Consider the following 144179-nt stretch of genomic DNA (forward strand, 5'->3'; position numbering starts at 1 on the left):
ACACAGCTACAGAAAGACAAGGGAAAGCCGCATTGGGCAAAAAGCACCTGGAAATCACAGGGATTTATTACGAGAAGGAGAATCTTTCAAATTGCCCCAAAGGGGCTAATTTCTGCGTGACTCATGCAGTCTTGACCTCTTGCTCTCTTGGAGCAAAAGAGTTTTGAATTATCCCAGGCCAGGGCTGTCTGCGCAGTGCTGGATGTGAAGAATGGATAATTACGGGGGAAAAGAGCTGGTACAAGACCCAGCTTGTGGCGGGCGGGCTGAAGACATCCAAGCACATCTGCTCGTGGCAGGAGAGGAGCCACTGCTCCCTCCCTTAAATTAATCCAGGAGCAAACATGGATGTTCCAGATGAGATTAAAACCCTTTTCCCCAGCTTTTTCTTACTCACACAGTGCTCTGGGAAGAATTCAACTAACATTTTTTGCTCAGTAAAGGGAGTTTAGGCATCCCCACCACCCTGCACTCTCCCAGACCTGGCTTTTAGCCCTTGTTTTGAGGCAGAACTGCTGGAAGAACCTCATTGCCCTGCTGTGGGCAGGCTGCCCATTGGCCAGAGTGGGACACCTCCGAAGGAGATGTGACAACGGTGCCTGGACCTGTTGGATGCCTGGAGCCAGGCTTCCAACTCTCAGTAGTTGCTTCTGCCTTAATTTACCAAAATTAAGGTGCCACAGAGAAGCTCTCCTAAAAGGCAGAGGTAGCACCGGGTTCACCAGGGTGCCGTCTTGCAGCCTGGAGCACTTGCGCTCCCCGAGTTGCTGCAGAGGTGCCACCCCCCCTCCATGATAGCACAGAGCTTTAAAACCCTCTGAGCACCTTGCATTTGCCTCAGGAGCTAATGAGGCTCCGGCATGTCACTCGTTAGCGTGTTGCTACCTGCAAATGGCACGTCTTTGGCTTCTGGCATCCCTCCCTCCTCCCCTCTGCGGCATTAAAATGCCTTGCGCTTGCTGCGTCACTGATTTCCAAACCTGTGGTCGCTCCGCAATATTGATATTCTTATATTTACCAGCAGCCTTCTCGCAGCTGTGTGGAACGGGCCTACAGTAAATTGCTCCCGTGATTTAATTACCCCCTTGGATTCCTGACGCATTTGCAAGCAGTGGTGGGGAAGCTGAACATCACTGCATCAACCCAGCGCTGCCATTTCGGAGCTGAACCCCTCACCCCATCCCTGGCTGGGACAACCTCAGCTTGCGTCGGCTGTAAAACCTGATGTGTTTTGGGGTGCTTGGGGGCATAAGAAGGCTCTGTGCTTGGCCCAGCAGCCACAAGAGGCTCCAGAAACCCATGTTCATGGCTTTAGGGGCAATTCTTATGTAGTGGTGGAAAGGATTTTCTCGTCTGTAGGTTCACAGAAAGGCAGTGTGGTTCTAGGATGGGACACAAATCCCCTTAGGGACTATAAAGCAAGACACACACCCAGTGTTTGCTACATGCAACAAACCCCATTTCAAACCCACTTGTTGCAAAAACTGCCCTGTTCAGCCCCTTTCACCTCTCACAGCGTCACTTTGGTTGTACAAAGCCATCTTATCCAACCCCACACGTCTCAGCACCCCTGTGTGCTCCCCAAGCGGGGTTCCTACAGCAGCTGGGAAGCTCCTCCAGGGAGCCTTGAGGTTTATTTGGGCATGAATGTGAAAATACTGATGATTACAATCATTACTTCATCATGTGGCACCGTTCAGAGCATCCGGGAACCGTCCAAGGTTATATAAGAAGAGCATATAAGAACCGCACCCCAGGAAGGATTTGTTTGTATTTCCTATGCACAGCCTCAGAGGATGAATAAAATGTCCTTTGCTTGCAACTTTGTTGATCAAGGTTGGATGAAAAGCTTGTCCAGGATGCCACACATGAGCAATAATTGATGGCTGTTCTCAGAATAAGACTCTTGTACCTGGGCTGTAGCCCAGGTCGGGTCCAGCAACCTACTCCCTGCGTGTCCCGGTCTCTCATATGTCCAAATGTTTTATGCAATTTGGAAAAATTCAAGGAAGTGGTATTTTTTGCTTTTTTCAAAATAGGAATCATTTAACTAGAGAAGTTTAAAGCAAAGCTAGGAGGATGTGACTGCTCTCAGGATGCTCTGGGTCTTGGATGGGACAAGGGACGGGGAGCGAGATAGTAATGCCCTTGTGGGAGGGTCCCAGCAGCAGGAGTACCAGGGAGAAGATGCAGGTTTTATATGGAAAAAGTTGTGGTTTCAAAAGCCAAACCTGCTCCAGCCCAGCCCAACTCACTACTGCAGCAGAAATCACAGAATGGTTTGGGTTGGAAGGGACCTTAAAGATCATCTAGTTCCAACCCCCCTGCCATGGGCAGGGACACCTTCCACTAGACCAGGTTGCTCAAAGCCCCATCCAACCTGGCCTTGAACACTTCCAGGCATGGGGCATCCATAACTTCTCTGGGCAACCTGTGCCAGTGCCTCACCACCCTCACAGTAAAGAATTTCTTCCTTACATCTAATCTAAATCTACCCTCTTTCAGTTTAAAGCCATTACCTCTAATCCTATCACTACGCTCCCTGATAAAGACTCCCTCCCCATCTTTCCTGTAGGCCCCCTTTAGGTACTGGAAGGCTGCTATAAGGTCTCCCTGGAGCCTTCTCTTCTCCAGGCTGAACAACCCCAACTCTCTCAGCCTGTCCTCATAGGGGAGGTGCTCCATCCCCCTGATCATCTTTGTGGCTGTCTTCTGAACCTGCTCCAACAGGTCCATGTCCTTACGCTGGGTGTCCCAGAGCTGAAAGCAGTACTCGAGATGGGGTCTCAGGAGAGCGGAGTAGAGGGGGAGAATCACCTCCCTCAACCTGCTGGCCACGCTTCTTTTGATGCAGCCCAGGATACGGTTGGCTTTCTGGGCTGTGAGCGCACATTGCCGGCTCATATTCAGTTTTTCATCCACTAATACCCCCAAGTCCTTCTCTACAGGGCTGCTCTCAATCCACTCATCGCCCAGCCTGTATTTGTGCTTGGGATTGCCCTGACCCATGTGCAGGACCTTGCACTTGGCCTTGTTGAACTTCATGAGGTTCGCACGGGCCCACCTCTCAAGCCTGTCCAGGTCCCTCTGGATGGCATCCCTTCCCTCCAGCGTGTTGACCGCACCAGAAAATAAATACAGATTTAGGGCCAGATTCTCATCTCAGGCACTCAAGCTAACATCCAGACAACCTCCACTGGTTCTAAGCTCTCCTGGATTTACGTCTCCATCAAAGAGAGGTTGCAAGGACCACCATGGCCATCGAAAACTGCAGCCCCCCCTGCACTCTTCCAGGTGCTGCAACAGTTTCCCTGTCACTTGCCTTGGCCGTAAGTGCTCCTACAAGAAAGCTGTGGCTCAACAGCAGCTATCTCTCACCTGCTGACTGGGTGATGCCCCCCAGTTTTCTAGAGGAAGATCTGAAAACCTGCTCAGATCTGGGAGGTTTTGGCTTGGGCATGCTGAACACCCAACGCTCAGTACGTCTTCCCATGGACCACCCGGGATCCGCCAGCCTGTGTCATGGCCAAAGGTCTTCCAGCCTCTATCCAGTCCTCAAAGCGTGGCTGCTATCGTATGTCCCAGGGAAAGGTGGAGGAATCCCCAAAACCGTGAAATTGCTTGGTTTTGGGAAAAGCGTGCCCCTAATCCAGGCAGCGGAGGACATGTTCAGCACACGGGGCGTAACAACCCCCTGACTGCAGCTGCGGCTGATGCAGGGAAGCAGATCAGATAACAACGCTCCCAAAGCTTTTTGTCTGTATTTTAACATTATTAAAAAGTGAATAATCTCCTCCTCCATAAAAGCACCAGCTCCCTCCGGTAGCCTCTTTGGCTGCTGCATTGAGCCAGAGCAATCCCAAGGCCGGCTCTGTACCGAACCAGGAGATGGCAACGAAAAGTGGCATTTCAGAAACTCAACCCGGGGTCTGCAGGGATGGGGCTGAGCTGCAACAATGGAGCTGTGCCCCTAGAAAGCTGTCGGTGATTTATTTAACGTGTGGTGACCCCGCCGGTGCTGGTGCCACACAATCCCAGCAGGAAGGACTGACAAGTTATTTTCTTCTCTTCTTGTTTTTCTCCTTTGTTGTGAATGTTTTGGAAACTTAATGGCAAAATTTTTATTATTATTACTATTTTTTTCTTTTGCAAGAAATGCCCACTGCAGCAGCCGAAGCTGGGAACCATCCTTAGCTCTTTGCCCGGTGTTATTTTGCCTTTTGTGGTTTTTATCTGCCAGCTCTCTGAGGACATGAAGAAGGCGGCTATAAGAAGCGCCCTTTCAGACGAGCACCGGGCATGGTGGGGAGAGACGGCAAGAGGAACTCACCTCTTGCCTTCTGCACCCAGATCTCACCTTGCTTCCCTTTCCATCGATGGATAGCAGCGCAGCAGGAGTAAGATGAGCAGGTAGCCAGGTGCTGCAACATACTCCCACTCGCCCATGCTAAGCGTCAACACCCTCAAAATCCCAATTATCACACTATTTCACCTACCAGTTGCGCTACCTGAGGTGCTGCCCTATGGCTAACCCACCTTCACAGCATCGACACCTGTGAAGTCACATTTTGCTCTCAGATACGCAACACCCTCAGACTCTGCGAGACATCCCATCTCACCCTCTTTATTTCTAGCCACTTACCTGCCACGTGCAAGCAACCCAGGATTTCTCCCAGCCCTTCCCTTTTGCGAACGCCTCCCTCCCTCCCCGTCACCTCTGATGATAGACTTCCAGATATTTTTGGAGCTGGGGGGAGGGAGGGGAGAGGAAGAGTCAGTTCTGCTTTGGATCAATGCATTGCCATTGAACGAGAACCAGAGGGCTGCAGTGGACGTGCCCTCGGGAGCTGGCTGATCCATCCCCCGTCAAACCCGAGGGTCCCCGCGGAGGAGCTGTCTAGTGAGGCCAGGCAGCTCCCAGTTATTTTTAGGAAGAGCTTCCCTCCTCTGTTGTCCCTTTCATGCAGCAGGAAATCTTTTCTTGGACATTTTATTAAAAAAAAGAGCACAAAACAACCAAAAAACCACCTCATTTCCTGGAGTTTTCCTCTCTGCCTCACTTCTTTCTTCCCGTTTTCCCTGGTTTGGGGGATTTTTTTAAGGCATGACACTCAGCAGCTTTCACTCTACCTCCAGCTCCAATCCTTGCACTCCAGCATGGATCTCCGTTGCATTCACAGCTGCTACATGGGAGGAACCAAATGCCCTGAGCACGCTCTGGCACCTGGAGAACGTCCCCAAGAAGCATCCTCATGCAGGTCCTACCCCAAATACCACTCAACATGTGAAGCCATCCCGTTGACTTTGGCCAACAGTGGAGCCAGCCCTTGGGGTGCAGCAGGAGCATGCGCAGGCTCCTCTTCCACATCCATATGCTCCGTCCGGAAACATCAATTCTCTTTCTATAGGAAGGCAGGTTATCCTGGGGCAGAGGAAATGTTTCCTCTTCCCGGCAGGATGTTTGCAGTGAGCCCAGAGCGAGGTATGTATAGAAACCTCCCGACACGGCTGTACCTCTGCGGAGATTTCAGCAAGTATCTCCCAGCAAACGGCTTTAATCAATGTTACTGCCCTCAGAGCAGACTAGAGCCAGCCCCAGGAAAACATCCAAAGAGAAACATAAAAAATAACATCCTACCCTTGCCAAAATTAGGCAGAAGGTCCCCTATCAGCCACAGTGATCAATAAAGTTGGGGGGATCCCTATGAGGAGATCTCCGTGCCTGGAACACCCTGAATCCAGGGAGATGGTGCCCAGGTCTGGCCAGAAAGGTGTTTTTATTCCCCCCTTCCACTGAATTACCCTCTTGAGTAAGGAAACGCAAAGCTTCTCTATAATTTTTTTTTTTTTTTTAATTTTAAATTTTTCTGAGCCCCCCAAAAATGATTTACCAAAAAATTCCCACCTCGGTCTGTTAAAACAATTGAGATTTCAGCCCTTCATCTAGTTGAAAGCGCAACTCCTGATGCGCAGCTCCCTAGGGTTCAAAACAAGCCTCTCTTCTAGGCTCTGGGCAAGGTACCTGACTTCAAGGTTTGCAGACAAAACTTTTAAGAAAATCAGCCCTTTAGCAGCCAGAAACTTCCCTTGGCTGCACAAAGAGGTTTCGAGAGCTCTTTGACAAGAGCTTTGATCCCTCTTCTTGTACAACACACTGAAGATTTACTGGAGCGCTCTGGAGTACGGTATTTGGAATAGAAAAAATAAACCCAAAGAAATTCAGTGCTCAGGAAGGAGTTTTTCCCGTGCAGCTGCAATTTAGGGATTTGGGAACTTCAACCCCAAACATTGCATGAGGTCATTAGATAAATCAGAGCTTCACCCTTTTGGTCGTCAAATCACAGCCTCCAACACTGCTTGCATGACGTGATAAAGTGGTGGCTGAGCAACAAGCACTTTTGGATGCTGCAGAAAACCCCCTGTTAATTGCCCTGCGTGGCTGTAATTACTTCATTTACCCCTATTTCCCTCTCAACACGAATCCAGTCCCTGTGAGATCCAGCATGGTGCAGCTCTGCCACTCTTTCTGGCTTGTAATCTTTAGGGATGAAAACCAGGGAGTCAGAGGGGTAGGATGGGGAAACACGAGCTGTCCATACGCTTCAACAAGTTTTGACACTTCAGGAAAAAGGAAGTAAACTAGATATTTTAGAAATTTTCTGCAACACAAATAAAAATAAATGGTTTTGGAAAATGTCCAAAATGTCCTTTTTTCCCCTCTTCTTTTTTTTTTTTTTTGAGTAAATCATTCCTATGTCCTGTTACCCTACTGTGGGACATGCCTGTAGTGGTGCATAGCTGGTTTTACCACTAATGATGGGTCAGTCTGTCGAGGTTTATTTTAATTTTACGACCTTTACGAGAAACTCTTGCGTAGCAATGATTAAAATAGCAGCCGTCTCCTGTTTGTGCCGCGGCGAAGCCGTCTGACACCAACACAGACACACCACCGAGATGAAAAACATCGCCCTTCCTAATTTATCACATAAACACCGTTTGCCTAAACCCATCAACCCAAGCAGGTGTTGGACTGACCCAGTGCTCCTGGATCTCCCACTAAGCCCTGCCCATCCATACAGGGGACCCAGCAGCGTATTTTCCCACAGGGATTTGCAGGGCAGGGATGGGGAGGATGTCTTCATTTGTGCCAGGTGGCCAGAAGCCTCTAAGACATGATGTGGTTATTCACTCTGTCTCCAGTTTCTGCTGTACCCATCCCCAGGGCTGATCCTTGCCATGGTCAGCGGGGAAACTCAGACCCACCAAACATCAGCAAAGCCATTCCTCCTGCACAAATATTGTACCAGTCCTGCACGAACACGGAGCACGGGGAAATATGAGTGAACGGTGGGGCTGTGGGAAGGGATGGAGGCTTGCTTTGCTAGCCAAAATTTTCAAAGCCTTATAATAATAATAATTTTCAGGCACCTGATATTCAGAAAGGAACAACCACCTCCATAAGGAAACCGAGGTACCTCCTAGCACCAGTTTGGGACCTGCTCCTCCTTCCAACCATCGTCAGCTAAAAGCTGTAGTTGCCCTACTTGCATCTCTTTTTTTTGGAAACATTCACGTGAATGAAGTTCTGTTTGTGGAAAATTACATCACTTGGGCTGAAGGAGACTTCCTGCTTTTCTTCGTCTAATTATCTCATGACTGCTGTCTCTTTGCAACATGCTCGCTTCGGTATTTTGGTTTTTGCTACGTCGGTGGGATCGGTGGTCGAGGGGGTGCGCAGGCACGGGTCTGAGGGCATGAGGACAACGTTGCCTTCTTGGCTAAACTTCTCCCTTCTTATTGCTTCCCTCCAGCCTACTGCTTTTGCCAAAACACACAAAATTAAGGGTGGCATGCTGATGGGGACATTTCAAAGGCCTCAGCCCAGGTCCTACCACAAATGCCGCCCAACACAGGAAGCCACCTCGTTGACTCTCAGGTCCTGAGAACTTATAGAAAAATGTGGAAAATCCGCATCCCCTTAGCAAATCGAGCAACCAGCCCCTCTTTCCAAAGGCTTGGGTTAAAATCCCAGATTTCAAGTCCTCCCAACTTCACACACAATCATCGGCTCCATCACGAAGACACGCAGGTACCTGGCTCTGAAGGCAGATGAGCTGCTGAACCAAAGGGCTTAAAAAGATAATTGGGGACAGTTTTCAACCTCAGGAAGGCTTTGGATGCTTATGCAGTGCTAATGATAAGATAATTCAGAAATATTTCAAACCTGACAACATAACATACTAGCTCCGGCTGCAATTTAGTGCGTGTTATCAGGTTTTTCATTGCTTTTCCCTTGCTGTGATGGATTCCAAGCTTGCCATTATTACAGCCATTACATGCTTGATTTTAATGGGGGTGCTTGCAGCTGTCACAACGGGCTGAAAATATATTCTTTATGTCAAACTGCACAGGAGACATTTCCTCCTTGAGTCACTGACAGGTCACCTCCCCAAACCAATTAGCTAATTGTCTCATATCACTCCCTGAAGAGCAAGAGAAATGAGTGACTTGCGAATGAACTCTGCCCATAGAAAACGCTTGTTCTCTCTCTCCCTCTCTAATTTTTTTTTTTTTTTAAACCTTAATTTAATCTGTCGGCCATTCCAACAAACGAGGCAGTGTGCCTGCCCATTCCTTGCATGCTGACTCTCTGCCAGGCTGTTTTATTGTTTTTTAAATAAAGGGGAATAAAAATTAATAGTGTTTCTTTCCTAGTGTATCTAGACAACTTGCTGCAGCAAAGGGGGTCATCAACAACCATTAGCTCATGCCTGGGTCCTGCTCCCAAATCTGCCATCAGCTCTTCCCAGCTTCAACCTGACCCTCGCGAGCTGGTGAGGCTCTTGCTTAATGTAAGGACACATTCGTGCCTGCTCTGGCTTCAATCAGCCGGGTTAGAAAGCATTACTTTACTCGGCAGAACTGCCCCTCAGGCAAAGCCCCTCTTGGCCATTGGCTTCTTGAGCGTGCTGAGCTGTCGCTCTTATTTCTATTTCTCTTAGCTCTGCAAAAGTAATGCAAGGAGGGGAAAATAAAGAAAAAGAAAATGAATTGCTCCTCGCTGCGTATCAACTGAGTTACGTGTTGTATTGCACAGAGGACAGAGGGGAGATGTGGCTTCATGTACAGCAGCATGGAGAGAGGAGACCTGTTTTCCTGGCACGGACGGGGATGTGAGTGGACCAGGAGATACGTGCTGGCCTCAGCACACCCATTATAGGGGCAGCCATGGGGGCAAATCCTGAATGACAAACCCCTGTGTGTTGCTGAGCCCTGTGCCTGCCCAGGGACACCTCCCCTGCTGCTAGATGTTACTAGAGCTTGAATATCACGGCTGAAATGCTCCAGCAAAACTGAAATATCTGTTGCAGCTATCACTACATCACCTCGACCTTCTGCAATCCCCTCTGACCCCGCGTGCCTCTGTAGTAAGACCCCTAAATCACCCTTGACCAACCTGATAGCCCTCCATGGGGAGATGACTGGCTCGGTGAGAGCAGTGGGTGCTTCTTATTGGGACGTCAGTAATGCTTTCTTTCAAAATATCTCCTATAAGGTCCTCATAGACAAACTGGTGAAGTATGGGCTAGATAGCTAGCCAGTGAAGTGGGTCTCACTGGGGCTTGACTGGCTGGAAAGCAGCTTTATCCACCAGACTGGGGGGTCCTGGTGGAGACCAAGTTGACAATGAGCCAGCAACATGTCCTCACAGCAAAGAAAGTCACCAGCCTCCTGGGCTGTATTAGGCTTAGCGTTGCCAGCAGGTCGAGGGAAGGGATCCTTCCCTTCTGCTCAGCCCTGGTGGGACACTTCCAGGTGTTGGGTCCAGTCTGGGCTCCCCAGTATGAGAGAGACATGGACATACTGGAGAGAGTCCAGCAAAGGGCCACGAAAGTGATGAAGGGACTGGAGCATCTGACACATGAGAGAGGCTGAGAGAGCTGGACTGTTCAGCCTGGAGAAAAGAAGGATCAGGGGGATCTTCTCAATGTGTATAAATACCTGATGGGGGGAAATTAAAGGTGACTGAGCCAAACTTTTCTCAGTGGTGCCCAATGACAGGACAAGAGGCAACGGGTACAAATTAAAAATACAGGAAATTCCATTTAAACATAAGAATAAACTTTTTTTAACTGTGAGGATGGCCAAACACTGGCACAGGCAGCCCAGAGAGGTTGTGGAGTGTCCACCCCTGGAGATACTCAAAATCCTACGCAATCTGCACTTGGTGACCCTGCTTTAGGAAAGGGGGTTGAACTAGACGATTGCCAGAGGTCCCTTCCAGCCTCACTGATTCTGGGCTCTAGTGGATGATCTCCCCCATCTCATTTCCTACATCTTCCTTTCAAGCTGCTTGTCCTTTCCCTACAGTTGTGTCTCAAAACCCAACACCCTCCCACCCTCCAACCTCCCAGCTCAACGGAGGAGTTGAGATCCTCGATGGAGGAGGAACCTAATGAAAACAGCAGGTCAGGAGTCCGCACATCCAATGTGAAAGCCAGGTAACCTGAAGGTACAAATTCAGCCTGATGCTTTGGCTCTGGCTTCTCCGTAATAATAACCTGGGAAAATCATGATTCACCTGAAGCTTTACCTTTTGGGGATGTGAAAAGGATAAACACAGCAAAGATCTTGATTTACTGAGGTACAGCTCTAATGGAGGTGGTAGGAATATATCTCAGATAGACAGAGATGGTTAGGACAGGGATGTGACCTGCTAATTCATTTTTCAGGCTAGGCATTGATGGATTTGAAGTAAAACCAATAGTCACCACAGCAGAAACACCCTATAAAATGACATTTGTTGACTTCACTGGGTTTTTGAAGGGGTGGGAGGGAAGATGAAATGAACTGACAGCAGACAGCAAAATGTCTTAAGGTAAGGAGGAAAATGAAAACAGTGAGAAGAAATAAGGAAAAAGCCAGTTCTCACGATCCTAGAAACACTCCTAACAGCTACAGATTTTAATCCTTATTTGAGCTCCCCCCAGATGGGGTGAACTTGGCTTCCCGCAGCACCCCGACCCCGTTGGCAGTGACCCAGCTTCCCGACGCTTGGTAGATGCTCATTAAACCGGCATCTGGAGGGTTAAGCACATTAGAAGAACCTGCCTTGACACATTGCTATCCACAGTCTCTTTTTTCCTTCGGAAAATGCTAAGTCACTCTTTAGCAAGAGGCCAGGCAAGAGGTTGCTTAGGAACTAAATTACTTCTCATTCTTAGACAGTGATGCTAGCTGGCACCCGGGGTGGCGTGGAAGCGTTCAGAGAAGTGCTGGGAAAGCTGCAAGCAATGGGCTGCGGGGTCATCCCAAAGACCAACATCAGCAGCAATCACTGCTCCCTGCTCCTCTAGACAACTGCCCTGGGCTCTTGCAGGAAACCCTTGGGTTTGCTCCAAAAAAGCAACCCCAGAAGGTGAGAGAAGTCTAAATTAGAAAGGTTTTGATAGTATCACAAGAGGTGGTGCACGAGCTCATGTACAGTGTCAGGGTTTCTGCTTGCACCGTGTCCAACGGGAGGAAGGAAGGATGTTTCAGCATGAGTGACCTTTCGTCCAGGATTTCAAAACACTTTAGGGACCCAGATGACACGCGGTACACAAGGCTGTCAGCTGTATCTTCAAGTCACTCACAAGAGCTGTCCTCCTTTAGGTAAAAACACCGCTGAAGAAGATTTTCCTCTAAATGCTTTTAGGAAAAGTAAAAAACCTTTTAGAGACCAGAATCGCCCCGGAGGGACCAGTCGCTACAGCAGCTTCTCAAAGAGAAGTTGTGCCAACGAGGCTGCCTGGTCCTCACGCCGTCTGCCCGAGGGAAGATATTTCAAGGGAATCACGTGAAGAAAGACTGATGAGTCAACACTTCGGACCCGATGAAGCAATGAAAGCTGCAGGAAGAAGCCAAACTGTCAGATTTCCATTGCGTGTGCTCTTGGGGAAAGGACTAGTTTGACTGAGCCATGCAGGAACACTTCGGAAGTGGCAAGGTAGGGATACGAGAAGTGAAAGTCCCTTTCTCCTCTCTGCTGAGATAGTCCAGCAGCTCGTGTTGACAGCTCTATTCAAGATTTTACACCATTAGCACTTGACGTAAAACATGCCCAGCTTCCAGGCTTTGTAAGAGAGGAAATCCCCCATTTTACCCAGCAGTTCTCTGGAATGTGCAGTCTCTGGAGGCATGGGGCAGGAGGGGAGGCTGAGCCAAGGGATGAGCAGTTGATAAGGACCTCATTGGCAGGGAGCTGCCAGAGATCAACTGTTGTTCCTGCATGATTTTCTAGATGAGCGTAAGGGAGTTGGATGCCCATCTTCTGCTGGATTTCCCACCCATCTCCAGAGATCCATTTGAAAAGTCAGTCTAAAGCCATTATACTCCAGGACAACATCTTGCAACCACTGAGATTGGACTGGACCATGTCCTGCTAGAGCTTCGTGCTAACGCCCAAGTTGGTCCCTTTTACCAGAGATTACAGCTTTGTACTCTAGCAGATGGAGTTTCCCCCAAAACACTTAAACAATCAAATAAACAAAACCCCCCAAGGACCAAGTTAGACATCTAACAATGCTTTCTGAGAAGCAGCTTCAGAGATGGTACTTCTCAGCACCTTCAAAAGTGGGGGAGAGGATGAAAACAAAAAGAAAATCACACTACAAAACCAAATAATTAGTTTTCAAAAGACTTGGCACCCTTGCCCATGTATCCCTGAGCCCGGCAGACTGGTGCAGAGGTCTACCATCTGGAGGGATAAATTGGAAACTCTTCATTGCAGAGACCACATTGGCACTTTACATGGGTGCAGAGTCTATCACAAGAAGGTCAGGGCACCCAACTGGGTCCTTTCACATGTTGATCCTGTACTGTTTTATGGAGTATCATGGCTGCGTTCAGGATCCAGTAGAGTTTGGGATTAAACATGATATGTCCTGTAGGCATCCTCTCCCATCCTGCAGAACTCAGATGGGAGGAGAAGCACATGCTGAAGTAAAATTCTTCCCTAATGGACAAAACCACAGCTCACCAACCTGAATGAGAAAGAGACGGGGCCGGTAAGCTGGTCCTCTCTCCAGTACCCCCACTGCCTCCCTCCTGAATTCCTGCGGACCATGGATTCATGTGGGACCATCGTCTTTTACCCCAGGGTAACCCAACAACCTCAGGTCAATCCCATAGCAGGCACAAGAGAAACTGCAAAGTCCCTGGGACAGCTGCCAAGTCCCCCAATCGGAGCAGCTAGAAACCAGCTCATGGGATGTCCCATCCCGGGCATGGCTTGTGCACGTAAAGGCCACAGCTCTCCTCACCCACGAGTGGGCATCACAACAGTCTCATGTACAGAGCCTCCCAGACGGTGATTTGACTTGCATGCCTGTAGGATGATCAAGTCAAGATGAGTCAGTTCACTATTAAATCCTCGTTTAGTGTCCTTGTATCAGCTCCGGGCCAGAAAACAAAATAACTGTCTAGAGAAAGAGCCCAATGAGAATTCAGCTGGCCACGGCAGGTGCTTGAAACTCAGTGGAATAAGCCAGCTTGCAAACCCTTGTCTCCGTCTTTATCTGGGTCACGGATTTTTTGGCCAAGGCAGCACAGATGTCAAGGACTAGCAGATGCAGCAGTGGTTCTGCATCACTACCTCTCCACCTTCCTGAGCAATACCCTGAGGCTCACTTCACTCAGGTCCATCACACTGGCTGGAGACGTAAGCTGGAGCTCTCCAGACTCCTGGGTGGTGTGAATTTAACTTCACAAGGTGGTTTGATCAGCGAATGGTCTTCCTGTTATAAGGAAAATGATAGAGCCAAAAGGCAACCACCTTCCACTCTACTAACCCTCTGCCCCATGTCAGATGCATCCATAATATTCTGTTTTTCTCTCCAAAATTGCTAAAATCCTGTGGTTCCCTCTTTTCCTAACACTCTTCCTTCCTAGCAGCTGGCTCAGCATGCTCAGGGTTTTCACCTAATATATTTTTACAGCCCCCACCTTGCTACCAGCCAAGCTTCACAGCTCCTCCTTGGGATGCACCGTCCCAGGGCAGACAAATCCACGTGCATCGCTCCTCGTTCACATCCCCACGGGGTTAGAGGGGATTTATTTCTCACTCCCTCGCCACTGCACAAACCCAAGAAAGGGTTTAGCACGGATTTGATTCGGACTTCAGCGCCTGCCACCGCCTTCACTAAACGGCGCCGCGCCATCGTTTTCCTTTCGAGAAGAGCTCTGCCGACCCCAGCTCGTGGCAAAGGGTGGAACCCATCTGCCCAGACTTTCAAGCCGTTCCCCAAACAACCCCCTTTCGCCTGCCAAAGGCAGCTCACATCTGCGGGACCGCGTTCGCTGTGCCGACAGCCAGCGTACCCAGACCTGCTCCCCCCAAAGGGCATGGGAAAAGGCAGCGGGGATGGCGCACAAAAATGTGCGGATGGGAACGTGGCGGGGGAAGGAGTGGGAGACTTTGACCTGCGATTTGTTTGCTCAGCATCTCATCTCTGGATGAAGCAATGTTTCACTTGTGGAGGGCAGGAGAGAGAGTAGATTAGGAGGAACAGCTTGTGTGCAAGAACAAATTGGGGATAGAGGGAGGGGGGCAGCTCTTTCCTCCCCAGTTTTAAAGTCCAGAAGCCAACTTTTCTTGCATCTTGTCCCTTTTTCCCCCACAGTGACCACGTCCTGTGGCAAGAAAAAAGGACTCGGTGCGACACTCCAGCCCATTTCCTCATGCAGGGATTTCTGGGGGTCACGGGAAGAGGATGGGTGGTCACCCTGGGGACAATGGTAGCTTAAGGTAGGGGGTTTAGATGAGGCTTTTAAAGGCTTCCTTAGGCTCTGCCATCTTCATACTCATTCATCCAAAGAAGTAGTATGAAAAAGAATAAAAACAGGCTGGGAGAACTTGCATCAGGCAGAAAAGATTTCTCTTCCTTGTATTTACACAGCCCCGCGTCCATCTGAAAGGCATCACCCCCACCCTCCTCACATGATTCCCAAGCTCTCAGATATGCTTAAAAAAAAAAAAAAGAGAGAGAAAAAAAACAAAAAAAAGAAAAAAAACCCCAAACCACCACTCAGCAAAAGCAATATACTACAAGGACATATGTTTTTGTGCTCACTTGAGCTAAACCTCCTCCACAATTTTTCCTTTAGCCAAATGTTTCTGAGTAGGAGCGCTGGAAAAATAAACTCCCCCGGCGCAGCGGGACGCGGGCGGGCGGCCAGGCTGAGCCGAGCCCCGGGGGCTCGCGGCTGTGGTCGAACCCCCGGGAGCCCCTTCCCAGTCCCCTCCGCAGCACAGGCTGTCGGCTGCGGGACGTTTACTGGGAACAAGTGCCTATTGTCCCCCGTCAAGACTGAGAGGCAGCTCAGTGGGGTAAAAATATAATAAAATGGGACTTCAGCCTCCCTCTTGGCTTTACTTTTACCTTCCAAGTCCGCATAAAGCCCCAGCTTTGGTTCTTCTGCCTGCATTGCTTTTAAACCTAGATAAATAGCTCTGAAATGACACCTCGGGAAAATTATTATCATTATCATCTCCAGAACAGGTCTCTCCTGTTATTATTATTATTTTTCCCTCTTTTGCCTTGCAGCACCACTCCAGCCCACCGTGGGCTGGGGGGTTTGGGTGGCACAACAGGGAGGGAGTGACGCACGTTGCAGGATTGAAGGTGGCATGAAAGCCGGCAGGTTTGCTGGAATAAAGACCTGGGTAGCACCTGGTTTCCAGGGCACGGCTGAAGTAGTTCAAAGCAAGCATGGGCCAACGATTGCAAGGTCCAAACTGCCTTTTAAGAAGAAATCACGGTCAGCTCTGTCAGAGCATGCCTGCAGCTGATGCCCATCTGGTTTCTTCGGTGCCTCTGATTCCCCATGTGGGATAAATACACTGATTTCTCCAAGGCAACGGCTTCTGTGATCCTTGCATGACATTTGTTGCACATATGCCAATTAATACTAATAAATATGCTAGCACTATAGCTGAAAGGATACACAGAGTGATAAAAAACAAACAGCACTTAGGAAGGACAAGGAGAATAAAAGATGGCAAAGGAAAGCAGTAGCATGGAGTTAATGATCTGAGATCAAACTGGAGGAACTAATGGCCCCTTTTTCACGATGTAGTTAAGTCTATGAATATTGAAAACCTTGTTCAGAAATCCTCCAGCAGGGAGGCCCACGGCTAGTCTAACAAGTGAATTAAAAAATTAGCAGCCGCTTCCCCTGGGGAAACAGGGACACTGTTAGAGGCTGGCTCATAAAACGGCCACGAGGATGAGAAAAACCCTATTATTTTCAATATCCTGCTGCAGGATGAAAGCCAGCCCCGAGTGGGCATGAAACCCTGGCATCCCCGGGGCAAAAGCCCCCAGAGGCCAAATTCCACTCAGGCTCAGCAGCATCCGCCCCATCCTCATCCTCCCCTGAGCTCCCTCCCCGAGTGCCCGCGGAGGGCGACGGTCAAGGGCTCTGCGACACATATCCATCACGGAGCCATTTCAAGCCAGACGAGGACCCCGAGCGCATATCGATCACTTTTATTTCCAGCAGACAAGGCCTTCCTCAATGTTAAAAATAAACTCATACAGGCTAATTCAGTGTATCGCAACAAGGCGGATGAATCCATCCAAGCGGTCTGGTACTGCCTGGTGTTTTATCCTCTATACCTCTTGGCCGTGAATCCAGACAAGGCACGCAGTTAAGGACCGGCTGCTTGTCCCCCTGACCCTGCTCCAAGGCATCTGCATTTGCAATCAGTCCTTTTTATGGCTGGTTCCTTTTCTTTCTACGGCATCTGCCATCAAACAAGACTAATTAATGCAACAGGAAGATGAGGTTCACCTTGATGTTGCTGGGTACCGGCAAATCTTAATCTGCACTGGAGGAGGCCGAGGTCTTTGGGAGCATCCTTGGGCAGATGCTGCCCAAAGCACGTCCCAAGCAATCCCTGGGAGCGGGCACGGACTCCAGTTCGTTTGGGGGAGGATATTAAGAAGCTCATTTTGCCTTAGAGCAAGTATTGCTCTGGCATCGATACTCATCTGTTGATGATATTCCTCCAGCGCTGGAAGGAAGCACAGCGATTTCTACGCAAAATGGAAAGACAGAGCGAGGTGAAGGCTGGTCTCTGGGAAAGCTGATGCAGAAACCAGATTCACTGGACAGAAACGTGCCCCTGCTGCTTGGCTGGAAGCAATCAGAGTCGCGGGGGTCTCCGGAGGGATCTCTGCTTTCCTGGGAAGGCCAACATTTAAAGAATCAAAAAGCAGACACAGCAGTTCTGAGCTCCCTGGGACTTTCCGAGCTTTTTTGGGTAGTTTTGGCTATGTAAATGACCTTTGGTTGCAAACCCTTATGGTTACAGACCCAAACTCTGATCTTGATGGCAAAGAACGAAGATTTCCCACACGTTGAGCAAATGACCACGATTGTGGGTTGTGTTTGTACAGGACCACAGGTGTAGGAGAGGGGTTCAGCAGCACCTTCATTTGATCAAAGGATCCTTCACAGGTCACAGCAACCAAAGATTTGGTCCCGAAGCTTTACTGAAGTGCGGGCTGAACCAACTCAAAATGAATCAGCCTCATCTCCACTCCCGGCTTGCTGCAGCCACGTGTCGCTTGCTGGATTTACCCTCCTGGCTTAGGAATGCAGTTGATATTCAGGTCAGTTTAATAAATATAAGCCTGACGGAGATGCGCAATCTGGCCTCCATGTCTGCCTTGCCCCCCGGCCAAGAAGATGACGTGGAGCACCTGCTCCTCGTGGTGCAAGGGCTGGCAGCTCCAGCGAGGTCCATGCCACCACGAGCCCCGTCCTCCCACAGCTGGATGCTCACAGGACTCTCCTGCTGATTTAAAAAATGCTTTCTGGATGCAAACCCCCAGGAAACACCACCGCTCTCTATTCAGATTGCAGTTTCTCACACCACCGTGCGCTTCGTGGGCTGGTATGCTACAGCTGAAAGTATTTTAGAAAAGCAACTAAGCATCTTTGAAGTCTTATAGTGGGATTTATGCCAGCCAGGAACTGAATAGAGGTCTCCAAAAGGTATCGCTTGATTTATTTCTTTGAGGCAGGAGAACAAAGGAGGTTTTAGAGAGGGACACGTACGTCATGGAGAGCAGCACACTATGGGCAGAGCTGATCTGCAATCCCAATATTGCCCTGGCACTGATACTCATCTGTTGGTGACATTTGTCCAGCACTGGAGGGAAGTATGATGCTTTCTATGCAAAAATGGAAAGACAGAGTGATATGAAGGCTGGTCCAGCCACCTTCAGCTTGGAAGCAAACTCACACTTGTATGCAACAGGCAATACACTTAATCTGCTACGAAAAGCAGACACAGGCTGGGTAAACTGAAAATGCCACCAACAAACTCAAGCCCTGAGTCCCTTCTTGCTGGTTTTCTTTAAGCAAGCTAAAAAAATGCAACTGATTTTTAAAAACTCACTTGCTTCAGCACTCTAGCACCTGGCTTTTCTTTTTTACAAAACAGTAGGAAAGGACAGGAAAAAATAATCAGCCTTCCTTTTTATTTAATAAGAGCCCTGAAAACCACTCAAAGGACTTGCAACTGCTGAGATAACTGTCCTGATTTAAGAAAGAAAGAAAGAAAGAATTAAAGAAAGAAAGAAACCCCATCCAGCAAATAAACAAAAGCATTCCTAATAAACTGGAAATGTCATACTACATCAGGGATCACAAGATCGAGCCCAGAAAGGTCCAAGCGGCAAGAACATGCTGTTAAAAACAGATGGGAAAAACAAGCCGGGAAAGGTTGAGACTGTGTTTCTGAACTTCTGTTCCCGACATGGGTTTTAGAGCTGGTGCTGGTGTGGCTGGGAAGACAGCGGGGTGAAATACCAGCCGCCCGCATCGTCCCAGTAATCCCTGTGGAAACCTTAAAGCCAGAGGACGGAGGAAAGAGTTTCACACTAAAATCCCCAATCAACCGCTTTGGAAATGTCGATTTTTCCAGCTTCCCAAGCCCAGGCTCGCCACATGTCGAGTCAGGTTAATAATACTGCTTTTTTGTATCTTGGCCTTGGTTTTGCAGGCTTCTGCTTGGAACGGGGGGTTGCTCCTTGCGGCACAGCTGTGTGTTGAGGCAGAGGTTCAGGCTGGGTTTCTGGGATGCTCTGCAGCATGGGGATGGCCACGTTAGCTTTTCTGTGCTCATTCCTACTCATCTTAAGATGGACTCGCACAGGTGGCTCTACTCAGTGCTGTAAAACCAGGTTCTCAGTGAGCAAAATACAACAAGTCACACGCTGGGAAAAGCGGGTTCCTGCTGACAATCCTCTAGATGTTAAGAATTAGAAGGAGAAAGGAAGACTAAAATAAAATGGAAAGATTAGGGTACCAAAACATGCAGCCTGCAGAGAGCTGCAGAGAGGAAACTTCCAAGGCTCAGCCCATCGTCCCAAAGGCGAGCGGGGAGATAAGGCTCCCAATGACAAACTCCTAAGATTACACCAGATCATATCAGCTATTCCTTGAGACTGTCAGAGACCTTCCAACATAACAAAATAACAGAAGTTCATTGTTTTTTTCCCAATGCAATGCCTTCCCCCACTTCTGAGCACATGAAGACAGAGTTGGAGCCAACACAGGTCTGGATATAAGGAGCTCTGTTTGGGGTCCACACTTTCCAGGAGCTCAGATGCATTCAAGCCAAGAGTTATTATTTACAGAAAGAGGGTCTAGCCTGGAAGATCTCAGAAACTTTTGAGCTTCAAAACCTGGAAGATCTCAAAAATATTTGTAAATATTGGGGTTTGGCTCAGGTGCCTTTCTACGTGAGAGGGGCGTGGGGGAACACTTTCCGAAGCTCGAACCAAATGTTCTTCTGAAATTTAACAAGTTCAACTGATTTCCTCTACTATTTTGCATTCCTTCATGCTCTAGGTTCCAGGAGATGCCTAAATATCCAAGTGCAAAGGCTGTCAGTACAGCTTTTCCAGCCCAGCAGGAAGTAGGAGATATCTCCAGGGAGAGCCTATTTTTGGAGAGCTATCGAATTCCAAACTAAGCCTTCAAACTTTTTGTTGTTATTATTCGGATTAAGATGGCAGAGTAGGAGAGCCGAGGCATTCCCACAGCAGATCACATCGCTTCTCACACTGCCTGCTTCTCAGTGGTGGAAGGGAGGTCTTTGTATGGATGCAGGACATGGCTAAGGTCCTGGAGGTTTTTGAGGTCCTGAGCTGATATGTGGGCACCTTGACATTTGGATGCAATGTGTTTAAATTTCAAAAATCGGTTCTTAATTCTGCACAACTTATCTTGCATGAGGCCAAGATGGATGGAGAAAACTATTTTCCCTTTTACCCAAAATATTCCAAGTGAAAAACATGTATATGACAAAGAATTGCATTACAATAGCAACATGCCTGTAGTATCAGCAGCCAAGAGTTAGGACATCCCACAGCCCCACTGCTGAACTACTGGATTACACTAAATTAATTGCATCATCCATTTTTGTTTTTTTTTCTTTTACAACTCCTATTTTATACATTAAAAAACATTTAATAGCCACCTCTCGTCTTATTCCTTAAGATTAATAAGTCAAAACAGAAACACGAGGGAGTATGCAATAAAAAAAATACTAAAAACCCCCTTGGCTGAATTGAATATCTATTAGAAACATTAGTCACGATGGAAACGTATTTATAACCACAAATCACCACTAAATTATCTTAACAGTCTCTAGCTGTTGCGCTGATGGCCAAAACAGCACAGTAAATTACCGGCCTACCGTACAAAATTATACGCATCACTGTTATACCATGTTTTAGTCCCAGCCTCTCAAAAGCAGGGCAAGATTTACTCTTATTACCCAGCTGGGTTCACCTACCAGCACACACATGTGCACTGCCACGTGTTTACTCCCGAAACGGAGTAAATCCACCAATTTTTGCAATGATGTGGCACAAACCCACAATGAATGCAGCGCCGGCAACAACTGCTTGCCTTTTCCCCCTCCTTTCCCATGTCTGATTGACTTTCCGCTCATCAGATTTTCCTGTCTGGCAGACGAACTGAGTTTTTAAACAGGCTGAATTCACTCCTAACCTCATCCGATGGACTTCAAGGCAAGGCACAAGCGAGGTGAACTTGGCTTAGAAAACTTGGACTTTCTCAACACAGGAGAGCAGGGACAGAGCACGCCAGGATACAGCTTAGAAATGGGTAAGATGAAGATAGGACTGAAGGATGTTGGTGTCTGGTTCCCAGCTCTGCAATGGACTTGTTGCAGACCTCAAAAGATTCACTTAATCCATGTACACTTTAATTTCCTATTTATAAAGCAGGGACAGCGAAGACCCCAGTGGCCAACAGGCAACCTGGCAGCACAAGGGTGATTCCCCCTTTGGAAACCCATTGGGTGTCCAACCCCTTGCACCAACTCTCTGCTCTGTTGGGACGTGCAAGGCTAACATCATTTGTGTTTGCAACCCACCTCGGTGCTACGATGCCAAGACTCTGTAATATTCAGGGTAGACGGATGAATATTAGTTGAGAGAGTTGAAAGTGCAAGGATCAAAGCTTGGGGAAAAGAAAATGAACTCAAGCCCAGCCCACACCACTGGGCTTTGGGTACAAAAGGATAAAGGTGGGAAAATGGGAGGAGGAGATATGATAATGTCCAGGAATATACACTGACTGGGAATGGACGTCTGAGATACAACATGGAGAGCACCGCAGCTGCGTTTCTGATCGTGCTTTGGTGTCTGGTTTTCTAGCAAACTGATTTTTTTTTTTTTAAATATATATAATTAGTCAAAACTCTCCCGTGCTTTAAAGGAAGCAAATCCAAGGTTTTGACCAGGCCCTTCCACACTGAAAAAATAAGGTTAAACCTTGCCTAAATTACAGCTGATTCAGCAGTAATGCACGCAGCAGAGGGGAGCATGTAAACCCCAAACACGTCGTTCTAGCTTCTCACCTTCCTCCACAACCCGAGCTACGGTTGGTTAGTGGGAGGATTCAGGTACAAAGAAATGCAAAGAATAGGCTTTAAAAGCTCTTCTTCTTAATTACAAATGCAAGTCTTGAAGCTTCTCATCCCCAAGTGGTACTCAACAACTCGATCCTATCTGAAGTTATGAGCGTGTCAGAGCAGCAGGTCCATGCTTCCCCCCACCTAGCCTTAACGACAGCATTTAACAGCATCGAGTGGGTCATGGCAGACTCTTCCAAGAAGCAGAATGGACAGAGAAACATCACAAACAGAATATTTTCATCAAACACCCTAGTTAACTAAAAAATCATACAGAAAGCCTCATAAACATCCTACACGTAGCACAGGACAGAATTTGCTTTATGTCCCTTTTTCAGTTCCAATCCAGACCAATGCGTGAGGTCCAGCTTCCATCTGCCCCAAGACAAATACTCATTTTTAGCCCCGCTGTGAACATCTAACACACACTACTGAGCTTAGAGTATTTTGTGAAGCACCATCCACGACACCAACTTGTAAGACACCCTGCCTTCTGCTGCACGTGAAGCGCCTTCAGTACTAAAAAAACCCTGCAGACAACCTTCTTCTCTACACATAACTCCGTCTTCAAACCTCGTTCCTCGGTACACCTCCCTGTGACAGCACACGATACATCAGCCCATCTGCACGCCAGCTGGCTGTACTGATTTGATGCTAAAAAGAGCGTATTGATTGATTCCCAGTCGAAGCCTCAGCCAACATGGTTTGCAAGTGTTTGCGACAATGGCCTGATCCTTTCAGGCCCTCCCTCGGGTTGACTTTGACAGGAGTGCAAGGTAGGCTTGCACTCAAAACATGGCTCTGGAAGCAACTCCATGGGTATGGTGCTGGATCTAGCTAGTCTCAGACCAAAGCACACCCCGTTGCAGGTGGAAACTCTCTGAAAAGGCAGGTGGAGGGAGCCCCGTCACTAGGAAAGCCCTGTCCTCGACTGTTTGACTGGTTTAAACCTCAAAACACCAATTTTGTTCCTTTCCAGTGTTTTCTTCACGGTATCAACTTCTACCATCGCGGATATTTACATTACTCATGTCTCATCTCCTTCAAAAGGTGCAAATTCAGACTTGGTAGGAGGAGGCATGTTTCTCCCCCATCGCACATCTACAGCGGAGGCAGAACTTGCTGAATGATGCAGAGACAAAAAGAACTTGCAAGCTTTAACATCTGTGACCGGCTTCCCTTCTATGTTTGATGCTGAGGGATCAGAAATGTCTGATCACCTCTCCTGAGTGCAAAGCTCACCTCTCCATGCGTGGGTTCAGGCGACGGGGTGGGACACCCACCACCTGCAATCAGAACCCACTGTGCTTTGGTGATGTGCCCAAACACTTTGGGCCACCTCCCAGGAGAAGGACCTCGGGGTGCTCCCGTAAGAAGTCCCACAAGCCAAGCTAAAATGCTGGCCCCTCTCTGCACGGACGGCAGCCCTGCGGGCTTTTATCAGGGCACTCTCATTCACTTTCTGTGGAAGGTGGCTGTCCTTCGCTGTTTCGGAGGCCTGTCGTGTAAAGCTTTCCCAGGCTCCTAATCACTCTCGTCACCCTTCTCCAAAGACTCTGGTGTCAGGGGTCCACCCACACACACATTGCTGCAGGATAAAGTCCGGATCGCTGGCAGGAAAACTCCCCACTCCCTGTCCTGCCTCACTCCACGCACACAGAGGGCTCCGAGAGGGACCCACACAGCCAGGGCTAGGTTCAAACCTCAATCCCCAATTTCAAGCCTCAAGCAGGGACCAGCCTGCATCATTTCTCAGCATCTCCTTCTGCTCAGCACAGCCAGAAGGACCCCATACACTCCCTGTCGTTCCCTATATCCCATCTCTTCTGCCTCTCTTCTTTTTTTTTTTTTCTTTCATTTATTTTATTTATTCCCTTCCCTCAAAGGCTTTAAGCCTGCCACAATCACAGACGGCTCACTGTCTGCACGGCGGCCACTATGGATAATATAAGGCCAGGCTGGAGGTAGCAGCGGGACTCAGCCGCCAGCTCCGCTCCCCTCTCTCCTGCCACCCCGGCCCTGCGCCCTGACCCCCCGAAACAATGAGCCCTTCTATTCCCCACTGCCCCGCTGGAAACTCCGGTCTGACATTACGTGCGGTGGACAGTGGGCGAGGGAGGCAGGGAAGGCGAGAGGGAGGGAGAACACAAGCCTCAAGTCATCGATTCTTCTTGGGTCAAAGCAAATGAGGTTTTCCTGGGAGCTTCCTATCTGGAGGGAGTTATTTAGGAACAACACAGAGACCCAGAATCAAAGGAGCTGTGTGCGGTGTTGATGGCATGGAAGCAGAGCGGCTATTTTCTGCTGTCAGTAAGCCAGAAGGGGCATTTATTGTGTTTGCCCCTTCCTGTGCTGAATGGCTGTCCTGGTTTCGGCTGGGACAGAGTTAACTCTCTTCTTAGTAGCTGGTACAGTGCTGGGTTTTGGATTTAGTGTGACAATAATGTTGATAACACACTGATGTTTTAGTTGTTGCTAAGTAGCGCTTATCTTAAGCCAAGGACTTTTCAGTTTTCCCATGCTCTGCCAGCAAGCAGGTGGGCAAGGAGCTGGGAGGGAGCATGAGCCAGGACAGCTGACCTGAACTAGCCAAAGGGTATTCCATACCATGGAACGTCATGCCCAGTATGTAAACTGGGGGGAGTTGGCCGGGAAGCGCGGATCACGGCTCTGGCATCGGTCAGCGGGTGGTGAGCAATTGCATTGTGCATCACTTGTTTTTTTTTTTCTCCCCCCCCCCTCCTTTTTTTGTTATATTCCTTTTCATTACTATTATTATTATATTTCGTTATTACTATTGTTAGTATTATATTTTACTTTAGTTATTAAACTGTTCTTATCTCAACTCACGAGTTTTACTTTTTTTTTTCCTTTCCTCCTCCTCACCCCACTGGGAGGGGGGAGCGAGCGGCTGCGTGGTGCTGAGTTGCTGACTGGGGTTAAACCACGACAACGGCTCTCAAGCACAGCACCCGCGTGAAAGCAGCGTGAGAAGGAAGGAGATCTGGAGGTGCCGAGGTGGCCTCTACAGGGGTGATGAGTGGGACTTTGCAAGGGAGAGGCAACTAAGGAGTACCGAAACCCTGAGCTGAATTACATAGCCAATCTTCCTCTTCCATGGGGCACTGGTTCAAGCCAAGAACATCCAGGGAGCAGTCAAAAACCACATATCCCCTCCTAATAATAAACAACAAAAAACCTAAAAGATGCTTAAATAAGTACGTGGATGAAGATCTGCAGAACAGATCGGTAGCAATGACTAACAACCCCATTTAGCATGATTACTGACATTACTATGAGATAAAAAAATGCAGACAAACATTAGTATCGCCCAGTTCAACAGCAGCATGCGGTGCCAGACCTGCAATGTACGCGTGACACAGCTCTTTGAAGCCGAAAATTTAGAAGACACCTCAGTGTCACCAGAAAAGAGGAGGGAAAGGAAGGTTTACTCATCAGTTTTGGAAATGAGACGTAATCCCTGTTCGGGTATTATGTTAAGTGGCCAAGGAGTTTGTTTAGCAAGTCAACTTGCATCCTTTGGCAGCCACACAGAAGTCCACGGGGATGTTCAGAAGGTCAGCGAGGAACCTGAACGGGAAAGGCAGCAGCTGTGATCATCAGCAAAAGTTAATCGCTGAAAATCTACAAAATTCAAAAGACCACAAATCTTTGACTCAAAATGTTATTTCCATCTTACCATATGGATGCAGGAGCTGGAACTCCACCAAAGAGATGTCTAAATGCCTTCCAAAGCAAACGCCTTTGGAAAATACCAGGTTTAAATGGAATAAGATGCATAACAAGTACTGAGATGCTATTAGGACAGCATCTCAGATCCAGGAGACACAACGGAAATATTTTGGACATGTCCAAAAGGCGTTGGGAAACAAAAGAAATAAGAAATAATAATAAAAAACAACCAGAAGATATTTCTGTCAATAGATTACAGGGAAAAGAGAGACCGAACATACAGGATTTCAAAATTCAGAGGCCATGTGAAGAAGAGTCCAGAGTAGGCAGAGATGGAAAAGCTTTCCAAGCAACGGAAAGGAAGAAGCAATCTGAACGCTTAATACAGAAATGTCTAAGAGCTGTTCTCAACTGCCTGCCTCAAAGCCAGATTTAAACTATAAATAAAAATGTCCCATTTCTGGCCCAAGAGGGAACCTCCTATCCTGAACAGGCATCATTTTGGGGTAAGAATATTCACATTTGGACGGAGAATTTCATTTCTAGGTATTAGTGTAATGCAAACAACCAGACTGATGCAAGATTTCCCAGCTCCTAACCTTCTCCAGGAAAACTGCGCAAGAGCTCAGAAAAAAACCCCAACCAAATACAAAAAGACAAATCCAGAGATGAATTCCCTCCCCTCCCCAGGTCGCTGGCATCAAATTATTCCAGATTCATTGGAGAAACAGGTACCGCTGGCTATCTTAAACACCAAGAAACATATGCTTCCAGCACTCATATTTTCCTCTCGTTCTTTAGAGGCACAGCTTGCAGGCTAAAGACGACTATGAGCCTTTTTTTTTTGACCGAGGCTGATTTTTATTTATTTATTACTTTTCTTTTTTTTTTTTTAAATTTAAACACAGCACGTCTTTAAATTGCTGTACAGCTAGATACGATTGATGACATACGTACGACTGCACTGTGCAGGTTTGCATATTGACCTTGAGGAATTCCTCTTTGTACATTTTAAACCCAGGTTGTTGCAGGCATATCTTAGGTGCAAACGTGTTTGCCTGGAGGCGTGCGCACGGCCTGGATCGCTTCTTGAGGTCTCAGGTCTGTTCTCTGCAGCTTCACATGCTGAACATTTGCCTTTTTTGTTGCAAATCGTGAATAAGAAAGAGAAGGGATGCTCCGCACTGACTGCATCTATACAGCCTCCCACGGTCACTGCCAATTTGCTGCTGGTTTAACCTGTGACAACCACAAAGCTGGTTTCACTTGGCAGCAAAATGTTCAGGTGCTGATCCAATTTCTCCAGATTCAGACTGAAAAAGCCTAAGGAGGAGCCAACCCGCTCGTTCCTCCGCAAGAGCGAGACCTGGACCACCTCGCATCAGCATCTCCAGGCCAGCAACTCTGGAAGCTTTTGCCTAAAAGCATCCAGCCATGGTGGGATATTAACATAGTGGTGTGCAGGAGTGTAAACAAGTCATTTCTAACACCGATAACTTCTCAGCTGGGATCGGAGACTGGAAAAGGCAAACAAAAACCCAACCCAGCCTTTCCCCGCTCTGCTTCTTTCAAGCCCACAGTGCTGCGTGCTGGGGAAGGACCAGAGATAAGGCACAGAGTTCATCTGATGTGCAAACAAGAACGAGGATTTTTCTTTCTCAAGCTATTTTTATTATTTGAACAGAATTACAGGAGCCATCGCTAGACTGGGGAGACACCAAATGAAACTCTGGAGGGCAGGTCTGCCCTTAGCTTATTCATCCATATGAGGAACGCTACTGTGGGTGCTGCTCAGTGACCCATGGCAGAGATCCAGGATGTTCCAGGAGACTTTCTGGATGCTCAGCAGCTTTGGGAGCCTCTCCAGAGCCAGGTGCCCCAGCTGGTGGCATGGGCCAGGCTCTCGACAGCCCCGGTGGCAGGGCCAGGCTTCCCGCTCGCAGCTCCAGATGAGGAAATCACAACAGCTCGTATTTACATGACGCCTCTCGACCAAACGATATGCCTAGGTGTGCCGCAATTAAAATTCCATAAAATTACCCAGCCAAAGGACGGTGTGGGATAATAAGCATTTGCATATTGTTGATCCTGGGCTTAACCTCTTTTTCCCAAATCCTTGGCAGGATGGGTCTGTCCCGCGGAGAAGGGCTGAGAGGTGAAGGAGAGGCCGCGCAGAACAGCAGCAACAGCAGTTCAGAAACCTGTTTCAGCTCTATGGCTGCTCTCCGCGCACCCTGAAGTAAATCAAAGTCTCTCTTCCTCATTTCCCCCACCTCCTGAGACGATAGGGATAAATATGCTTTGTCACCGCTGTTAGGTGCTGTAAGATCCACCTAAGCATTACGATAGGGAAGTGAGACTTTAAAGACTTGAAAGGAGTACTGAAAGGAAGGGCAGTTTATATTAAAAAGCAGTAATTTCCAAATCTTTTGGATCAACTCATCTCGGAGAGCCCCCAGGTGACCTTGGCACTCTCGCCATCTAAATCCCTGCTAGAAGTACTACGTACTTCTGTGGACCAGTTAGAATCCCTTTCCGTAGCTTCACACGTCCCCAGCGGCCTGCGAGCAGCTCGGAAACCCCTGGCTCAGGTAGAAGCGATAAAGCCGAGTTGAGTTCCCAGCTGTGGGAATGACCCTGAACACAAGTGCAGCCAAAACACTGACTTGCTCTGTGCCTCGGTTTCCCCATCTGACCAGACCCTGCAGGGCAGATGTGGTCTTACCAAACACCCAGCGCATCCAGCCCCAATCCCAGTTGCCTCAGCTGCTACTGTAATCCAAATAAATAATATTTGCTCTGCCTTTGAGTCACTATTATAAATTATGTGCTTCAGTCTGGTAAACACTATTACATCACCTCTTGCATCTGACGCTCGCTAAAAGAGGGGAGGGGGGGGGGAAAGGGTTTCAGTATCACTTCTGCTCTCTTCCAAAGAGAAACGAAGCCAGCTTCCTGTTACACTTTCCTTAAATATTGTTTGTCTGTCTTAAGTTCAACCTGTGCTTTGCCACCATCAATCTTTTACATCTACTGTGGACTTTGCCAGGACCATCGGCCAGCTCTGAAGTCATGACAGACAGCTGAAGATTCACTCAAGCTGTTTTAGCAAAGCCAAAGCACCAGGAAAATACACCGGTTTCACTCCCCACACAACACGCGGACTCCTTACCTCTATGGGCACGTCCACCTCGATCGACGCAATGCCTCGGGAAGACATGCGGGTTAGCCCTGACCAAACCAGTTTGAGTTCCAGCAGCTGAAGAGCTGCCCTAGCGTAGCACTTCCCCCAGGTTGCTCGTGTTAGTAGAAAACAAAACAAGGACTATCCACCTGCCGCGGGGAGCTGGGCTGAAGCAGCTATATTGCTTCCTAGATTGGTGGCTCCGCGTTGCGCTATGCCATAGAGGTATCAGAAATGTTGGGCTGGAGGCACCTCGGGAGGTCTCTAGTCCAGCCTTGCGTTTGAGGTGTGACTAGATCAGGTCAGCTGGGATTTTCTCCGGCCAAATCTTGAAGACCTCCAAAGACTGAGACCTTGCAGCCTCTGTGGGAACCTGTTCCTCTACACCACGACCCTCTTACTGGAGGAGCTTCCCTAAGACCCAGTCTGAACCTCCAAAGCTTTGTGGTTGTTGCCCCTTATTTTGTCACCTGCTACAACCAAGAAGAGTTTGACTCCATCATCCCCGTAACCATCCTTCAAGTAGCTGCAAGCTATTAGATCAAGAGTATCGCGATGACAATATACCACCATCTGACTGTCGCCAGAAAATGTTACAGCGGGCAAAGGAATGCAGCCCCACACTCAAACAAAATCACCCCGAGAGAAGGTTGCAGGGAAGAGGTTGTGTGTTTTGACTCATCAGCAATGATGCAGCAGAGAAACAAGTGACGGAGCGTGACCTTTGTGCAGCATTGCACAAGAGAGGTGGTGCTGCAGGAGAGCTGGCGGGCACTGCCCTTGCAAGCGAAATCCATCCCCTGACCTGCAAAATCTTCTCTGGTGGAGCAAGTGTTCATCCCTCCTCATGAATCATGGGGCAGATGACAACAGCTAAAACGTCTGACGATCTTTTTGAATCAAGCCTGGAGATTACATGGGAGGAGCAGGGTGCAGCAAGGCAGCTTGACAGCTGGAATAAGATGCAAAGTCATGGAGTTCAGTGCTGTCAAAACTTTCTACAAAGAACTTGTTTGCACTGGGTCAGAGGACTTCCCTGAGTCCCATCAGCAGATCCAGGTGACATGGTCTGTGCCCTAAAGCCTCTGTGCTATCCCTCCCTGAGTTCAGGCTCAAAAATCCATAAATTCACCTAAACCAGCACTGGAAAGGACTTTTGGAGAATTTGTCAAATTTATTCCACTGCCTCAAAACAGGATCAGCTCTCCTGAAGCGCAGTTTGGCCAACCTGCTCTTCGAAACTTCCACCGATGGAGACTCCAAGCCCATCCCAGACCATCTGTTCCACTGCTTCACTCTGGTAATCAGAGGTTAGGAAGTTTTTTCCTAACACTTGTTTCCCTTGCTGCAGTTTGAGCTCAGCACTTCTTGGCCTCCCACCACTGGCCACAGAGAACAGTTTGCTCCCTTCCCCTTCGCAGCTACCTTTGACATACTCGAGGACTGTATTTCTCCTCTCAGCCCCAGACTAAACAACCTCCTTTCCTTCAGTCTTTCCATGTTTTCTAGGTTTCTGCTCATTTTTTGGTGCTTTTCTCTGGAGTTTCTGCAACCATTTCCTATTTTCAGTAGAGAGGAGCATCCTGAATCAGGCATGGCACAGCTGAACATGGCAGCTACCCATTAAAACTCCTTAGAGAGAACAGGAAAAAAAAAAAAAATCACTTTGCTTAATACCCGTTTCTCTGTATTTGGCTGCAGAGTTAAAGAGATGTCCTTTCCTCTCCCCCTGCTCTAAAATTTCATCCCGATGGGCACCGTGCCAAACGTCACCTGGTATCCCAACCTTTTGAGCACCCTAAGACTTCTCTCCTCCGGTGGTCCTACTTCAGTCCACATCCTACATCCTCACTTAACAAGGACATCCTTGCTATGCATCTTCAAGTGGGATATGAAGGATCTACTTCAGGGGCCAAAAGAAGCCCTTCATCAGGGAGTTCCCCCTAGGAACAGGGCTGCGATCAGTAAATCAGCCTGTTACACCCCCCTTAACCTCTTCTGCTCACCCCATCGGAGAGGAGCAGGTCTTCCAATGACCTTGATTAAACTGCTTCTGCTTCACGTAAAAATGACCACTGATGCGCAAAGCCAAACTCTCCCCCCAGTTAAACCGGGGGGGGGGGAAACCAGCACTAAAGGGTTGTAAAACCAGCATAAGATGAGAAGCTTTTGTTTTACTCAGAACTGTAGACATACGTCTCAGCCAGACAGAAAATACTCTGACTTCACGGTACATAAATGAAGAGGCAAAGCGCCCTGATTTAATGATAGGAAGCTAAGAGCTGCTCTACGATGACAGCAGTTATTTTTTACACTGCTTTTCTGCCAGAAAGCCCACCCCCGAACCCCATCGTGCCAGGCAGCGGACAGACACAGAACACCACTCTAAACCCACGTCTAACTTGGGAGACAACAGACAGGCACGTCCAGCGGGAGAGCACCAGGAGACAGTGAGTCAGTCCAGACCGGCACAACATGCGCTGGTCTCGGCTCATCGGTCACACAACTAAAGCCAAGGGTTTTGTTTAGGGATTGTTTTGTTGGGTTTTTTTTTTTTCTTTTTCATGGGTGTTTTAAGGAGGAGCCAGGAGGAGAATTAAAGGACAGCTCTGTGCTTTGTGGCTGTGTACAAAGAGACCTTTCCATGCATGAAAGTCAGAAGGGGAGAAGGTGGGGACAGACTTTTTCACAGGACCTGTAGCGATAGGCCAAGGGGGAATGGTTTTAAACTAAAAGAGGGGAGATTCAGACTCGGTATAAGGCAGAAATTTTTTACGATGAGTGTGGTGAAACACTGGAACAGGTTGCCCAGAGAAGCTGTGGATGCCCCATCCCTGGAAGTGTTCAAGGCCAGGTTGGACGGGGCTCCGAGCAACCTGGTCTAGGGGAAGGTGTCCCTGCTCATTGCAGGGGGGTTGGACTAGATGACCTTTAAAGGTCCCTTCCAACCCAAACCATTCTATGATTCTATGAAGGTACAAAAGTGTTTGAAAAAAAAAAAATCAAGCAAGCAGACGATGGAGCTTGGTGTCCCAAGCAGAACGGAGGTGGAAGGTGGTATTTTGGTTTCTCCCTTACTTTTGACCTTCAATTGTTTGGTTACCTTTTATTATCAATACTACAGTAGCATCTATAGGGCTCATCCAAGATCATGGCCAAACTGCCTAGGGGTCTACCAGTTACGAGGCAGAAAAGAGGCACAATTCATCTCAACCTTGAAGCAGTCATCGTTTGATCATTTGAATGTCCCCCAGTGGAAGAGAAATTCCTGACCCCGATATTTCCCAGAGCATTGTACAAAGAGGTCCGACATAAAATATCCCACAATCTCACATAAACACAATCCTCTGAAGTAAAACCAAGCAGGTACTGCTGTAAATGCAGGTTAACGCTGCGTGGATCAGGTGTGGAGAAGAGTCCCCTTCCCCAAGCACTCTGGATGGAAGTTAGAGAAAATTTGGCACCTTCCCCTCTTGCCAAGGATCTCCTTGAAAAGCAAAACCAAAACAAAACCAGGCTCATAAAAGCACAGCATTTCAAGGACAGCGTCAGCAACACACCCATGTGCAGACACGTACATTTGAAATGCACTTGTCAAAGAAAAAATAAATCTATCATCTTCCCTGTGTCAATACAGCCAGAGCAGGAACTTCAAACCCGATTAGCAGCATCCTGCAGCCTGACATTCCTCCTTTGAGGTCTCAAAGTAGAATATAAACCGAAGGCATAAGGAAAGCAGCAAAGCCAGCAATTCAGCACCTTCCCTTTGAGTCCGTACAAAAGCCGGCGTAACACCGCGGTGGCTGGAAACTCGCCTTTTGTGAGGGAAAACCAAAGTCCAGCCGTGTGGGTTTGTTGCAGATGAAGGCAGGTTTTAGGGGAGCAAAGCTATCAGCCTCAGGCTCTACCACATCTACCTGCTCTGAACCGCTATCAAACAACTTGATCAATGCATTAACACCCTGAACGCACAATGCAGTTATATAAATATTATCGTATTAAGAATAATGCATTAAAAAGCAAGGGGATGGGGCACCACCGAGCGAAACACAGTCCAAGCTAAGGCCAACATTTTCAAATCTAGCCACCGATGCAGGAAGCCGGCGTAACTGGCGTGACTGGAAGGGAAGTCCCACTGACCACAGCGCCGGGACCGCTCCGGCGCAGAGATCCCCTCGAGTGACATCTGCCGAGCATCGCTTCCTGCCCCGCGGAGGCTGCGTGGGATGGCCGGGCACATCTCAGCACGGCCGCGTTTCCTCTTGGGATAACGAGGATGTTTTGAAAACATAGGTGGCTTGCAAAGCACTTTGGGATGTATCTGGATGAAAAGCACTCTTATGCACATCGATAATTAGTGCTAACCACCGGCGTGTCACACCCTCACGTAGAGCATTTAGCAGATTTATTCAGCTCTTGCTGGAATGCCAGAGCACAAGCTGGATATTCAGAAGGCGATGTGAGCGCCCTTTCATGGGGCAGATGCTGGGGAGCTAATGATGTTTGATGAGTTAAGGCCACTGGTGACTCAGGATCAGCAATTAGTTGATTTCTGCGGGAGGAAGGTGCTTTGCTCCATTAAGCTAAAAGCATCCTCCACAGTTCAGCATGCACAAAGTCATTCTGCCCATCTCCCGCAAAGCCTGCCTACATACATTAGGGGGTTGATATTTCCCATGTAAACACCCAGTTTTACCTTTGTCTCCGTACATTACGGGGGACAGGGAGCGAAAGAACCGGATTCCCTCGCAGCTCCATCCCACAGCCAACGTGATCCTCCCTCGAAGGGGATCAGGCACACAAGGAAAGGATTGCCAAGAGTGAGTGGGCATGCAGTCTAATGCAAAGGGATGTGGCACCACTGATGTCTATGGGGCTGCACCCATTTTGGACAAGGCTAGTAACACTGGATCACAAATCAGATAACCCCTCCGGCCCTGCCCTAGCCTGGGATACGGGACTACAGAGGTCCACCTCCCTCTCAAGGGTAGGCAGCGATGCTTCCATCGATCAATAACAGGCACTGGGGAGACACTAGCTGCACTTGTTCTGCCTGCCATTCCCAAAATCCACGCAGGCAAAAGCAATGGGACCAAAGGACAATCTGGCCGGTGCCCCCCCAGGAAGGGAGAGCATCCAGCTCTCTCCCGGCGGCTGCGCACCAGCCAGCCGAAGCCTGGCAGAGGTTGGTCACTGGAGTCGGGGAGTGGGACCCCGGCTTCATCCCGGGGAGCGATGTGCCGAGTCATAGGATGGCAGCTCAACGTAGCCGTGTTTCTGAGCTCTAACACTCGTGGCACACAGCGAGACCGTCAGGCGGAGGGCGCAAAGAACAGTTATTTCTTTCAATGAGTGGGGAATGTGACAGAGCTGGCATTTGGACCCTCTTTTTACAACTTCTTTGAAGTGTTTGATCTCAGCCGCTAATGACACAAAAGGCTATCGAAGCGCTACTGGTGCTATCTTCAAAGGGTTTGAACGTTAAATGATTAATAGGAACCGTGTGCGGGGAGGGGGAAAGCAACCGTTATGGGGGTGTCGGGGGGGATCCAAGATGCGTTATTACCTTTACTCTTTGGGGCAAAGGTATTCCCAACCTCCCCTAAAGCGCACGACTTCAAAGGAGGGGGTGTGACAGTCGCAGGTCCCGGGTGAGCCCGGCCACCGCGGGGCGCAGCAAGAACTGCCCCAAAACCGGGTCGCCGGTCCAGCCGTGGCCATCACCCCGCTGCTACCGCAAGCCCCGGGGCAGGGGACGGGCCGGGGGGGGGACTCGGAGATGCTCCCACCCTACTTCCCCGAGCAGCGGGGAACCACGACCAAGCCCTCCCCGCCCGGGCAAGGGGCACCCCCCCCGCCCTGCCGAGCCTCCGCGGCGCCGGGCGAGGCGGCGGCAGGTGCAGCCGGGGCGGGCGGCGGCTACCGGAGGAAGGGGATTGGGGGGGGGGGGGGGGGATGAGGGAGGGGAAGGATCCCGGCTTTCCCGGAGCCGGGATAGAGATGAGATGGGGTGAGCTGAGACTTACGTATCTCCGTAACTTCTTCTCCGGCGGTGACTTTCGGAGCCAGCCCGAGCACACCACCTCCCCGCCGCTCATCGCGGCAGCCGGGCGCGCCGCCGGGCGCTGCCTCCCGGCGCTCAGCGCCGGCAGCGCCGGCCCATGGAGGGCGGTGGGTGGGTAGATGGATGGATGGATGGGTGGGTGGGTGGATAGATGGATGGATGGATGGATAGATGGATGGATGGATGGGGGGGGGGGCGACGAGCGCCTCCCCCGCCGCCGCCGCCGCCGCCGCTCGGCTGCGAGCGGGGAAGCAGGAAACTGGCTCCTTCCCCGGCTCACCACGCCTCCCGCCCGGCCCGGCGCCCCGCCAGCCTGCTTTAAAGATACAAACCCCGCGGGGAAGAGGGGCTGCCCGGCCCCCCGGAGGCCTCCCCGCCACCCGGGAGGGGTTGCCTCTCATTCCTGCCCCCCACGTACTCATACAGGACCTATATAGAAACTTTACACGTACCGCAGCGGGAGATCTCCTGCAGCGCAGCCGAGCGCTGTCTTAATCAAAAAGTACCCCCCCCCCCCGCCCCAAACCCCTCCACTGTAAGGTTTAATCGTGCCAGCCCCCCCCAGGACGCTTCCCCTCTCTTGATGGAAAAGGTCCTTCTCACCCCAGAAAGGAGAGGCTGGCTTTCGCCCCGCTGCGCTCGGGGGCTTGGGCGTGAGATGAAGGTGCCATAGGAAAACAAAGAGGTTGAGCAAGAAACAGCCAAACACCAGCGATAGCAAAAACCCTCCTGGAGGAAAGAAAAAAAAAAAAAAATTGAGGGGAATCGATAAAAGCTTCATATTTTATTATTGATTTTTAAATAATGGAGCGGTGCCCACTGAAAGGGGATTTGACTGCCACTGGAGTCTCATGCAGACAAGCCAAGTTTCGTATTACAGCATATTAGACCCTGGCTGAGATTAACTATCATCTTCCAGATCTAGAAACACTGTACATTTAAAAGTCTGATCCTCTCCCCAGCTCAGGCAGCAATAAAACTTCCCTCCACAGCCCTGCGAGTAGGATTATGCTCTAACCCTCCTTTTGCTGCATCCTTAAAAGCAAAAACCTGGGCACAGCACCCATAAAAGCCAAGTCCTCCTAGCCCACGACGTGCTTACGCTGCCCACTTATTAGGAAAATACAACTCGGGGTTGTTTGCCGCGGATGGATTTCCAAGACCTGTCTCTATACGGCAGCTCTGCTCCAAACCTGCTTGGGCACATTCAGTCATCGCTGCCTCAACTTCCCTGCCTGTCCAACCTTCACGGGAAGGGACGGTCCCTCCTTACGTGCTTGTGCCGTAGCTGGTGCAATAACAACTCCACGCTGGCTGGATGCTCTACTGTATGTCAAACGACAACAATCTTTATGTAACGCCGCTCGCACGGGGACCTTGCATCACTTCAGAGCAGTAATTACAACTCGCAGTGCCTCTGGAAAGTAGGCATGACACCTCATTTCAAGATGGGGACAGCACAGTTAAGCCATATGTTGTTTATCATCTTTGTGAATGCATAAAGGAGGGGAATAACCCCTTAAAGAACAAGTATGTCATTTGTTAGGAATGTATTTTCTCAACAGCTTTGTTCTTCTCTTTCCGTCAGTGAAACACAAAGGCTAAAAACGATTTTTCTACCTTTTCACTGCCCAAAGGAAGGGCTTGATCCTTTTCAAGCGCTGGGCAATGTCTGCACAGATGCCAGCTATGGTCAGATCGGCTCGCCCGTCTCTGCCAACGCGGCCTGTGTGATGGAGCTGAGAGCAGGCGAGGACGGAGAGGCCAGTTCTGCGCTGGCACCAGCCCGCATTGCCTTATTCAGAGCACTGGAGCTGTATCAATTTACACTGCATGAGAGCGAGAGTCTCGCCTGCAAACTCTGCTGGGTTAGAGGCACTTTGCGCATTCGCAGGGAAAACTGCGTCCTGGTGACCTGCGCTGGAGAGATCTTCCCAAAACCCAGAGCAATTTCAGGGCGGCCGGTGACCTACTGGGGATTTATAAAGACCCAATCGAGAGCAGACGATCATGATTAATACGCTGGTATCGTGCAAAGCCATTCCATGGTGTATGTTAATGATTCACAGGTTAGGAATTCGCTCGTGCTGACACCGATGCAAAGTGGTATCAGTTTGAAAACCAGTTGCAGAGAACCCTGTCCGCATTTTTATGTTAACAGCTTCCACCACGCGGAGTTGCAACACTTCATTTGGGCGATGGATGTTGAAAGAAATGCTCCATAATTATCATCATGTGAATTGGAATGAATTATTCTACATATTCTGTGACAGCCTTTGGTTTATTACCCTGCTCCCTTGCTGTACTATCCTTTCTCTCTGCTCATCCCCTATTCTGGATCACATTTACTGACTTGGTTATATCGCAAGATATATTTGAACGGTGTCCAAAACCTGAAGTACCCCCGTGAATTCTTTTTTCTCATGCCTTTGGTGATGCCTGCCTGACACATGTACCTCAGATTGCCGGGACTTTTGGATGGGAAACGGGTTGCATCTTCTGTACGCTTAAATATGCTGCCATCTCAAATGTGAAATATAAGCCCTGCGCAGAAAAATGCTAGAAACAAAGATGCTCCACGTGAACGTGCCTCCCTAATTCCACTGTGGCTGTACGCAGAGTGGGAACAGCGAGTTAATTCTGGCATCAGGCTGCCAGATTACGTATGATCCAATACATGTAATGTTACAATGCCTTACAGTGCTGGTCCTACTTAAAGCATTTGGCCAGGAAGACAAGTATTACCCCCAATGCCTCTAGGAGTTAAACATGATGTATGTCATGAACGTGGCTCTGATTTGGCAGCGCTCGCACGTTCGTAACAGTTTTACCAACTTCAAGCTGTTCCTCCAACCGGCGGTGGAGACTGAACTCAGGCTGGCCCCAGCTGACTGCTTAAATCTCCAGAGTCTGAGCTAACAGCCAGCAGCCTTGGCGGAAAACTGTGAAAACCACATCCCTGTGTTGGAAAAACGCGACGAGGGAGTTATATGAAGCCATCGAGAATCCGTCTCTGCCAGCAGGAGCAACTGAAGGGGGAACAGCAGAATTAGCAGGCATAGCAAGGGAGAAATTAAGAGAAGCCATGTAAGAAATCATATTCCTCGCAGAAGGGTAGGGCAGAAAGAAAAACATTTTTCCAAGAAAAAGCCCTTGTGCCGCGTGTTTAATGTGCCGGGGTGCACGAAAAAGGTACACTTTCTTCTGCAGAAACCTCCGGGGTTCTTAATCATAACCTCCAGTGTGCTTCCTCGTTCTTGTCTGAAACTGAAATCTATGAAAAATCAGAACTTCTAAGAAAGAAACCACAATGCCCACCGCTTCTCCTGCCTGCTCCAAATTTATTTAAATGAGCTGTGCCATCTACCGGCAGAAGGGCAAGCTGCAGGCAGAGCAATTCCCCTCCTCACTGCGGGTCGCTGGTGTAAGCAGGAGGGATGGATGGAGACACAGGGCATTTCCTGCGGATTAGGGACCAGCTGGCTGAAATGCTTTGGGCTGCCTACCCCAGCCAGGCACTAATCCCTTGGAAATGTCCTATACTGAGGTTAATATAAACCGAAACATGCTGGGGGGCAGGGGGAAAGGCTTTAAAAATCTGCTGTGCTGCTCGGTGCTATATGCCTGCTTTTCAATTCTGAGCGAATGCTCGGTCTCATGAGATCCAGCTCCACAACAATACGACCTGACTTTATCTTCACACAACAGTTCCTGCAGCAGAGCTAGAGGGAAGCAGCTTTTTTTATTTCATCAAGAATTTTCAAGGTTAAAAAAAAATAATCGCCTCTTTCAAGAACTCAAGTCTCTTCAAGCTTTCCACCCTGCGTAAAAAAGAGCACAGCAAGCCCCCCAGAACAACCGCAATCGAAGCCAAACCACAAGACGGTCCTTTCCTTCGTGTGATAGACAGCGGCTCCAGCAGCACTGGCTGCTTTCCATAAGCGGGGGGAATAGTAGCACAGGATGCTTTGATCAGATAACGAGACAGTTTGAAGCATCTTCACTACAGTGTTCTGGCAAAGACAGGGGCATCAGAGCTCTGATGCCTTAATAGAGACTCAAAAAAAGAGAGAAGGGAAGAGATGACTTGCGGGTCGGCAGTGTTCAAGGTGCGCACGCTCCCTTGGACTTGATGGTCCAGTTGCTAGTGGTGGTGATGGGAAAACAATGGATTAAACCTGCTTTGTCCCCTCTCTGTTGGAGATCCTGGCAAAAACCAGCACATCTCATCAAGAATGGATGCAGACCGCCGGGCAGCATGGGGAGGGGGCTGGGGCGCTGAGCTGGACGGTGTCTGTGGATGCGGCCAGATGACACTTCCAGTCCTCACACTTGAAGATAATTAAACAGGTTTTCCTATTCGGGAACCACAGTCCAAGCTGAAGCCCAGTCCTGCTTCCCTCAGTAAACTGGACAGTTAGAAATAATTTTGCCTGGAGCTGAGCTGGGACAGAACGCTACTGAAATACTTCTCAGTTTTGGGCCCAGACAGAGCTTCTTCATGCCTGGTCCTTCCTTCTAGGCTGGATGAGTTCCTCATGCAAACTCTCTTGGATCCACCAGACACATTTTGGCAGCTATGTTCACTTTTTTTTTTTTCCACTTATGCTGTTTCCACCATGCAAGAGAAGGAAACTGGGAGTTTTCCCATTTTTTTTCTCACCTTCTCAGGACAGAAAACCATTGTAGCGTTGCTTGGTGGAAAGAGCACCAGGCAATGCTCCAGACACGGACACTATTCTGATGTTAAGCATAAAGGCCACTTCATCCTTGTTTTTTCCTGATGAGACCAGAAGCTCTGTATGGAAAGGACTCCCTCTACGGACACTATTTGGCACAATGGGCCTTTGACCGCAGCTGGGCCCAGGGCAAGCAACCATAAAACAAATGATAATAAAACAAGCAGGGAGAAATCTTCGCCGGGCTCCCCTGCCTGTTTACTCGACCCTGGTATACTCTCACATCCTTAGGCATTACTTCAAGAGCAGATGGTGCTCTGCGGTAGAGCAAACGAGCAATTATCCTCCTGACACCCCGCAAGGCCTCCCTGCATGCGATCGCAAGAAGTTACTTCACCCCAAGCTAAGAGCTGTTGTCTGGCTTTTCAGCATAATTGGATGTAATCAAGTTTAATTTGGTTGGTGCAGTAACTCTGAAGACTTTTGTAACTGGATTACTGTCGGCTCAACGGTCATGTGCCATTATATTTGCTGGTCAAAACAGAAGCCAGAATAAAAACAGATGCTTTCCCCCTACTCCTCCTTCCAATGACACCCCTTCAGGATATGAGCTTGCACTGTACACTCAATATAATGAACTAAAAATTCTATTAGAAGAAGGAAGTCATTGCTGTCATTTTACGTTCAGGCCTCTCCTAGAAAGTGTATGTATCTCTACATTTGTTTACAAGCGTAGACCATGCACAGCTTAGAGCTAAAACTACTGGAGCACAGACTTACGATGCACGTGAGCTTTGAGACATAAATCTTATTATCCTTACTGTACAAGTAGGGAAGCTGAGACCACGAGCAGGAGTGAATGGCTGATGAGGAAGGAGTTCCTCAGGTCCCATTTTCCGCTGTACATCACCAGCTGAGAACAAGGAATATACAAAATGCTGTGTTTATAGCAGACATAGCTCTATTACAGGTAATCTGTACATGAGAGAGTGGCATCTGGTAAACATAACAAAGCCAGCAGCATAAAGACCTTATTTTCACCCCACCCCACCCCCAGCTCCTACCAGTATTAAGGCACTGAAGCAGCATGTAAAAGCTTGTTCCCATCATACTTCAGGTCAAATTTTGAAAATCCAAGACTCTCTGGTCTTTTCTAATGACCCCGAAATGCTGAGAGTTAAGACACACTGAGATTCTCCTGACAGATGCTGAGGCCAAGCAAATGGAGACTGAAATACGGCACTTTTTTAACAGTGAAAATAATCACTGCAGTAACGCATGGAGGTGATACGCTCTTGTGGTTTCAAAGCATTTTAGGCCATTTGGAAGCATAGGAAGCGTATTATGTTCCTGGCTGAAATGTCTATTGCATTTTAGACAGACACCTCCTAAAATTGAGCTCAATTTTGAATTGCAGATCAACCGTAAAAAGACCAAAGTGCGAAGAGACTTCCCTAAGCTCGGCAGCAAAGGATGCTCTCCAGCTCCCAGTCCCAAACGTAAGAGAGCAGCCACCCTCATAGCTGAATGCTGTTAAGCCGTAGATGCAGGCATATGCATCTCTGGTTTTGGCCAGATGGCTATTTTGAGTTTCTAATGATCTGGGAAATGAACACTTCATAATGTTCTATCTCGGAGGGTTTAGCACAAACTTTCTTCCTTTTTTCCATACCGGCACTGTTACAGATGGCACTAGATCTCAATCAGGGACTGGAGTAACATGGTGCTAAAACCACCGTGTTTTAGCATGTACTCCAAGGAGATGGCAATGTAATCCTGCCTGGCAAGTCATCCATCAAGTTCATTAACAAATAGGCTCATGAAATTCGTTACATACTTGAACTCTATACTTCCTAAATCACCATAAACGCTAATAATTTATTAATGCCATTAGTAATAATCAAATTTGAAAGACTGTTTGAAGCCACTGTAGGAACCAGGCCCTCAGATTTGATTTGCATATTCATTCGGGTTTTGCGGGTGGCAAAGTTCAGACGTGTAGGGTGATACGGAAAAGCACTACCCATGCATGTTTACAGAGAGGCACCTAAAGCAAACCCTTCCCAGCACTTCAGCTGCTGCGCGGAGCCCCTTCTTGGTGGCTACGATGCTGTATACATGCTGCTGGGCAAGCCTGAACGCACACGGTGATTTATTTATACTAAACAACTGCAGAGGTCATTTCAAGTGCTTCACGGAGATGCCATCGTGTGACTGCAACCTGCCAGAACGAGGCCTCATCGGTTACAGCGATGCCAGAACCTCTGCAGTAGGTAAGCGCTCGCAGTTGGATCTCCTGGAGCTGCAAACTGGCTACCGGCTGAGCACTGATCTTCTGTAACTTTGTGCAGAAATGGGAGAAACCTGTCCTCGACTTGGGCAGGGGAGCCTGGAAATCTAACCCTCATCTTAACTCTTGCTTCCCTCCGTAGCCTCTGGCAAGTCCCTTCATCTGTCCCTGACTTTTCCGCGCTCACCTGGAGCATCGGGTTTCTCACAGCTGTGTGAACAGCCCTGGCAGCACTGACACAGAGAGGTCGGTAAGCCTTGAAGTTGTCTAGGGTGGGTAGCTAGCTGTCTCTTGCTTGGATGGGCAGCCCGTGGCCATGCATTCATCAACAGAGCAGCAGCAAAGCAGAAAATGGGAGACCTCTGTCTCAGAAAAATATGGATCACAAGCCTGCTTCACAAGGCTTAATCATAGTACTGAGCACTTAGAGCCCAGGATCTTCGCAGGGAGACAAAGATAGTACTGAATTAATGCTCAAAAATCACTTTGGAGGTAAAGACGCCATAGAAGTATTATTACAAAATCATTGCGTCTGTGAAATAGAATTATTTTCCCCTGTGGCTGGAAATCTAGCCTCTCTTGGAAGTCACGGCCGATAGTACAGAAGAGTCCAATACAGAAACCTATGTGTTTACATGATTTATCAAGGCCACCTCCCAGACCACACTATGATTTTTTCCGAGCAGCTTGCGTATTTTTTTGCCAGCAACCCATATGATCGGTGACTTCTGAAAATTTAGACCTCCATTTTTACAGCACATACAAGTATCAGTACATTAACCTGCTGAAGACAGTAAGATATACAGCTATTGGTGAAGAGCAAAAAGCGAGATCAAGCTTTGCAAAGAAAATTAAAAATGTACTCTGTTGGCTGCCTCAAATTATTCAGAAAAAATCAATTGTAAGAGTAATAAAAATAAACAGCAGGATTGCTCTCTCTGAAAGGCCTCGGGACATACAGGGATAGATAAAAATCACTGAAGCACAGTCTAGGATCTTAGAAATGCCAAAAATGCGTTTGAAACTGGATCAGCTGCAAACATCCTGCCTTGCTTCTGGTGTGGCAGGGCACCCAGAGGCAAACCGAGGGAAGTCTCGTGGGGAGGTGCTGAGCAAGGACATGGTTGATTTGGGTCAGTTCCATGGTTCTGCCACACATCTTCCATAACCTTGGGCAAGCAGCTTAATTGCTCCGTGCCTCAATTTCCTGCAGTAAAATAGTGTCAGCGATAAGAGCGACAAGGATTCTGAAGTCATTTCATCCACATTTCACCCATAATCGAGCCTACAATTTCTGATGGAGCTAGTGTGTGACTTTTAAATGGCCACACAGTCTTGCCCCTCTCTTGCCCTTTATGCGAAGGCTCTCCCTTTACAGCATCTTTGCCGAACACCTTGTGCAGCAGACACTGAGACACAGCTGTAGGACAGATAATAATACATTTCACAGCAGCAATAAAACAACGGGAGCCATAATTTCTTTGAACTCTGGGTCAAACTTGTTGTTAGCCAAGTCTGTAAGAACTCGTATAGTAAATTACATATGTCTCTTTACCAGCAGGATCATAAAATAAAACTTTACAATCCTTCCGAAGGTCACGGCTCTGCAACAAACAGTAAGACAAAACAATAAATTCACCCCTGAGACCACCATTTTTGTGGCTTCGGCAGCTTTGGTTAGATCTGAGGAAATTAGAACTTTGACAATCTTTATACAAAGTCTTTCTTATTTCTCCTTTGGACCCATCTCCCAATTCTCCCTAAGCGTAAGGCAGAGGCTAAAACAACAGTAATAATGGCTGTTATTGGTTTCAGCAGCAGCAAAGCCACATTTATCTCTATACACACATTTAATGGAAACAATGACCAAAGTGTTTCTTGGCAAATTAGTCCCCTTCTCCCCCCGAAGAAAAACACATCTATAAGCTATTTCCAAAACAATCAATATTAGTCCAGCGAGCAAAACTGTACGTTACATTTCCCATCAAAGTCTTGGCATTCCCTCAAACAAGTGATGCTTTATAAATTACAACTACTACCAAATAAATTGGAGAGGACTGCTGAGCTGGGCACCTTGTTGCTTTTCCTTCAGGTCTGGGGGCCTGAATGCAGGTAATTCAGCTAAAATCCCTGCGCTGGTCTGCTGACCTTTAAACATTTGGCCCAGCGATGGATCTTTTCGTTGATGCTTGTACAGAAGCTAGTACAACAGTCCAAGATCTAGACGCTGCCATAATATCACAACATAAATCATAAGGGAGAGAACAGCAAACTCTGCTACTAGCTTCAGAGCACGCATTTGCTCTCCTGTGGATTTAAAAATGAGAAGACTGAGACATGGTGTTAGTTCTGCAGGTATTATTTTTTTAATTAAAAATAGAGTACTTTGGGATACTTTGATCCTGCACATAAAAAACTTAAGTGAAGGGATTATCTGATATTCTTGAAGTGAAAACAAAGGTTTTCCTCTAAACACTCTTCTGAGAGGCTGGCATTTGGTTATGCAAAGTTTATGGCATTGCTCTTTTATTCCCAGCGGTGTTGCTCTCCCATCACTCTGTCCTAATGTTGCAAAGCCACGGGTGCAGTAATCAATGACCCTGGTTCTTTCTTCTGAAGCTCAAAGTGAGGACAAACCTGAAAAGAACCAGCGCTAGCTGCCGAGGAACCGAAACTTCAAGAAATACTTACCGAAAGGATGCTAGCAGAGACCGTGCTGGTCACCTGGGCTTGAGAGCTGACCGCTTACTGCACTGAAAACACTCCTGTGTAAGCTACTGCACTGCACGTTCAGGCTAAGAGATGATTCCTGTGTGCAAAGAGTAACAGTTTTTTATTTGAAGAACTGTCAGAGGTTTTATTTGCCTTCAGCTGTTGCCAGAGTGCAGACTCTAAGCGAACATGTAGCAAGGAAAACGGCTTAAATCTAAGAAATTCTCGGTGCATTTCCCTGCCTACGTGTGCAAGAGGAACGACCTCCCCTGTCCTCCAGATTAACTTCCGTTTCATTCTGGGAGAGGAGATTCGAAGGAAATACATGACATTCCACGTGGAAATCCCAGGGAAAACATGTCGCATTCCTTGGCAATACCAGCCCATGTTATATATACATAGCACGAGGTGAACAATGCCAGCCTGGAGGGAAAGAGCGGCTCCCACCCTTGCTGGGTACCCATAAATCAAGATTCTCACAAGAAGGCCAATCTCAGTATTAACCCTAAGCAGTATCATCACGCACACGGGCCTCAGCCTCTACTTTCTTCTCTCTCCCACTGCTAGGAAAAACAACGCACGCTGAAGGCTGTTTCCAAGACTGGACAACCCTTTCGTCTCCCTTCTGAGCCTGAATGTTCATCTGGTTAGTTCTGTTGGCAAGAACCCTGCTCTCCTCCTGCTTATTCTGCCAGATTATTGGAGATAGTTTTTTGGATGAGCTTTTAGACCCAAGGGCAATGCTTCCTTAGCTCAACCCTGCCCATCGGATCTCCAACTCACCGAGTACCTTTGAATGAAATAGAAATACATGTAGAAGACTGGGGAGACTGCCCCTCTTGGACACCTAGTCGGAAATGCATGAAGAACCACTCACGGTGCATCCTTGCTACATCTTTCTTACCATATACCTTCATATACCTACCTATCTACAAATCAAAGGTTCAACCTTTTCCTTCTGTCCTGCAACAACCTCTTATCAAGGCAAAGAATGAAGGGTGGATCATACCAGTTCTTGGTTCTTGCAAGCTGTCACCTCATATAAGGCCCTGACAGCCACTCTGCAAGCCTGTTTGACACAGTTCTGCTATCCTTCCCTGTAACTTGTGACTCATGCCGTATCATCCTCCGACTTTTTGGCACCTTCTCTTGTCTCCTTCTCTACACCTTGTTTTTCACCTCTCACTGTTTAGCCCCACCCTGCCCATCAGATCTGGCATCTCACAGCGTGATCAACAACCTCCCGCTGACACCAAAAACAACACAGCCAGCCCAGAGCTGCTGCAGGGATGAGAGCAGAGTGGACGGGAGATGGTTTTGCCATCCACCCACTCTGTTTTCAGCAGATGGGCTTCCAGTTCGAGCACTCTCATTTCCAGCAACTGTGACAGAACCAGTGACTAAGGATCTCAATAAGGACACCTGCTCATCGCAAGTTATTTAGGAACATGGTATGGATGGGGCTGTTTGGCAGCTGTACTCTTTCCACGTCTTTCTGCTGAGAGAAGTAATTCCAAAACATAAAGGCCAGCAATAACATTTAAGACAACGCATTAAAAGGAGAGATGGCCCAAATGCTGGAAGATACTCGGGTGTCTGATGTAGGAACTTCTCAGTGGTTTCAAAGGGAAGGCAGGTGCTTGAACCGTTTCGTGGAACCAGACTTACCAACTCAAGGCTGTACCGGGAAACGCAAACCAGCAAACGCACAGTTAACACCTGCCTAATCAAGCAGACAAAGGAGGTATGAAAAAAATCTCAATAGGCAGGGGATGTCTCAGCCCATGCAACAAACACCCCAAAGTAATGACCTTGTGGTCAATGTTGTTTGCATGATCCTAACATGTAAAAGCCCCCAGCCATGGACCAAACTGAAACATGGCAGGTGCCACATGACATAAATATGTATTTTTAGATACTGCAGGTGCAGTATTATACAGCCCTACCAGAGAGAACTGTGACTGCAATATTACCAGTGCAATGCTAGTTGATTACTATTTTTCAATCTCTTTCCTCTACTTGGAAAAGAAGTCTTCAGGGCTGTTCTGCAGCCACTTCACGTTGCATGCGCCAATTTACACGGGGCTCATTAGCAATAAGGCTGTTACCTTGCTTTTTCTCTTTATGTATATTGTTTATACTGCAGCCATCTTGGGCTCCAGAATAGCAAGCACTATGCAAATGACCATTTGCTGGATTGTGATAATTTGGAAGGGAAGAAGGATGCTGGAAACCCTCAGTTCAAGTCCCAAATAAACCACTGGTTTCCAATTGCCTTAGGAAAGTCACTTGATCTTCCCACAATCCCACCTTCAAAACAGAAATGAATATTTCTTTACCTGGCAGGGAAGCTGAGAGCATAAACCCATTAAAGACTGCAAGGAGTTCAGATCCTATAGCGATAAGCAATTACTTAATACACATGCAATGCTTGGGAGCATATGTTGGTTGTTTCAAAACACAGACAAAACTGCTTGGTCCGATGAGCACATGAAACATTTTCTCAATAACAACACCACAAAAGCAAAGCAACAACAAAAAACCACCAATAAACTGCAAGTTGGCTCTGGAGAGATGAATGAACTCTCATCTAACTGAACATTTCTTTCTGCTATGAACATGTGCTCTCTTGGAGACGGAAAACAGATCTCTCCTGCAGAAGTTGTGCAACTGATCTGGGTATACAGGAAAGGAAACATCTACCAAAGACACTGAAGGAAACACTATGATGCCGAGTGCTACGGTTTTATAACAGAAGAAGAAATAATACAGAGTTACAAAACAACCCAGTGTATATCTTTATTGATGATTCACAAAATCAATCATCATTCACCTAATTCACTCCAGCAGTTCCAATATGACATTTTTCCTTGCTAGGTTTCGCTGATTTTTCCAACGTAAATAATATTTGCTTTTATCGCAGGGTAGGAAGAATCATGCTTTACCATAGCCATTTTATAAGAGCAAGTGCATTACAGCCATGACAATACTTCACAATTTTATAACACTCAATCTGCAAAGCACTGTGCAAGCATTTAATTGAAGCCTATTAAAGCCTCATAGCAGTCCTGGCTCCCAGTCCATTTTAGGTCACACCTCCTTATTAATATTTCACATAAAACCCCCACTACCTCCCAACAATGCTTATTCAGTACTTCCATGGCTTGTACCAGTCTCACAAGAATCTTAACCCTTTAGTTAAGTGGCATTTATTAATACTGCTGAAGCACACTGAAGACATGAACTGCTATCAAATTAACTGCAAGTGTGCTTCCATCACCTCACCAGAACATATATTATTTTCAATAAGCCAGTATTAAATTTACCAAGAGTTTCACTGATAGAAAAATTATCTCGATTTCCTACTAAAACACACTTAGTCGTATCCTAATATGTTATATACATATCGTCACACCAGCAGTTTTCTCCATGTGAGTCAACTGCTGAGCTACAGGAGACAGGAGTGAGAAAACCTGGGGAAAGGAATAACATCTTTGATATTGTCAACTCCCAAGATGTACTGCAGGTACCGTTCAAACCCCATTCCGAAGCCTCCATGAGGAACTGAGCCGAATTTTCGGAGGTCTAGATACCTGTAATTTAAACAGACAGTTACATTTGCAGCACAGTTATGCTGATGTAATTACAGAGAGCTTTTTATCTAGGGTTTTGCTTTCCATCTTAATTACTTCCCTTTGACCCTAACCACTGTGGATTTCTGCCAACACAGCCGGCGTTGGTCAGGGCTGTGAAGAAGTGCGGCTCCCTGACAGGCAGAATTGTATTAGCAGAAACCCCAACTGCAAACGCATTTAAACCAGCATAGCTGTGCTTTGCCAATATGCTAGAGCCTGTTTTGTTTAGGAGCAAGAACTCATTTGGGTACGAAGAACAGCTTGAACATGATAGCTCTGCTCATATTGAAAGCATCTTTGTAAGTTTTAGGATCTAAAATATTCCTAGCAGAGGCACAAACCCAGGTTCCTACAGAATCACAAAACATTTCCACTGTCAGGGATGGAGTTGCCTGCTTGGGTTTGTTTAGCCCTTGCCGTGCTGGTGCTGAAATCTGCCCTACAATAAATTCTTTCATTTTCTGTCTTCTTTTCAATAGTCTAAGTCATTTAATTTCCAGTAATTTCTTCAGAAGCCTAAACAGGTTTTGCTGTCTGCTGAATATTCCCTCAGATTTTTTTTTTTTTCTTTTAAGGTCATTATGATGGCTTTTTGTTACTTTTTCCCCAATCACTCTTACAGACTGATTAATTTATTTCCACAGTAAGTCAGCAAAAAACCTTGGACATATCTTCTCCAAAAATGAGATATGGAACAAGACATTTCATTTTGGAGAACAGCACCTGTTGTGCACAGAAAACTCAGAAAATGTTTGGAAGCAGATATTCCAAATATACACGTGTCAACAAGATTATGATGGTTCTTCTTTAGAGTTCCCCATTTACTGGCTGGACTGTAGCTGATGTGATACACAGGAACTATATTTGCAGCTATAAATTGTCTCCAACAGTTTTATTTTAATAGGAGTGAAAAACATCTCAGTGGTTTTATTGATTTATGGGGCCACTTCTGAGCTTGCTGAGGCCACAAAGTTATTCTTCTTTATATGAATACACTAGTAAGGGATTGAGTGACTCCAGATGTATTACATGCTTCTAATCTTTGTGTATGAATATTTTATCATCCCAGTTTAAAAAAAAAAATCAAGTACACTTAAGTATAAATGCATACATATTTTTTACTACTTAGGCAGTGGAGTAGAGGGGGAAAAACACTGTGGAAAAAAAAAAAAGAAGATTGGATTGAGTGTAATAAATGGTGTCCCAAATTTTAACTACTGTTAATGAACTGCAAGGAAAAAGTGTATTTGTGTGTATACATATATTTTAATATATATTAATATGTAAAATATATGTTATATATATTTAAGCATACTTGCTTAAATATATATATATCTGAGTGTACTTGCTTGGACTTCAGAATTTTGTTGGCTTGAAGACTACATTTTAAAAGAGTGAGGCCAAAGTAATGCCACTGATCACCTCTACCTGCAAAATAAAAATACTCTCCAACAAATTCCACACCTGCAAGAGATCGCCCTGGCAGACTCAGTTTGACAGTATGCCTTTTATACTATGAAATACTATTTTTCCTTGCAGTTCATTAACAGTAGTTAAAATTTGGGACACCATTTATTACACTCAATCCAATCTTCAGGGTTTTTTCCCCAGTGTTTTGTCCCCTCCTTTCCACTGCCCAAGTAGTAAAACCAGAAGTAGAACTTCATAGAATCATAGAACTTCTTACCTCTTCCTACTAGCACTGACACACAAAGTGCAGTTATACCTATATTGCAAGCTGAACAGCAGGCTCAGGAGTGGGACATATGTTTTCTGATCCCTGGGACCCACGTGCTTTCTATCTGTGCTGCTGGGTGTTAGCTTGGCTTGCTACGGCTCAGTTGTATCCACCCCACACCTTGTGACGAAGATGATGCTTAGGATATGAACACGCAGGCTGTGCAACAGCATGGTCATCTTCATCTCTATCCACTTCATACAGTCTGCATTAACAAGAACGTGTCCACTAATACACTGGGAACTGCCCCTGGGGAGCCCCACTTTGAAAAGTTAGCAGCTTTTCAAGGGTTTGCAAGGAAGATGATAGGCAGATCTGATGCTGAGGGTGGTGACTTGTGAAAAAGGAAGGCCCTCGTAAATGTGAGGGATATGGGTGCTTGGCCACGGCAGATCAATCTGTACCAGCTCAGTAGTTCTGAGCAGAACTGGCAAACCAGCTGGTGACAATTCTAGCTGCAACTAGTAATATAAATAACAGCACAAACGTTTCTGATGACGTCTATAAGCATATCTCAGCCTGTGCAAAGACAGTTGAAACTAAGCCTAGCATCTTTTCTCCCCTTTTGCTGGCAACAGAGTTTATAAAGTCATTGTAAGGAGATGAAGTAACTCAGCTTCTTCCAGATGAACAATAATAATAATAAATTCTACCCTTGCTTATCCAGGGCTTTCATCTGTAGATCTCAAAGCACTTTGAGAAGCCATTTTGGCAAAAGGAGCAAAACAAAACCCATTAAAGTTAATGGAAAAAGTCCATTGAATTAAACGTGCTGAGGATCAAGACTGTGAATCCCTTCTGATGACTGTGCTTAGAAGGAAAGGAATTGAGAAATTTTCCATTCTTCCCAGATGAAAGAAAAAGTAACTGCCTGCAGATGAAGAGAAAATTCCCTTTAGGCTGGAAAATGCTCCCTGAGGTTTTCTTTCATTCAACAGTCTCCAGACATTGGATGTTTTTCACCTCAAAAATAGTCATGAACTAGTCTAGCTATTTCTCCTAGTACCTCATACTTAAGAGGAGAGCTGAGCCCTCCATTGGCAACTGGGGGACTGTGCAACATTATTCCACGGGGGAAGTAAGTTTCTGCGACCCCAGCTAGCCCTGGAGTTCATGTTCTGGACCTGGAGGACTGGTAGTTTTTCAGACATTTGAATCTTACTAAAGTATGTGCTGCAACAACGTCCCCAGGCAATGAATTCCAGGAACTTCTTATGTGCCAAGTTAGAAGAGCATTTCCTTTCATCCTTTTAAAAATCTATACCCTTTTATCATCATCACGAGCTCCTGTGTTGCACGGCAAAGCACTATGAAGATCCGTGCTCTCTTAGTGACCATTCATAAGCAGAATGTATTCTTTTCAGACTCCTTTCAAAACAAATATAATCTTGATCTTTTATGTAACCCCCTTGTTATACTGAAGCCTCTGCAGCCAGTTTGAAAAAAGTAAGGCTGAAAGAACAAAGATATTGCAGTCCATGAAGTTGAATATTCTGCTGGGAAAAAAAGGAAAAAAAAAATAGGGTAATGAAAAACTACCAGTGAAATGACATTTGTAAGATGGTTTTGTTCAATGTTTCAGGAAATAAATATGCAAAGCATCGCCAGGTTCTGATACTGAGTAAAACGCTGTCTTTGGTTTCAGGCAGCTTCTGCTCTGCTACAACTTTTTGGGAATCCACAAAAAAAGCATTCAGGGAGGTCAACCTAAAACACTCCCATTGACCCAAGTTGGGTTTGGGCACGTTTTGGCTGGCTTTAGCAGTGACTTTCTGCCTGCCTCTGTATGGCCCAGCACAGCGCTCTGGTTTCTCCTCAAAGCAGGAGTAATAGGACCAGGTGACTGCCAAGGACGGTGATGGGCTACCTGTTTTTGCTGGGCTCTGAAGGAGGTTAAAGGATGATATGAATGCCGTCACTGGCCATGGATTGCAAGTGGCTCACCAGTGCTGCTGTTCCTTAAGTCCAACTCCTTCCTGCTACCTTGCCACACAAGGACTCAACAGAACACTCCAGCATTCAGGCTTCAAAGAAAATTAGAAATTAAAGAGCCCAGCCCAATCTTCTCCATCTAGAGCAGGAGCAAGGCCAAGACAACATAGTAATATCCATTCTAAGACAGCAGATAACACCTGCTCTGCCACTGTGTGCTTTCACCAGCGTTACACCGGAAGATCAGAAAGGTACCTGGACTGTAAAGGGTTCAGTACGAGGCCATCTTCTCCATTGATGGGTATGATGATAATCAGAGTGAGGAAATGGGTGCCTTACGTGTAGAAAGACTGTCTGAAATGCTGCTCAAGCCGATGATAGTGGGGACACGTTGATCATTACAAAGTACCTGCTTTGTTATTGCTGGTGCTAAGCTGGCACCTGGAGGCTGCAAACAGGATCAGGAGCCCCGTTTGCAAGGCAATATACTCAATACTCCCTGGTCACAGAGAAAGCAAGCGACTTCCCAGAGTAAACTCTGATCGCCCGACTTTACCACCTCACTTCCACAGACCTCTCCAAGTCTAGCCAAGATCAGCATCTACAGCACTAAGCTCTTTTCTATCTACAGTTCAAAGGAAGAAGTGTGAAAATAAGATAAAATAACTCTGCAAAATCAAGCCAAATACTTTTGCAACTCATACTCTTTATGGAAAGAAACCTGCACAACAGGAAAGATGTAGGGAACTAAAGAAGATTCAGAGGACTTTGACCATGTCCCTTTATCCACATTTTTTGAAAAGTTTTCTAAAAGGTAGGAATGGGCAGAAGCACAATAGTATTTCAGATCATCAGTTGCATCTTTGCCCAATGATTCTCCCACAAACAAGGCACTCCTGAAGCTGTTCTAGAAGTAGTTAGCCCCCGCAATATCCTTATGCTTAGTGGGAGAAGAAAACAGGTAGAAACAGAGATATGGCAATATATAAGAGATTTCAAAAGGGACCACATCTCATACAGCTGCCCATTCTAAAGTCAGCAAATATTGTATTTAAAAAGGAATGACTCAACTGTTCTTCAAGGAGTTTGTGAGCCAGCTTTGGAGACTAAATTCAATCACTAAATTGGAGGAGATTAATTTCAGTCTCTCCTGCCACCTCCACTGAAAAGATGGATGCTGGCAAACCACCTACCTGTTTTTTGGCAGATTTTGGACTGTAGTCCAGAAGCATCCAGGAGTACTCCTATCCTGCACCTTCCTAGGACACCAGACCCTGCTATGGCAGGGGGCAACAACAGTTTTAATCTTCTCTGGGAAGTTACCTCATCTGTGATGGAGTGGAGGGAATAGAGGAGGAAAGAGTCTCCAAAACAAGATCACAGGAGGAAAGCGTTTCCAGAGTGCAATTGCTACATATCACATGAAAATGCAAATGGGTGATGGGCAATGTCTTAGTCTTCTCTCTTGAGGGAACCATGAGGCAGGGCTGTGCTATCTTAGTAGTGCTGGGAGGCTCTGCCACTGAACAGCAGACTTCCTCAGGCTATATCTCAGCATCTAACCACACAATTGATCATCCTTGTTCCGGATAATCCTTCCCTCAGATGAAGTGATACGGTGTATTCTGGCCCATAAATGCAAACAATAAAGGAAGACATTTAATTCACCCGGTTTGCAAATGGATGATGTAAAGGCCTGCCATGCACTGGGCTGTTCCTAAGTGATTTCATATTGTGGGAAGAGGAGAGTGAAGAATCCTACACTTACTCTGCTTTTTTTTCAAGGCAGCCTCCCTAATGATCAATCCAAATACTGCAGAGTATTTGAATATACTCTTTTACATTTAAAATTCTCCGCACTATCACCCTCTCAGTAGCTACGACAAAGCATATACCAAGAAACACTTGTCAAGAGGAACGCTAAGATCCTCCTGTCGTTTTAATAGGCTAAACCATTAATTCAAAGGTTGATCTGTCTCCTTAGCAGGACAGTTTTAATTGTTTCAATCGCTTTGTTAGGGAAGATTTTTCGACCCAATTGCCCTGTCAATTGCAAAGGGAGTAATTCATAGAGCTGTTAAAGGTCACAAATTGCTTGTGGTTCTGTAACCTGTTTATCTCACGCAAAGGCGGTCAGAATCTATTCAACTTCGAACACAGCCTAATAACTTAATATCAAAAATCATTATGTAAATTAATCCACTTCATGCAATCCTGAAAGGAATGACCTATGCTGCGAGTGGACAAATTGGGAAGGTAAACTAAGTAGCATTAGATTGAACTTTGTTTAAAAGAACTGGCTGTTCCATTTAGACTGGCAGTGATGGCAGGGCAACTGGGCCAAGAAATGTCCCCTCAAGAACAGGATCAAAAAAATGGAACAGTTGTTTAAAGAGTCTCAAAAGAACAAATAGAGCTTGCAGACCAAGATAGTGTCTTACCATTGGTAGGCATCTGCGAGTCCTAATCTGTGGAACAAAAAGAAAACCCCTTGTAAGTAAAGGAACAGAGGAGATCCACACTAGCAGCACTTGCCTGGAAGAGAACACCACAAGAAAAGGGAGGGTCTGATGACTAAACTCAGTCCAAAAAGGAAAGGCAGGAAATTAAGGGAAGACATGATCAGTGGCTGTCAGTTCTGGTAATTGGTAGACAATCTTGAACAGATTCCCAACATGCTTCTTAAAATGCAAAGTTTGTTTTGTCAACATAAAGGGTTGATTCCAGCTTCATGCAAAGACTTGTGCATATTCTTAACTTCAAGCATGCCAGTAAACTCTACTTGTGAATGTTTGGAGAGTACAGGCCCGAATATTAAATTTACAATGACATGCAGCCAACCTCATTTATGAGTGAGTCAAAATCTCTTCATATATGTGGCTACGTGGCTCCCCTTCTGCAGTGCACAAAACCACTGAACTCCCGTGGCTTTATTAATGTGGGTCAACTGTAAAACTACTAAATAAAATACGTCTCTTTCTAATTGCCACCAGTGCACCCTCTCTCCTTTTCCTGCCCTGGCAGAACCAGAGTAAAGTTGTTGGTTTTTTTTTCATTTCTCTGAACACGAACAGAAAACTCTGTAGGCAAACAGAGACCACTCTTCTCATCTTCAGTGCATTGCAGCTGTCCCTGACTGGGACTTGGAGAGCTATTGTATGAAGTGTGTATAAGGAGACAAGAATCCCGTTCTTTATCTCTCTTAGTTATGCTGGGTCTGCAGGAAGCAAAATTTAAAAGCCTTAACAAAGTATTTGGGCTCAGCAGATCAGATCCTGAGTACTCAAAATTGAGAAAAACATGTGAAAAGAGGTGTTATTTTTCCAGGTCATCTTCAATGCAGAGCTGTACTTTAAGGTCACTGAAGACACACCCCATATGTAGCTTGAAATACTTCCTATGGCTTTCCTGACAAACAAGAAAGTCCAGCTTCAACCTCCACATGGACCCCTCCTCCAGCCCCACATCTCGAGGGCTGTGGACTCTAGATCTTACCGGCAAAAATTCCAAGTGAAAAAGTGCAGCAGGCAATATAGTACTTTGTTTCAGCTGAAGCATGCCTGCTTCGGGAGAGTTTCCAGGGAGAGTAGCAGGAAGCACAGGGAATAATATCATCCTACACCACAAATTGAGAACCAATGTTCTGGTGATTTTAATTGCCCTGTGCCTTTTGGATTCATTATGCTGAAATGGATTTTGCTCTTCTCCACTGACTAGATATATCTCTGTGAGCATGTGGCTGATTTAAGCAACAAATTCATTCCCAGTGTGCAAATGGTGTTACTCTGGGATTAATCCTCCTTCAAAATTGCTTTGCACAAGTGTATGACTAGCCCAAATGGATTCATCTGAGTTATGAAAGGTTCTTTTGAACAATCAGACAGGATCCAGGGAGTAATTGTCTATGGAGAATTACCCCATCTATAACGTCAATTATTGTTAACTAAACAGCAGCTTTGATATTCTGACACTGAATTTAGCCTAAAATTACTCAATGTCACATGATCCAGAACAAAGCAGCAGGGAAAGAGCCGATATGACATAGTACAGGTCCTGGGCACTTCAAGTGAAGCTTCCCACCAAACTTTTAGCAAAGAATCATGTCCTCTGAAATGATGCCACTGAGGCCAGCTGCATCACAGCTAGCAAAGCTTCTGACCAAAACTGCAGTTCCTCAGTTACACAATGTGATGACAAATATATCTAAGCTATATGTCTACGTGACAACCTCCACCTTCGCAATCCACTCTCAGCCACAAAAGCTGCGAAGAAAAGGTGCAAGGATGAAGTGCCTCACATCAGACCCTGTTCCAGATAGTCCCAGCAGAGCTGAGGCATTCTGCTGCCCTGGCCTCCTAGCATAAAATAAACTCTTCGCTCATGAGCTAAAACAGAGAGGCAGTTTGCATACCTACAACAGAAGCACAAGAACTTCTTCACCAGTTCGCAATCACCTACTCAGACAAATAGGTATCTCAAAGACATAAATAGGTTTCTTTTAAATACCATTAGTTGCCCTTCCACTCCTCTGTCTTGCCAGCCACTGAGGGCTGCTGAATCACTCTCAATGTCAGGCTAGTCTCCTGGCACCTGTGGGTTTTCCATACCTCTGTAAGCGTGATTCAAGGAAGGGCAGTCGCTCCTCTCTCAAGCTGCCTCCACACAACTCCCCTATTCCCGGTACGAGGAGATCAACAGCTGCAACCTTAAAAGAAAGAAAACTAATTTAAGTCATGCCATATAGCCATACAGTGTATGGCAGAAGTAGAGCTGACACTGATGGTTGTTTGTAAAAATCTTCCAGAGTCCAGGACACTTAGGTAAGTATTTGCACATGCTTGAAAAGTCTCTTGTTGACAGGAGAAGGCTGGAAGGGAACTTTACAATAACCATCAGTAAGCCTACAGAAAACCTAAACAAGCGCAGTGATGTTCCAGACTGAGGACATCTACAGCAGGTGGTGTGAACTGAATCCCACCAGGTTACTCTGGTGACAACCTCTGCACGTAGGCAAGCCTGGGCAGGGTATAAAGAACCCAACAGCAGCTCACAAGGAAGCAAAGACACAAGGGCAAGTTTCCTGAAGCCCTGATTCTCTTAGAGTTTAAGCTGCTCTGATGCTGTAACTTGTGTTTACCCCCTGTCTGCCCCCATTCCTTGAGCCAGCTCTAGTGGTAATGATACCAACAGATCAATGGCACTCATGCTGGATCCAAGTGTTAGGATCCCAGTGTTACCACTCATGCTGTTAGGTTTGGGCTGGCTGTCTTCTCTGTTTTGTTTTCTAGGGTTATTTTTCTTATTCCACAGCTGAACTGTTGCTAGAATTAAAGCCACTGAAGTGACAGCGGTACACGGTGGGGTAGTTGCTCTTTTTAGCAGAAGCAATGCTTCAGGTTGTCTCAGTTCAACTGAGAAATCACACCTTCAAAGCATGAGGCTTGTGGAAAAAGAGCTTACTTCTTGTGCCTATCTGCTATTTGAGGATTATATGGATCTTACATTTGGATGACAAGAGAATCATGGACTACTTGGAGCCATGCAATTCTAGGCATTTCACCCAGTAGTACACAAGTTTACCAGGAAAAGAAATAAACTATGGCAAACTTGTCTTAAGGGACTGAAGCAAAAACGTAACACTATCCAACTCCTGAATCTTCCTCCTTCTGTTGTTCCTGCTTTGGGGATTTCTTCTACAACAGGAAAAAGACTGGACAGCATCACCTGATGGTCACATCTTATCTTGGACTTCTTGAGTGGAGGCCCAGACTATCCTCATCTGTCTGTCTATCTATCAGTAGGCTAAGACACATGCCTAGCCAAAAAAGCAGTGGAAGTGTGACCCATGGACTCACTGTGTGTTGAGGTCCATCTTCATTGTCCCGCATGTAGAAAGGTTTGAGGTCGTATGGGTAGTTAATCACAAACACAGGAACCTCACCACAGTGCTTCACCAGGTACTTCTCATGTTCTGTTTGGAGGTCACTGCCCCACTGTAAAGACAGCAAAAGGGACCTGGGATCTTGCTTTGGTGCAGCTTGCCTGTGGCAAGAGACACAGCAAAATCCCTGTGTAGGAGAGACGTGCAGCTTTGAATAACATGAAACCAAGCAAAGCAACTTCTCACACAGGCCACTGGGAAAATTTGCTAAGCAGACAGAGTTTCATGAGTTTTAAGGCAGAGCAAAGCAATGAAAATAATATGGTTTAACTTTCACAGAACAGGGCCAGATCATCCCTGCATCAAGCCCAAGCATCTGGTGTCAAATCAGGAAAAAACCCAAACAAACAATAAAAACCCCCAAAACCACACTCCGTATAGCTTAAGGAAAATAGGCACCTATCCAAAGTCAGCTTACTCAACCCAGCAAACCAGCCTTATTTCAGTATTACCTTTGGTATATGGCAAGCAGCTTTGCTAGGCTGACCACTCTCTTCCCTGCTGTGTCCTGTTACACGCTACATTAATTCTCACTTAAGAAAACCCAGCATCCTCTTAACCAATTCTTTGTTATCAGAAACCTTGGACATTTGCAATGCCCTTCACTTCTCCTTTCTTCCAGCGATGTTATAAATTCTGTGGCTTTTGACTAGAGACCTCCAGCCCATTATAGGATGTGCAAAGAATATTGGGGGAGTGAAGGGGAAGAGGGGAACAAATATTCTGCAGACTCTCCTCATCTGAAAATGTCCTGAGTTTACTGTCTTAGATCAAGGTAGTACAGATACAGGATTTGAGGTTCTACACCCACTTGTACACAGAGATGAGACAGTTAGCCAACTGGCTACAAAGGCGGCTTCAGCCAGAGGGTTATTTTTCTCAAAGCATCAGAACAAGATGAAAATTAATCAGTATACACATAAGATAAGCACCACCACGAATGCTCTCCCTACTGGTGTGTGTGTTTGAAATTGGGCAAAATATGATTTTTAGAAAACCATAATCTAACAGTGTTAGAAAGGCTAGCATGTGATTCTTTTTCCCAGTCAACATCTATGCTTTGGAAAGACAAGGGATTCCCTTTACCTACATCTAGATTACATGGTATTTTGACACGGTTTTGGTTTATTAGTCCTTGTTAAACTTTTGGTGCTATCCTAATATCATTCCTTTATTTGAGGACTGTTGCAGCAACTCTCATTAGATGATTGCTACTGTCCACAACACGCTCAGCACTACTCGCATATAGGAAAGAGAAGTGCCTCTGCTAAAGCCTTGGTCCTTCAACAGCAAACTCATCACTCCCTTCCCTGAAAATGTTACATGTTCTTCTGCTACACATCTCACTTCTTATATTGGTCCCATTTCACCCCCAAAGGGCAAAAGTTATACCTAGGTTACAACTGAGCATACACCCCAGGAGGCTGATAACCTGTGCAAAGTAACAACTCTTGTGGTATCAGAAAGAGAGAAAGGATATCTACAAAATTCAGGCTGGCTGTGCACATGAACAGGCACAGGGACAAGCCACCAGGCAACTACCTACCTCTGGCTTGAAAGCGAAAGTTTGAGAAGCTTGCTTCAAAATTTCCACTGCTTCATTGTAGGAAATTCTGCAAGAGGGGGGAAAAAAAAAAAAGTCTTTAAGATAACTATGAAAGGAATAATAAGAAAGTTTTCTGGCTAAGTGCTGCACTGGAAAATTAAGGAGGCATTTCCCCACCACCATGCCAACTTGTGCTGTGATGTTAGACTTCCCGGCAATGCTTCTTTGGACAGAAACCAAAAACCATTTTATATGGCAAGAACCCTATGTCTTCCTGTGCTTCAGCTACATGCAGGGCAGGAAGTGCTAAGCTCTCAAGACACTTTTGCATTATTGCAATGTTGCATTTCAGTCAGAAGTGAGCGCTGCAGAGAACTGCTTCATAGAAATTTGTGGAATTTTTTTTTTTTTTTTTTTTTTTTAGAAAACAATGTGCCCTCATTGGCATAGCTCCAACAACATAGCTCTACTGTTCAGGATGGTGTTAGGCAGAAATAACAGCCCAGAGTGCAAAGGGCTTGTAGCTCAAACATTTTCATTTTACTTTACAGCAATGTTTCTCTACTCCTCTAACAGATCTGAGAGCAGATTCTCCACCGACTTCCACCGGTACAAAAGAACAGCATCATGGCAGAGCAAACAGAAAAAGTGCAGTGAAAGATGCTGCAGGTTTGATAACTGGAAATCAAGATTCAATGGAAGATACTTTTGCTGACAAGTTTTCCACATACCAAGCAAATGTTGTGGACAGAGAGAAGAAAGAATAACCCATTCACAATAATTTCATCTCTCCGTATGATTGGCTAAATCCAATTATAAACCAAATTCCCTAAAGAGCACGAGCTCTTTACACCCAGCTATGAGGTTTCACTAATACAGGGAAGGCTTCTGGAGGAAATACCTCAAGAAAGAATATATTGCTCCACATGTTTGGGTTATGTGAGGCCACGGTCCAAATGAGGTATATCACTGGCACAGGTTCAACGCATGTAACTGACGTATGTAAGCCAGGAATGCCCCAGATCTGCCAGCAGCTGATGAAGAGAGAGACAGAGAGGGAGGGAGGGATGGGCTGACTCACTCTCTTTTTCCTTGGACTGTGGGAGAAGCTGAATGCAACTCTGTCCTCTCAGGAATATCAGTTAGGTGCAAAGAGAGGACTGAAATGGGGAGACAGTGACTTCACTGAGGTCTCCCATGGTGCTTATCCAGGCACGAGGCACAGGGAGGATCTATCACGATCCTGTTGCCCAAGCGTGGCTGTAGCTGCTTAACAGGAAAACCAGTGCTGGGCTGAGCAGCCTTACAATGTTCTGTGGGATGAATGGAGAACACCACTATTTGAAGAGACAGGCAAGAGTAGGGAAGAGGAGGTATTCTTGGGGGTCAAGGAGGGAAACCAAAACCCTTCAGTTCTTTAGTACACAGAGAACTGGGAAAAGGAGTTGCACAAGCAATCGAGAACAGAAAACCAATTGGGATTTTTAAATATCAAAAAATAGTTTCATAAAAAGGGAGCCATTGGAGTGGAAGTGTGAAGGAAGGCAGAGCATCAAAACCAAAACCAAGCAAGACAGTGAGCAAACCACTGCGCAGGTACATGCTGGAAGGAGGACACCCTTATAGAAAGAGGACCTTGTCCAGGGAAGCAAAAGCCAAAGGCCAGCAGATTCAGATGCCAGTCTCATGCAGAGATGAAAGGGCAACTGGCGAACAGGACAAAGGGAATGGCAATTCCTGCTCTTTTGGAGACATTAGGCTAACCCAGAAGACACTGAGTTGGGAAAAAGAACATATACAAAACAGGAACTCTTTCCCCAAAATCCCTTTTCCAGATCATTTTGAAATAGAAGTACTTACGTCACAAATTTGTTCTTCAGCACTTGTTCCAACCTGTCCTTGGTCAAAACAAGAAAAGAAAAAAAAGTAAAGCTACTCTTAAAGGTTCAGGGGCCCAGAGGAAACTCAGAAAAGCTACCTCCCTCTAAGTTTTAATTTGTGGGTCTGCATTGTGATCTAGATATGGGTCAAAATCCGCTCCCAGCCATTCAGTGCTAAAAGGGTACCCGATTATTGGAGCTGATGATTCAGAGGCTGCTAGATGATGACAGCTACATTTCCACCACACTTGCTACCAGCTACAGAAAGTTGTGTGTCCTCTCTCTGTTGGCCTGAACAATCACTTAAGCTTAGGCTGACTTTCAGCTCTTCATAGTCTGTTAACACAGGACAACACAGCAAAAAAAAAAAAAAAAAAATTAAGCCTCCCTATAGCCAAGAGCCCCCCAAATGCATAACAGGATTGCAGCTCTTTGCTGTCACATTTATTACCTTCTGGGTAGGAGCTATGTATTTATGAAAAAGCTCAACATCTCGAGGACATTTGGAGAGCACAGTGCTTGTCACTGTCTTGAAAAGATCTTCCATAACCTAACAGAGAAAACAGGAGTGCATGAAAAATTAACACTGCTTAGATGTCCCAGACTATAAATAAAACACAGTACACATCAGCCAAAGGGTACAGAAGGAGCTTCTGTCCTTCTGCATGGTCAGACTGCATAAGAGGGTACCAGCTTGCTAATGCTCCTAATTAGCAGGCTTGCTCAGTAGCTGAAGAGGACTGGAACCTGTATTTCTGCTATGGGTTTAAGGCTTCAGTGTCTGCTGATGGCCTCAGTACCTTCAGTCAGGTATCTCCAGTGAAAAAAGCACAGCTAAAATATTCAAGCAGCAGTCCTGGTCAGCCACAAACACACACATTACAACCATTTGTGGTGACTAGTCTCAGATTAATTATTAGTGAGGTATCTGTCCTGTAATGAGCAATTCTGGTTTTCTGCTTTGTTGTTAGAAGAGGTAGAACTAAAGGAGAGGAGAATAACCGTGTACTGTGTAGAGCCAGCCCATCAAACAGATCGCAGCTAGAGAGACTGCGCAGTAAGTGCAAAGCAAAGAGAACATGTACAGAGACGAGTAGAGAGTTAAAGCAGAGGACACATCAATGCAGGGATGTTTGAGAAACTAAAAAAAGATGTGGTTTCATTTCCCTAAACTAATGTGGATTAACTAAATGACATTACCATCCAATTTGGATATACTTATCCAGTAAAATGGGCTTCACTCATGAAGAAATTAAAATGCCATTTTGGTTCTAAAGAAAAAAAGCCTCCACGTGGGATGCCACTGCATTTTGATCCACCCATTTTAAGAGTAATTTTCTGTTTTGGTTAAGCAAAGCAGACCAGCTGAGACACTTGCTGTTGCGCAGATTAAGAGTTCCCATGACTCCTCGTAGTCTTACGCCTGCCCAAAGCAGGTAGTTGACACCGGTGTAGTACTGATGATCCCAACTGCTCTTCAAAATCACCCTCCTTATTCTCATCTCTATTGTAAGGAACAGAGCAATGCAGCTGGGCTGCACGTCACCTCAGCCTGGGATGGGACCAGGTTTTTCCCAACAAAAAGCACCTCTGAAAGTCCTGGCACATTCCTATTTTTTTCTTCTGTGAGCATAACAACTGCTTCATTAATTGCAGAGTTGAGAGAAGCGAAGTATCCACCAATGATATCTAGGTGAGTAGCAGTCCCTAGACACCGCAAAGCCCAGGGGAGACGAACTGTGAAAAGATGAACCTAACATTCAGTCAGCAGATCTGAGGAAGAAGCAGGTCTCTGCCTTGCAAGGAACCAGACCTTACAGGGTAAGAGGAACAAAAGGCACAGAAAAGAAGCAGCCGGGCTACTGACATAGCCAAGATGAGATTTCAGGCAGGTTGTTCAAACTCTCATGTTTAGAAGAACTTCCTTCCTCACCTGTCCCAAACTGCTGAAACACTGCTGTGTGCTGATGAACAACCTCTGCATCCCACCAACCTAGAGAAGCTGCTAAATCAGTCCATTTTGACTCCTCTGGAGCCAAACGCAGCCTCCAGACCCCTGCATCAATCTGGGCCCTCTTTTTAAAAAGGGAAGATCCAAATAAAGGAACAGCATTATCATATGCGGATGAACAATTTTACCCCTACTGGTACTCAAACACGGAGGAAATGAAAAGCTAGCATTCCTGCTGCTGAGTGGCAAATAACCAAACAGTCAGCTTTGAACTTTCTTCAAAGTAGCTAGAAAAAGGCTTATGCAAATGAAATTAGAAAACTTCTTGGCAATTCATCTGGTTTCACCAGGCAGAGACGAAGGGATTTTACAGTAAGCTTCCTCTTTCTAGAAAATGAAAGTATCATCTGGTTTCAGAAAAGCACGTTGTTTAATTAGCACTTTTTTTCCTCACTGTGCGATAAAGTAACAATTAGGTTCCCACAGCATTCAACATAAGCAGCTTCCTCTTGTGGAAAAAAGATGTGGGTGGTATGGGAAAAACAATCTGAGAAATATTTCCAGGTTTGAGACTGAGGTTTTATCCTGGCAAAAAAGACAGACACGTGGGTCATGCATTGGCCTCCTCGCTGCTATTATTCTTATTTATGCCAAATGTGTACTAGGCACGAACAGTGGAGGGAAAAAAAAGAAAAGGGGGGGGGAAGCTCCCGAACTCAGAAGTTATGGCTTTAAGCATATAATATAATGAAGGACTGGAAAGTAGGCTATACGAAAAATGAGTGGAGAAGCATAACCACTGGCTTGCTGGTTTGAGGGAACACGTGAGCTGGAGATACAGGCGAAGTTATTGGTTTGAACGTATCCTGAAAGAAACATGTTTGATAGGGGACTTATACAGGCAAAAAGCCACTGGAATCACAGCAAGTAGCTCGTCTCAGAGGTGGGATTCCTGACATCCAAGAGCCCGTTAATATGGTTGCTTCATAATGGAAATGTAGAAATTGTGCTGGTAGGAGGGCAGGTGAGGAGGACAGAGGTAAAAGTTTTCCCTTCTCCCTCATCCCTCCCAGCCCTTCTCTCTTGATTTTCACCTTTCAAAGAAGTTCAGCAGTATCAATCTTGGCCTTCCCCGATGTTGCTGTGGCACTTAATGGTTAACTGTCCAATTTTGACTGGGAGCAGCTCCCAACTGTATTGTTTAATTTTAACTTGGATCTTTTGATACTGCAACTTATCCTCTTCCCAAATAAAATTATGACCAGAGTTGAAACAGAGGAAATCATCAACAAAACAGCAGTAAATGTCAGCAGCAGCAATTGAAAGTGCTGTGCACTACAAGAAGGGTTCAAATCATTGTCTTTATTACATAAGACACTTTCAGAAAAATCACTGCATATGGATGCAGTGTAGGTCACAGGGTATTTACATATGAAACAGTCACCAAGTGGACCATTATTTCTTGCCTTCATGCTTGGTCACGCACACCATACAGGGAGATTCGCATCTGATCTTGGTCATAAAGTCTCCTCTCAGCTATATAACCAACAGCTCAGGACCCACTCTGGAGAGATGCTGTTGTTACAAAAGGAAGGAGACTCTTGTCTGTCAGACCACTGGCCATCGAAGCTGAACAATAAATGTTGATGGAAATTAGGAAACAGAAAGAGCCTCAGCTATGGCAGCTGGATGCCCCTTCAGAGAAGGAACCTGCAGCCCTGCAGATACCCCAATGTCCCTAAAGAGCGCTGCACCAGACACTTGGAACAAACCTTTCCCATGTGATTACCAGTGTTTGTTCCCATGAGACTGCAGCCCGATCTGGCCAACTGTCTTAGCTTTGGCACTGAAGACAGAAAGTACTCTGAGTGCAAACTACTCTGGAAATCAAACCGCACCCATGTTTCCGACCTGAGGTCCCTGAAACTGACACCCAAGATCAGTGCTACTGCTGATTTCATTTCATGCCTGAATTCCCTTCTGTAAAATGGAGGTGATAATGCTCCTTGTCACTCGGCTGTAATGACAGCAAATTAATTTTGATGAAGTACGTAACCAGTGGAAGACAATACTTCTGCCCTCAGGACAGAGCCCAACTACTATGTGTTAAATTGTATTCTCCATCTTAAAGAGATGTATCCTCCATCTCTTAAAGAGACAGAGGTGCTAGGATAGGATCTTGTTAAGGAAGACTAACACAATGCATAAACTCCCAAAAATGCCCTCAGGAAAACTTCCTTCTGGCATTTCCTAACTTTACAGCCTAAATAATGGGGGGTTTAGCATGGTTTTGTATGTGCGTTTGATGAAATTCAGTAACAACTGCATCATATGGCCTCTCTGAGACCCCATTAGTGTCATGAGTGAAGTGGGATCCTTTAAATCCACTGCGCTGCCAAGACAGTGGAACGAAAAATAGGAGATAATGACCTACAAATATGGCTACATGAGACAGCACTGAAGAGAGAAGGAGAGGGCGGCAGCAGGCATCTCAGAGGACAGATGAGACTGGAGACACTGGACCTCCAATTCAGGGACTGGAGGGGCGACGGCTCTAGTGAGTCCAGACACTTCCATACAAATTGGACCCCTTCCACTGTCTTACCTGACCACCTTCTAACTCCCTTTCTCATCCAGTTTGGAAGAAGAGTGCCCTGGGGCAACTTGACTCAACTTCTTGACTAGACTCTTATGGAAAGAGACCACAGAGACCTCTCCTTAGATACACTTACATACACTCTGTACACTAAAGTAGCAATATTATCACCCAGTCATGCAGTGTAGAGTACTGCACTGAGCACATGGGACTTTCCACAGAAAGTATTATGAAACCAGTATTGTGATAGTTTAAGTTTCTTTGTAGCACTAAACCACATTTTGGCACAGAACTGAAATTTAGATTGCACGATCAAGACACATGAGACTTCACAAGAACTGTGCTACTAATTTAGGAATAACTGAGCACTACTCTGTGCAATTACAGTGGGGAAAAAAGGCTGTTGCTCTAAGATTTCAGGCCCTTTGCTCCCAAATACATGTAACTTTGTTACTAAATCTTCTTTTTCCTTTTATTTTGTAAGGAAAGCTATGTTTCTTTTAGAGCTTTGGCCGAGAGAAAGATCTCAAGCCTCATCAGTGAATCGTAAAGATGTACATCTTTGTAGCAAGGCTCTTCTTTAATGGTGTATAAGCAAATACTTCAAGATGTCCCTGAAGAAGCCGAGCATTCCCTTGCTGAAGTTAGAGGTATTGAGTTCAAATGTTGCATACCAATTTTAAAAATAAATTTTAAACAATCCAGCTCTTTATGTGAGGACAAAGTTCAGATGCTAACCCTGGCCAAGAGCCCCCAAGGCTTTCAACTGGACGTTTTGCACCGAACAAACAACTTGCAGATGATGACAAACAGACTAACTGCCCAACGGGCAGATACATGAGAGAACACTGAATTTAGGTCAGTTACGTGGGGAAAAAGAAACTTAACTTAGGCTTTAGAGCAGCTGTCAGGTTTTGTTTTTTTTCTTTTTAAAGAGAGATTGCCCAATGATTTAAAAATAAACAGAACGGGAACTCCACTTCTGCAAATGAGAACATCACAAAAGTAAGCATGTTGCAATGTAGACTTGCTATGAGGAATGCAAAACAATGGCTGCTAGGAGACTTTCTGAGAAGCATCTTTCCCTATAACAAAGACTTTGGGACAGAGGGAAGAAGCGAAAGAGGAGAGCACAAGCTGAGACTTCACGAGATGTTTAGCAACAACAAAAGCCAGGCCAAGGGGGTGAAGTTCCTCCTTTCCCTACAAATAAAAGCCCTACACATTCCAGAACTGTTCTCAAATCTAATTCTCTGAATTGTCTGAACTGTCTGTCTATACTTCAAAAGCCAAGAAATTAGGGTTCTCAGCACAAGAGTACAGATGTGTTCATGCTGTGTTCAAGGGCTCAAACACCACTTAACAGAAGACCCTGCTTATTATACTAGATAAAAGCAGTGAAGATTTCAATCAGCTCCTGATTACCTAGAGAAAGAGAGCTCAGGAAGTAAGGCGTAAAATTATACATATGCTGTGGTCTAAGAATACACAAAGTTGTTCTGGAGAAAACAAGAGAGAAAAGAAAGAGTGGGATGCTATTAATGATGGAGCACAGAGACTCCCAACAGGTCAGTCCGCACAGCCCAGTGCTATCCAGATATCCAAGATGCAGAAGCAGCACACACAACAGAGAGTATGTCAGCTCTGCTGTCAGGCCGTACTGACTCAGCAGACTGTGTATGATCCAGGCTGAACAAACCACCACCTGGATGTTATTTTATAAGTCTGTAGCCAGTGCCTCAGGTCTTTTTCTTTTTAAGGCTATTTCTCCAATAGCTTTCCAAGGAGCTTATCTGATATATGAAAGTGCACATGGATGTTTACTCACAAGTCCTACTAGGCATAAGCTGGCTTATGCTGAGACTAGTAAGATGCATTAGCATCCATCATGTGGTTAAACTGCAACCGAGAGGTCAATTCTGAAAAATCAAAAGCTAACTAACTAAGGATTTCTTTCAGTCTTCTGCTAAAGCCACAGTGAATAGTGTATGCCAGGAACTGTTGTTTCTACTTGAGATTTCAATGCAGGTTTCAAGGAGCTCTTTACAGAGCACACCAAGGGACACACTGCATAAATACTGCTCAGATTCACTGGAGAGATGCTGAAGGTTTTGAAGGGGAGAGTGCCACTTTCATTAGCACCAGGCAAGCACAGTTACACATTTCCTGGCAATACAGCAACTGTGCAGCCTCCCATTCAGATGAGGGCTGTGTTCGCACCTGTATCTTCCCTTCCAAATCCCCTCTGCAGCCTCACCTCTGCTGAGCAAACCCTGATCCTCTACCCGTCTCACACAGGGCGAGAGGAGCTGCGACCTCAGTTGAGGGCAGGGAGTACAGCTCAGGAAGGAGGAAAAAGTTCCGGCACCGGTCCTGCATAGACATTTGGAGTGCCCACCTGCATGATGTCTTGGAGGCTTTCAGTGAAGGACAGCTCAGCCTCCACCATATAGAACTCCGCCAGGTGCCGGCGACTCTGAGAGTTTTCCGCTCGGAACGTCGGGCCGAAGGTGAACACGTGGGTAAAAGCCCTGCAAGGTGACAAGAAACAGGTAGGTCAGGCCCAGCGCACAAGCGAGTCTGTTATACTTGAAGCCCCCACTTTACTCCCAGGATCTAGAAGCACTCATGTTTCCATTTCATCTTTGACCAGTTTAATGGTGCTGCTGGGTATGCTGCTGCTACATTCCTTCATCCAGGCGTGGAGAGGGGTTATTCACACCTCTCCGTGACTCAGGGAGGTTGCACAAACCCTATTCAGCTTTCACTGAACACCATTCATGCTCAGGACACTTTTTGTAGCTGTGTGGGAATAAAAAAAATGACATTTTTTATTGTCACCCGGACATCGCACCAGTCAGGCTCCCCTCGTCCACGTTCCTTCACGTCTGTTTGGCTGCAAGGTCTGACCTTTATGGGTGCTGTGACACCCCAGAGCTCAATAGAGCAGAGAGGATCCTGCTGCTGGAGTTGCTGGGCTGGCGTTAGCACTGAGAGGTGGCTAGTGAAGCCCAGCAGGACGGATGTACGGTGTATGGCTTGCAGTCCCCCTCTAGTGGCAAGACCAAAGTTTATTGCCAAAAGAGCCTCTGAGATAAAGAACTGGGCTCCTTCCAAACAGCTAAAAATGGTTCAGCTAAAAGGGGTCCCTACTTCAGGGAACACATCTGGGTTATCATTTTATGCTGAAGCAACCAATGCATTTCCTATTATGAAGGTATTTCTCCAGCAACCTTCTGGGGAGTCTATTTAAATACATCCTCTCTTGTTCCGCAGTCACGTCATGCTGCGTTACACAGGATACAAAAGCCTCCTTGATTCTCCACTTCCTCGATACGAAACCTTCCTATCAAACAGCAACACACCTTTAAAAATTTTATTTTTACCGTAGGGAAACTGCACTCCAAGCAATACCTTTTACACTGTGGGCTATGAGCAGTTTTGCTCCTGGACATTCTCAGGCCAGCGAGAGCTTCCTGAACAGATGCCATGACAGCTGTGTTTCCTCTCATGCTGCATGGGAAGCAAACCGTGATCGGGGAGAGAGCGAGCTGCTTCAGAAAAATCATGGACTGGGCAGCTGCTATCTTTGGTACATCTTTAACATGACATTATGATTTAGCTGTAGACAGCGTGTAGGAGAAAAAGAACCTGATCAGTAGAGATTAAGCACAGTTTAATACTCATGAAAGGATGAGTGCTAATTGCTGGGGTTGGCATTTGACTTGTATCTTGCTCTGCAAGCCTTTAACTTAAAGAGGCTGCTCGCTGAAGTTTCTGCACAGGCTAATTCTGTTAAACTGAAGTTTAACTAAACAACGCTACAAAAAGCAGTGTTTTTCCTTTGCCCCTTATGGAGGAATCTGCATTGCAAATAAAGGAACACACACATTCTGCTTCACTCATCTGTTCCCGCATGTCACATGATGGTTAAAGGTTATGCTCCAAAGAAACAGCACTTTCTTTTTCCTTGAGTTGCTAGCAGTAAACACACCAGAAGAAAGTTCCAGGTCAAGACTCTGAATACGTAGCCTGCCTGTAGGTTTCTTTTCCCCGCTAGCTCTGCTTTTCCTGCTCCAACAAATACACTTTCTGTCTCTACTTTGTTCCCGTACCTGCACTCGTTCATACATGACCACAGCATCTACAAAGCCAACCAGATTTTGCAGCAAACGGCTTTCCTCAAGCATCATTTTCAGCATGCCTCTTTTCCCTCTGCTGCCTTTCTCGCTTGCTGCGATGTTACTGTGAACTTCTGCTGTCACTTGATCATCCTCCTTCAAAGTGCCCTTTGCTATAGTGCCTATAAAACCTCAGCAATGTTTAGGTAAGCGATGTACCAAGACTATTAGTCACTGCACAGGTCAGTATTATCTCATCAGTTCCTTGTGCTCCCCCATCTGTAGCCATCTGTTGTCTTGGGTTATACAGAAACGCATGTTCTTCCTCACAAGGTCTTTTTTTTTTTTTTTTTTTCCCCTCCCATGTTCCTACAGCACCTGGCACAACAAGGTCTTGGATCCAAAGCTTAAGAGCCTCAACTACTATAGCAATAAAAACAACAAATATGAAACAATGAGTCACTCGGCCAAAATTGTTCAATGTTTAAGGCAGAACTGGTCAAAAACTTTTGCTTGCCAGGCCACGGAGGTTGGCCTGCAGTGGGAAACAGGAGACACAGGTTCTTGTGCTACCTGTGCCCATGTTTCAGGCTTTTGCTAAAATATTTCAATTTGGGGCTCTTCAGTTAAAAAAAGAATTTTCCCTAAATAAATGAATTTAATCACAAGTTCAGATTGTGACTGGGCCAGGACTGGACACAAGACAAAAATATTTTGAAAAGTTTGCAATTGCTGAAGTACCCACTCAGGTCTGCTCGGTTTGATGTGCAGGTCCCTAATTTCTCGCTGACATGAAGTCCTCAAAGTAACACTTAAAATTAAAGCGTGATACCAGCTGGCTAGCAGGAGATCCTGTCCCACAGAGCAACAGCCTGGCTTCAGTGAGAGACACATTTCTCAGCGGCTGTCCAGGCACAGGCACTGACACTTCAGTTACTGTAGGTTACTGTGGCAGATGACAGTCTCCAGCAATCCAGGCTACTATGAGCACTTTGAACTCTCCTTATTCCCTACTGAATAGCAGCCCAAGCATGACGACGAGTTACTTCTCTTCCAAGGGGCTTGCTGGCTGCAAGATACCTAAACATAATAAAAAATAAAAAACCCCCTTATTGCTCCAAGATGTCAACCGTGGTCAAACTTCACAATGACAGATTGATTTTGTGCTGCAAGAATAAAGCCTCTCTGTGCCCCAGACGGAGCTTTTGGGGAGGACAAGTACAGAACAACTCCCACAGGAACCGATTTCAGTCTTTTCTCAGCTCTACGCCTGCCAGGACCAATCTTCTCTAACTTGTACACCAAGCACCACCTATGTTTACAAAATAAACCATTAGCACTGCAACTTCATGGACTATCCCAAGGTGCTCAACAACAGCAGGGGTAAGGGCTTTGTGATAGCCTTTAGAGACCCCAACATCACTGGTGTAGGGCTGAATTTGCCTGCCTGTCCCTTGGAAGAAGGAAAAAAAAACCCAAACCAAAACCCAAAATAAACCCACATCTGCAGGGAGAGGAGGAATCATTCATTTCTAAGGCTAATTGTACAGGGAAAAGATAGATACAAACAACTGAGAACTTCACCAAGATCCTGGGACCCTGGCAAAGGGAAACTAGCCAGATGTCACGCTGGCAAAGCGATCAAAGGAGCACAGTCAATGCAAGTCATCTGGTAATGGCAACACAGCACGGACCAGAGGCACGGACGTAACAGAGAAACACAGCTAAAAATACATATAGTCACCGTTATCAACTCCAAGCGTGAACAATTATTTTTCATCCAGGCATTCATATACTGTTTACTGTGCTCTGCCGTTCAAGACATTAAGCAAATGCATGCTACACAAATCCGACCTTTATTTGTACTTCATCTGCTATTAAAAAACATATCTGTGATTTAATACACTGCTGTATCACACTGAGCACGTATAAATACATTAGAAAAGAGGGATGGTAGCTGACTCCGCTCCGATTTCACGGTACCGAGGGCAAAACCAGTCATTTTGTTCTGTGTGCATTCAGCACCTAGCACAATGGAGCCTCAGTCCAGGGCTGCGACTTCTATGCTCTACGATGCAAATAATCAATCATGTAACATTCCCAGACCTCTGCAAGACTTCTAGCATTTAAAAATAACTTGAAAATTTTGGCTAAGTCTCCAAAAGTGCCTAGGTCAGTTGGGGTTGTGGGCACTCAAGAGTCTTTAAAAAAAAAAAATCAGTAGTGCTAATTCCTCGTCTCCAACAAAAGCACACACACAGGAGGGGGAAAAAAAAAAAAAGCAAGCCCAATAATCTGTCGAGTCCTTTTCATTAGCCATTACAGGCAGAGCAGTAATGTCTGTAACACTGTCCTTGTACGTGCTACCAAAGAACACAAGGGAGGCTTTGAAACAAGTCCCTTTGCAGTCAGCTTCACCCAGATCAGAGCTCTGGACAGCAAGCCTGAGTGCATTTATGCAGTTCACAGGCGCTGCCGGGGTCGACACCAGAAGAAGGCACAGAGCTGCTTAATTAATTGCTCCCTTTCTCGGACTGTATTTTGCTCTGCCCAGTTCTCTGGGAAAATCTGAGAGTTGAATGTGGAGGCCAAGAGAATACCCACAGTGCTCCCTCCGATACACGGCACCGCTGCAAAAGCCAGGGCCCCATCCTGCAAAACGCTGAGCTTGCTTGCCCCAGCCCAGCAAAGAGCTTAGCCACCTTCTAGTACAAGCTCACAAGAGTCCCTTTGGACACAGAGAGCAGTGCTTGGGTGCACTGCTGGAGCACAGCCCTCTTCCACACGGACAATCGCTTGGTGGAGGCTCATTCTTGCACAGGCTGCATTTGTGATCTCCACCCTATGAACACCCAGGAAGGGAGGAACTTCCCCCTTTTCACCCTTATTTTACACGCTACTAAAACCCTCTTCAGAAGCAGCTACCTCTCCGCCTTTGAGAGCTTTACACCACGCAGACTGAAAGCTCATTTCATTTGAACTCATTGACAATTCATTATTGAGGCAGTGATAGAAACCAATAGAGAAGTATAAAGTATCTGTGCCCAAAGCTGCTTAAAATCATCCTTTTAATTAAACTCATGCAATGTTTGTAGGTCTGAGCGTCTCTGCCTTACTGGCAATTTTTACACTGCAATCCAAATATAATTAATTGTGCCGATGGTTTCCAAGCCAGGAATGGATTGTGCTCCTTTTCTGAGCCAGGACTCCACGCTGCTACCAGGGTAATAAAGACTTATTTGTGCTGTCGAACCAAGGGGATATAACTCTGAGCAAGGCTATTAATCAAGAAGATGCAATCCCTGCACAGTCAGCTTACAGCCTATGCCAAGGTCACATCACAAGGTAGTGACACAGCTGGAGGCAGAAGCTGGTTGTCGTGACTCAGGGCTAAGCACTAAACCACACCAGTACACACAGCTATTCATTTGTACAGTGCCTTCATTCTCACCCCAAAATACTACAGGTATCTGCATAAACACAAGTACAGTGATTACTCTGACAAGGTCTGCAGTGAAGAGTTAAGTTGAAAGGCAATTTGTGCCAAATCTTATCTTTGGCCACGCTAAATGAACACAGCATGTGACCCTTCAACACAGTATGTTCCCCCGCACCATCGTCCACCAACCCTCCCCACCACACACCCTAAAATCTAGATCGCAAGAAAATCTAGAAACAATAGCTTCTAACCCAAGGACAAAACAACACATGATGTCAGCAGAGGAGGAAAGGAGAGCAAGGTGACCCTAAAGCCCAGGAGCTTAGCTTTGTCAGCCACATTGTCTTTTTCCTTAGGAAGGGAAGAAATTAATAAAGCGAGCCATCTGATTTAATTCCACTCTGTTCCGGCATGACCATATTCATTTTGAGCATGGAGGACCTGTCTGCCTCATCGAAATAAGCAGATGACTTTGCTCGGCTGCCAGGAGACACCAGTTGGCTGCAGTGCTTGACCTAAGCACGAGTGGGATTGTTCAGGGATGCTGAAAATTTGTATGTTCAAAGATGTTCTGGTCTGGTGCAAGAAATCACACGCACAGAGACAACCATTCAAACATACTGATCCAATGCCTCCAGGGTCTAGTTTTTGGAGGAGCTGGAAACCCAGGGCTCCTAATGATGCCAGTGAGGTACGGGTGCCCAGCAGTTTGGGGAAGAGGGAGAATATTTTACATCCTTGAGCTGGGTAGACCGTGTTAAAATAAAACCTCAGAGTTGGACAGAAATACTTGGTTTTTAACCTCAATTTTAAAATAATACTCCTGTTACTATTGTTTGGTGGTTTGGATTTTGCACAATGAAAATGCATGGGTTTCTGTTGAAAAGGTGGCAGGGGGCACTGAATTTTATCCAGAAAAAAAAGCAGAAAAAGGAGTTTTAAAAGATGCCTCCTAGAACATGCCACTTCTGTCTGCCCTCCGAGGAAGCGCAGATGAGAAAAGCTGCATCTTGACAAGGGCTTTTATAGCAGTATGGGAGGCTTAGGCCCGGGCAGCAGAGCTGGTGTGCTGAGTGCTAAGGTTTCAATTCATGCTGCGACGAGATGGGAACGTACTTCCTTTTGTAAGCAGCCAAAAATAAATACATAAATTAAAAAAAAAAGTGCTGTCTAAGTTCCCAGACAGGGACTGGGAAGTGCCAACTTCCCCCCCAGCCAGTCAGACTGAAGCAATGCAGCAGTTTCCCTCGCTGCAACCTCCAAAGGGCAGAGTCCTACCATGCCCGCAAGGTCGCGTGCGCAGCCGCATCCTCCAGCCACGCTCCAGGACCAGCTCTCCCCCTGCCACGTCCTCTGCTTCGGCTTCAGCGGCAAGAAAAGAAGAAGATGGGACAAGGATCCTGCCCAAGTCATCCACCTCTGCTTGAAAATGATCCAGGCACACTTGAGTAATTAACAACAACGTGACCCATATACCCTAATTATCTGGCAAAGCACTCTGCATTTTGTTTATTAAACCTCACACCACACCTAGAGACTGTATTGTTAGTTTACAGATGGCAGGAGAATAGGGGAAAATCGAGACAAAGGAAATAGTTACTCAGAGCCATACAATGTCTTCTGCTCCAGGCTCAAATATCTCATCAGCCTGGGTCCTCTGCCCTTTTATGTGACACTGGTGTACTTTATTCTCAGTGGAGTCTTGTTTTGTCCTAGTTTTGATATTATTATTTCTAATTAAAGTCAATAAAAAGACTGATTAGCAATGATAACTCAAGCTGGGTTGATGAAAACCACCAGAGTAGTTAAGCATTTATTCAAATAACCATTTCCCATGCCCTAGCTAACAGAGATCTTCTACAAAGGAGTGATACAAAAAGTTTCAAAGATTTAAATAAAACAGGGAGCAAAGATGTTTTTCAAAACTTAATCATCCCAGTGACTCCTACTTTAAAGCCATAAAAATACATTACCAACATGGGGAGGGGGAGCAATTGGGTTAAATCTTTTTCCTTTCAGAGTGGAAAAAAACACATGTTCTCCAGAAACTGCATTATAATAGCTATGAAAAGGTTTTTTTTTTTAAATCAATTTTTTTTCAGATGGACACTGGTTCTACGAACTCTGCAAATATGAATCACAGCAAGAAACTGCATCGGTGGGTGCATTACTGCATAAAGGGCGTCATGGTCCAGGCCACATTTCAAAGTTTGGGTGTAGCTATTTAAAATCTCCAAGGTCTCAAATTCTACAGTAACTAAACAAAGTAAATAACTGCACTAAAAAAAATTTACTAAAAGCTGTATTAAATGCAAAACGTTCCAGCTGACTATGACATGTGTCTATATCCATATTCTACTTCAGTGCAATGACAGCAAACCCTTGAAGAAATTCAGGGCACACACTATTAGATTTGTGCATCTATTTTAAGGAAAGCTATGGAAGCAAATAGGGATGAAGCTGCCTGCCTTAACATCTCATACTGGAGCCACTTCTTGGGGCATAGAGGCTCCCTGAGAAGCAGGAGCTGCAGCCTGAACGGAAGGCAAGTTCACGTTCTTGTAGGCTATCAAGTTTGCCATGATGTCGTAAGCCACTGGTGGTCAGCTGAGCTGCAGTAACAGACTGCCCACAGGCTTCTTGTTTGCCTCAGTCATAAAGTAAAACCAGTTCGCAGAAGCCACCATGAATGTGGCTACTATGGTACGGGGAACACACAGGCGGAGGGTTACAACAGCCCTATTGTAACTCACAAAGCTACAGTTTCCTAACCCCCTGCAGCTCTCACGGTTTTGTCTGGACACACGCATGGAGCTGAGCTGCAAGGCCCTGCACAAACCTGGAGGCTGGGATCTTCTGACATGGATCCTATGGCACCTACTACTGCTTTGAATGGGGATGACAAGAAGTTCAGAGGAGGAAAAGGAACCGTGCACTGGATTCAAGACAGAAACATAATGGTTTATCTTAGCTTACTTGTAAAAGGAGGAGCAAGAATTTCAGCCGATGACACCTTTCACCAGATGAGCGTAAAACCTGTTCTTCTGTTGCTACCTGCACTTGATTTTTACAGTCAGTAGATAAAATAAAGAGCACATAGTCCAAGACACTGCTGGGATTGCACTTCATGTGTGGATCCCAGGGACACGGCTGAACTGCAGCTACTCTCAGCACACTCACCATGCTTCTTGCAAGGGAATTACCTGCTTTCCCTCCCAAAAAAGTGGGGGGGAGAAAGGACCACCAGCTTATCCATGCGGACCGTAAAGCTCCAACCAGCCAAGCGACCCTAGGCTCACTGTTGTACCTACAAGTTCATGCGTTTGGCCTCCCAGTAATACAAAGGCATTAACAACCACTGCAGCAGTCATGAACCAGACTGAAGCATGTGGTAATTGATTAAAAACAGACATGTCAAAGTTGCTTTTTATAGCTCCAATTAAGTGTCAGCCTAATTAATGGAAGTTAATGTGCTAATTATAAGAGTCTGCATTGTGAGTCAGACTCAAACAAATGTTGTGCAAGAAATGTCAGATTTTTTTCAGGCATCCAAGATAAATAATTACACTTATTTTTGTTACTTCTTAGCAACAGGAATGTTATACAACTGGACATCATTCCTGCAGCTGCATTCAAAAGTATTTAAAATTGTACAATGTAGAGCAAATATTTGCTTAAAGACAATGCAATCTGTTCCATCGTTAGCAAGTCATTTTGGAATCAAATTTTAAGGCTGCATTTGCCAGACTACTGAAAACGAAGCCTCTTTTATGGAAGGCGGTCTCAAACACATCTCTTTTCAGCTCTGCAGTGTATTCTTGAACACCAACCTGAAATGACAGCTCGCTCTCTCCGTCTCTTCCCTGCTTTGAAAAGCAGTGAAGTACTGGCATTTTAAAAGTGAAATCAGTGTGATTTCAGTATCTTCTGAAACCAACAGGAAATTCACTGCATTCAGCTCTCTACAAACTCAGGCAGACACAGCTAAAATGGTCTGGATGATTGAGATTTTTTTAGAGCCTCTCTGCAACCAGAATAACCAGTTGCAGGATTGCAGCTAATATCTGGAATAGGCAGAACAGTAGCAAAATCCACGATGGTTTAGAAATCAAGGGGATGTGCTTGAGGAGAGGGGAGTGGGATTAATTATGTTTCAACTAAACCAAGTTTGATAGCTAGACATTAACAGGCAGATCTCAGTATGAAAGGCTGAAATTTTAAGTTAGGCAGAAAAATACAGGTCCTGGAGCGAGATGTCTTGTGGACGAGATTGGTGGAGAGGAAAATGACAACGAAGCCAAGAATAAACTTAGAAGGACAGAATAATTCAGACTGGAAGGGACCTCAGAAGGTTGCTGGTCCAGTCTTCTGCTCAAAGCAGGGTCAGCAAGAAGGCCAGACCAGGTTGCTCGAGGCTTTATCTAGCTGGGTCTTGAAAATCTCTAAGGATGAAGAGTGCACAGTCTCTCTCAGCAATCTTTTCCAATGCTTGACTGCTCTCTTAGTGATTTTTTTTTTTCCCCCTATATCCACTCAGAACTTCTCTTGTTTCAACTTATCCTCATTGTCTCTTGTCCTCCTGTCGTTCACCATTGCAAAGAGTGGGCTTGTCTTCTTGATAACCTCCTCACAGGTCTGAGCAGGCTGCTATTAGGTTGCCCCTGAACCTTTTACCCATTTGCAGGGAACTTCAAGAGAACATGAGACAAACAAGAGAGGAGAAACCTACTGAAGGCCTGATAAGAGAACAGAAACAGAGCTAGGGGCAAGGAACAACGAGAGAACTTATTCTGTGATTTAGGGAGGGGATAGCCCCCAGAACTTTTAGGAAGAGTAGTTTTAGTTAAGCTTGTGATGCAAAAAGCAGAACAGACAGTGCCTGGGATGAAACGTGGCACACGGAAAATCAATGCAAAACAATGATGTAAACTATTAGCAAGAGGGGCTGAAAGGAGAGGAGCAGGTAGAGCTTGTGGGAAGTGCAGACGGGTGAAAGGAGAAATAAAAAACTAGTAAATACAGCCAGTGAGCTGTATTTCTTGGCAACAATTGGTTTTGGCTGTCTCCAGCATGCCTCTGAATCATCTTCAGCTGTCACAGACCCTCCAGCCTAGTTCAGGTTCCCAAAGGGGCCTTTATCCTCACCAAAGGATCATGGGGCAAGGAAATACCACAAGGACTTCACAGCAAACCAATGGCATTTAAAACCAGTTATTGGGACACATACAGTCCTACAAACTTCTACCACATACACTGGTTACTGACTCATCTGAGACTGAGAAGACTAAAGGGGAGAGCTGTATTACTGAATAAAGACTTTTCTGGAGACCTTAAAGAGCCTATAGATTTATAGCAGCTGACAATGATTCAGACACCCTGAGCAGGCAACCTAGATGCCGTCACTGCAAAGATGAAGTACAATGAAATGAGAAGTTGTGCCAACTAGGCCGTTCGTGTCATACTGAGAGACAAGATGAACTTCTCTGACCTTGCCTTCGATAACAAGCATGCACAGCACAGCAGACGGTCAATAAACGCAGGAACACCTCTCTCCCCACTTTTCCTCAAAGAAAAAAGTTAAAAACTCACAAATTATAAATGGCTCACTGTTCTCTCCTGTAATCAGGAATAGCATGAAGCAGCCCTGCTGTAAAATGGAGCCCTGAGCCCTGGACAACAAGCAGGCATGGGTACTCAGACGATACCCTGTGGGCTGCAGATAAACTCTCAGCAAGGACAGCAGAAGACCTGGTACCAGACACATCTGCTAAGTCTTCTCCATACCTCCCCTGCCCAGACTTTTCCAACCACAGCTTGGAGGTTGCTCACGAACTCTGTAAAGCTAAAAGCTAACTCCAAACAGACATGACTGCCTAGCTGACTTTCTGTTCCCTACTACATAAACCCCACGGACAAATTCCTCCCTGCCTCTCATACCTACCCTGCTCCACCCCTGGTTTCTAATGGACTTCTGCAGGATCTGTCTCTGCACTCCCACATCCCACAGCAAGTCACAACAGGATACGGGGCCAAGACTGGATGGGGAAGGGTCTCCCAAGCATTTCTGCCTTGGTCTCCTCCCACAAATTCTCAGGGACCAGTTGTTCCTTAAAGCCTTAAGACTGCAGCAAGTGAATATTTTATTTAAGCTAAAGGGAATTTTTGAAGAATAGTTCCTTTTCTGGGCATGAAAAATTTAGTCTGGCTAAAACAAAGGGTAAATTTCACGGGATCAAATCCTAAACACATGTATCTTTACTGTTTTGGCTGCTTTGTTTATTGGGAAGACCAGAATATTTCCATTTTGGGGGGAGAAGGACTCCCACTTTTTACTACTCTGAAAGCACCATCACAACACATTCATTGGCCAAGCAGCTCTGCTCACTATTATGCATTTACGTTCTTTGATCACGTAGGAGTCCCATTCACAGGGTAAGACCCAACTTGATAACCACAGATAAAACCTTCACAGTATCTAAAGGGTTTCACAGTATTTAGAGGGTTAATACCGTGATGCATCACTATGGTGCTTCTGCATCTAGAAGAGCTTGATCTATTTTTGAAGACTGAAGGGATTCAATACCACTTGAGCTGTAGGCCTCAAAAACTCAGCGTGCTTAAATAAAATAAAAATAAAAGGAGCAGGTTCACGGAACAGGTATGCCCCATTACGAATAAACACAGCTTATCTAAATTTAGATTGCACTGGATCCATTTAAAATGCCTGTAAGAACAACACGCTACTGTAAAATAGGAACATGAAGCCATAATGTAATGTACTGCATGCTGAAGAGCATTGATTTTTTTACCCATGCTTAGAGAGCAAGGTGCACCTAGTGATCTCAATGGAAAAAATATGTACCAGACAGGTCTTGCATCTGCCCAGTTTAATCTTCTACTTCATTACAGAGCAGGCTGTGTACTATTTAAAGGGAACAGACTGATGTAAGAAAGTAAGATTGTATTTCAAGTTAACCATTACAATCCATACTTTTTCGTTGGACTTATTTGATTTGTGGAATTACGTCTGTCAATAAAGGTCACAACACATGACAGTCAATTAAGTCTAACACGTACAAATGCATGTCGTCCCACCTTCTTTCAGGGACGCAAAAACTCCACCACCCCTACAGCTAAGCAAACCTCTTCCTCATTAGCTTTCCCCAGCTAACGTCTGAGATGATGCATCAGCCTTTGGGTGCCAAGTGACCTGTGCTTTGGTCACAGCAGCCAGGGCACCATATGAGAAACATCCTGTCCATTGAGACCCTTTAGCTTGAGTATTTCAGCAGACCACAGCCATCTAGGTGGTCTGAGAAGAGTATCTCTCCGAGAACAAGCCAGGCAGAAAACAGCTTTCCGAAGAAATTTATACCTTTTGATTTATACGCAAAACTTGCCCTTTGAACAATTTCACTGCAGCTATTTACCAGCAGGCAATTAAACTGTGCAACAGTGATTAAATAAACAACATTGGTTCTCAACATTGCATATGAGGCATGGACAGCAAATACTAAGACTATTAGAAATACTCGTCAGAACCTCCACATGAAAAGGCAGATCTTCCGAGTTCACATTTTCTAAAGCTTGGATTTTATCCCTCTCATCTTCAGGAGATTTCAACTGGACAGTAACTAATCACTTCAAAAGTGATTTTTAAAGTCACTTTAAGCGCATGACGAACCCCTTGGCAAGTGGCAAACAACTGCAGTGCTACCTGCCTGCGATCTGGTCTCTGACAGGCTCTATCAGCCATTCAGCTGGCGAGCAGTGATTTGGCTGAAGTACCACGTCTGAGGAGAACCCACATTGCAAGCGCTCAGAAAACTGTGCCTTCAAATAAGGGATTGTGCTGATTTGACTCCATCTGCCTAATGTACTGATTTAGTTAATTTATTGGGAAAATTCAGTGTAGATGAGGACCAAACCCCCTAATCAAAGGGAACTGTCTCTCTGACAGACTGACACTTTCACCCCTAACAATCTCAGTGAAATATTAACATTAAAAGCTTAAGGATATTTTTTTTTTTTTTTAAATCAAAGTCAGTATTAACTATTTGACTGTGATCACTTTAGTGGCTAGAATGAACAGAGACTAGATTTAAGGAAGAAATTTTTTACGATGAGGGTGGTAAAACACTGGCACGGGTTGCCCAGAGAGGTGGTAGATGCCCCATCTCTGGAAACATTCCAGGTCAGGCTGGACAGGGCTCTGAGCAACCTGATCCAGTTGAAGATGTCCCTGCTCATTGCAGGGGGGTTGGACTAGGTGACCTTTAAGGTTCCTTCCAACCCAAACTATTCTATGATTCTGTTCCATGACAAACCATCAAGTGTGAAAGCCATGAAACAGGAGAAGTGAGAATTGGCAGAAGGAAGAAACACAACAGGAAGACTGAAGGATACAGAAAAAGGAAGCTTAGGAAAAAGGAGAAAAGAGGAAAGGAATGTGATAGCTAAAATGAAAGAGATTTTCTTGCTGAGACATGCCAGATGTCAACAACAACAAAGACACTTAAGGTATTACAGTTATTAGCAACAATCCTGCAGTCATTCCCATAAAGACTACGTCTCCATCCAATATTCCCAATCCATGGCAAGCAGAAGGAGACTCCTATTTAAAACTAGTTCATAGACCAGAATTAAAAAGCAGTCTAATTTTCCCCTGCCTAGGCTGGCCCCTCACACCATCATCCAGCCACTGCTGCTCAATTCGTTTCTGGCACACGTGTGGCAGATACCTAATGGATACCAATGGGGCAAAATTACGAACTGAGAAGATCCCACAGATCAAGCCAAAAACTTCTCATTTTGCTCACCCCGCCATCACTTCCAAATGGAGCTGGCCAGAAACTGTCAGGAAGGCAGGCACATTGAAGAAATGGGTCTTTTCTGCAGATTCCCTTGCCTCATTTGGCGTCTGTAAGTCAAAAAACGAGCAAGAAGTCAGACTATCAGTGTTTGAATAAAAGCCACAGCTCCCAGCTTATTTTCCCTTTTTTCTCTTAAGAAATTCCATGAGATTCAACCCAAACACTGCTGAGATGGAATCCAACAGTGTGGTAAGTCATAATACAACGCTCCCCACCTTTGCTCAGACTGCTAACAGGCTCTAAAACCTATTCAAGCAAAACACATGAAGAAAAAACCCCACAAGACAAAGCATTCTTGGGGACTTCTCTTTCTAGGGGTTTGATGCAAATAATGTGTCTGTGTAGTGAAAAGCCATACTTTAAGTGGGAAACACCACAGCTCCTGCCTCCACTTTCAGTGACTTATGAGGATATGGGTTGTAGGTATCACAACAACTTGCAGAACAAGTTTGTGAACTGTGGCACATACCCCCAGTGTCACCAGTAAAGCTTGGATATGTCAGCACAGAGGAAGGATACACAGTTCTTTCATACGTTTCTCAAACTAACAGGGATTGTAAATTGGATCCCCAGCAACTAGTTATATCAGTTCAGCTGAGAGGCAAGTAACTCATTAAGATGACACAGCTTCATGGAGTTCGACTGTTTGTCCAAAACTTTGTGGGCAGCACAGAGTTCGTACAAAGCTAAAGGAATACGTGGCTCTTCACTTCTCACCTCTTGCCTTTGCGTGTCGGTATGTCAGGAGCTCTAAATTTTACTCAAAGAAAAGAATTGTGTAACCTATGCGTTTAAACATGGATAAGCTGAATTAGGAATGACATTGTAGAAAGGAAGGAGGTAACAAAACATAAAATAAAGTGTCAGGAAGGACATATTCACCATTTTACAAGCAAGTCTGAGAACAAGAGTGGTAGAAATGCAGATTTTTCTAGAGTAGCCTCTGATTTTTGGCTCCCTGGTAAAGTAACACATATACAGCTAAAGACTCTGTCTACCTAGGAGTTTGGGAACAGGTGGAGAAACCACATCCCATGTTTCTGGGAAATGCAGACATACAAAATGAAAATCCCTCTGGAACATCTGTTGAAGAACATTTTTTCCAGCAACATACGAAAGAAAGATGCTAGCCTATCAACCCAGTCTCCAAATATAAGTATTGATTTTCACTCTTTCCTACCAAGATAAACAGTGAGGGGGAAGGGAAGAATCTCTATTGTTTGGAAGTTTGAAGCTTCACACAGCACTGCCTTCAAAATTCAATTTAAAGTCTGATGAGAAAATGGAAGAGTATTTTCCGTGTCAGGTGCACTGACTTTTAGCAAAGACTTTTAAAACCAGTGTTATTTCCTTTTCATAGGCAAATGAATTTGTTTCCATTGCAAAGACAAACAGTAATTAGAAAAAAAAAAAAATGCAATACCCTCTTAAGACTTGTTATTCAGCCTTCAAAAAAAAAAAAGCAGAACTGAAACAATATGGAGTTGGAAACATCACAGCTTACACATTATATAGGCACTGAAAAACAAACTACATTTCATTTCAGCTTTTGCATATTTTTTCAGGTCACCAGATATTTTAAGCATTAAAAAACTATGAGTAATGGAAAATTTAGCAAGTTCAGTGTTTCATTACGAAAAACGCTCAAAAAAAAGTCCCATTAAAGTAATGGTATATTTTTGTTTTTTAATTTACAGGCACAAAAGAAAAATTAGAAGACCTCCGTGTCGAGCATGTTAAAAGTCATTTGAGCATGAGGACTGTGCTTCACCATTTCCCTGGCAGACACCAAGCTGACCACGGCAAAGAAAGTCACCAGCCTCCTGGGCTGTGTTAGGCAGAGCACTGCCAGCAGGTCAAGGGAGGGGATTCCTCCCCTCTGCACAGCACTGGTGACTCACCAAGATCACTGCGTGAAGTGCTCGCTTCCCCAGTACAAGACAGACATGGACATACTGGAGTGAGTCTGGCAAAGGGCCACAAAGATGATTAACGCACTGGAGCATCGTTCATGAGGACAGGCTGAGAAAGCTGGGACTGTTCAGCGTAGAGAAAGCTCAGGGGGGATCTTACCCTTGTGTATAAATACCTGATGGGAGGGAATGAAGGAGGAACCAGACTCATCTCACCTGTGCTCACTGAGAGGACAATAGGCAATGGGCACAGAAATTAAAAAAAGACTCACAAAATTTCATCTGAAAACATGAATAAACTTTTTTATTTACTGTGAGGGTAGTCAAACACTAGAACAGGTTGCCCAGAGAGGCTGTGAAGTCTCCAGCTGGGGAGATATTCAAAACTCAGCAGGACAGAGTCCTGGGCAACTTGCTCTAGCTGACCCTGTTTGAGCATGGTGAGATGGATTAGATGATCTCTAAAGGTCACAATTCCGTGACTTTCAAAAAAAAACCATGAAGATAAATGTGATTTTAGTTTCAGCATTTTCTATATTTCAATGTCATCCCTAAGCTTTGGAGGAGTCAAAGGTTCAGGAGAAAGACAGAAAGAAACTTTGAAGCTAATCTGAGGTTTGGCTGATCTACATTCACTTCCAAACAAATACTTTCTTCTGAAATAAGTTTGAAATACCCACTTTTCAAAGTGTAGTTCCTAGGAGTAATGCAAAGTGTTGCTGGCTCAGCTAAGTATGCCACTGCCTCCAGCCACCCTACTCCCCAACTTGCTTTGTCACAGGGAGGTTGCTAGGCTCAGGCTTGTTTGCCAGCCTTTGATATTATACAACCTGCCATTTTTCTCAATGAGTCGGAAGGTGTTGCTTTTGTTCTCAAAAAGCTCTGCTGCTCATCGCAAAGATAAAACAGAGACTGCCAAAGACCTCAGATCACAAAGCAGTTTTATCTTTTCACAGCATCACACTAAAGAAAAGAGCAAGCTTGCCTTGCTCCACAGAGATCAAGGAAAATATGACAATTTGTGGCTGTAACCCCAGGACTGCTTCCTTTGTTTCATACGTTTTGCAGTTCTAAAAAAACCAAACAACAAAACCCAAGGATGCAGAAGCAGGCCCCTATTGTTTTCTTCAAATAAACCCAGAGTATTTGCTCAAAAACAATAAGGATATTAATAAACATACAAACATCCACATACCACAGCCCCAGAGCCACGGCCAGAACACTAAAGAGAAGAGCCACATACCACTCCAGTTACTCCTACTGCAAGCTTAGTTCAGCTACATTCCTTGTTCCACCAGTGAAAAATCCCACCTAATCCTGTAGGATGCAACTTCTAAACAACGAGAAAGAGACAGACTGGAAGCAGGAAAAGAACAGAAGAAATCAGCCATGAAATCTCAACACTTCCCCCCAAATCCACAAACAGGATACAGCTGTCTCCAGGAGCTGGGGCTTGGTTTATTTATAATGACTTTGTGTCATTTTTCATTCTCCAAATCAGATGTAATCTCAGGGAGGCAAAGGGAAAAGAGACACAACAGTAAGTGACTGGAGGAAGACTGTGAGAAAGTCTACAGCTCAACTGGACTTACAAAAACCTGCAGCCAGTTTGAGGGCACTGAGAGATCCTGAGATGCATGTCTGCGTTGTGAGCAGCTCCTGAATGGCTTCCAACAGAAAGGGAAGAGTGAACATAGCAATATTTAGATAAAATTTTACTCCTTCATCACCATCCGATTGCCTCACCTCTCCACAGCTGCCCACTTCCTCTCCCTCATTTTGAGACGCAAAGCCTGCTGAATGGGTGTTGTGAGCTGCAAAAGTCACTCCACTTGCTACGCAGGGAAAAATGAAATGCCTCCCTTTTCCTTCAGAAGGGACCTCTTCAGCAAGGGGGTATCCCATAATTAGCAACTTTACATTTCACATGTACAAATATCGACTAACCCACTAGAGGTGGTTCCTCCAATTTACACATTCAAGCACAGAATCAGGCCAATGTTCTCAAGTGCCTCTGCCCCAGATTTATGCTCAGCCTTTTAGATCAAGCTTGCTTCTTTATTATAAACAACCATAGCCACTGGTAGAAGACAAATAATAAATAGTAGGTGATGCTATCCCTTCACGGCTGACACAGAGCGGGATTGTTTTCCATGTCTATGACCAGCAAAATTAAGCGACAACATTGTGGTGCTTTTATTTCAATTAGATGGACTTTTCTCCCACTTTCCAAACCCAAAATACCTACTTGATAAAAGATTAGGGGGGAATAATATGTTTGCTTTCAAGTTCTCTCCATTCCCTAGTCGAAAGCTACGCAAATTACAATGGGGAAAGAGGGAGGGGGAATCTGTATGAAACATCTCGGTGTCTCAGAGTAAACGTGCTATAAACATACCAGGATTCGACGTCAACATCAAAGGCTTTTTATTCTCATTCTAAATACGAGAACAACTGGATTTAGTACCTGTTTTGTTCTGCATCTCCTCAAATGTCTAATGATTTAATTTAAAATTATTCCCTTTGATGTCAGTCTTGTATTAACTTTTACTTGAGGCAATTAGCTTCAGGAGAGTATAAACCGTTTGATTCTGTCTTTCACTCTGAGCAAGCCAAATGCATGAAGGGATCAGAGAAGACTTGAAAAGCTCATAGAAAGCACTGCTGTAGCTCTAGCCTAGGCCCACAACACCATGCTGCTGAAGCTTCACAGCACCACATCTTTAATCCGGACCTGCCCTCTGTGATGTCCCATTATAAACGTGATTGGGTTTTCCTTTTTAGACAACCACTGCAAAATTCATAACTTCCAAGAAGTCCTCCTTGCAATTCCAGTCCTAATTCTGATCAGCTGGACTTGCATTGGGCAGCTGGTTCTGCTGAGACAAACATCTCATAAATATGGATTGGAATTACAGGCAGAGATGAACTAGGTAGAAAGGAGCAGAAACTAGGAGATCTAGAAAATACAAGAGCAAGCCCTCGCTCGGCTCAGTTCCAGCTTACCCTGATCCCTGCTGAGTACCTCTCTGAAGTCCCAGTCTCCCAGGGACTGGCTGCCTCCCAGACTGTGACGCATCTCTAAAGGGGAAAACACCTGACAGACGCTAACACTGTTACATTTAACTGTGATTCTCCCCAGCAGATCCCACCCTTCCTCGGTGCTGACAAGGCTATTTTTCAGCAGTACCAAAGGAATGGCTGGAGTAAGTTTCTGCATCTTCAGCAGCGGGCACATATTTCTGGTGCCACAGTAGGCACAGCCACGAACTTGCACCCTTCAGATACCTAGAAACTTTTACATTTACTCCTGTGAGCATGTGGCAAAAAAAAAAAAAACAACACCCACAAGCCAAACACCACGCAATCTCTGGATACATTTTAGAGAAGAATACCTGGATGGTTCTTTGGGTTTACTTTTAAGTATCCTTTCAAATAATGAAATAGCCTGAATCAGCCCCTGGGTTCAGTCAAACAACACCCAGATGCAAGGAGGTATGTGTGTGGGAAGAGACAAGCCTGATACAGAGCACATGTTACCTCCGCTGGAGCCAACAGGTAGAGTGCAGCAGTCCTTACATGGAGAGCGCAGCACTCCTCACGTGTAGAGCAAGGTCCCCAGGAAGGAATAAGGCCACAGGCAATATAAAACACATGTGAGATCTGCTTTAAAGAGCTGTGAATGCCAATACAGCTGTTGTGCTTTGTAACTCACTGCACGCTGAGTTCTTTTAAAAGGCTGCAGCTGGGCAGCAGGGAAAGTGGCCATCCAGGGCCTCATCATACCAGCTGGAGTGTCCTGGGCCAGACAGACTCTTCCAGAACATAGAGGAGCCTCCACCTTCTCCACAGCAGCTGAGGACAGTCAAACAAGGAAACTTTCCAGGGAGCAAAGTGGAAAAGACACAGCAAGAGACCCAGAAAGCAGGGAGCCTTCAACACTACAGACAGAGTGGGAGGCTACTGAAAATAGCAGGGAACAGACATGCAGCCGGGTCACAAAGACAAAAGGCAGGCAGATTTCCTAGGAAGCAGCCCCAGAAGGGGACTGGGTAAAGTTTCTTGCAACATACAAAGCTGCTAAGAATTTTAGACTTCAGAAGAAAAAAAAGAAAAAAGTGAGGAAAGGATCTGCCCTGAGGTGCTAAGACTGCTGGTACAGAGGAATTATTCTCAGATTAAATTAAAATAAAAAGGGCCGTCTCACCCTACTGATCCGCGTTCCCCTTATCTCAAGAACTACCTTGTCCTATTTTGCATTCTACTAAAACCCAGCTTTCAATATTCAAAGCTCTTTTGGTGTTTTCAGTAAATTTACTTTAAAAAAGGCAGCACAAGCAAGATGCTTCCCCCCCTCCAGGGTTCCACCAAAGGCAGACACCATCAAAGGTGCAGAAATCCACAGGCTGGTGTTCCTGATGTTCTCCATGTGGGTTAGGGTCTGCCTGGCTCTTTTCGCACTTCTGGCAGTTTCTCCTCAAACCTACCTTTTTCAGGTGTAGAAAGTCTCAACTGCAAAAGATTTCTCTGGAGTTCTTACCATCTTGTGATTTATTTATTTTTTAAAATTGTCCCTGCTTACTGCCCTCTTTTCACTGTTACGTTACTTCATTTTAAAAATATTTAGCTGAACTGATTTGCCCAGCAGAGGGGGAAGGGATGCTCCCCCATCCCAAGTCCTAGTATGAGAACAGCCCAGCCAAAGCTATGTACAGACTAATCAGTACACCCAAAACCAAACAAAGATAATGAGCAAGCTGAACGTATAAACACACACAAATCCTACAGGATTAAGAGGTCTAGGAATCAAAGATCATATGCCTTCAAAAAGCCTTTTCCTTCTAACTCAAGATACCTTTTTCCTCATCTCTTCAAGTCTCATGTAAAAAACAGATTCCTGCTCTCTTCACTTTCCACCATTTCCAAAGAATGCACAGGCCTGAGCAGCCATCAGACATTAGTCAGAGGATTAAAATTGTGCCAGTCAGAAGACAGTTATTAAAAGGCAATGGTTCACAGTGAGTGCAAAAGCAGCCTCTACTTGGGTCCTAAAGGCTACTCAACCAAAGTTTTCAACTTATTCCACCCACAGCAGGACAGCTAAACTGGTGAGATTATCAGTTTTATACACTGCCCAAGGGAGGAAAAAAAAAAAAAAAAAAAAGAAAAAAGGCAGAAAAAACAACCTGTAAGCAGTAGGTGTATTGTAACTACTACAAATTCAGGAGCAATAGGACACCAATTTATGTTCTGGTTGCAACCGGAGGATAGCTCTTAAAACTTTAAGTACAGGATTTAAATGTTTTTTAAATTGAAGAATCTAATTTGCAGGTTGCTTTCACCGATTCCCATCACCATAGTTCTTGGCTACTGCTCAAATATAAGAGGAAGAGGAATTTATTTGCTCCCTTGGCCTGTGCAAGCAGTGAATTAAGGGCTAGTTTAAAAAGTGACTGAATACAGCAGACGGGGAATGTCTTGATGGTTGGTTTGATTAAAAGCATATAGAGATTTTGGGCTTTGCTGCCAATACCACATCCTTATTTTTAGGTCTGACACCCTTGGGTCATCCTTATTTTTATGTCTGACACCCTTCTGTCACCCATATTTTCATGTCTGACAGCCTTACATCCATGGCCCAAGGCAGGCTTAATCTTCCCCAGATTTCCACTGTCAAGAAACAGTGTCACTGCTCTGGAGTGAAGTGGTCACAGCAGGGTAGCAAGCGGTCTTGGATCTCTGCTAGCCAAGACCAATTCTGAACAGAGCTTTGCAGAAACAAAATCAAGTCCTAAATTAGGCCAGATAATGAAGCGGTACTCAAAGAAGGAACAGGAAATCCAGGAGAACTTCCCACTTCCCAGCAGCAAGTGGGTTTCCGAAGCCCTTTGTGGCACAGGCCATTTAATGGGATCCCACTGGGCACTTACTCCACACCGTTCAAGCACAGCTGTCACCACATTTCTCCAAGACAGGTATTATTTACACCTAAGCAATCACACTGGAGAGAGAGCAAGAGATTTGCCTTGAACTATGCATTTAGTTAAGATCCAGTTTATACAAGTTTCGGACTCACAATTTAACACCTCAATCAACACTTGCATCAGTGCTTCTGTTACTACCAGCCACCTACGCTGTAGTCCTGCATCCTCTACAGCTTTCAAGTGGATACAATTTGTACCAAAGACGTAATGCACCGTACAGCTGCAAACTGTATAATGTTCTCATCATTAAGTGTCACTTGTTTTCACATCTTAATTTGCATGCAACAGCCTGGAACGAACCTTTGGTAGCATTAAGGGATCTCAATTAAACAGGAACAATTTAGTTTAGCTAATCAACTCTATTGTCCTAGCAAGCAAAAAGCTGAGCCACATGTACTGGTCTGGAAGGGAATCACCAGTAGCACAGGTTAGACCTTGAGATCCTGAAGAACCAGTACACGGAGGCTTTCTGTCATCAGGCTGTGCAGAGAGTGGAAGACGCGATCCCACAGCAAGCAACTGCTACCTCAACAATTTTTCTTTTCCTTAGAGATGATTCACCAGCAAGGCTGGAGCCAATAAGCATAAGTGGCAATGGATGTAATTGTTTGAGACAGAGGAGTTCATTTCAAATATAGAAGTATAAAAGGCAGATGGAATTTCTTATGATTCATGGATGTAGGGGTTAGGAATCAAGAGAAATCTGTGGGGAAGATCTTAGTGGTTATAGCTGTATTTAAGTTTCATAGGAGATTTTGACCCAAGACGTGAAGTACTTCATATAATGATAGATTGTGGCAGTATTTGGTGGATGGATGGGGAGACTTGGCAATATTGGGGGAGAATTCTGACATACAACAGGAGTAGCTTGTAGGGAGGAATATACACACAGGTGAAAAGGAGTTTTAGGTATTGCTGACTTTCCTTTAAGGAGTTATCTCATGGTGAATTACTTTCTTCATTTCAAAGCTAAGAAATATTTGCGTGTGGTAGGCTGTCCTGAATGTCCCATCCCTTCTCTTGGGCTCTTATGATCACATCTTTCTGGTAACTAAGATGTTCCACCTCCCTCTGTTGTTCTTTGTAAACTTTTCCACAGCACCAGGGATAGAAAAACCTCATCAGTACAAAAGGTGCTGATTAATGCACAAAACAGCAATTTAAAAAAAAAAAAAAAAAAGTAATGCATCTGTTTAACTCTGTCTAAATTACTAGTTGAAGCAAAGGACTGCTATATTAAAAAAATAATCACAGAAGTACATAAAGGAAAGGTTTTGTAAAGACAAACATTTCCTCTAACCTTCAATGACTCCAGAATTGCTCTGCAAGCAAAAAATCAAAACAAACTTTACGCAACCCAACTTACCTCAATTTGAAAGAGTTCCCCAGCACCTTCACAGTCATTTGATGTAATTATGGGGGTATGAATATGTACATAGCCATTATCCTGGAACAGACAGAACACTAAAGTTAACTAGCTAAAGATATCAAACGTCAACTTCAAGGATGACATCAACCAGCACACATCTTAACTCAGCTATTAGCCCCCAACCAGGACAGCATATGTACTCTTCTAAGCAACTTCTGCCTTACATGGACAAAGACAGAGGACTAACTAAATGCTAGCATGATTTACAAATCAATGTTTATTACTTGCGCTTCTTCCTCCACGTTTCATAAAGAAATGAGATTTATGCCATCACTATGGGTTTTTGCAACTGCCCATCTCCACACATTTCCCCTTTCTTACCTCCTCCAGTATTTTTATATTTTTGGGCAGTTTCAATCAAATTCACCCCTATGGCCTCAACACTTCAGTTTCTTCCAGCTTTTTGGAAGAAGGACACTCTCTTAGTGTTCTCCACAAAGAGAAATGATCAAGTGTGTCAGACGACAGAAATCACACACTGCATGGGAGGCACCTTAAAAACACCCAACCACCATGAAAATGTCAGTCCCACCTCGCATCTTCTGAGATATCGAAGTCAAACTGATTTTAAGAGACAGGGTATACCCTGGCTTGGTCATGTTCTAGGTACCTGGAGAATTACCCATTCATGTAATAGTTCATAGGTCCAGCAGCGGCCTCCAAAACTAGGAAGGCTGTATGAAGAAAGAGCCCCTACTCTCTGGGTTTCTCTGCAGTGCAGCCGTAGGCTTCTAAACCAGCTGCAACCCAATTTTCAGTGGATGGGTACATCAAGCAGACCTCAGGCAATCACACACAGCATGTTCGAGGCAAAACCAGGAACAGAACTCTACTAACCGTCACCTTCCTTAGTCTCACTACAGAGATCACTGGTGCAGCACAGAGATCATACCTGTGCATGTCAAGGCAAATAAGAACCTGGAACTAGCTGATCTCAGCTGTGAACAAAGGATTTGTTTTCTCTTGCATCACTGTAGCGCCTAGCACAAAGGGAACCCCTTTAAAATCAGGGTTTGCCAGCATTACCATGATACAGGCAATGACGTAGCATAACCCATTGTCTATTTACACAAAACACTAATTAAAAAAAAGATAAAAAAGCAAATGTTTCTAAAAGCCTACTTGCACAGCTTTTACCAGAATAATACAAATCGACCACTCACATGACAGGTCCTGGTCCTTATCACCAGCTAGTTAAAAGGCTAGGAAGACAGGAGTATTTACTGTCCATCCTGAGAATCAAACTAAAATTAATTTGGACCAAAGAGTTCGTACGGACATGCAATGCATTTTGTGGAAGTACCATAACACGACCAAGAGGGAGCAAGCTCTAGGCTACCTTGGTTACAGGTGCAAAGACCTTGGCTTGCCGAGTGCCTGGCAGGAGCTCCTCACTGAGATCCAGCTACTACACAGAAAGAAGTTTTAGCGCCAGAACTACTTGCTTTGCCTGGGGAGGATAGTTTCAGCCTACCAATACAAAACACAGGTCTCTGCCACAATCCCATGCATACTCCAGAGACCTGCTGCTCATGTGGCCTCCCAATCCTACATGAGATTTTGGAAAATTGCCTAAATTCCTCATACAGTGGTAGCAGTTGCTGTAAAGAAGCACATTTCACACAAAAGACCCTGTACATGTTTTGGAAAGGAATGTGAACTGCACGGGTCTGAAAGATGAAAATCCCATAAAAACCTCTTGGATAGTTGCCCTTATAAAAGCTCCTAAAATACTTCAAGTCACATTACTGGTTCTGACAAACCTGGAAGTTAGTTAATGTGCAAAGTGGAAGTTGCCATTCACATTGCAACTATTTTACTGTGCCTAGGAACAATGTTCCTATCTCACTTGGACCACAATACTCAGGAGAAGATTTAAAGATGACATTTTAGCCTTCAACATCCAAACCAAAGGCATTTGGCATTAGTCATTCACTGCTGGAAACGAATAGGCTAAAAAAAAAGTTTTTAAAGTTACAGAGAGTCTAGATAATTTCGAGTGTGTATTCAAAAAACCCACTTATTTTCTTTCACCATTAAGCTCTTCACAGCTTTGCACAGTGAAAACACTCCAATTATACTTTCTAGTTATGGTGTGTTCTGACATTGTCAAGTCGGAAATTGCGACATTCTTGGGATGATGTAGGTAGCAATTTAAAAAGGCTGCTTTCCTTCCATCAGAAACGGAGCAAACCACAGACGTTCCTGGTGCTAGGAGAGTCGTGACATAAGCATTCACAAATATCAGGTCTGGGACCAAATCTTCCTTATCCCTTTAAAAATAACTCTAGTGTAGCTGCTGCTAGATTAACGATACCTTATATTTCTTAATACTGCTCAGCTCTTGAGAATTTTAAACAAGAGGGTATGTCAGAGTCTGAGCGGGAGTTAATTTGGAGAAGTAAAGCCTTTGTCAGAATAAGATGCTTTTTTGTATCTCGGCTGGCTTCCTTGGCCACGTTTGAAATCACAAATTGTTGTAGGCAATGCCATCTAGTGGCTGGACACCGGCAAAGACTGATTCCCAACAGAGCTGGGTTCTGTCCCATGAGCTGGCACAATGCTGACACCGACAGCAACTTTACCTGACACAATATTTCTATTAGGCTCTTAAAAAAAAAAAAAATCTTCTAAATACTGTGCAATTCCATACAGATAACCCCTAGACCAAGCAAGCCTTCTTTGCCACTGCAGGTGACAAATACCAGCATACTTGGGACCAGAAATTCAATCTCAACAATTCTGACCTGTTCTTTGGGCCATACTAATTACTATATAAGAATTTTGTAATCAGAACGCTCTGAATGTGACTCTACTCAAACTAAAGCCAGTTTATCTAAACTAAAACATGTTTATTTCAATGAACAGCTTTAAAAGAAAGGGGTCAGGTGCGCTAGAGGACTTGCTACCTTTCTTTATCCACTCACGCAAAGAATTGCATAGTCTTTATATGGCATCTGGCATCAGAGTTAATTCACTTCCCCCACCACCTGCACAAAGCCTGTACCATGCCCACAGCTTAAGAGTGACACATTCATAAAACTGGGTGGTTTTATGGGTGCCTCCCACCCATCAGTTTGAAATGCATCAAAACAGGAGTCTCCTATCTCAGCTAACAGCATCCACACAGACTTGTAACACAGTAATAGAAAGGTAAGAACTGAGAAGAATAACCTGAAGCTCTGAGTCAGTTTGTCGGTTGCCTTCCTGCATCACAGATTTTTCTGTGTGGGAGAAGGCTTCTGTCCAAGGACCGTAAGGTCACTGCTGAGGATAGGTTAAACAACTCCATATTATGTTGTGTTCCACAGACCACACACACTCGCAGGCAATTATATTGCAACTTACTGAAAAGGATCAAATAACTAACGGGAAATGGGTGGAAGGATGCTAACAAGACCACAGATGCGCTAACCTGATCATAAGCAACAGTCTGGCCAAGGCCTCAGCCAGGCCCAGCTCTGGAAAGAAAACCACCGTGTCCGAAATCCATACCCTGCAGTCAAGACGTCACGCTCCCTCCCTCCTAACGTGATCCCGTGAAGCCAAACCGGGGGAGCATTTTACATATAAGGCTTGGTACAGAAGGGACTACCTGGAAGAATGAGTGGATGGCTGCAGTGGCTTCACTGCGGATTCTCAAGAGGGAGCCGAGTGTGTTGTTTCTGCATCGCAGGTGAGGGAACTGTCGGACATACTCCAGCGGGTGCCTCTCCTTCATTTTCAGGGGGAACGACTGAAAACAACAAGGAAAGAAAAATAAGAGGATGAGAACTTGGAGTCAATGTAGTTTTATCGCTATTCATGGAATACCATCTCTGCCTACTAAAACTCAATTGTCATTACAGAGCAGAGAAGAAGTAGACGCTTTTGCCTATCTTTTCTAGTTATTTTGTGGATTTTATAATGCTTACGGCAGAGCAAGAGCCATGAACACAAGAGAAGGTAGTAGCGCTCTGAAACGCTCCACCTTTTGGATGCTGAGCCTCCTTGAAAGCCAGCTGTTCATCTCACTGCTGCAACAGCGAGCCGGTTCCAAAGGTGCCTGTGGCAGATACGGTTCTTCTACCTGCACAATCTGGAGTGTTTTGCCAGTCCCACTGCTTCTCCAATTCGTATCCCAGCCAGACTTACCAGGTAAACCACCTGGCACAGGTAAGTGCTTCAGGGTGGGACAAATGTACACTCTTAGCTGCCAGTATGTGTGCCAGTTTCCACGTACAAACAGCTCTGCCCCAGAAGACAGCTTTCATGGTGATCCCACGTTTCTCCTTTGACGTACCCTATAGACACCGCTGACAAATCAAAGCCTGCAGGACCACTCAGACTTAAAGAATATACAGTTTGAAGCATGCTTTGCTGGATACTTGGACCTTTTGAAATTCATTTTCAAAGCAGTCCTACCAGTTGGACTCCTGCTCCAGTGACATACCCAAGTATCACAAGGTCCCACCACACGGATCGTTTCGGCTTTCAGCTCCATGTTTTGCATCCTATGAGGACTTTTGACCAGTTTCCCTTGCACTTCCACCGCGCTCCCAAAAGTCAGGTCTCTAAGAAACGAAGAAAAAACGACAGCTTAACTAGGCGCTGATACAAAATGAACTACATTCACAAGAGAGATTCCTGTTAATTTAGCTGGCCCACTTGAGATCACAAGAGATACTGTAGCCATAGGGCTTAATTGATGAAAAATTATTAAATACGTAGGTAGGAATGTGAATCGATTCGCAAAGCTACAGAAGAATTTAGGACAAGGTAGGAACGTTGGACAAGTGAGGGGAAAAGAGACAGGCTTTTATTAGAAGGGGCTCTTGGTGGGGACAGACCAGGCTTATAGAAAAAAAAAATTTAAAAAAAAATTAAAAAAATCTAGTTACACGCAGAATGTTCCTGGATCATCCTGAAACTCCCAACCCTAGCCCAAAGAACAACTGAGAGTAACAAACAACATGAAGCTGTAAAACAAGTGCATTATTTTACTATAATAGAACAAGCATGCCTAGGGGGTATGCCTACCGAGCCAGCGCTGAAGTTGTTATAGGAAGAGCAACAGCGCTTTCCAAAACCTAAGGGACAATTATCCCCGGCTACGTTTTGTGATTTCCAAGCAAGTCCAACAGTGGTCCAGAATGTCCACACTGCTACAGCTACTAAGAAGATTAGGTCCAAATTAATCTCACAGGACAAGCAACTGAACCGCAAGGCCTCAGCTAAGTGGAGACAGAGTAGCTGGACACTATCCATCCTAAAAACACATCCAGAGACCCCAGACTGCAGTAGTGCCTTTCCTGTGGTCAGGTGCCAGCTCCTGGTGAGCCACTGGCACAGGAAAGGAGGCCTGAGCAGACCCCTCCAAGCACTGGTCAACACAGACCAGTATTTCTCCAGGTATCTCAAACTGACCAACCTATTTTCCAGGCTGGGATCAGCAACCACCTGGAGGTTTTCCAGAGAACTCCCATCGTTTATATGCAGGAACAAAACTTCCTTCTGGGATCGGACAGAGCGGACCCAGCCCTAGAGGTAAAAGAAAAAGAAATCTGTTATTTCTTGGCATGGACTCTGCGTAGTCATGCTCTTCTTCCAGCTGAGCTGGACATGCTACTTCAGGCCTATTTCAACTTCTCATTGAAATCAAAGGAAATATTTCTTTAGGGGCAGCAAAAATAAAAAATTATTAAAAAAAAGTCAGTGTCAGTTTTTCTACTGACTTCAAAGCAAAGAGAAACAAATCCTTAGGCAGGGACATCAACTCTCCTCCTGAGTACAGCAGGGACAACTAAGATCTACCTACATCTCTGGGGAGGTGAGAATACAGAAAGCAGCAAAGCACTCCGACGATGAAAAGCATTTTAGCAAAGTACATATTCTTATTAGTGATGTCCCTTCAAAACGCTTCTTACTGAAACAGGAGAGACCAGTAACACACAGTTCTTTATGATAACACACTCAAGACTGTTTTGATGATTTTTAATACCAATTTTTGTTGCTGTATCACCTGTAGGAAGGTTCTAACTGAAATTCGTTCACTAGTTGTTTACATGCCCTAAGCTACTGGACTGCTAAAACAATGATGCTGCAGCCAATAGATTCAAGTGAAAAATTACATATTGATGCAAAACAAAAATAAAAATTAATACCTTGGATGTTTCTCCTTACACCTCAAAATCAAGACTGCTACACTGTCCCCACAGAAAAAAAAGTATTAAGAAAAAAATCTAGAAGCAGTCTTGTCCAGTTTGACTAAAAGAATTAAAACAGTAACACAGCAGTTCTTTGTAACAGCAAAACAGCAGAACTGACCATGTACATGTCAGGCTAATGTTTTAATTTGAGTTTTTCCATGAGAAATAACATTTCCCTTAAAAAGAAATTAAAGTTTAAGCCAGTACCAAGGCACCAAGCAAAAATAATAGCATCCAAAATACAGCTCCCTTAGTTGGTCCCCAGCTCACAAGAGTTGAGACAAAGCTGCCCTTAAAAGCAAAACCATCCGCTGGGGAGCTTTCAGCTCATCTTATAATAATACTGTAGAGAACAACCGAAAACAGTGCTGATTAAACAACCAAACTGCCTCTTTTCCAATCAGTTTTGTCTTTTGCTTAATTGTAAGTGCCCCAGTAGTTCCAATGACTTCAAACTGCGCAAGTGCTTTAGGGATTTTATACCAGATAAACCAATGCGAATCCATCTACTTCTGTTGTCTAGACTGAACAAACATCAAGAATTAAACAGTACCAAAAGTAAAGCATTCTTAAAACTACAACATGACTACTAACACAGACAAGGCATTAGACAGGCTTGTATAACAGGGAGAGGACAACTACATACAAGAACTATGGAAGAATTTAAAGCCATGAACCTAAGGATTAATGAAACTTCAGCTTTTGCTCCAGCCTCACAATTTCAGACAGGCATTTACCTAAACAACCTCTGCAGGGTGTTCCACACAAGGCAAGAACTAATGGAAGAAATAAGAGTCTAAAACTAAAGTCTGATCATTTGGGCATCCTCATATTCTTACAGCTAAAGCAACAGGTGTTTAAAACGCATTTCATACAATAACACACCTGAAGGTGTTGTGCTTATCCTCTGTATTCCAGTAAATCCCCAGAACAAGTCATATATGTTATAGTTGATGCATGATGTTTAATGTATAATGGTAGATGTTTTTCTTAGTAGCTTTCCTCGTAAGCACTCCTTAACAAAACACATAAAATCCCTGAACAAAGAAACATTCTCAAGAACTTTTTTCCCACCTCATCAGGCTGTTCTGGGATCTGTTAAATAAGAAGATGAGTCTTGCATTCTGCAATAGGAAATAAGAGCATACCCACAGGCTTGTATTGGAGCAGCAGAAGCTGTGGCAGCAATGTTGTGACCACTTCACACCTAACCAGAAGAAATGTGTAGGGACAATCCCGACTCAGACCAGACTACACATTCAAATAACCTGGCCATAATGAGGTTGGGTTTAAGCCGGACCAGTTCCCCAACTCAGCTTAATACAGAAAAACATTTTTGCCAGCACAGAGGAAGAGCAACAAAGCAGCAAGGACCTGGGGTGAAAAAAAGGCAGTATTGCCAATTTTAGCATCAGTTTATTCCAGCTTGCATTATTCATAAAACTACAGCTGAAAAGCACGTATACCAGATGAGCTGCTTCCTACCCTATTAGGCCTCATCTATGTGCGTGCAGGAATACCAGCGTGCTACAAACTGGTTTTTGGGTCAGTAGAATCATAGCATTGTTTGGGTTGGAAGGGACCTTCAAAGATCATCTAGTCCGACCACCCTGCTGTGGGCAGGAACATCTTTCACTAGATCAGGTTGCTCAGAGCCCCATCCAACCTGACCTTGAACACTTCCAGGGACGCGGCATCCGCAACTTCTCTGGGAAACTTGTTCCAGTGTCTCACTACCCTCATTGTAAAGAACTTCTTCCTTATAAATCTAAATCTACCCTCTTTCAGTTTAGTTTAAAACTGTTAGCAAGTACCCTAGTCCTTTACAGATTCATCCAGAAATACCGACAACTGCACAGTTCTAGCCAAGGGCCTTGCACTAAAACAGGGACCATGCATCTGCAACCACTGCTCTGTCAGTCAGGAACACCAGAAAACAGGGGGACACACCTGTGCTGAGGAAAGGGAAAGAGCTCCATTGCTAAAAAGTCCATTTATCTCAGTCTGCCTTGGTTCACAATAGGAGCTGGACATCAATGAAACTGTTATCGTTGGCTCTACCTGACACTGCTATAAACCTAGATGTGGAACAAGACCTAAAGCAAAGCTTTAAAAACATCAGCACAGAAACAACGGCTCACTCTCCCAAAACAAAACTGTAAAGAGCATGTTTCAGTATAACCCATCACAGTAACAGCCTTTCCCTGCTCGTGCCAAGTAACTTCAAAGCTTCGCACCTGATCTAACAACGGCAAGCTGAACAAACACAGCGAGAGCTAGCTCTAGAGACTGTAAAGGAGATCTGTAAGTCGAGTAAAACACGCTGCAGAGGTTCTAGCTTTCCCCCCTGAAGCACAGGCAGTGAAACTGGCGTGGGCCACACCACTCCAGGTCCTCTCCCTCCCGTTAAGGCTCTGGGTCGGGTCATTACCAGGCACACCCCGACCTCCCGCCCACACACCTGCACTTTAACCTCGCTGGCCGGCTCCCGGGCCTCCAGCGCCTCGCGGACCCGCAGCCGCACCGCCCGCTGCGCCCGAGGCAGGGAGGCACAGCGGCGGAAGGCCTGCCACCCGCCCCGGGCCCCCAGCATGACGGAGGCCTAGCGGGCCTGCTCTCTCCGGCGGCCCGGCCTCATCCCGCCCCGACCGCCCGCCCGCTCCGCTCCACTCCACTCCCGGCCCGCTCCCACACGGCTCCCGTGAGGCGACGCGCCTCCCGCCACCTCACGTGACCGCCTCATCCAATGGCCGCTGGGGGCTGCCCCAGCGAGCCAATCGGAACGGAAGAACCGCCCAGCCAGAAGGGGCCGCCTTTTCCGCCGCCTGGGCGCAAGGGCCTCTGGGAAATGTAGTTCGTGGCGCGGGGTGTGGAGGGCGGCGGCGGCGTGGTGGGGTTATGGCGCCAAGCGGGGCACGGGGGGACGGGATCCCCACGGCGGGGGGACGGGATCCCCACGGCGGGGGTGAGGGATCCTGCTGCTTTCTGGGACCTTGGCAGCACTGTTGCTGCCTCCTCTGTCTCAGGAGCCCCAGCTGGGCTCCCACTGCCTCCATTGCACAAGGGGGACTGGGGACAGGCCAGGCTGAAGCCTCTGGGGAAAAAACCAGTGCCGGCTGGGCTCTCAGCCAGGCTGAGCTGCAGCCCTGCTCCTCACCTGGCCCTGGGAGCGCTTGTGGGAGCAGGCTGAAGGGAGAGGCTGCCCTCCTCAGTGGCAGCATGGTCTGGGGATGGCGTGCTGTGGATTTCAGGGACCATCTGCCACTCTCCTGTCCTCCTGGGTCCCTCTCTGGGGGGATAAGCCCCATGTCAGCCCGTGCTTTTCCTAATCAGGGACACAGGACTCGGTTCTGCTCTGCAAGCCTTGCTGGGGGACAAGACCTTTCTCTTGTCCCTTTTTCAGCCTCATGACCCTCTGCCTCTTCCAGCTCCTCTGAGTGGCAGATGAGAAGCAGCCATCAAGAAGGCAAGTGTCTCCAGCCCTGCAGAGAAGGACTTGGGGATACTGGTAGGCAAAAAATTGGACATGAGCCGGCAATGTGCGCTTGCAGCCCAGAAAGCCAACCGTACCCTGGGCTGCATCAAAAGAAGCGTGACCAGCAGGTCAAGGAAGGTGATTCTCCCCCTCTACTCTGCTCTCGTGAGACCCCACGTGGAGTACTGTGTCCAGCTCTGGGGTCCCCAGCACAGGAAAGACATGGACCTGTTGGAGCGGGTCCAGAGGAGGGTCACAAAAATAGTCAGAGGGCTGGAACACCTCTGCTATGAGGAAAGGCTGAGAGAGTTGGGGTTGTTCAGCCTGGAGAAGAGAAGGCTCTAGGGGCACCTTATTGCGGCCTTTTAATACTTAAAGGGGACTTATAAGAAACATGGAGAGAGACTTTTTACTAAGGCCTGTAGTGACAGGGTAAAGGACAACGGTTTTAAACTGTAAGAGTGTGGATTTAGATTGAACATAAGGAAGACATTTTACAATGAGGGTGGTGAGACACTGGCACAGGTTGCCCAGAGAAGTTGTGGATGCCCCATCACTGGAAGTGTTCAAGATCAGGTTAGACTGGGCTTTGAGCAAACTGATATAGTGAAAGATGTCCCTGGCCATGGCAGGGGGGTTGGAACTAGATCATCTTTAAATGTCCCTTCCAACCCAAACCATTCTATGATTACATGAAAAAGGGGTAATGTCAGTGCTGCTTCCCCACACAGCCTGGACTTTGCTGCTCTACTCTGCCCTTTGCCTGGTCCATGTGCGTCCCTCTTCTGTGCAGTTATGCTGCAGGAAGGCAGCGGCTGAACATGTCTGCAGTGCTTGTGGTCCGAGGTTGTCTCATTCCTGTGCATTGATCTTTGGAGTACGGTGGTGAAACAAGAGACAGCAGCGCTGTGATGCCCCAAGGCCAGGAGGTGCTGTGAGGCAGCTTTGGTAGTGACACTGCTTGTAGGGAGACAAATCCCTGCCTCACTGCAAAGTCTCAGGTAAGAAAAAAATTGCTGTCCAGAGACCTCATTTAGAAGAAACAAGCTGGGCTCATGGAAAAGAGAAGAGGAACGCTTTGTAGGAAAGCTTTGGTTTCGACTTTCCCCCATGGTGCTTTTTATCTGTGCATGAAAAGCTTCTTGTCCTCAAAGTCCCCATGCTGCTTGCCAGGGCCTTCCTTCACCTCTGCCTTTGCTCCCAGTAAGCCGATGTCCCCACCCGTGGCTCTCAGTCTAGACCTGAGCTCCGAGCTGCCTTGAAAGGCCGTCCTGAGGAATTAGAGCTGCAGAGCAGGGGCACGGGCATAACCGGGTGGATGAGAAAGACATTCAGAGGAAGGACAGGAGACCGCAGGGAGAGGTGCAGGGAGGGTAGGTGAGAACTGGGCTAGAAGTGCATCCTCAGCCAACGAGGACAACTTGTCCAACGTCAGTCCTCCGTGCCGCTGCAAGGAATTGAGTGGACCGCCTGGACACATGCAGGTTACTGCCTCAGTGCTGGATGGAAACACAGGGAGACACATGTCTTGGGGCTACTGAGTGAGCAAAATCAGTTTTGTTTTAATGCCGATCACCATCCCCTCCTGTAAGGGCCAGCATTGAGCTTTGCTGTAGGCTGGTACAGCGTTGTGATGTGGTTTCTTAGAGAATCGCAGCGCAGGAAGGAGCTGGTACTGCTGCAGTGTCAGGCAGAGATACAGGATGTAAACTGGTAGGAAGTTAGGGCTTTATCGTTCAGGGAACTCCTGGCTTAATGTGAGAATTAAGCGAGTGTGTAATGACTGTTGAGTGCACGTTATGTGTTCTCTCTGCCCGGTCACAGATGGTGCATTTATTACTGCTCTCAGCTATATGTTTTTCCTCTCTTGTTCAGCCCATACTGCCTAGAATATTTTTTTCCAGGGTTATTTGACTCATAAAACCCTCTCCAGGCCAGATAAACTATTAATTTAGGGAATAATTAGGGAGTAACACCGTGACAGTGTCTAAATAAACCAGGAAAGGAGTAAGGTCCTTCCCCTCAGACCAGGGCTAGCTGTGGGTCTTTGGAGGGAAGTGGGTAACACAGGAAAGTCTGGCCTCAAATTTCTAGGAGTGGACTTGAACTTTTCCCAGCCAGCTGAATATCCTTCCTTCTAAAGACCAAATGGTGTCACTGGAGAGGGCAGGAATTTGGTTCATCAGTCCCCAAAAGAAAATGATGATGGAGCACTAGCAGAATGCAAAGCTGATGGTCTCTCTGCCCTTGGAGCTCAGCTCTTCATCAGCTGCTGCTCCATACACCCTGATCTGCTCCACAGTCCCTTTTGCCGAGTTCCTCACCTGGGGCCGATGCTGCTGAGACTTACTTACATTGCTGTGAGCCGTTCCAGGCTCCTGGACTGCAGACAGTGTTCGTGTGCTGACGGGCACGGTCGCCAGCAATTTTTTTTACGATAGCAGGGGGACAGACAGGGGTTACTGTGTTCCCAGAGCTCTCCAGCAAACATCGATTTGTTCCCAACAGAGCTAACCATCCTCTTTTCACTGCTGGGTGCTGTCCTCACTGGCCAGCAGTTTGGCAACATGAGTACCGTGAACCATAGCCTCAGTGATGACCCCAGATCTCAGGTTGTTTCAGTAGGTCCATATGGGTCCATGCAGTGCTGGAGCTAACTCATAGCTCTGTTCCCTCTCTGGTACATGAACTGGATGTTTTGAAGCCGTTTCAGGTCTCTGCAAAGACATGGCAGCGTCTGAAGTTATATTTTGTTTCCCTGCAGAGCAGAGCTCTTCTAAAAGCTCTCCAGAGGGCACTGGTGCTGTTTGTGGATCAGATTAGTAATGTAAATCTGGGCTGGGAGGCAGGAAACCGGTTGTCAGGGTGTCTGCAGGGAGGGAGGTTTAAAGGATGGTGAGAAATAATGATTTTCCTGTACTCCCAGCTGGGTGTAGGGGCTGCGGAGAAAGCATGGAGCAGTGGTGGGAAAGGGCTTCCAAACAGGCAGTATCAGTTTTTGGGCAGGAGTGGAGAATCAGCCTTATGCTTGTAGGGCATCACCTGCTTGGCACCATCCATATAGCAATGCCCAGCCTTCACCCGGCAGAAGTGCTCTGAAATGCTTCCTCTGTGGATGTTTCAGCCTGGTGCTTTAGCTCCAGATTGTCTCCACGTGGAGCCTCCTCACCCATGCCCTCTACATCTTTCTGTTCCTTCACTTCATCTTTTCTAGCGGGTGAAGGAAGAAGAGCTGCACACAGTTCTGCTTTTGAAGTGAATCTGTCCTTGTTCCCTTCTGATTCTGAGGCTTTTACCCTCAGGTCCTCCAGATTTGGCCAGGGAGTGGGACTCCTAAGAAAGGCAAGGAGCAGGGTGGGAGTGGTACGAAGCAAGAAATCACATCCTGCCTCCTCCAAGATGACTCTCATCTGTCTGGTGTCTGACATGAACCTGGTTTGTCCACGTAGTTCGGAACTGGAGATGCTATTACAGAAAAACTCTCTCCTCGGGGCTGGGCATGTGGAAATCTTTTCCGTCTCTCCTGCTGAGAGCTCTGAAGATGTATTTCCCAGCAGTGGCATCTCTCTGATTTCGAGGGCTCTGTCAGTGAGGGCTTTTATCAGCAGCAGTGTCCACTGTTCATGGACCTCTGATCTGGTCCGGAGTCCTGAACATTCCCAGAAAGTCCAGCATCCTTTTGACTACATTGCCAGGAGATCAACTTACACCTTCTACTTGAAGCTCGACATAGTACCTTCTGGGAAGATAAAGGACTATGCATGCAGGGCATGAGCATGTCCTCCCAAAAGGAAGAAGAGTAAGACAGATAAATCCTTGTTAACCTATAGATAATTGTCCTGGTTTCGGCTAGGATAGAGTTAATTTTCTTCCTAGTAGCTGGTATAGTGCAGTGTTTTGGATTTAGTAGGAAAATAATGTTGATAACACACTGATGTTTTTAGTTGTAGCTAAGTAGTGTCTCTACTAACTCAAGGATTTTTCAGCTTCTCATGCCCAGCCAGCAAGAAGGCTGGAGGGGCACAAGAAGCTGGGAGGGGACACCGCCAGGACAGCTGACCCAAACTGGCCAAAGGGATATTCCATACCATATGACATCATGCCCAGTATATAAACTGGGGGGAGTTGGCTGGGAGGGGCGGATTGCTGCTCGGGAACTAACTGGGCATCGGTCGGCGAGTGGTGAGCAATTGCATTGTGCATCACTTGCTTTGTATAGTCTAACTCTTTTAGTATTATTATTGTCATTTATTATTATTATTATTATTACCATTATAATTATTTTCCTTCCTTTCTGTCCTATTAAACTGTCTTTATCTCAACCCACGAGTTGGGGTTTTTTTTGATTCTCTCTCCCATCCCACTGGGTGGGGGGAGTGAGCGAGCGGCTGTGTGGTGCTTAGTTGCCGGCTGGGGTTAAACCACGGCAATAATACGCAGTTCTTCAATGTGACAGACTCCCCACAGTTATGAAGTCTTTGCTGTGAAACAAAGAAATACAAATTCTTTACGTTGGAATAAAGACAGATGTGCTTCATTTCAGGTTACCAAGATACAACTGGAAAAAAGGCCAGCACTTTCTAAGCACAGTGTCCCCATTCCTACATCTAAGGCACAGCAGGATGTTGACTATCTTGTGCATCTAAGTTTCAGACTAGGACCTTTAAGGACACCAAAGGGCATCCACTGATACAGTGAGGTAACTTTCCAATGAAATGAGACATAATGTAGCACATGCCTTCCAATAAATAAAGTTGATTTTCCCTAAGCAAACCACTAGTTTAGATATTTCATTCTTTCTGTCTCAATTTCCAGGTTTTTTTTCTGAACCCTTCGCTGAAAACAAAACCAAAGCAGATGCAAATACTGTTTCTTACCACGTCCTTCAAATTTTTCTTTATGTTTCCCAGCAGATGAAGAAAAGGGAAGACCCTGTCCTTCTGTCAGAGGGTAACGCGTGACTTGGCCTGGCTGACTTTAGGTTTCACGACAGGGCCAGCTTCGTGGTGCCACTCTTTGCCCAGGTTGGTGGGTGAGGAAACACAATGCTCAGAGATGCTCTGAGCTTGCTCTGCTGTGGCTAGGCTGTATTCACAGTCCTCTGAGAGCACCCCTGCGTCCCAGGAAGGAGCCAGCCTAAAGATAACACCCCAAGGATGGAGCCCTGGGAGCTGCACAGCAGTATCTGAGCTGCTTTGTTGACTGTTCTGCTCTGACAGCGCTCATTTGTGGTGTCTGCTGATGAAACCCTTATTCTGCCTTCCTCCAGAAAAGATTCTAGTGAAAGGCTGAAATTGAACCCTTTCCTGCCTGGTTACCAGTGATGTTGCCCAATTCTGGTACTGAGTGGATCTGTAGCGAGGGGCTGTCCAGTCCCCTCAGCATATGGGAATTTCCTCAAGTTCCTCCAGTCAGAGCTTTGCTGAGAATTTCCTACTTTGACCTGAGATGTGGTTGTTAGCAGTCTAGCTCTCTCTTCAAACTTTTTATTCCCCCTACCTGAGCAACAATGGCCTCTCTGGGGATTCCTGGGCTCAAAACCTCCTGATTTGTGGCTCTGGCCATGATGATAGGGATGAGGAGCAACACGGCTCTTCATACAGACCCTCCAGGTGAGCAGAGATCCTGGATATTCAGGGACAAGGGAAAGCAGCAGCAAGATGTCCATTCTGACCTTGTCCCATGTGTCTCCACCCAGAGCGTTTCCTTCTGCAGCGAAAACAGGAGTGTCACTACGCGAATGGCCCTCAGCAAGTGAGGTACCCAGACAGGTTCATCTGGGACCGGCAGGAGATCTGTTCCTATGACAGTGAGGTGGGTTTCTACGTGGCCTGCATAGAGCTGGGACGGGCAATCACTGAGTATTGGAACAGGCTGCAGTGGCTTAGCTACCTGTGGGCTTCAAGGGAGAAATACTGCAGCTATAATTGGAGGAAGACTCAGAGTGTGATGGACAGCAGAAGTGAGTCTTTGGAGGGGAGGAGAAGAGGAGAGTGGCATGGGGAAACTTGGCTTCCCCAGCCTAGGACCACATTTACCCCCCTCTGTTACCTCCCTGTTTGGCAGCTACTGGATGTCAGGGGAGCTTAGTGGATGGTGGGAGATAGGTCTGAGTTCAGTGGGGCAGGAGGAGAATGAGTGCCATGGACCGGAGCAGTTAATATCTTTATTATGAGTCTAAGACTGAAGGAAATGACTTGGAGGAGTCCTGCAGAAAAGCATGGGGCAGGACTCCCAAGCCTAACAAATGCAACTCCCCTCCTGCCAATTTCTGGAGCAATGGATCCACCTCAGAGGTGGGAGAAGACATGAACTGCTCCTACTAGATGTTTCTGGTAGAAGCGGAGTTCATCTTCTGTGATGGTCCTTCACTGAGGGAAGAAAGAAAGAGGATTAAAGCTGAGTGTGGCAGGAAGACATGTAATGCGAGGTCATGTTGAAGGTAGTGAGTCTGGACCAAAGGATGCATGGACAAATGGGTTTGGAGGAGAAATCCATATGATGTCCATAGGTCCTGTTGCTAGGATTGATTCCTGAGGAGGATTGGCCAGCACTCTCCATCTCTCTCTCTCTCTTTTTCAGTTAAACGCAGAGTGAAAATTTCTCCCATGCAAACGGAGCTGTGGGGCTATCCCAGCTAGCTGGTTTGTTCTGCAACAAGGTTTTATTCTTCTGAAACGAAGATCAAGTCATTCAAAAATGGGCAGGAGGATATGGACAAAGTTGTGTACGAGGATCTCCTCCTACATGGAGATTAGTCTTTCCAGATCCTGATCACTTTGGAAGTGATGCCTAAGCAAGGGGCTATCTATGCTTGCCAGGTGGAGTATGTCAGCCTGCCAGTGCCCACCACCATGGCCCAGGGTAAGCGACTGGAAGTGGGGAGAGCAGAAAGTCTTGAGGAGGGTCTCCTCCAGCTCTATGGGGACAGCAGGAAACTAGAAAAGATATTTTGGGGGAAAGCAATGTCTAGCCTGGGCCTTTCCTCTCTGGACTGCTCTTCCGACAGAAACATGCTCTGGATCTGCTGTGAGCAAGAAGGTGACTGGAATGCTGGGCTTTGTGCTGGGCTTAGGCTTCGTCGTGGTGGTACTTGTCATCTATCAGAAGAAAAAGGAAGGTGAATTATTCATGAGCTAAGTAGAAAACCATTCTTAATGAGGCTGCAGAGAGAGATGTTTTAAAGCCTGTAAGACTTCACTAGAATTTAGATTTACCATGATAATTTCCTTGGGTTCCCAGCATTCAAGTGGGTTTTATATGGTCTAATCCAATATCCGCAGAAGCCAGTGATAGCTTTTAATTTATTTTAACTGATGTTAGATTGGGCTTTCAGTGATGAGAAGCCATTTTAGAACTATCATCAGCTGCTGAAAGGTCAGCCCAGTCCTCTGAGATACAGTCCTAGGCTATGGTTATGGTTTCTTATGAGTATCAAATTAGCTACTTCATTCCCAAATGTCTCCATATTGCTTTGTTGCAGACGTATTTTGTAGACTCTAGAAGCAAATACATTCATACTTATTTATAGAAGGATTAAATACCTTTCTTTTGAAACTGCGCAGGGGAAAAAAGAGAGAACATTATCTTCCAGAAAGCTGCATTCTTGTTCTCAAAATGTTGGTTTGCTGAGTAATAGCATCTTATCCCAGCTTTTGCTTTCTCCTTTCTAATAATTTAAGATTATTAGAATCACAAACAAGTACTGGCTAAGTGATTGTTGTGTGATATCTTTCATGGTGCAACAAGGAGTATCCCTGAGCTTAATCCCGTACTGTTATTTTTACCTAAGCAAACTCCCTTAAGCAAGCCACACCCAGTGTAGCCCTTTGCTCCCATTAATTCTCAGCCTCTGGGTTTAGGTCACCAGCATCAGGAGGATCTGAATGCTTTGCTCACCATCACAACTAGGGAAGAGAAGGCTTCGTGCTGAAAATGCTGAAACCCCCTTCCTTAGACCCAAACGTCAGTTTTCCAGTGAACTACAATGAGAACAGCATACAGATTTGACCCTATAGGAATCAGTTCTCCAGCCTGCCTAGAGCCTAAGCTTGTTGCACGTGTATTGTTCAAGGCTCCGCATTATCCAAGTCATACATGCTTTGGGTAGGTCTCCAAGGTCACCTCAGAAACTGGATTCCCCTGCCATAAATAAATCCTCTACCAGAACAGCCTCTGGCAGGGCTGCCATGGGCTCTCTGAAGCTCAGCTGACCCCATGGATCTCAGCAGCTCTGTGCGGTGGATTAGCACAGGACCACCGTGCACTTGATGATGACAGGGAGAAGGAGCAGGCTGGTAGCTGCTCCGGGACTTCAGAGCAGAGATGCATCCATGGACTGTTAGGATGAACATGGAAGCCACAGGAAAGTCATTCAGGGGAGCGAACGTGGGAGACTCTGCTAACAGGAGCCTGGAGGAGCTTCTCCTATCCTCAGTCTGGCTGGCATGGTGACTGGCAATGCTCCAAAGACTGTGTGAGAGGTTCCTCCACTCATTTCTGCTCTTTTTTCTCACGGGGCTGCCATGCCTGTCTGCTGCAGCCACAGAGGAAGGCAACACGGAAGGGGACACACTGCTGGGTGACTAAGTCGACAGCAAACTGTGAATCTGTCTCTCAGAGTTAAGAGGATCTGTTGCTCCGTGCTTTTTTCCAACACTATTCCCTTTCTTCCTACTGTTGCCCACGTTAGCAGGGTACTGCCTCTTCCCCTCTCAGAAGAACTGTGAATTTGCGAACTGGCAGGCTTGCAAATTCAAGGGTAATCTCAGGGACTGACACCGGGCCACTGAGGCTGGATGGACTCTACTCCTGCACGAAGCTGCAGGAGGAAAGCTAGAGCTTTCCAGCCCTGCACCCACCTGGAGAGAGAAGAGGGGAATAAATAATACCATTTCTAAGGAATGTTTTGTACTTTGAGCTATTTATCTAAGGGTCTGAAAGGATTTAATAACTGAGAGCTAATTAAATGTACTAATTAACCCGGTGTTTAATCTCCGCTCTTCGCTAGCTTTCTGTGCTGCTGAAGCAGAGACGTAGTTCCATATATCATGACATCCAGCCACTTTGCTTAATTGTGATTCCTCTGCGCATGGTGCAGGCACTCAGCCGCTAAGGTGATGAGAGGAACACGAAAGCCCACGTACAGGAGAAAATTAGAGGGGCGAAGCCAGCCCTGTGTGACTAACAACCTGTGAGATTATTTCCATGAAGAGGATATTGACAGTCTAATTTGTTTCCCCTCCCCATTATCACTGGTTTGTTCTCACTGATGCCACTGTTTTGCTAAGGGAGATGGGAACAATCTGCTTCTGGGCGCGTGATGACAAAATGGCCATGTTATTCCTTGGTCCCATCCTTGTCACCATGGCTCCCAGCTGCTCTGCTACAACCAGGAGGAGGAGGCTGCTCACTTTCTCTTCTCACCACACTTCCCCATGGACCTGCTTTTCTGTGAGGGTTTATAGTGGTGCTGCTGGTACTATTTTTGTGTACAACCCACACAGCCAACTCTTAAATCTCCATGAGCTGTTTCCTCAGTGCCACAGAAGAAGGGACACCTGAAGTGACCACCCTGTATTGGGTTTGCGTGGCAAGGTTTTGGTAGCGGGGGAGTTACCAGGGTGGCTTCTGTGAGAAGCTGCTAGAAGCTTCCCCCATGTCCAATAGAGCCAATGCCAGCTGGCTGCAAGACGGACCCGCCGCTGGCCAAAGCTGAGCCCATCAGCAACGGTGGTAGCACCTCTGGGATAAAATATTTAAGAAGGGAAAAGAACTGCTGCGCAACAGCGGCCAGAGGAGAGGAGTGAAAATACGTGAGAGGAACAACTCTGCAGACACCAAGGTCAGGGAAGAAGGAAGGGGAGGAGGTGCTCCAGGCACCAGAGCAGAGATTCCCCTGCAGCCCGTGGTGAAGACCATGGTGAGGCAGGCTGTCCCCCTGCAGCCCATGGAGGTCCACGGTGGAGCAGATATCCACCTGCAGCCCGTGGAGGACCCCACGCCGGAGCAGGGGGATGCCCGAAGGAGGCTGTGGCCCCGTGGGAAGCCCGCGCTGGAGCAGGCTCCTGGCAGGAGCTGTGGCCCCGTGGAGAGAGGAGCCCAGGCTGGAGCAGGTTTGCTGGCAGGGCTTGTGACCCCGCGGGGGACCCACGCTGGAGCAGTCTGTTCCTGAAGGACTGCACCCCGTGGAAGGGACCCACGCTGGAGCAGTTCGTGAAGAACTGCAGCCCGTGGGAAGGACTCACGTTGGAGAAGTCGTGAAGGACTGTCGCCCGTGGGAGGGACCCCACGCTGGAGCAGGGGAAGAGTGTGAGTCCTCCTCCCCCTGAGGAGGAAGGAGAGGCAGAAACAACGTGTGATGAACTGACTGCAACCCCCATTCCCTGTCCCCCTGTGCCGCTGGCAGGGAGGAGGTAGAGAATTTGGGAGTGAAGTTAAGCCCGGGAAGAAGGGATGGGTGGGGGGAAGGTGTTTTAAGATTTGGTTTTATTTCTCATTATCCTACTCTGATTTGATTGGCAATAAATTAAATTAATCTCCCCAAGTCGAGTCTGTTTTGCCCATGACGGTAGTTGGTGAGTGATCTCTCCTTGTCCTTATCTCGATCCACAAGCTTTTCGTTCTATTTTCTCTCCCCTGTCCTGTTGAGAAGGGGGAGTGACAGAGCAGCTTTGTGGGCACCTGGTGTCCAGCCAAGGTGAACCCACCACACACCCAGAGCCAGCTCAACCCAGCAGTAGATCAGGAGCAATGGGACTTTCCTCCTTCCAGGCCTAAATAATTCCTCCTGGTCTGGAGCCGTGGGGATCCTGGAGCAGGTTGGTGGGTTGGTGGATCGTGGTGGGCCCAGGAGAAGGTATGCTCTACAGGAGAAACAGAGACAGAGGGCTCACAAGATCCAAAATCCTGGCACATCATGAAGACCATCATCCCGAGACACATTCCTTGTGGATGCAGTATTTGGTGGGGGACAGCTGAAATCCTGTCATTGCTTCTTCTCACAGCTGGCATGGAAACTGTGCAGCTACCAAGAACCACAGGCTACCCAACCTGGGGCAGAATAATTGCCCCCAACAACACTATTTAAGCCAGCGGCTTCAGTTTGCTCCCGGCAGTAACTCCATCTACACACCATGCATTTATTGCTACTAATATAAACACGGGATGGAGGTGAGCTTCTGTCAGGCTCATGACCTCAACTTGAGGTCACAACTCCTTCTTTAGGAGCTACTAAGTCCAATGTGGTTGGAAATGAGTCTGCGTGAGCACAGGGTCATTAAATTAGCTGGGGAAACAGGCTGCAGTGGGGGGATGCAGCAGTCACCTTCAGTGGAAATCTCCAAGGGAAAGCCAGGCACGGATCTCTCCGGGATGTCTTAGGAGAGTGAATCAGACGTGCCAGGATGTGGGGAGAGCGGGGAGACGACGCACTGGGGGCTTTTTTTCTGAACTGAACAAGCAAACGATTTTACAAAACCGGCAATCCCCCAGTGTCTCCTTGCGCAGCCCTATGCAGCCAGCGGAGGAAATTGGTAACTGTACCCAGCAAGCCTGTTTTTAATTAACAAATAATTATCTACAAATTGCTGTAATTATTGCCTTGGATTCCAGAGGATGGGGACGTTAGCGCGAGATGAGCACATTTTCCTTGCAAGTGAAATATTTTCCCTGCCTTATCTCCAGCGCCCTGCTGCTGTGAGGTTTGGGGACTCGGCAGCGCTTTCCTTTCAAGAAAGTGATAAAACAGCTCAGGCTGCCTGGAAGGGGAAGCGCGGCGGAAAAGGCACCAAAGGGAGGGCAGGTTCTTGTGTTTATTGGGTTGTCTGCCCTCACGCTGGAGTGGTTTGGGTGATGCCAATTAAGACATAAACCCCGGCACCGCATGCCAGGAGGAGGGTGCTTGCATGCCGGTGAGCTGGCAGAGCAAAACGAGCGTCCTGGTTTGTGATCTTTCAATGAGGAGGGGGTAAAACCAGGTTTGGCAAAAGGGGGTTAGTGTTAATTCAGATCGAATGGAGAGCATGGAGCTGCCCTGAGCCTTCAGCACTGAGCGGTGCTGGGCTGGAGAGGGTGCAGCACCGGCCGTGAGCTTCTGGACCACGTTTCAGAGGGAAGGTGGTGCGCACAGAGCCCTTCCACCGCTTTTCCTTCATGCTCTGCTGCCAAACCTCGTGGTGGATATCCACAACGACCACCTTTTCTGGTTACAATGTGTCTCTCCCATGGTAGCCCAAGTACTAACACACAGGGATGTTTATTGTCCTGAAGGACTTTTACCCTTTCAACAGGTCTTAACAGGGGAAAATCCACCCCAGTTTGCAGGGAAGGCGCTGAAAGACTGCGACATGACCCGGGCTGGATGGGCAACCTGCTGAAGACTTCCCAAGCCCAAACTTCAGCCTTAATCTCTGAATCCTGCTGTCTCCCAAGAAACGATGCCCTTTTTTCTGTCACTCCTAAGCGATTCCCCTAAACGATGCCGCTCGCTGCCAGGGTTTCCATGACAGCCTCTGCTTCAAGCAACCGGGGCGCTTTTTATTATTCATCCATGGCATACTTACCTGAGGTGAGCTGCCTGTACCGTGCGCTGCTGTGAAATGTTGCCTTTGTTGATCGCATACTATGTCTCTCCACTTCTAACCAGTTTAGGTTGGGGGGCCCTGCAGCCCCTTTCAAGGCGATGTGGGGTGCATTGCCAACTCTCGCAGCATCCCTTCAGCTGTAAGAAAACCCCTTCTTGGTGAAGAGGTGTTGTGGCTCCTTCCTGCAGAGGAGCATAAAGAACAGGGCAAGCTGAGACCTTGGCCCTGCCCTCACCCTCAATTTGCCTTTACCGGCGGGACAATGTAAGAGCCCTTAATCCTGCTCAGAAATATCCCACTTGTCCTGAAAATATAGACATGGCAGCTGATTTTCTGCTACTTTCTGGGGTAGCAGGAGGAATTTGTTTGGATGCAGGAACCTGTGTCGCTGCTGATGCCCAACGTAGTCCCCAGCATTGGCCGGTCTTGAGGGATTCATGCTCTTCAGACCCCCTAAGGTTTAAGCTCCCGGCATGAACTCATCCTTTCAGAGCTCACATCGGGACCTCAGCAGGCACAGAAAGGCGTTTCTCAATCGTTTCAGGGCTTCTTGTCGAGCTTCGCTTGCCGACCGTGTGAGCGAAAAATTACCCGCTGTGAAAGCCGAGTCTTTGCCCTTAGCATGGTGCCCTAGATGTTGGGATCTTGTTGAACATCCGTAATGCTCCTGCCCTATTCAAGGCATGGCTGTGCCTCAAATATGTGACTCTAGCAGGAACACAAAGAAAATTAGACCATGCTTCAGTGTTAGGATGAAGAAGTGGTTTTTTTTTTTTTTTTTTAATACCTACCCCTCTCCCACGCACTGTGGCCTTTAAATAGATGGCTTCTAGTGAATGGAAATAGTTCATGGACAAAGAAGCTGTCACAAGAAATGATTGATTGTGCTTAATATTTTATTTTCAAGACTTAAAAGGAAATCTCTGAAATATCCTTTGGCAGGTCTGTGAACCTAATGAAGTGATTCATAGAGATACAGAAGGAACGGAGGGCCTGTTACCAGCAGAGCAGGACAGTGTTGGTAGTGTTTCATACCCATTTTTGCAACACGTCTGAAGAATACTGTGGGGGAAAGGCAAACAAAGGCAAAATTCAGATTCGGTTGCTTCAGCTCTGCTGACAAGAGAAAAAACTAAGCCTTTCTAACCACTATGCACCCGTAGTATTTAAAAAGTAGGGAGAGGAAACCAGCTCTTTGTTGGTGAAATCCGAATTTTTTTTGAAATTGGAGTATCTGCAGGCTACTGTGCCCAGCATCACTGTTGTGTTTCATGCCACCAAGCTTTAACGCCTTTGGCGAGTTCCCATGGGAAACCAGTATCCTGTTTTGCTACTGGGCTACGCTGGTGAAACAACTTGTCCTAAATCACACAAAAGGTCAAGGTCACGCATGGGATTTGAACTCCGACCTTCTGATGTCTCCTTCTGTGCACGCACCATCAGCTCTTGTTTTTCTCATGCCTCATTTCACTCCAGATAGTTTCTGCTGCCTTCAACCTCTCCCAGCTGCCAATGATGCTCTTTGCTGCCTCCAGCATGTCACCATAGGGGACATGTCCCCATACATGACATGTCCCCAAAAGGCTGGAGGAGCTCCTTGCTCCATGTGAAGGAATAAGCCGCCTCGTGGTCAGCTGCTCTGCGGGATGGCCAGTTTGAGTTTTTCCCCTGCAAAATCAGCAAAAATGAGGATAGGGATGACAAGGTTTCAGGAGAAATTCTGACCTGTTCTCCAGGCGAGTGTCACCTTCCTGTTAAGGGACAGCAGCCATCTCACCTAACTCTAGAGCGCTGCCATGCAGGTGTCTACATCTGAGCTGTTGTTCACACTCCCTCTACAACTGATGGAGACAAATAAGCTCCTCTAGGGAGGAAGATGTCCCATCCTGAAGCAGACATCTAAAATACCCTAGGTACATGCTTACAGGAGTGCCTGTGATGGCAATCTCAGATGGCGAAGTCTCCATGGTTAGTAGAGATGTACCCATTTGAGATACGTTGGCTGTAGGCAATGCTTGAGGAGTTAGAGCAATCCTGCGATGCAGGTGGGAATATCTTCAAAAACATCTCAACTGGCTCTGCGTGTACAGGTGAGACCTCACTGCTGCTGGTGAGCTCCACGTGTTCAAAATACACTGTTCTCTGCTTCCCTCGTCACAACCTGCGCTGACATTTCTTTCATCCCAAGATTTTCCTTTTTTTGGGGCTACTTCTTCCCTTTTGTCACTAGATGACAGCAGAGGTCTCGTAACATCACACCAAGGACTGCTGTGAACACAGGGCAGGTACCGCTTCTGTATCAGGCAGTTCATGGCTGGGACAGCCTGCTGGGTGCCCCAAATCATCCTGATGACTTTTAACAACTCTTTATCTACTTATTTATCTGGCAGATTATGTACAAATACAATATTTAAGTCAAAACTTCCACCTTTTGTGTGGAGCTACTTGTGTGCATTTTCCTGCTTTATCACCTCCGTTGTCCCCATCCTATTTTTCAGAATTTCTCTCATGCCTACTCGGTGCCTTTTGTTTTAAACTAGGCTTGTGCTCTCCAAAGATGGACGCGATCCACCTCATTTAATCCAACAGGAACGCTCACAGATACAGGCAACTGGAACACTCTCCACTCCTGTACAACCTGCTCCTACGACACCTGCAGACACAGAGCTGAGCTCCCAAGGAATAGGTGGCGCCTGGGGGAAAGATTTCTGGGATAATTGGGAGTCGGCACCTAAATATGAGCATAAATAGTTTAGACAGGAGGGAGGGAAGGATGGATGGAGGATGGATGGAGGGATTTTAGTGCATGCAGTAATTACTTCTTCTTGGTGGAATATAGGCCAGATAGTTGAGAGAGTTAGATAAGGGGTGGAATGGGGGATTTTTAAAAAATAATTATATATATAAAATATAAATATTATATATAAAAATAATATTTATTATATATAATATATATATAAAATAATTAAATTATACATTATAATTTAATTATAAATGATTCTGTTATCAGGAATACCTTTACGAGGTGCAGATAACAAGGAAGAAAAGGCTAGGGTTTTTGACACGAGTCAATCAGATGGGTGATTTCTGTACCTGGGATGCTATGAAGGGGGCTGATTCAGGCCGTGGTCTAGCGGAGAGCTCTGCGTGAGCGCATGGACCTTGTCTGATGTCTAACTGAACCAGGTCTCCGATCTGGTACAAAGGTATTCTGTGGGAAGGATATGATCTATGCTCTTAGGAGAGGCCAGGACACTTTAGGAGACATTCTGTGTGATTTATTCGTAGTTTCATAGGAGATTCTGGGACAATATTTCACAAGGAGGATTTTCATTACAAAGTTCTCAAACCTAAATCCCCAGCAGCAATCTTCGGTGCCTGCAGCTCTTGGGCATGGTCCAGGATTTTGTCCTTGTCAAAACCAGAGCAGAGGAGATACTGAGACCATTGGAATCTTTCACGTATTGCAAAACTAGAAAATGTATTTCAAGCTTCTTGTCAGTGATGAGAAGAATCTTGCATGTTGTTTCCTATAGAGATTGTGGTTGTTGCCCTTGTTTTCTCTGCAGTATAATTTTTGTTCTCGAAGGCAGTGATAGTAGCCCTTCATGATCAGTCCTTGGCCCTCTGCTCCTATTGACTTGAACCGTGCAGGATCACAGCCCTAAAGAGCTGTTGTAGGGCATTATGACGGAAAACTAAAACAGTCAGCATTTTCATTTCTGATCACTCGGTCTCCAGCCCACAGCTGGATGAAGGAGAGAAGATGATATTGTTTCTTTGGTGTCACGCTCTAGTTGTTCCTGGTGGTGGAGATGGAGGTTTCTAGGGAATGATGCCTCCCAGTTCATTGTAGCCATCTAAATATTAGGCAGTCAAACTAAGCTGGCAGTATAGCATCCCCATATGACAGAACAGCCGGATAGATAACTCCCCAAAATGGTTCTGCTCTTCCCAAGATCAGTATCTACAATAGGAGTTAGGAGGCATCAAGAGAAGCTTGTCTCTCTCAGGCGGTCGTGAAGGGAAAGCTTAGATGAGTCACTTTTAGACTAATTACTGACACTCAGGTGAGATGAATCCCATCCCTGGGAAGAAAGAGCTCAGAGATCATTCGCTGTGTGATCTGAGCAGCCCAGTCTGTGTCCACCTGAATCCTATAGGTCAGGGTAGGGTAGGGTAGCGTACAGGAGGAGAGGAGAGGAGAGGAGAGGAGAGGAGAGGAGAGGAGAGGAGAGGAGAGGAGAGGAGGGGGGGGGGGGGGGGGGGGGGGGGGGGGGGGGAGGGAGGAGAGGAGAGGAGAGGAGAGGAGAGGAGAGGAGAGGAGAGGAGAGGAGAGGAAGGATGGGATCGCATAAACAGACTGAGAAAGATATTTAAGCTCCTGCAGCTCTAGGCCAGTGGAATATTCATAAACAACCACGCAGATACCTCATTCCCACTGAAGTCACTGATTACGCTTTTTCCCTGATGTCACATGCTTCATCCTCAGATTTGGGAGCTGCCCTGTTCCTAGGAGACATGGCTCAGGTGGTGGCTGATGGATCACGGGGAGAGCCTGGCTGTGTTTGGGAGCTGGCCCATCACCAGCAGAGGACCTTGAACGTCGCTTGACATGTCCCAGAGCATGAAGCAGTTCCTATGTGAACCAGCTAGGATCTGTCCATCTGTTTCATGTCCTGTTTTAGAAACTGTGAATCAAGGTAAAATCTAGCCTGGAGGTGACAAGTATCTAGGTCACCCTGACCATGTCCACAGCTGGCAGAGTGGTGAAGGGAGGGGAGAAGGGTGATGCTTGCTGATGAATCAGAGCTGAAAGCAGACCTTTAGAGACACTGGTACAGCCTGAATGTTATAGATCAGCTACCGCTGACCTAAAACATTCACCTTGAGGTTCAAAGGATGACTTCTAAGCCTTGTTACTGCAGTTTTGGGACTAAAAGGCATCCTGAGAAGCCCCCACAGGCTGAGTCTCAGGAGAAACAGCCTGCAGTTAGGCAGCTACGTGTCTATGGTACCAATCGAGCTTTTAAATCTGGAAGCATCTGCCCCAGCAGTGATTTGATTTTATGCAATGTGTCTCATGCTACCGTATTGCTAAGCATGTCACTAAATCCTTGCACATCAAAGGAACAAAGTAAATCAAGCAAAACTGCATAAGTGACATTACAATTCAGTTTTGGCAAAAGGTGCTTAGACAACCCTGGAGGCTGCGGTCCTCTAGCTAGCAGCAAAACTCACGTAAACCCAGAAGCAGTGCAGTTTTTCCTGTGCCACCAGGCAAAAGGCTTGCAGCTAAGGTTGGATTAGGAATTGGCCTGGAGTCAAGTGGTCCAGAGATCTAGTCCTGAGTCTGATCATAATTTTCCAGGTGGATCGAAGCATTATACTTTTTTGTGCTTCCATTTCCTGGTCCATAATTTTTTTCCCCCATCTTCCATGGGGGGGATGAGGATTAATTAGATAAGGCTGTTTAGTGGAGACCAAAAAGCTTTACAATTGTTAAAGCAAAGGTTTACCCTTTGCTAGGCCAGCTCACTTGAGTTCCTGGGAGTCAGTATTGCAGTGCTTCAGTGAAATATTGCAGTATTTCACCACGATATTACTGTTAATATTCACTATTTGTACTCCTGATCGTATGAGGACTGATGCCTTTCGCTGCTTTGCGGGCGTTGGTAGGAAAGGGAAATGGTACTTCAGAAGCCCAGCAGCTATCATCTCACTCCCTGGGGCCACGTTCCAACACGAGAGCTGTCATTCACCGACGCACGCTGAGATAGAAGTCCCTGGGACAGGTTACTCATTTGGGTCTGATGGGTGACAAGTGTGGACAGACTGCGTGAAGCTGGGTAGAGGCCACCATGGGCCATGGTGGAGACGATGCTGTGGTGGCTGTGGTGGAGAAGATGCAGTGCAGAAAGTGGTGCGACTGAGTGATGGGGTGAACATCTCACCACTCCCTCCACTGATGATGAAGGAAGCCCAGGGGGCTGGCTTAGACTAGATGACCCATAGTAGATAGTTTGTGTTAAGTCAATGGAGGTCTAAGGCTCATTGCATTGCCTAGGTGGAAGCACTTAGTGCAATACAGAGGCCATGGGGTACCTGGGACATCTGAAAGAGGGCTGATAGGTCTGACACAGAATCTATGAGACACTTGTGCACTCCTGGATTAGCAACTGGAGACCAGGTAGGACACCAGAGATCTCAAATGCACTGAACACATATGCTTGGGCAGCTAAATAGAGCTGCTAGTCAATACACCCATGGAGACTGGGAAGCAATTCAGCTTGTTTGGAAGCAGACACCTACATCTGCATGGCTCAGTTGCTCTCCCGACTCCGTAAGTGCCCTGACTAGCTCTTCGCGTACTTCAGCAGGAACTCATGGCCAATGTAGACACCTGCACATAGACACCTACGTGCAGGGCTGAAACCAGCCTCTGGGTTCCTTCTAATTCAGATCCTCCAGCAGCAACGCTAAGATCCTCCACAGAAGAAAAGAGAGATCCACTCTGGAGGCTGACCATATTTCCCACAGCAAAAGGAGGTAGGAGCAGGGTTCTCAGGGGGTTTGTTCTTGCCCCCAGATAGGTTCCCATTTGAGACTTTCCAGGTCAGGAGGATTAGGGAATGCCCAATCCCTCCTGCCCAGAGCACTTTGTACTGTAATTCCCTAGATATCTTCTCTTCCTGCCAGAAGTCTTCTCCATCGCAGATCTAACACAGAAACTCAAGGCTTCTGCTCCAGATATCCCAAGACCTCTTGTCCCATACTAACTATCTACTCTTCTTTTTGCCATAACACACTGATAATCATGTCTGTCCCACAGTAAATGGACTACAGTCACCAATGTCATTTAACATGGGTAAAGTCAAACCCAGTTACAATAACTTTTGATCACTCCTGGACTAGAACATGTTGACATTTATAGACCACCATCCCCATACAGAACATTACACAAGAAATAAATGTAACGCGTCTCCCAGGGATCTTTTTCTCTAGAGAATCCAGATGCTTTCCAGGTGCCTGGTAACAGTACAAAATAGTCTGCTATTAAAATTCAAAAGCAAGTAAAATAGCCCTTCCTTGCAGGCTTTCTTTCTATGAGGCATTTCTGATGAGAATCCAGAGTCTCTGCAGAGGCCTGGCATACAAAATCCAAATTATATAGCTAGCATTCCCCTCTTTAGAAGTGGCTGTGTGAAGCACAAAATCCCTTCGCAATTCTCTCTGGTGATGAAAGGCAGCTCCTTATGTTCAGACCGTTCCTCTCAGCATGCCTTGGGCTGAAGGCCTGCTAGGCTTGTAGCCCAGGAGCTACCTCCCCTTCCCGTGGTCCTCCCAGCTCAGCAGAGAGCCCATCTCCTACATCCTTCAGAGCACAGCGGAGGGTCCACAGGCAGAACCACCCTCTTGCTTTCTCCAGCCCCCTGGAAACACCCTGGGACCGCATCTGTCTTTCCATCCCCATCTCTGGAGCCTTCCCACCGACATCTGAAAGGGCACGTCTACAACTACACATTTTGGGCTATTTTGTCATGGGGATAGGTTAAAAATGAGTCATGGTCATTTTCATGAATTACTTGCACAGCGGAGTTTTTCCACACAGTAAGCCATTATGAACCCATAGGTGGAGAAGATAATTATGACTGGTGTAAAGCTGTGCCTAATTTCCCACTCCATAAAGGGGAGACAATAACTCCCCTTCCTCATGGAGGTGTGTGACGATTTAATCACAAGGGGAGCTCTGTATTTATAGATTTTAAAGACACCACTATGATTATGTAGTCCCAATTTCTGCATAACAAAGCACAAAGAACATCAGCCATTAACGTCTGTGTCGAGTTCATAATTTTGCTTGAGTTTGTAGCACATCTCTTAGAAAGATATTCATGTGACCAATCTGAATGTATGTGTGTCAACTTATGAACCCCATTTTCTATGTTGACTTACACAGAGCATTGTAATTTCCATTTATAAATTCAGCTTGGGAGTAAAATATCCATTTTGTGTTATCTGTTGATTTTATACTTACACCCCGTTCACTGCAAGGTCGCAGTAATGTCAGGCAGTCAGTGCCCCGATCAAAGAAAGTCTGCCACATTCCTGAGAGACCATCACAGGGAAATTGTGGATATAACCATGGCACCAGCTGAGCGATATGGCAGAAAATGTTCTTCCTTGGGCTGTGAATGACATCAGGAACTATTACTCTTTGCAACTGGATGGGTCTATGGGTTTAGCCCATCTAATTCATCATTTGCTTTATGTTCATGTACCAAATTACAAAGGACAAAGGTTTTACTTTGTATTGTTCCCAAGAAAGTGAAGATAATCTTTATGTGATGACTTCATGAATGAGCATAACACTGACTGGGATCTCTTTGTAGGAATGTATATGGATGGGCCGAAATTAAATTTATAGGAAAGGTACGCCCACATGGCTGTGAGTCTAGTTTAACAGACCATAAGAATACACTTGGTGAAAGAGCTGTCTCTTGAATTAAAATGGTTTCCATATGGTGAAGAACCTTGTTATTCTGAGAAATCAGTTTAACCTGCAGTGTTTCAAAGGAGGTTCAGTTTTGTTGCTTGACGATGCGACAGGCAGTACTGCGTTGTCCCGCATCACAGGATTTTGCTCTTCCAAAAGCTTTGCCTAGCAAGAGCTAATGTAGCCTAAAGTTATTTTTCTTATTCTGTTGGACATGAGATCACTGTCATAAATTTGAGCATGTTTTGCTCCCCTATTCTACATGGGAGGAAGGGATGTGCTTCCTGATGGGACACATGGAGAAAATGAACCTGTGACTAGCTGTGAGAGGATGTAGGGCTCTGAAGATAAGTTAATCCTTTGTCACATGCAAGAAAGCTGATCTGAAGACACAGATGCTGGTTGACCTCTAAAATGCCAACAAAGTCTGGCCCAGGGGGACAGCATCCTCTAAAGCCTTCAGTTGTTTTGTGAAGATTGTAGATCTCTAGTGCTTTCTAAAAGTGACATGACACGATCAAAAAAATTCCCATGCCAAATGTTTTTTTTTTTTCTTTCGCTTGCTGATCATTGTGTCCTCTAAAGAGTGAAACTAGGAGCAGATAGGCTCAGTGGGGTGGGAGTCAGGGGGAAGGTGTGGAGGCTGAATGCAGAGTGCTATGCCTGGAGGAAAGACTGAGATGAAAGTGCTGTGCTTGAGCATCTCCCCCAGGGACCCCAGAGCCAGAAGGACCAGCTCGAATCCAGACCAAAGGTGCTATGAGGGGACTTATGATCATTTTTTGCAGGATTTCATTTTTGCGTCTACTTTTGGTGATGTTGGGGTTTAACCCCAGCCAGCAACTAAGCCCCACACAGCCGCTCGCTCACTCCCCCCCTGGTGGGATGGGGGAGAGAATCAGAAGAGTAAAAGTGAGAAAACTCGTGGGTTGAGATAAAGACAGTTTAATAAGTAAAGCAAGAGCCACGCACACAAGCAAAGCAAACCAAGGAATTCATTCACTCCTTCCCATTGGCAGACAGATGTTCAGCCATCTCCAGGAAAGCAGGGCTCCATCACGTGTAACGGTTACTTGGAAAGACAAGCGCCATCACTCTGAACATCCCCCCCTTCCTTCTTCTTCCCCCAGCCTTTTATTGCTGAGCATGACGTCCTACGGTCTGGAATATCCCTTTGGTCAGTTGGGGTCAGCTGTCCCGGCTGTGTCCCCTCCCAACTCCTCGTGCACCCCCAGCCTCCTCGCTGGTGGGGTGGGGTGAGGAGCAGCAAAGGCCTTGACTCTGTGTAAGCACTGCTCAGCAGTAGCGGAAACATCCCTGAATTATCAACACTGTTTTCAGCACAAATCCAAAACATAGCCCCATGCTAGCTACTACAAAGAAAATTAACTCTACCCCAGCCAAAACCAGCACAGGTGACATTCCTGAAGTCACCAACACACACCAACTCATGATTTAAAGACTCCAAATTTTGGACAAGCTGTTGTGTTCCTAGGTAGGTCATTTCCCAGGAAACTCCTAGGAAAATCACTCCATATTTCCACCTGAACTTTCTTTCTGGTTTGACTGCAGTGTGTAACCACCAGATGTCATTGCTCCTTTCTCCCAGGCACGAAAGCTGACTTGAACATAGTCAAACAGGGGCACTCTGCTGATGCTAATCACAAAATACACACTCAGTAGCTGTTCGTGGTCCCCAGCTATTTTCCATTGGTAGTCAATTAGAGGACAATATTACCTGCAGGACGTCCCAGGACTGATAACAGCAAGGTCTACACCTGGAAGAAAAAGGATGTACTCCTTAGAGGACCAGCGCACAGTAGTAGGTGGAGTAATAAAACCAGTAAGGCCGCTGAAGCAAAGAGCAAAGAGAGGTTTATGAGACAGCCGGATGTTTTTATGGAGAAAAATGGAATTAAGGGACACGGTGACAAATCAGGGAGGGGGGGACTGAGGCCCACAGAAACCAGAGAGGCAGAGGAGAGGGGAAATAGCTTTTTCTTGTTCAATAGTTCCCTACCTCCCTTTTAATGCCCAGAAGAAAATGTTTCTCGTGGGAAAGTGTTTTACACAACTTCATGGAGGAGCCTGAGATGGCCGCAGCTTCGGCTCATAGATGTGGGCATGGCTGCTGCTAGAAATGCCTCGCTCTGCTGTCCTGTCTCTTGGCCAAGAGTGTAGCACCGTTGCTGTGCCTCTGGGCTGTGGGATGCTCACCTGGCAATCGAAAAGTCATCTTTTTGCTTTTCCCTCCGCTCATCAGCATCCTTGAGTGACCCAGGCTTCCTCCCTCAACTCCAGCTCCCTCCCATACCTTAATGTCTTCTTGAAAACACACGGCACCGATTTGAAAGAAATGTTGAAAATCGAGAGTGATGCTTTTAGCTTTTCATAAGGATCTAGAACGTTTGACCTATTTTCCTCCCACTTGGTTACTTCTCTCCTTTTAATAAATCAAATAAAACTGTAGGAGCACTGCATTTCATCTTGTCTGGACTGTTATATTTAATCTCCTGAGTGGGTGGAGGTAGGTGTGTGTGGAGGGGAACGGCTCAGAAGCCTGAAAACATGAGAGATGACTCTCTTAAGCTCTTCTGATTTCACGGAAAGTTGCCAGACAGGACTTTAATTAGGGCCTATCAAAACCAATCAGGAAAAGAAAAAGGTTTGTCAAGTTGTTAGCTGCCGCTAAGCTTTTTAGAGTTTGTAGGGTTTTTTTTTTTTTTGCATTGTGCACAAATTTATTCATCCTAACGATTTTACAGCTGTGCTCTCTTGCTTACAGTGCATCTCTCTGCATGAGAAACCTCTTCTATCATCTTTGCCGCTTGCTCAATTGGTAATTTCCCTGCTGGGATGGGCAGGAGCACTCAGGCATTGCCAGGGTGGAGATTAGATTTTCACTTTGCACTTTTTTTTTCTGGTGCTAAGAACATTTTACTCGTGTGCTGATAACGCCATTATTTCTGTTTCATCTGCAAAGTAAATTTGGAAGTCAACAGTCCTCAGTATTCACTTAGCGATGTAAAACACAAGCATGATAAATAGTCATATTATAGAGCCTGCTAGGGAAAAAAGGGGAAACTAGCACAATTTTAAAAGGAAAATTAGAACGCTTTCTTTAGCAGATTTTAGTGAAAAAGTTTTTTCCCCTCCTTTTTAAGTCCACAATGTGGTTCACATTATCTGTGGAATTCTCTGCTCTGTTTGTTGGGTTTTTAGAGATTTCAGTCAATAGGGAGTGATTCAAATATTGAAAGTTAGGATCATCTTGAAGTGTTTTGCTGGATCAGAGGTTTCATTATCAAGATACTGGTCACACCAGCTCTGACATCCGGGAATATTTCTTGTTCAAAAAACACAATTTAAAATAAAATTGTTAACTTTTGTGTCTAATACAGCTGCTGAAAGAAAATATATGACAACTGGAGGCTGTAAAAACAGAGTAGGATCACTGAACACATCTGGAAATACTTTAATTACTGCACATTCAACTTTGAACTACTTGGTTCCTGTGTAAACATAAGACTAGTAATTAAAGTACAAGATTTAGCTCGTGTGGATTGCCATCTTTTAACTACTGATTTGGAGAAGAGAGGGGAAAGAGAAGGGATAATTTTACATTTGTAGATTTTAAGGCCAAAGGGACTGTCAGAGGTGACTGGATGTATAACCGACTAGTGAATTCCACCCCATTACTCCTCTTTTGAGCCCAAATCTGGCGGTGACTAAAGCATATTTTTCTGAAAGACTTAGTCTTGGTAGGACAACATCAAGTAATGACGTTACACCTTGGAGAGTGGAGGGAATACTTATTTAATGAGTTTTAAGAAAGCATAAAGATAATCAAAAGCTTTTCAAGTCCTTTTTTGAAACAATCTAAGGATGTATGACATTTTAATTTGATTTGCAATAAGCCAGTTACAAAGAGCCATGGTTTTATCTCTAATTAATTATATATTTAAGTTAAGACGTGTTAATAAAAAAATAATGGAGGTCTAAAGGATATACAGTCAAAAATCAGTTGACTTGGTAAATTATTCTGAGGAATTACTTCAAATAAGTTTGAATTCGCTGACGTGCCATGAAACCTTGCGCAGTTGGCTCAAGATGATAAATTAACTGCGCTGTAAGAGTAAAACTGCTTTAAATATCTTCTTGTTGCATTAAGAAAGCTGCATGGAGATATGAGTATTTTTTTTCACAGTATTAGGGAGTGTCTCATCTGCTGGCCACAATTTTGGGTCAGCAAGTCCCTTCTGTCTACTAGTGGCTGGGCGGTCTGCGTGAAGGCAGCCACAGACCTCTCCACAGTGCATGCTTCAGCCCTCAGCAGACCACCGCTGGGCAGCATGAAACCAGGGCCAAACTGCAGATGATGTTATTGCAGAGCATTGCCTAGCTCGTCTTGAAATGCTGCACACTTTGGCTCTTCTGGATTTGCTTCTGCGCTCAAAGGACATCTCTATGCTGTGCTAGTGGAAGCTACATGAGATGCCTTCAACTGGTTCACCAGGATACTCATGATCTAGCTTGGCTGAAGAGAGCTCTGTGGGTAGTTAAGACCAGACCAATCCCTCCTCTAAGTGTTTCTTCTCTGCTTGCTGGGAAGATGCCCAGGTAGCCAATTATGACCGCCTGTCTGATTTTTTGATGGTTAAAACTACATGAGTGAAATCATATTCCTTATGGCTGACATCATTACCTAAATAGACATGCCCTATGGGTGCACCACAGCACAGCTAGTCCATCTGTGGCTAAAACCAAGGCAAACTCAGGGTGGGCAAAGCAGCATTCGAGGCATAAAAGCAGCAAGACTTTTATGAGTCAGGTTGTCCTTGGAAAGCCAGGACTGAACAAGCCAAGGAGCCTGGACTGGTGTCCCAGCGCTGCACTGTAGTACCAATAGAGATGGAAAAACCTGTAAAAAGCCTGACTTCTGCAGTTTCTCCTCTGCCTGCCTTTTTTTTCTTCTGGAGTCTAATGTAGAAAACTTGAAAATTTGGGGAAATGCAGAAAAAACACTTGACGTGAAATATAACCTTCAGAATAAAACCTGGAAATTTTTAGAGTAACTATTATGATATTACTGCTACTGCACTTCTACCTTTTACTAATAAATATTCCCAATGATGTCAGTGTATATCAAAATGTATAATATTAATAGTAATGATTTCCACAGATTTTAGACTTTACTACTGGTACTTCACAGTGCTTTGTTATACTGAATTATACTGAATATATATAACGATGCCATTTTTCCCAAGCTTTCCTCCTGAATGATGATTTTCTTCTCCATTTGCATGTCAATATGAGAGGATGTAACCTTTCTTTTTTTGCAAGTCAACAATATTGATGCTTTTCATTTTCAAGTTTCTAATTTCCCTACTTATTTTATCAGTATTTATAAAGATAAAACATATACAAGCACTTTAGTATGCAGCACTATTGTATGTGTGGGGTGTATTTGTCATTATTGGGAAGTAAAGAATTGAATGAATAGCTCCGTCAAAATTTTTACCTGATATATAGTGATAAAGGATATATTGTTTGTTATAAAAGAAATTAATAAAGATGGGTTTCAATACGGTAAGTATCACTGCAGATCTATTTATTTGAAATTTCAAAGGAATGTTTAAAAAAATAAATGAATGGATATTTGGAATTTAAATTTTTGTTCAAATTTCCTGCTGCAATCATGGGCTAAAAAACTGAGCAGCGATTTGCCACAAGGTGATGGACAGCATCAGGAGCTAAGCGTAGGTTATAGCAAGGAGAAAAAGGGGCATTAGAGAAAGGACTGAAGTACAAACAGCAGTGAGCTGCAAAAGGAGCAAACAGGGAAGGTGGGAGGATAGAAAGGACTTGGTCCTCATTTCTACAGACACTTGTTGCAGAAGACACAAACAACAGGAGACATTCGGTGACGTTCATGGGTAGATCTCCCTCTGTAGCTGCTTACACTTTACCTTTCAGAGCGTAATCTCACACTATAGGATTTCTCAAAGTAAAAACATGGGACTGCTGAGGAGTACCGGCCTCTCCCCCTGGCTCCCAGTGGTGGCAGATCCACCTGAACATCGGTGTTACCAGGGAAGGGTTTTCATATTGCAGTATCTCATTGCATATCTCATTGGCTGGACAGCAGAGAAGTTTTTGCAGCTCCTCTTGTACTGTGTCTCATGTGCGTCTCGAGGAGGTGTCTCTGGCTTGCCTGGTACAATATTGTTGCAAAAGTGTGAGACTATAAAGTGATGCACTCAGAAAAACCAGTCCTAATTATACAGCGATAGGCTCGGAGCTGACTGTCACCTCTCAGGGCTGAAATGGTAATAGAAATTTCTAGAGAAAACACCACCTCAATGCACAAGAGCTGTCCAAAAAAAAAAAAAAAAAGGCAAATTGAATCTTAGGAACTGTTAGGAAAACAATACAGATCAAACCAGAAGATATCATCATGCTGTTGTGCAAAACCCTCTGAAATACCGTGTGCAGTTCTGCTTCCCTCGTCTCAAAACCTATTTACTAGAAGTGGAAAAGCCAGAAAGGAGAGCAGCGAGAATAATGAAAGATATGGTATGGTTTTTGTATGAACAACTGAGGAGGAGATAGGAGTTTATAAAATCACGAGTGACAAGGAGAAGCTAAAAAGGGAATAGCTAATTGTGGTTTCCAATGCAAGAATTGTTCCATTGGAATAATGGGAGTATTTTACTGTTTAAAATGAAATGAAAAGGAGACAGGTTCCCAATGTACAAGACTTTATTTCTTCCCACAGCAAGGAGGTGAAGTGCCAAAGTGCTTGCCACAAAACACTGCCAGTGCAAAAAGTTTGGAGTTAAAAAGGGTATGGTCCAGCTAGACCTTTGGTCTGCCCTGGTAAGGCGTTTCTTATGTGAACACTGGAATTTGGTGAAAAATTCTTATGTATTTGGACTTACTGGACTGGAATGTCACTCTGAAAGCGTGGCTGGTTCTGGGGTTTCAGATGAGAAATTTTACGTATTAATTCACAGGTTGTGGCAAAAACCTGACTCTGGATACCTTATATCCACAGCACCAAAGGGCCTGACTGATATCTCTCCTGTAATACACAGGTTCCAATGTCAGTTGTAGCATTTGAAGTTGTCCTGGTTTCGGCTGGGATAGAGTTAATTTTCTTCCTAGTAGCTGGTATAGTGCAGTGTTTTGGATTTAGTAGGAAAATAATGTTGATAACAGACTGATGTTTTTAGTTGTAGCTAAGTAGTGTCTCTACTAAGTCAAGGATTTTTCAGCTTCTCACACCCAGCCAGCAAGAAGGCTGGAGGGGCACAAGAAGCTGGGAGGGGACACCGCCAGGACAGCTGACCCAAACTGGCCAAAGAGCTATTCCATACCATATGATGTCATGTCCAGTATATAAACTGGGGGGAGTTGGCTGGGAGGGGCGGATCGCTGCTTGGAAACTAACTGGGCATCGGTCGGCGAGTGGTGAGCAATTGCATTGTGCACCACTTGCTTTGTATAGTCTAATTCTTTTAGTATTATTATTGTCATTTTATTATTATTATTATTATTATTATTATTACCATTATCATTATTTTCCTTCCTTTCTGTCCTATTAAACTGTCTTTATCTCAACCCACAAAGTTTTTTTTTTTTCAATTCTCTCTCCCATCCCACTGGGTGGGGGAAGTGAGCAAGCAGTTGCGTGGTGCTTAGTTGCCAGCTGGGGTTAAACCACGACAGAAGTAGAGAATAAACCAAGAAAACAACTACTGATAGTAGATATACTCCTGAGAGTATTTGATGAGGCTGTACTTGAAACTGATACAGGGAACAGTATAATACATGCATGTTTGATCAAAAAGAATTATCCAGTTGCAAAACCAAGATGGAATAAATTTACAGAAGCTGCAGCAGAGGGTGAGACATCACTGGAAGCCATCATCGTTGTGATTGTGCACTGGCCAGGGAATCACACACCTAACTGATAGTTCCAGTCCCAACTGAAGCATTGTGGCAATTCATGGCAAACTATCTGAAGATAACCACATTGGCTTCAGAGGTGCTGTATTCTTTGAAATCCTTCAGAAAAATACAGGAAGGCTAAGTGGATGTACCTAGAAGAGCCTATAGAAGAGCCTAAAATGAACTATTCAGGCCAAAAAAAGGCAAAGTGGACATAGAGAAAATCCTGAAATGTGTGAAATTTGCTGAAAACTGCAGTGCAGACAAGAACTTGTGCTGATAAATCAGGACTTCTTGAAGCCATGGTCCACATGTGCATGGTACAACAGTGACTATTTCTTAGTTTTGGCTTATTCAGTCTGCCCTAGGATTGCTTTAGTGGAAAATCGAACACCAAACCCATCATCACTCGTGTTACTCTGATATTTGCCAGACATAGGATCCTAGCAATAATTACAAGCAATAACAACCTGCTGGTTCAGTGGACAAGACTTGAAACAATTTGTAGTTGCTCATGGTTTTGAGTTCCTCTCTGTCTAAAACCATGCAGAAAACCTAGTGGAGGACATCTGCAAAGCTAGATGTCTGCACTGTGCACCCCAAAATCTAGTGAGAAGGACGCAGAGGTTCAAGACCCTGCAGTCAGCGTACACGCTGGTACTGCAGAGGATCAGCCGGTTGCAGAGGATTAGGGAGATACAAACTCCGGAGGAAGATTTGTGGAAGAATCAGAGCGCACTTGCAAGCTATTCTGAGTAAGAGGAATAGGGTTATGAAACCCGCAGAAATAGCCCTAAAAGTAAAGAAAAAAATGAGAACGTTGCAGAGCTGTAAAGGAATGAGCAGAGGGACAGAGATGGATGGGCCTCTTAGAAGAGCAGCCAGCACACACAGTGCTTCTGGGAGCTCCTGAGAGACTTACTGAGTGCTGTTAAAACAGTTAAAGTGGAGCTGAATGTGTATTTTTTTCTAAGTGCTGTAATACAAATTGCAATGTGAGCTAATTTGTTGCTGAAAAACAGGGAGTTGTGTTATGAGGATATTGACTATTTCCAGAGCAAGAAACAAGGTGACACTGGCCAGAGATGCCCAAAAAGCAGCTGGGAGGCTTCTGGAGTCAGGTAAATGTTTTAACTAGAACTTGACTTTTCTACTGCAAGTTTGGCATCAGGCTGCCTTCCTAACGGGACCCTTAGTCAGTGCTTCGGTTCTTCCACCATCAAAAGCGTGGCCCAAAACTTTCCCTTTGAGCATCCCAGGCTAGTGACAGAGCAGGACGTGGCCTCTGGCTTCCTGTCTTCTGGCTGTAAGTCATGTAACCCAATTTCAGGTGTCTAGAGTAGAAGTGTTACTGGTTGGTTTAGCTTACCTTTACAATCAGAGGACAGAAATATGCTGCTCCGGTGGTATCCCCTTGCACATCCTGCTACCATGGCTTGATGCTGAGCCGCGTGGTGACAAGATTTCCCAAGGATTTGTGCTGGAGCCGGACATAACATGGGGGAATGAGCACCGGTATGGACAGGATGAGACCCACAAGACACAAATTATGAATTCTTGAAATAGGGTAATATCTTGTTAAGTGGGAGAAGTCCTCTTCAGCTCAGCTGGGTGAGCTCAGCCTGTCTGAGATCCACCATCTGTGGATCTTCACTTACCTACAGCCGTAGGTGGTAAGATGCTCAGATGTTATTCACCTCCTTGTTATTCACCTCTTGGCAACACGCATGTGCTGTTCAACTGCAAAAACACACATGTCACTCAAGGAAGAAGCCCAGGTATCCTCATCTATGTACCCTCCTACCCCAATTGCTGTTGGGCAGTTTAGCACACTCCATGCGCCATTAGATGTGCATTGATTATCCAGCTTTAGCACCATCAATATTCAGTCCATCGATGTGCAAATGCTACTCTGGGAAATAAATATCCATAAATCATTTTGCTAAAACTCCCAACCAAAATAAGGGCAGATGATGCTACTAACTGAACTGTACAACGGATTGGAAGTAAGAGCTTCTGAAATAGCTTCTTGAATGAGAATATATGTCTCATTAATCTTTTAAACAGAACAGCGTGAGCTGAGCACAAAAAGATAATGGAGCCTCTAGCAGCATCCTTGGCCCTGCCCTTAGGACAAGGGTTGCAGTGCTTGGGCCTGACTAAACGAGTCACTTAGGTGGAGGTGTCATTTTCTGGAGGTGCTTAAAATACCACAGCCTATGTTCACTGAAGGGCATTACTGCCCTGTAGGCAACTGGATGCAAAACGGAGATCCTCCTCCTGTCTTGCTTGGTTGCTTCTCTTTCTGCAGGTGGCTGTGTTCTTCACAAACTTAGTTTTTGCTACTTAACCTCCCCTGACACCCCAAATCTCTCCCTGGCCTAAAGCTCCCCAGTGTTAGGGGTAGTGAGTGTGAGCTGAGGCTGAGTGATGATGTGGAACTTGCATATCTGGCTTGTGCTGTTTTGCTCTGCATTGAGCAGGGCTGGAGGAGTAGAGGATCCCTACCTCCACCATGCGGTGGTTAGGGCACCTCTCCAGAAAGAAAGAGACTCACATTTGGTTCCTCTTCCAGCAGGTTTTGCATTTGGATTCATGGCTGTCATCGGCCATTGTCCCAAGGTTAGTGGTCTCAGCGCCTCTCACTGAGGTTGTCCCATGAGACGTGGGGGCATCGTGTCATCTGGCCTGAGCAAAAATGTGGATCAGTTTGTAGCCCTGCACCGAGGGAGCTCCTGGCGAGAGCAGGAGCCCAGAGCCTGGGCTCTGCTTCAGCAAACATTTCTCTTTTGCGTAGTGTTGTCTTTACAGCAGAGGCCACAACCAGGTCATCCCTCTTCAGGTGATTCTGGATTCTTGATAACTCCTGGCTTTCTGTGTTTCAGCTGATGCAGTCATTCTTCACCAGGTGAAATCAGGAGAAGTGAGACGAGCTCCAGCTACAAAACATCCAAAAAACAGGTGTCTAGAAAAGCCATCGAGGCACCCACATTTGGGCCGAGGAGGAGCAGAAGCTGGGTTACCCGTAGCTTGGATGAATACTACCACCACTGTGTCACAGCTGTAAGAGGGACGTGGCATCCTCCCAGACTGTGAATACAAGCAGGGCTTGGTGACTGTCCTGGAAACGTTTAATTCCCTGGTGTAGGTAATGCATTAGAGGTGTTTGGCATTTTTGTGCTCCCTTCTTATCCTATTATAAGGCCAGGAGCATTTCTGAACCACTTGGTCATCTCGTGAATACATAGCACTCTCCTTTGGCTGTAACCTCCACTGGAGACACTGCCAATAGCTCACAGGAGTCTTGGCAAACCAGGAGACTTGCCTTTCATTCCCATTTGCACCAGTGAGTCATGTTATCTTTGGCTGGTTGGATCACTTTGATGTTTCTCCATTTCCTCAGGTCCTTGAAATCTATAGCCCAAATGTGGTATATACATGAAATTATTAACTGCCATGGCTGCTTGTCCTTAACATGAATTCAGACATAAACACTTTACAAATTAGTACAGAGCAAACAAAGCCAGATTAGAAGAATAGCTGAAGCTTTTCCTCTCTTATTCTTTTGAAGTGTGGTTTAGCAAAATAAATTCTAATCTCTTTTTAAAACATGATGCCAATAGCAAAGTCCTTCTGAACTTTAATGAGTATTTCCCAAATATGACTGGGAAACTCCTGCTATTTTCACTTGAATAGGGAGTTTGGCAGAAGGCTTTTGTGAAAATAGATGAAATATTCTGATCATAAACAGCAAGGGATAAAATAAGGATCTTCTAAAACAGACTGAAAACTGACTGCTCTGCAGTGCAGCCAAGAGGCTAATGTTTGATGAAGGTTGCCTGCAGTGAAAGTCTGTCGGGCTATCATTTCTTAAATCATAGTGGTTTGCTCGATTTTCTTTTGAGGGAAGAGAAGGGAACGCGTAAAATTAATGTCCGCAGACCCCTAGTCTCTACCAGCAGAATGGGTTGTAAAGTGCATCTTTGCCATTCTCCATCTTCCCTCTGGAAATGGAGGATATTCTTCTCCCTTTATTGGGTAGCTGGAAAGCCAGTTTATTTTGCAATTCATCACCAGATTTTTTTCCTCCCTTTCCTTTTATTTTTATCGCCCTGTGATGTCATGTTGCAAAACCATAACATTGTCTCTTCGAGTCACTGTGGGGAAAGTCTAAGCAACCCACGGGTATTTGTACATATAGACACGTTTGCTATTCTGCAGGGCTCTGCTCGTTACCACCATAAAGCATTTGACCCAACACCATTTCTTTCTTAAAATGGCCTCTTACAGTATTTCAGTCCCACATGTGGCTCTGAATTTGCTGATGCCATCAATTACAGTTACAGATTGAGCCACACTTCCAGTTCATTGTCCCTTTGTGAGCCCTTAAAGAACCCAGGAGTGACTGGACAGCGCGATGTGCCCGGTAGATAAATTTAAGTGTGATGGAGGACCTGCGTTCAGTCATACTGCGGCACAGGCTGATAAGCTTGAATGGAAAGGAAGAAAGCAGAGACCAGACAGAAACGCTGGATCAAACCGTGCAGGTGATGAGGATTTACATCCATGGAGGATTTACATCTGTTGTGTGCCCAGCTCAACCCAGGCAGAGGAGTGTATGGTCCTGCATCAGAGTCAAGACGTCATCTGGGGTCCTCGGAGGTTTCTCTGCTGGTTTCAGTGGATTTTAGATCGTCATGGGATTAAAATCGCATCCTCTGCACTTCTGATGGAGCTCACCTGTAGCCTCCTAACGTGCTCCTTGGGGAAGATATCTTCCCTCCCCTTTCGTTTTCATTCATGCCCTTTCCAGCTTTCTGCCCTACTCTTCTTCCCCAGGCTGGGGATGTCAGCGTGCAGGGGAAGGGAAGCTGGGGGCACTTCAGCCTGCCATAGAGTTGGCTGAAACTCGCCAGATTCAGAAAGAACATTCGTGGACATTTCTCACTCAAGCCACAATCAGTGAAACAATAAAAAAAACCCCCTGCAGATGTCTAACATTTTACCATTTTTTCACCAGTTGTGAAGCCACTTACACTTTGGGAATTCCCATCAGAAATTCCAAACGCTATGAAAAAAAGGCAAAAAAAAAAAAAGGGGGGCTGTGACTTTTGGGGGATGTTCTCCTACCTCTGTACCTCCTGTTGGCTTGAGATCTTTGTTCCTCTCCCTACCTTGAGGGGAGATCTCAGCCCCAGCTCAATGGTGTCGGAAAGACCCTGACACTGGGGGAAAGCCACACTCAGGAAAGGGTCACAAAGGCAAGGAGAGGGACTGCAAGTTGATCTTGTTACAGTTCATCCCCCCCCCGCCCCCCCCCTTGTAAAAGCCTCATTTCTACTGATTTCATTATTTTTTAAATCCTGTGGTTTGCTGGTTGTGCTGGCGTTGCAGGAGAGGGTCTGGTGAGGACCTGCGGACTCCATCTGACGTTGTCCTCGACCTTCTGCGAGACCTCCTGCTGCACACCCCAGCCTCCTCCTCCTTGCCCAAGCCAGTTAGGCAGTAATACCCAGCACAACAGGATTTGAAAGGCTACTGTAATAACAGCAACAACATAATTGCCTTTGTTTACCATAAATTTCCTTTTAGCTAGTTTTATTAAGGCTCTTGGGCTTAGGTGCTGATAAATTAACATAAATTGCCATCTTATTAATGGCTCCCACTCTAATCTTCCTTGTGATGAGAAAGATTGGGGTGAAAATTCTCAGCAGAAGTTACATTTTCTGGCAGGTTGTTTTATTATTGTTATTATTATGTGGTTTTTTTTTTTCTTCTGTCTAATTGTAATTAACTAACAGTTGAGAAAGTCAGCCTTGCTGTGTCACCTGCAATTGCTAGGGTCCAAGCTGCAGCTGTAATTTAGAGGGCTGGAATAATCACATAATTACTCTGCAGTGATTATGGGAGACTTGCATGGTCAGTGGATAAGAGAGATTAAATGGCAGTGGGAAAAAAGATGCGGACATATGTTGCTAGTTAAGTTAACCGCTTTATATTAATCCTGGCCCACACAGGGAAAGTGCCATACTTCAGCCAGAGGACTGGAGGCACAAAATCCTTGCCCAGACTGCGGGGAGCATAAAGCCCTGGTGCCCTGGTTCCAGTGAGTGGGAAGATTAGTTTTTAAAAGAGGAAAATAGGAAGTAGGAAGATAAAGTCCTGGAGGTAATCTGCTTTTCTTTGCTCCGGTGTTGCTAAGGCAGCCTTACGCGCTTTTGCCTTGGGATGGCAACCCAAACCTCGTGGGCTGCCGCAGGAATTGGGTCACACCCGTCTGGAGCAAGGTCTGGTGCACCGTTTGGGGTTTTGAGGTGTCCCTAGGAGACAAGTAAAGTAGTCTGATGACCAAATCATGTTGCTCTTCTTTGTTGTAACAAGATATTTTCAATCCGTTCTGAATGCTTGACAAGGCAGGTTGGAGGGACTTGAGTCAGGTGGGGTTTTCCCAGGTTGTTTCTCATGCGAAGGAAGAAACATGATTTTATGGCTGTTACTGATTCTCCGTTAAAAGAAAGCCTGAAAATTGCAGTCGTTTTTGTTAATGAAAGAGGGAGACAGGTGAGATGATTGTAAAGGGATGCTGCAGGCCTCCTTTTCAGATAAGAAACTGTTAGGGGCATGTTTGTTCCCAGCTGGGCAAACGGGACCAGCAAAGCAAGAAGCGGTGTGGGCTCACCGTTCCCCTTTACTCGCCCCGAGGCTCACCCACAGGTCTGATCCTGCACAGAAACGTATGTCTGAGCTGAATGGGTGTGTGGCAAGTTTAGGTTCAAGGTTGGCCTTGGGCTTCAAAAGGCATTTATGGGCACAGCCTTGGAGCTGTATTCTCCAGGCATCCTTGGGTGCTGCAGGGTGACACAGAATAGAACAGGATGGAATAGAATCGTATAGAATGGAATATTTCAGTTGAAAGGGACCTACAACGATCATCTAGTCCAACTGCCTGACCACTCCAGGGCTGACCAAAAGTTAAAGCAGGTTATTAAGGGCATTGTCCAAATGCTTCTTGAACACTGACAGGCTTGGGGTACCTCTGTAGAAAGCCTGAAGACATGAAGCATCCCCTCCCTGCTCCCAGCCCTGTCCTGGCTCCTCTGCTCGTGAGATGGTTTTCAGGAGGGTAAATCCACTCGTGGAAGTGTCCAGCTGGAGCTGCCATCAGGGATGACCTGGGAAAGCTGATGAGGGTGACCACTGTGCATGAGGACAGGGCTTGGCCGAGAGCGGGACGTTCCAGCCACCGCGCAGAGGTGACCGCTGGAGACCTTGGCAAAGACCGCATTTCCCGGGGGGTGGCTTGCTTTATTTCCCTAAAAGTTTAGGGCAAAAAAACTTCCAATGAGATACAAAACCTGCCTTAAATCGTTGTTGGACGGGCTCCCTCGGTGGGGAAGGGGGGCTGTCTGAAATCTGCTTCCCAAACACCGCTGTGTTATCAGTTGCACAGCTACAGTGTACACGAGGTTAATGAAGACAGGATAGGAGGGGATTAGTAGCACATTGCAAACAAGTTTGTGCTAAGTGGCTTAGGGTTCATCCTGTCCTGCCTTTAAATACTGATTTCTGCTGTTTTCACCTTCCAAAACACATAAACTGTTGATTTTGATTAGTAAATGAATTTATACAGATAAGCTTTAGCCATCTGCTAACAGCAAGACGTGCCCCACCACCTTGTCCTTTGACATTCAGAACTGAACTTGTGGGGTTTTGGTGCAGGGTGTCCATGCTGATGTGCATCTGAACGGGCAAACACAGCCCATTCCTGGGTACCCCATCCATGGGAAGAGAGTGTATAGCACATTTTCTCCCTCTGAAAATGTGTCCCAAGTCCTATAACTCATTCTTGTAAGCCTTGACAACCAACGTAGTACTACTACGCAGAAAAAGATGGAGAGAACTGAAGAGCCCCTTAGTTCCCATCGCCTTGTTTCTCTTTCTGCAGATCCTCTGCAACTGTTTAGGTCTGGAGTAACTAATAATAGAAGAATAACTATATATAACTATTCTAGAAGAATAGAAGAAGTAACTAATAACAGAAGTCAATTAATGTTGCGCTGGCGCAGTTCATATGGGGGAAACAGCATTTCTTCAGGCTGAGTCTGGTTCTTGGCTTTGGCTTTGAGTGAGTTTTTTACTACTGTTTTCAATGAGAAAGGGCAGTTGCATCACATCTAATATTCAGTGGGAAGCTTGAAAATATTCTTAAACTCCGTATCACCCTTCTGCATGCCCTGGGCCCTGCTTGATTTGATTATCCAAATCCACCACAACTCTCAGCCACACAGTGGATTCAGAAGCAATTTAAGAGCTCATTACCTCTAATTTGTTTTTAATTCTTCTCTCTGAAACCCAAAGAGCGGCTAGCAGTTTCGGAGTGATTATGGGGGTCTGGTCCTGGTAAGCAAAACTCCTTGGAAGGAGGCAGAAACTTATTTGCAGGATGTGGGGGACATTTTGTGCTACCGCTTCCAGGTTGACTCCTTGCAGCATCCCATTCAGGTTGTGCCTGAGCAAGAGAGTCCGGCGGCAGCAACTCAGGCATTTCCCCACTTTATTAGGACATTTGGGGCCTATGAGATTTTCTGTCCTTTGCAGCAAGGGATCTGGTTGCTTTTGACCTCCTAACATAGGCTTTCAGCACCTTCATCTACCCTGTCCTCCATTTGTAGCACACAGTAGGACTAAATGCTTTGCTCTAATTAAAGTCATTTGACTTAATATAGGCAATGTGTGGGAAGGCGATGTGCCTGTGACATACAGGAGGGGGGCCTAGTTGACCAAATGGTCCCCTTCTGGTCTTGAACTTGGGTATCCTCCACTCCCAAGGTCAAGGGAAGATCTTCACGCCTTTAATATTTCTCCATGCGCAGAGCAGGCGGACTCTGCTCCTGTACTAAACCGATGCCTTTACGCTCCTAAAACAGACCAGCATCCAGGCTGCCCTCTGCCAAGGGTAACGCCACCATCCCCAGACCCAAAGCTTGCCCGTTGCACAAGACCACGGCAAGAGGCCCCAGACTCGTCCCATCCCTGTAAGCCAATCTCCTCCTCCGGCACAGAGATGTTCTGACCCACGTAGATGGAGTCAGGGTGCCCAGAGGACACCACGAGCTATGTAGTCATGGCAGGTAACAGGGCATCACCTCTCATCTCTTCCCTCCCGTAGACTATTGCTCACCCAGCAAAATCTGCCGTACTCTCAATATCGACATCTGTGGTGCCATCAGGAGGCTCTGGTAGAAGGGACAAAGCAGATGCCACTGAAAACGGCTGTAACGGGGGGAAACACTGTTGCAATAAAAGAGCAAGAGCTGCAATAAATGCGGAAACATGTAGCTTGCCTGATGAAATGCAGCGTACCCCGGTTCCCCGCATCGCTTCTTCAAGTGCTAACGGGCATGTCCACCCTCTCTGCTCCTCACCGGCGCGTTTAAACCCCGAACCCGCTTCTTAGAAAACCTCTCCACTCTCCATAAAAGTGGGACATGGAGGCATCAGTTTGCCTTCCCTACGAGGTGATTATTTCTGGGGTTAAAATATCAAATCCAACCCAATCTCTGGTGGATGCCCTGGCATCGGGGCTGCCCACCCCAGGAGGTGGCAGCCTCGCACAGCGGAGGGCTCTCGGGTGCTCGCTGATCCCACCCAGCTATTCGGAAAGACCGTAAAATATTTATCTGCAGATATATTTGGATCTGATTTTTTTTTTTTCCCCCCTTTGTATCTGAACGATCTCTTTCTAGCCTTGCCGGCACAGCTGTTTTCCAGAAAAATGAGACCTTGCAATCTTGTCTACTTTCTGACTTAAAGCCTGCAGGGTTGTGGGTTTTTTTTGTTGTTTCACAACAGAAAAAAAAAAAAGAAAAGAAAAGAAATTACTGCTAAATGCTTCAAAGCTAATCTGAGGTTCCCGGTAAATAGAAATCATTAAAATCCAACATGTTTTACAACAGAAAAGGTGAAGTGAATTTGCAGAGTGCGTATTTTCCATTCCTTGTGCTCATATTAAGGCTTGCTCATAATATTGAATGAGCCTTTTGGCCAGAAACGTGGCGAGCCTTGCCCCTGTTGATCAACAGGGATTAAAAAAGACGCCTGGGACTGCTCATGCCGAGGTAATGAAATAGGAATCCAAGGGCTCTGGAGAGCAATTTGGGAAGTTTCCTTTCTTACTGCTAAGGCCGGGGCAGGCTTTTCCCCAAATTTAGTATTCTGTCTGGGAGAATACAAAATAATGAGACTCCTACTGCTTCCCAGGGGAGGCTCTTGAATTGCCTTAGAGATATCACTGTCAGCCTGAGGTTTTTTTTCCTGTGTAAAGCTGACCTGAAAAAAGGGGCAAAGAAGAAAGCAGAGGGAACATGTGCCTGTTTTGATGCTTTCTGGTGGGCAAAAATTACTTTTGTCGTGTATTTTGAGGAGGGGGGGAGTGGTTTGTTAGTTCATTTTGTGTAAGAAACATCAGGATTATGGAGTTCGCTACTGAAAACCTTTCTCTTTGGAAAATGAGAGAAGAGAAACAGGGGATTGCTCACAGCCTGCTCTGAAGGCCTCTGCAATCGATGGGGAAGGGATCCTATGAGGCTGGAAAAGCACAGGGTGTTTCGCAGTTGTGCATTGAAGGGAACAAAAGCTGGCGTGATAAAAAAGGGGAGAGCGGCTGCTGGAGCAGTTAGGGGAGGAGAGGCTGGCTGCGAGATGCTGGGGTTTATGACAGGGTGGCTTTAGGGCACGAGGAATGCAAACGCCAAGGAGGTGCTAGGAAAAGTCCCACCAACATATTCCTTGCAAGTCAGGAGGAGGAAAACCAAAGTGCCCCGTGCAGAGGGCTGGAAAAAGCTGCTAAGCGGGTGCTGGCAGGCTCTGGCTGGGGTTTTCCAGGAGAAGTTACTGCTGCTAGCTGAGGAGAGGACAAAACTGAGCATAAAGAGCAGGAGTCAATAAGGAGAGGTCCAACACTGTATTAGCTTGCTTGCCTCTAAAGCTGCCCTGATGCTGAACAAGGACCTGTTGTGTGTCCGACGTTGCACCTTGGGCTTGCACCGCTGGCTGCAATCACCGAGGTTCCCCCAGGAAAGCCCTTATTTCACACATTTGTGGCACATTGGGGGCTGCTTTGCAGAGCAGAGCTCTGCCCAGCTGCAGCTGGGCTTGCAGACAAGGTGGGAAGGGCAGACGTGCCTCCACGGTGGCCTTTTAATGAGGCCCCACGTGCAAATTAACCCTGCCGCACAGCCACCGACCCCCAGCCACGAAGAAGAAATGTGAGAGGTTTAGCAATCATCTCTGTTGACAAGTTAAGTGAAATGGGGAGCTGGGCAAATCATAGAATCATAGAATAGTTTGGGTTGGAAGGGACCTTTAAAGGTCATCTAGTCCAAGCCCCCTGCGATGAGCAGGGACATCTTCAGCTAGATCAGGTTGCTCAGAGCCCCGTCCAACATGGCCTGGATGTTTCTCTGGGCAACCTGTGCCAGTGTTTCACCACCCTCAGCATAAAAAATGTCTTCCTTAAAATAATGGCCCGACTTGTTGCATGAATTGCTGCCGGTCATTTGGGTGGCGGTGCCTGGAGGTTGCTCATCTTTCGCCTTGGATGGACCTGGAGGTTCAGGCACTTGCAGCTGTAGGAAATGCCACTCAAACCTGACTGGTTTTGGGAAGCTGGTCCCGGAGATTTGGGGTGGGAGAAAGTGCGCTGGGGGCACCGGTCAGCTGTGGGACACCAGAAATAGCGGTGGCTCCAAAGTGGGTTAGGAGGTTGAATCACAGCAGCCCCAGGGATGAGCCAACAGAGGATGGGAAAAGTTAAGAACAGAGTTTGCAAACAGTGCTGTGGACTCAGTGAAGTAAAAGCTGAGGATAAATCCCCAGTGAGAGCTGCTTCCCAGTCTCTGTATCCCTCTGGATACAGGTGAACCTGGTCCACTTTCAACCCATCGGGATGCTCTTAGGAGCAAAACCTGCTATGCAGCTTGTGGAGAATGTGCCGGCTTTCTGCTGGGTATCTGTCTTTGTTAGGGCTGGCACAGAGCTGGTGTGTCTCTCATCGCCCTGGACCATTTCTGAGCTGCTCTTTTGTTCGCTGGAGCAAAAAGCAGGTCTCATGTGAGAGGCAGGGCAGCTGGGGCCACCGTCTGAAAATAAAAGGCCCCAGGGATAAAGGAAAGCTCGCGCAGCCCTGTTTCACACAAAGGGGAATAAACATATGGAATAGGTTAACAAGTGAGGTGGCTGAAGCCGCGCTATAAATAAGACTATAAATAAATTCAAGAGGCATGTCGACAAGCTGCTGGGGAAAAAACAAAAGCCAGTGGGAGGAAGGGGTTGAGGATATTAGGATGGGGGTGAAGGGACCCAAAAGGCAAGCTTATGATAAAGGGAAAATAAGACGGAGAAGCCGGCTGGTCTCTTCTTGTTCCAGCTGTGCTGTGAGTCGGAGGAAGGAGCTGTTTCTGACCGATGTGTCTGAACCAGCAGTGATCGGTCCGTTCAGCATAAGGCGGGTTTTGCCCCTAAAATTGAAGGGTGTTGAAGAGAGTTGGCAGCGTGGTGTAAGAAATTGGGGGTGTTACATGCCTCTGGTTTTGGAGCTGCTCTAAGCTGTGGATGTGTGGGTTTGGAGGACTGTATGATCGGAAACACATCTGCAGGGTGGGGATGGCTCCTGCACGGCATCCTGCTGAGAGGGGAGAGGGTGAGGGTACACGGGAAGGACCTCGGCTCTGGGGAGCACCTCGGCGAGGAGCAGTGGCAAAGCGCAGAAAGGCCTCCGTAAAACCCTCCTCTGCAATGAAGCATGAAGAAGTCCTGTTGTGATGGAAAGAGGTCTCATACTGGGAGAGGAGCTGCACTGTGGTGGTGCCTGGGGGCTGGTGGAAACACAGAGGTGCAACACTGTGAGAAAGATCAGAGCCAACTCCTGCCTCAGCCCCCAAAAACATTAATTTCTCTCTCTGTTTACAGGGATATGTGGGCAACAGGCTTGGGGAGAAGGGAGAGGTGGATTCAAGTAAACCACTTTGATGTAGCAGATGTTTTTTGGGGCTGCCTTGGCCAACCAGCTCTTAAGGAACTAAAGTGTGACCAAAGTCCACCAAAGCCACCAGTCTCCAAGATTTTAAGTAATCATTTTTGCTGCATAACAGACCTCTTTAATAACTCTGCCCTGGAAAATCCCAGCGCTTAAATCAAAGAGAAGACAAGTCCTGAGCTTTGCAAAGGAGGATGTTTCTAAAATTCTCACATGGACAAACATCCCCTGGCCAAACGGAGAAAATATCCTATGTTGTGATACTTGCAGATCCAGCCAAACTGATTTTATCAGCTATAGCAGCCACTATTTTGGCTGCCATGGTGGGAAATGAGCTGGCAACCTCCAGAGTGAGAAGCCAAGGTTTGTTAAACCAGGATTTTAAGTCATGTTAGTGGTGGGTTGCATTTACAGGAAATATAGCTGATGGGTTTTAGGGGATTTCTGATGCTTGTCCTGACAACAAACTCTTGATGTCTGCTCTGACTGCCTGGAGCCTGGCATCATTCACAACAGAAAGGAGACATTAGATCCCCTGCATTGCTTGCTTTGAAAATGAAGCTCTCTTGCTACCCGAATGAACGCTATAGAGATCTGTCTGTCTTGGAAAAGTAATAGTTCATCTTTTCTTCAGCTGGGTTGGGACTTCTCTCCCCACCTTGGCCATAACGGGCCTTTCTGAGAATTTAGGCAACAGAAAGCCTGGTTTGGGGATGTTATCGCAAATACTAATAGCTACAAGGGGCAACATGTGTCTGGTGAAACTCGCTGGTGAAAATTTAGGCATTGAAGGAACACTTATGGCAATGACTTTGGTGCCTGTGAATGCTGAGATGCCTGGGC

At 46.0% G+C, this 144179-nt stretch overlaps 2 protein-coding genes across 4 annotated transcripts; one reads left to right on the forward strand and one right to left on the reverse strand.

Moving 5' to 3' along the window:
- Positions 1-47405: 47405 nt before the first annotated feature.
- NARS2 (asparaginyl-tRNA synthetase 2, mitochondrial) lies at positions 47406-100384 on the reverse strand. Of its 3 annotated transcripts, XM_050901743.1 has the most exons (15): positions 100253-100384; positions 97014-97123; positions 96036-96156; positions 95199-95339; positions 91532-91621; positions 88652-88663; positions 82224-82291; positions 68243-68375; positions 61749-61847; positions 61278-61315; positions 59418-59484; positions 57786-57923; positions 56538-56635; positions 54372-54398; positions 47406-48218 (listed from the first exon to the last, which is right to left on the reverse strand). In XM_050901743.1, the coding sequence occupies exons 1-15, from the start codon at positions 100382-100384 to the stop codon at positions 48074-48076; spliced, it is 1419 nt and encodes a 472-aa protein (XP_050757700.1). In that variant the 3' UTR covers positions 47406-48073. The 3 variants fall into 3 exon arrangements, with proteins under 3 accessions (XP_050757700.1, XP_050757691.1, XP_050757708.1); XM_050901734.1 differs by lacking the exon at positions 88652-88663 and having other exon boundaries at positions 82224-82324; positions 91541-91621; XM_050901751.1 differs by lacking the exons at positions 82224-82291; positions 88652-88663; positions 91532-91621; ... (2 more) ...; positions 97014-97123; positions 100253-100384 and adding an exon at positions 68686-68693.
- A 6448-nt stretch (positions 100385-106832) lies between these two features.
- Positions 106833-108406, forward strand: LOC127027075 (rano class II histocompatibility antigen, D-1 beta chain-like). The gene is given in 4 exon segments (XM_050912465.1): positions 106833-106878; positions 106965-107228; positions 107849-108130; positions 108276-108406. Coding segments are annotated over 4 exon segments (723 nt in total).
- The last annotated feature ends 35773 nt before the right edge of the window (positions 108407-144179 follow it).

The sequence above is a fragment of the Gymnogyps californianus genome, chromosome 1 (genome assembly GCF_018139145.2).
Source record: "Gymnogyps californianus isolate 813 chromosome 1, ASM1813914v2, whole genome shotgun sequence".
Classification (NCBI taxonomy): Eukaryota; Metazoa; Chordata; class Aves; order Accipitriformes; family Cathartidae; genus Gymnogyps; species Gymnogyps californianus.

Excerpts from the sequence above, each read along its gene's own strand:
- NARS2 (XM_050901734.1), bottom strand. The coding sequence starts at position 100,384 with ATGCTGGGGGCCCGGGGCGGGTGGCAGGCCTTCCGCCGCTGTGCCTCC. Across the intron at positions 82,325-91,540 it reads GGGAACTCTTTCAAATTGAG|ACGCCAAATGAGGCAAGGGA; the intron begins GTAAGTTGGGTT and ends TTTGACTTACAG. Across the intron at positions 57,924-59,417 it reads CTTTCGCTTTCAAGCCAGAG|TGGGGCAGTGACCTCCAAAC; the intron begins GTAGGTAGTTGC and ends CTGTCTTTACAG.